The sequence below is a fragment of the Thunnus thynnus genome, chromosome 9, assembly GCF_963924715.1.
Source record: "Thunnus thynnus chromosome 9, fThuThy2.1, whole genome shotgun sequence".
NCBI lineage: Eukaryota > Metazoa > Chordata > Actinopteri > Scombriformes > Scombridae > Thunnus > Thunnus thynnus.
In genome coordinates, this window is record NC_089525.1 from 11,769,540 (window position 1) to 11,913,718 (window position 144,179).

General features: G+C 38.6%; 3 protein-coding genes across 4 annotated transcripts; 2 read left to right on the forward strand and 1 right to left on the reverse strand.

Moving 5' to 3' along the window:
* Positions 1–3,194: 3,194 nt before the first annotated feature.
* ctnna1 (catenin (cadherin-associated protein), alpha 1) lies at positions 3,195–89,796 on the reverse strand. 2 transcript variants are annotated; one of them, XM_067598860.1, is made up of 18 exons: positions 89,647–89,796; positions 87,098–87,215; positions 86,488–86,683; positions 77,895–78,061; positions 77,177–77,296; positions 75,573–75,842; positions 70,124–70,327; positions 45,283–45,363; positions 44,821–44,973; positions 37,313–37,405; positions 35,410–35,566; positions 33,984–34,184; positions 31,609–31,760; positions 27,132–27,242; positions 24,836–25,017; positions 18,290–18,395; positions 6,268–6,402; positions 3,195–5,204 (listed from the first exon to the last, which is right to left on the reverse strand). In XM_067598860.1, exons 2-18 carry the CDS (start codon positions 87,200–87,202, stop codon positions 4,914–4,916), a joined length of 2,724 nt encoding a protein of 907 aa, XP_067454961.1. In that variant the 5' UTR covers positions 87,203–87,215; positions 89,647–89,796; the 3' UTR covers positions 3,195–4,913. The 2 variants fall into 2 exon arrangements, with proteins under 2 accessions (XP_067454961.1, XP_067454959.1); XM_067598858.1 differs by having other exon boundaries at positions 89,429–89,746.
* lrrtm2 (leucine rich repeat transmembrane neuronal 2) lies at positions 48,258–51,347 on the forward strand. The gene is made up of 2 exons (XM_067598857.1): positions 48,258–48,656; positions 49,320–51,347. The coding sequence occupies exons 1-2, from the start codon at positions 48,653–48,655 to the stop codon at positions 50,960–50,962; spliced, it is 1,647 nt and encodes a 548-aa protein (XP_067454958.1). The 5' UTR covers positions 48,258–48,652; the 3' UTR covers positions 50,963–51,347.
* A 29,827-nt stretch (positions 89,797–119,623) lies between the features above and the next one.
* On the forward strand, positions 119,624–125,553 carry mchr2b (melanin concentrating hormone receptor 2b). Its single transcript, XM_067598350.1, has 2 exons — positions 119,624–120,322; positions 123,688–125,553. The coding sequence occupies exons 1-2, from the start codon at positions 119,919–119,921 to the stop codon at positions 124,325–124,327; spliced, it is 1,044 nt and encodes a 347-aa protein (XP_067454451.1). The 5' UTR covers positions 119,624–119,918; the 3' UTR covers positions 124,328–125,553.
* The last annotated feature ends 18,626 nt before the right edge of the window (positions 125,554–144,179 follow it).

Sequence of the window (144,179 nt, forward strand, 5' to 3'; positions counted from 1 at the left end):
TTCTGACCAGCATACGAGCAGTTCTCTCCAAGAGTTTTCTTGATCCTCCAGATCTCATCTTGACCTCCACAGTTCCCCTAAACTGCCATCTCTTAATTACATTTCACACTGTAACTGCAAGCTGACAACACTTTGATATCGTCTTGTAGCCTTCCCCTGCATTATGGACATCAATAACTTTCATTTTCAGAGTCTTTCACAGCTGCTTAGAGGAACTAATGTTTGTGGTTGTGTTTGCACAAAGTTTGAAGAGTCAGGGTATTCGTAAAGCTTTGAAATTGGCACCAGCTGACATTTCCTAATGACAGTTGCTGACATGCCTCAGGCCTAACGAGCTGATTAAGGTCTGAGACCTTGTAAAAAAGACTTCAGAACTCTTCGGGTGCCCAAACCTACCACATTGATGTTTTTATTTTTTTGTTCAATTTATGACATAAAAAGAAACTATGTATTAATGTTTGCCAAAAATATTGTTTTTTCCATATCCTAGAGAGACCGTGTTTACACATCTTTTCAATTTAAAAAATCACCAATGGTGTTGTGTATGTATGTATATATGTATGTATGTATGTTATTTGTTAAGGGGTGCCCAATACAACTGTAGCTATCACAGTTACAAGTAATTTCAGTTATTGTTAAATGGTTTCTTTGAAGACTGTGTGAAACAATCAATGGGCCCCTGACAGCCTCTGGGCCCCGGTGCAGCAGCACTGGTTGCACCATTGATAATTACCTGCAGATGTTTCTCTGAAAGGTCAGGTGGGTCCAAGATAGTGCCAGTAGCTGGGTCTTGCATGTGTTCAACGTGGTTGTTGATATTCAGTGAATACGAGGAAGACGAACTCTGAATATCTGAATCCATTAAAAGGTGTCTGAACAGATGTAAGCTCAGCTGTATTTCTTCACTCGCATCTTCCTCGACCTAGTTCCTTTCTAATTACCTTAATTGTCACACCTGTGCAGAAAATTGCCCAATCAGACTTTGAGCTCCAGTGTTCTGACCCGCCCACCTGGATGTTCACAGCCAGGGATAGAATGAAAATTTATTGTGGTAAAATAAGATAAAACAAATACAATAAATATTAAATACTAAATAGAATAATACATACAATAGAATAATAATAACAATAATATGAATAATGAATACATAATTACACAATAAATTATGTAATATAATATATATGCAATATTGCTAACACAGTCTCTATGTCTGCAGTTTTTTGTTCTGTGATCGTCATGTCGGAGTCAATTTAGTTATAAAAGGATTTAAAACATGGATTCACCTTTTTACACCTTCATTTGTATACAAAGTATTTCTATACAGTACTCTTATTATACTTGTCAGTACCAGAGTTCTTATCTTTATATCTAAATGCAGTCTCATATGAAATAGTTACAAATAAAAACACAAACATCTTTTTTTTTTAATGACTGTTTTCTCAGTAGCAACTGTTGTATGTACTGTATGAAATCAGGATCATCAAGCATCCTTCCAATTCAATGCTCATCTTTGTTTTTCTGCTGTCATACACTCATTTGTTTGTTGAGGTTAGATAAAATACTGAGCCTGTAGTTTAAACACAACACTGGGTCACAAGGGACGTTATGACCTATAATCTAATCCAGTTTGTAACATTTTCCCAGAGGACATTTATTATTGCGCAATCCCAAACCATGTGGAAAAAGGTGCCGACAAAAATCAAGTCAACATTCCCCCTTTGCACAGTTTGCCAGGAGTGACATACTGTATAGTCCATTTAGCAAACGCTATACCTCCCCAGTATGATTCCAGTTTTAATTTTCAAGTAATCAGTATTGTTGCCACATGGCCTCCAACCATCAAACTGCACTTAAGCATATTATTTGGGTCAGTTTTGTTACTTTTACATCAGGCTTTGTAATACCTTATCCTTATTTATTAGTGTCAGTGTATTTACATATGATGTGAAAGCGAGGAGGTATCAAGAATGTTCATGGATGTTTAAGTGATCGCAGACATGAAAATCTCAATATGCTGCCACTGTTGTTCTCCTCACCTATCACCATGTATTGTCCAGTTATTCTGGGGAATTAAAATTAACAAATAACCAACTCAGATGGATGTAGATGAGTTACGGTAAGATGTCTCACTAACTCAGTAAGTTATATTTAATAACAAAGTCTAAAATATAAGGATACTTGTGTTTAAGTATGAACTGTGTAGTGGTATGACATGGACTTGCTTCACATATATTTATCTTCACTTAGTAACTTTCTTTGGTACCCTACTGCATTTTCTTCACATGCTGTTAAAGAAACACCACCGGGAGACGGAGGAATGTGTTTGATGTTAAAAGCTGCACTTATTGTTTTAAGAGAAAAAGCCCCACAACAGTAGGGAAACCCAATTATAGAAGTTACCAGAGCATAACTGTATATAGCCCTCTAGTCAGTAAGGTGTGAGGTATGTATACATGATATTATACCTTAATGTGCACAGCAGCAAATTTGGAAGTGCACTAAAACTTATTTTGAAAAAATAAAATGGGAGGAAGAAATGGGATCTTAGACACTCTGTGGGAGGGAAGCTTTGAGCACATCCATCTATGTTCTAATGCAAGGCACTGTTTAATCCAATTCTACACTGTCTTCATTATTTCAAGGAGAGGTTACACAGAATATACCCTGAAATCTCCTCTACATGTGACATATGCCTTTCAGCAGATGACACACTGCTCCACAGCTTCACTGTGCCCCAAAGTTAGGACTTATGGGATCAATATCTGAAATACTTCAAATCCAGTTAGAACCGGATCCACTCACTATTATTCTAGGAACTTCTGATGACACTATAAAGTTAAGCACTGCCCAGAAATGCCTCCTAGACTATAGTCTCATCACTGCAGAGAAGTTTGCTTTTCATGCATTGGTAAAACAGAGAAGCTCCCACTACAGATATATAGTGGGATATAGATGTGTATATATGTGCTCATGTATATGTCAACATGCTCAAATAAAAAAAACATTTGACAGACTAAAACTCATTTTACCTTTGAGAGCAAAAATGATTGTTTAGGGCTTAAACCTTCTAAGTAATAGAACTTGTTAAAACAACACAATGGTAAAACAAAGCATGAGGACAACATGGGGTCAGGTGAGGGGAGGAAAACACTACTTTAGTCTGGGTACAGATAAAGAAATAAAGACAAAGTGGATTCATTTCATTCATTGTTTATTAAGATATAAAGCAGGCACATGAATATAAGAAACGTGTGCACTAATAAGTCAGCTCTCAATAACAAAAATTCCACAGCAAAGTAGTTTGATATCACTCCAGTTTCAAATCCAAACTCAAATACAGCAAAAGACAAACTGTGAGGAAAAAAAAACGTGGTGAAAAACATCCTCGAAATGATTGGTTCTACAGTAAAAAATATCCATCTGTCAAACATGCTCATCCTGCTACCGTTCACAAATGTCAAACGAGCAAAACAAAGATTCAGCCCCGAGACCAGAGCAGCAGGACTTCAAAGCCCCACTGAACACCAATGCACCACTATGCAGCAGAATACTATGTATGACTGGAAAACTAGCTGCACAGAGCAACTCCATCCCAAAGTTGTTACCTGAAGTAATAAAAAAAACTTTCTCTTATCAACCATTTTAAAGCTCTGACACCTGGCAAAATCTCAAAATGTTTCTAGGTTTTTATAAAGATTGTGCATGACATAAAATCTTGATTAGTGTTCAAGCTTTAGGACAAGGAATACAAATAATAAGCAGAGTTTAAAGTCAGTGAATCCCCTCCTTTCCTCGCCCACCTCTAGGCTGTGGAGTGAAAACATTATTGATCCCTCAATTTGGACACATTCTCAGATTGCGGAGGTGTTTGGTCTCATTGACAGTCAATGAGGCTTGTCAGCTTTGGAGAGTACTGACAAATGTCTACTCATTGTTTAGCGCACTGGGTTCTCCCAGGCTTGGAGTTGTTGAGGTGTATTTTCTAAGTTTGACTGACTGGGTGGATCTGTGTGCCTTTAGTGTGAGATTAAACACGTGCATCAGATATGTAGCAAAACAGAAGGCTGGGAAGAATATTCACCTTTGGTTTGCTGCATCATGTCAACATGAAAAAAACAAACATTGTGAAACTTGAGATGCGTATTTATATAAAGAGATGACGAACACCAGTCTCAATGTGAAAAAGGGGGCACAAATCATGAGTCATACAGCACCGAAAATAGTCCACAAAGACAATTTAAACTCATTTGAGCTGTATTTAGTGGCATAACCAAGTATGAATAAAGTTAGAAAGATGCAGGCACACATGGAAATATATCGACTTTGGCTGGACTAAAACATACTTAAAATCTCACCAGTTAGCTCTGCACATCCAAAATGAACTACGATTATTGCTTGAATTAAAATAAGGCAGATGAGATTTTGCATAGTTGATATTTGCAGTACAGAAGTGTCGGTTACACAAGTTATTGTGTCATAATCAAACGTTATAGTGGAAAATACCAGAGACCCCACAGTATTACTATAAAGCTGGTTAGAATACAAAATAATCAAGTCTCTTGGAATTAGTTCTTACAATATCTATGAAATCCGCTTACTTTTCTCTCATAAACATGAGAAAAAAAATGGGAAATATAAAAAAAAAATGCCTTTGTCCAGTTGATATCCCTCTAACTGTATTTCCCACAGAAGAAACAGTTAACGCTATAGACTAGAGAAAACCAGATCTTATGGGATAGGAATGAGGCAGAGTAGGAATATAATGGGTCAAATAGACAAGCCATCAATGCAAAGATGGAATAAGAGTTTCAAATATGTCAAAACCTTTTCTTTTTGATAGAATGACAAGCTCAATCTATATATAAACTCCTTGGTCAATGTTTTGTGTTCTCTCTAATAAAGAATATGGAAGTCTAGATGCTATCCATGGCTTTAAACTCGCTCAGAGCCTGCACAGGGTTGACATGCTTCTTGTGAGATGACCTCTTGACTCTGTTGGTTTGGCCATCATCCTGCTTCTCTCTCTTCACCAGAGGTTTCTTCTCAGGGGCCTTCATCCTCCAGGAAATAGCTGGCATATTAAGGGCCTCCATGCCTTTGTTCTTCTGGTACTTAGTAGAAGCAACGTAAGAGGCCTTCACTGTAGACACCACTGTGTTCATCAGGTTCTTTGCGGCCTGAATGAGGGACATGGCGCTGTCCAACTGATGGAAGAGAAATGCGAAAAGAAATGGTAAGCCTTGTAAAATGGTGAAAGCAAAGCTTGATACTTTTAATTTACATCCTTTTTTGAATGTAAACTGTTCTCGCCCTTCTCATGTGGCTACAGTTTTGCATGGCAAGATTTCCAGAGGAAAAGCAAGGCTTAAATGTTTGTACCCAAGAATCAACGACCTTTCCAAGACTGTATGGCATACAAACAGATGTGAGGAATTTGAGAATACAGAAAAAGGTCACACTAATTTAATCTCTGCAATTTAATAGCCTCAGAGACACTGGTGACACTTGACTGGAAGTGTTAGAAGCACAGTCTCATTTCAGCCCTAAAGGAAGGAGGGAGGGATTCATTATTTCCTGCACACACACAGGCAACATATTTAAATTAATTTGACTGGCAAGTAAGTGGTTAATTAATGCTTAAAAGGGTCTGTAAACATTGGCTTTGTACAGTGTTATCTTAAGTAGAAAAAAAACATTTGTCCTTTCTCACAGAGAAAGCTATTATTTCTGTTATCTGTTTATTTGATATAAAAATATAAGCTGCAAATTACAGTGTGAGAGAATGAATCATTAAGTAATCACTACCAGCAGCCCATGCCATTAAATCTTAGTATTTTTAATTAATATTTATTATTTTAGAACACCTGATAATAAAACTTTACAAAAGTAGCCAATGTTTTCTATTGATTTAATGATCTTTCCAGCTAGGAATTAAAGGTACCCTGTGGAGATTTCAGTGTGAACAAACAGTTTTGTTTACATGTATTGTTTCTACCCACAATATATCAGGCGTATCCTTCAGGTATGAGAAAAACACTGCATTTCTGGCATCCCTTTACATTTGCTATCCCTTTCAATGAATGTTTTGATACCTGCACAGTTTGAACCTGCAATACTGTCACCAACTCAAAAGCTTGTGTTTTCTGAATAGTTCTGAATTTAACTTCCCATTTCAACTGCTCCACTCCTTTTAGTTACTGTGGGGCCTTAGACTGTAAATTATAGATGTGTCCCTGGTGTCTATGGTTAAAATGATGTTGAACTTACCCCCGAGACAACCAGCTCTCCTCCCAAGTTCTGAACCTCAGCCTTGACTTTGCTGCAGATGTTGAGCTGGTGGCAATACAAGGCAATACGCTGCAGGTAGGCAAGCAGGTCCTGCTTACAGGTAGAGTCAGGGCACTGTGAGAGAGAGAGAGAGAGAGAGAGAGAGACAATCAATTAATATATAAGCACAAACAAACAGGTTTGTACTTGTATTTTACCTGCTTGCAGATGATACAATGAATCAATTTTTGTCACTTTAGTCATTTGCTGGCACTACTCAATCTGAATATTTATGTGATTCAACAGACACAATGATCTCACACTTTATCAAGATGAGTTAGCAGCAGTGTGACAGGTAAGGTAGACACCCACATTAGGGATGTGCTTGGAGCCAAAATGACAACCGCACGCCCACAATCTGGTAGATTGATAACTCATCTTCACAGCGTTAAGCACGATCAATTCACACAGAATGCTAATTCTATTAGAAAGCAAACGCTGATGTCAATCTGTTACTTTTAGGTGATGCTAATAATCTTGTGTGAAGTTTATTTGGAAACAAAAATACTTGATCTAGAGTGTAAACAGCAGTCCTGTTCATAGATAAGAAATGTTTTCAGAATTAAAGCCATCATCCCAGCTGTCAGAAATCTGGGTCCTTGGGAGAAAAAAAAAAGGTAGAAAACTCTCCATCCCAACAACTTAAGCAATGACTTCAGGGATGACTGGCGATTTTCTACATTTTTCTTATTGTCAACAAATCTCATGTGTATCCAAAGCCTGATATAGCTTATTCCTCTGTGCTGTAGACCTCCGTTGTTGCCCAAAAACTATTAAAAACAACACATCAGTGAGCCACACCGCTGCACTGGGTGACATGTTCCTTCATCCCTGAAGACAGTCGTTACTGTAGCTTGTTTAGAAACAGCTCCAAAGAGTAAAAACAGTGATAAGATAGTAACCCTCAGGAGTGAGGTTCCTAGTACAACAGATGCCACTGTACATATGCAGAAATGTGGTTACTTTATGTGTTGGTTGGTTGGTTGTGTTATTGAGGTTGTGTTATGTAGCACAACAAGCTAGCAAAGTTCTGTAAATGCAACAGTGTTTCCGCGCATGGCGCCATGGCAGGTTACTATCTTATTGCTTTTTTACTCTTTGGAGACGTTTCTAAGCAAGCTACTGTAACCACGGGGATGAAGTAACATGTCACCCAATGCAGTGGTGTAGCTCACTGATGTGTTTTTTTTGATAGTTTTTGGGCAACAATGCGGGTTTACAGCACAGAGGAGTAGGATATATCAGGCTTAGGATACACACACAATACTTGTAAGCAGTTCGTTGTTGGTTTGGCTCTGCAGGTAAGATTTGTTGACAATAAGAAAAACACAGAAACCCCCCAGCCATCCTTTCAGGTGTGAAGGTGAGAATAAACTGTTAAAGTTGGAAAGGCACTTGAACAGGCTTCCATAAATACAATTAGTCCTCAGGGGAACATGCAATGGATGAGAGGAAGCTAAAACTGTGGTAAAGACAATTTTGAGACCATAAGGTCAGTTCCAAGTTGAAAATCCAGTACCTCTTATTCTTGTTACCAACCAGGCATAGCAATGTTGTCAAAAGTAAGCTAAGAACACAAAACAAAATACATGGGAGCCATAAAAAAAAAAAAAAAAAAAATCCCTCAACATCAAGAAAGCCAATAAATTATCATAAAACCCACTTGAAAGTGGCAGAACGCGAAGAGCCCTGCAAATGCATCTCATTTAGCATTGGCAATCTTTTTGAATTATTTCATCTCATCATAATTAGACTTGGGCGCTACCTTGGAACACCATTTCCAATCCCTTTCCTAGTTTGCTAAACAAGCCCTCTGCCAGCATAGTAATTAGGCCACAGTACGCTGCTTTTCTGCTCATCAAGTGAATGACGTAAACACCCTGATTGGGCTTTGACACTTTACATGAGATGCTAAATCTCAGAGTGACCTGACGCACAAACAGTATGGCAGCAATGATCTTGACATAGCCAGACTGACTATTATAGGTAATCAGAGTTTTAACAGCTTTTCACATCAACTACTTAACTAACTTTACCTCTGAAAAGCACCGGGGGGTGACCAAGTGAATGTGCGAGCCAAGAGAAAATACTGGCTAAAACACCAGTATTTGCAGGTGCTTGGCTGTCAGAAGGAGGAGTCCTTTGGCAGCTGTTAATTCTGAGTGCAGGGAAAAGGTGAAAGGGAGGTAATAGCAGCCAATCTTTTAATTGATGAAATCTCGGTAGGAAGGAGCTGGCGAGGTCAGTGCTGCAGAACTGAAGTGATCAAGAGTGTTTGCATGGGTCCAGACGAAATTAAGAGGCATTCTGACTATAAGTGAGCAAATGACACAGAGTGGACATTACAGTTTTTTTTTTTTCCATTTATCAGCTATGATCATAGCACTAATTTACACTAACACAGAAATTATACTAATTTACAGAAAGTGAAGAAAACCTTTTCTTCAATATGCAATGGGAGGAGGAGGAAACAATTTTGGGATCATGATTTTTGGACACTTCAAACACACTAGGACTTATGATGCGTCTAATCCTGCTGAGCACATTAGTGTCCCTGGTGAGAGTGTGGAGCGCTCCGCTGAATATGGTGCACTCACTCCCAGACATATAAGCATGCATTTACATACAATCTCAGCCAGCCTAACTGTGCTCATTCATATACAGCATACATCAGAGTGATGGAATACTATTGCCCAATAATGACACCAAAATATATATAAGGAACACATCATTTCATCCTATTCAAATAAGTCCTATATAGAGCTGTATAGATGTCCTGTGACAATATTAATAAAATCACTACCATCCTCTCTTGATTAATAAAAGTATGGTCTAAGTAGAGAGGAAGGAAATGTAAGAGTTGACATTCTATTAAAGAAAGGTATGCAAGAGAAGATGAGGGGAAAGAGCTGGAGGGGATGATCATCATATTGCAGAGGACTAATACATGGCTGAGAGACTGGAGAAAATTGGAGGGGGTGGGGGTTAAGAAAAAGAGAGGAAAGAACCAGAGAAAAATAAGTAGTTGGAGAAAAGATGAGGATGAAGAGTGAGCCGGAGGGAAAACAGTATGGAGAAGTAAATAAGGGGGAGAAATCCAACTGGGGAGAAAAGACGTAGACAGGAGGATTCAACTGTAGTTGAGGGGGAGATACGCGATTGAGAGTGTGTGTAAGTGTGTGTGTGCACAGACGCACACATACAATAGCAAAGACCTGCGATGAGGCTGAATGCAGCAGCCATGCTAATGAGGGCTTGGGGAAGTATTCAGACGGCTGAGAGCAGGGCACTGTGAAAGCATCACTTGTGCTCGTACTCAGCTCAGCTGCTGGCTTCACTCAGCACTCAGGAAACTCTGCAAGGCTGCTCTGACTCTGACATGTGAATACATAAGTTGCGCAGAGAAGAGACAAGAACACCTTGGATTGTTCTGGTCATGCAAATAGAAGCCCTGTGTGTGTATGTGATTAACTCAGCTGGTATTCACAAGCTGATGACGATTCAAACACTACAGTACCTGACGGACTACATTCACTGTACTTCATTTATTCACTGTATTCATTTACTTACATTTCATCAGGACACCTTTTAGGTCTCTGTTTTTACACTTGCTGGTATGCATAATTAATAAATAAATAAATAATAAATGGGGCATATAACGTAGGTGTATTTGTTCAACATACTGTACAGTATACATTTCTCAAACACCATAACTGGGCAGTCATGTTGAAAACCACATCTAGCCTCACCACTTTCAACAATCTATACCCATTCCACAGAGCATTTACTCTTGTGTGAAAAAGAAAAGGATCATCACTCTTCTCTCATGTGCTCCTCTAATTGTGACTTCAACCATTAGAGGCCATCATTGTAATTTTTTCCCATCTTGTCTGAGTGCTGCTGTAAAATGTCCCCCAAGCCTGATGATATAGCCTCTTGCTATTCCCACATGCTGTGTGGCCAGTTATGGGCTGGGACAGATAACCTTGCTTGGTCAGCTACTATTGAGAGATGGCAAAGCAGGAAGAGAGGCACTAGGGACTTCATCACATAGCTCGGGATATCTATTCAAGGCAAACTAATAGAAATGGTGAGTCCCCGTCTTTCAGAAGGAGCCAGCAGTACAGGAACCATCAACACTTCTTGTGGAGTGCTTCATGTCTGTTCAGTACAGCTGCAAAAAATTAGTTGATTAATTGATCTAGAAAATTAATCAGCTACTGTTTTGATAATTAATTGTTTAACCCCTAAACATTTCTTTAAATTACTGTAAAATTAGCATAAAACACCTATCCAAGGCATACATAAAGTAAATTGAAAGCTGTTCTTGAACCATTAGGAGTACATGTATGGTTTTGGTCTCTTTTGAAAGGTAACACTTTAGTTTTTTCCCCAACAGTCAGAATCACTAAGAGCTACTGGCAATGAGTTATAGAAGTTTGAACACACTGAAGTGTAAGGTTTTTATTTCCACCTGAATGTTTTTTTGCAAACAGATGCCTGCAGATGACCTGTACCTGTGACTTATTAGCTGGAAAACACAATGGGACCACAGCATGGAGCCTTACCTAGTCCAAGTTCAAATTTAATAACAATACCACAGAAAATTACTGTTTTGTTTTTCTAAGGGTCTGTGTCTAGGCGTCTTCATATAAAAGGCCTTTTAGAGACACCAAATAACCCCTGCTTCAGAGTAACTGAAGCATAAACACATTAGCCTATAGTGCTTTGTTCCCCTGTTGAAACTAAACTCTGTGCATATAAAAGACTCAAAACAAGTTCTATTGTGGAAAAGTTGTTCATATGAAAAGTAAGTCACAGCAAACTATTTATATTTACATAATTTCCATGTGGTGGCTTTTTAGAAACCACTAAAGCTGCATATGGTCAGAATTTCATCGGCTATTTGAAGCACCAGGCTCAGTCTTTAAAAGAAAGAAGAGGGGCAGGCACCTCGTAATAGTTTGTTTGTTGGTGGTCTGACAGAGGTGTTAATTGTACCTTCTGTTGTAATTGTATCTTGAAATGGTTTGCATCAATCAAATCAAGAGAATGTTGGTTTTCCAAAGATGTGTTGCATGAGTAGCCACTTAAAGACAGGAGTTGTGTACACGGCATAGTTGTGTATTTAACAGTGTGATGGCCCATGGACACGACTTTAAGTGGTTAAATCATTTTAAAGTGGGAATTCAAACATTCTCTTGTGCTGTGTGAAGTGTTTTTCCTTGTCTTAACATTGTAGTAAAATGAATATTTTGGGGTTTTGGATTGTTGGTTGGGACACAACAAGAAAGACATTTGATGACACCACATTGGACTCTAGGAAATTTTGATTTTCTGATGTTATTTGGCTTAACAATGAATGTTTAATTGAGAAACTAAGCTGCAATTTCTTAACTGATTACAAAAATTAGTCATTAGTTTCATCCTATTCTAGAAAAATAAAGGTGAATCATCAACGTTGGGTCAAAGGATAGTGAATCATGATTTTAATTTCCTAATTGAATCTCTTTGGTAAAAATGCCTTACATGACTTAGTTTACTGTTTCCATATTCATGAGGGTCTAACTTTGCAAGTGTGTGGGCAGCACTCCTTTTTGCATTGCTTTGCATATAAGCTGTTGCTTTAGAGACGGTTCAGAGCACAGTGCAAATAAAAGCAAAAATACATTTTCCCCTTAACAACGCACAGCCCACAAAATAAGAGAGGACGCAGTAAATGAGGCAATAAGGATGACAGAGCAGGATGTTGAACAAAAGGATTCACTGTGCTACGTGTTGGGTAATGTCCATGATATAAATGATGATCAGGAAGGTCAGGTCCCATCATTGGAAATGTCATGCAGTTTCTCTGAATTCCATTATACGGAGCAGAGACAGAGCCAGAGCCACTGTGCTGCTGCCGCCCAGCACTGACCTTTCAGGATGCATCACCCAGAAGAAATGCCAATTTCCAATATTTACTGACACGGCAGCATTCTAATGTGCCGCTGGCAGCAACCTGTTGGGGAGTGCCACACAGCAACAAACACGGAGGTATTTTCTAATACGTTTGGTTTTTGAGTAACTTCTTGTCGTGAGAAAACTGATACTCTCACTGTTTTTAGACCTTAGTGTATTCACTGGAGGGACTTTACCTGCTTATCAAACCAAAGTACAGCCAAACCATGCTAAAATGGCAACAACTTAAATTTTGTACCCATTATTTCATCTATTCTATAAGGGTTATTTTAATTAAGAACAGTGACAAAGGTAAACAGAAAGGGTTTCATTTCTTCATGTATACTGATAACTATGCCTCAACTCTATAAATCATCCCATATCACAACGTACTGACAACCCAATTTGTTCTCCTGCCACTGTTAAAAGACAAGCTCAAACAAACACAAATATTTTCATTCAGCCGAGCCTGACTGTGTAGTGTTGTGGCTGGATTTTCATAGCATAGAGAGGAAAACAAATCCAAAACCTTAGACCAGCCAGCACGTTCCATAATGCGGCTTTACTACTCTGACATATAAAACATCTACCAGGGGAAAAAAAAAAAAAAAAAAAAATCAGACATTTGTGTGGCTGTGTGTGTGGTAGAGGGTTGTGGATAATTAACTGTGCCTAACCTGAGAAAGGACCTTTAGAACAACAAGCTACAGGGCACCTTTATCTGCTACTACACCTCAAAAGTGCCACAGGGGTTGCAAGGATCCAGAGATATATGTTACAGTGTGCCGAGTGCCATTGGGAAAAACACTTCAACTGGGATCCATGACAAAGTTAAAGGAGATTCAGGAAACAACGCACTGGAAAGACCATTCTGTTACTTTAGGCAGAAACTGAAGTAGGAGATAGTGACAGAAAATTGTCGTTTCCAATCTGTAGTATGCAGGCACTTAAATATAACACACTGTAAAATAAAACATGTTTAATATATTAAATTTAAAACTTGTGAAAACAGTGGCTGTGAACACAAAATGGCTCAAACGTATATATGAATATAGAGGATTTAAAAAGAAAATGAAAATAGTTTTATTGCTGGATAAACTCTTCAACAGAGCACACACAAGACCTCTAATGAGGTTGAGTGCGTTGGTGTTTTCTGTGCACAACCTTGTTAATCTGCTTCATAGTTTATGTGCTGTACATTAGACTTCTTCTGTCTGGTGTTGATCCTGTTACTGTTGATGACTAAATATAAAACTGCCATGGTCTACCAATATCAATCAAGATCCATTTCAAACTGAATGATGATAGTCAGATCTCTTCTCCTCGCTGCATCTGCTAAAACGATGCTCCATATTTGCATAGGGCCAATTCGATCACACCGGCAACTGGGAATGTTAATGTGACATTGAAGCAGACAGAGAGTCTGGGTGTGACAGGAGAAAATCAAGCTGGGGGCAAGCCAAAAAGATTGACTTTAGAGGCAACCACAGGGACCAATTAAATGGCCGTCATCAATTTTTAAGGTTCGTGCACCTGCAGCTGTCAGTCAGGCATTTCGCTGTAGTGCTTGTAAGCAAAACTGATAACTTAACATGGCGGCTACAGGATATATAACTACAAACGGACATGTTCAAACATTTATACATTATACTCTTCTGATTTTGACTTTTATTTGGGCTGACCCTTTACTCCTTTTTGAAACTGAAAACCTGACAGCTATTTTGCAATTTCAGTTTGAAAGACAAAGCCTACAAAGTTCTCAAAAATCTATTAAATAGCTATACACTATTTAATCCAAATCATAGTCATCCATTTCTCTCCTGAATTATAAAGATTCTGTCCACAGGAAAGGAACTTACGACTTCATACAATCATCTAAATACTTTGGCTGTTCTTTTCATGTTCCTTCCACTGGATTCTCCACCTCTCTGAGCTCTTTGGTGACCCAACTCTTATTACTGGCCTTCAGGATTGACAGAAAAAAATAAATATTGAATTACCATGGTTAAATGCCTTTCAAAACAATCAATTGGGAGTTGATACATTTTCTCAAGCATAAAATAAGGTGAGCTGCTCTTGGTTGGGCTTAACTGCAATTGGCTGAGGTCTGACCCTTGAACTGCTGAGCTGAGAATTTGTGGACTCTCTGGGTGATTTTGCTTCTCCACTGCAGTAGGTAATTTACAACCCTGTCTGCTGTTAAGCGACTAGGGCCAGAGCCGGGATTAGACTGTGACCAGCAACAGAGCCCATGGATCACCATAAATCTCCACTGATTGAATGCAAATTGGAAAAGTACACTATGTATGTCAGTATACATCATGGGAATAAAGCTTGCACACACACAGCAAGCACATGCACATTCTCTAAATATGCAAGCCTGTTTTATGTGCATGTGTTTGTATGTGTGCATGCAAGTGTTTATGTGGTGAGCAGGCAAGCAGCAGAAATTTATAGACTACATAGTGGCTAACACATTTGCATTATAAATCTCAATTACATAGCATTATTTGTTTACCAGCCTGCTCAGATGGAATTCTCATAAGATGCCCTGCAGAAGAGGGTCATAAATTCTTAATAAACTGCAGTGCAGACCTTTGTACGGCACTGACCTAAATCCTGCAGCTCATCTCTGCACTACACTCATTTCTTTAAACTTTAATAAGGCTCTATTACACATATTTAACAGGCTTTTCAGAAACCCCAAACTAGACCATGTCCACCTGCACGTCTCTGTTGAACATGATACGCAAATACAAAAACATGCCATGACAGTCTTGTGAAGGAAAATGTGGGGTGAGATGCTGTGCTATCAGTCTGGGACCATCTGCCGATGTGTTTTATGAGGAGTAAACCCTCATAGGCCCTCCATGCCAGAGGCACAGAGCACAAGTGATTAATATGCCTAGGTTAATGAGCAGTCCCAGCATTGCCTTTGCTCCTCTGACTCTGTCAGTATGTGTGCATCTTGATGCTGATTCACTTAACTATTGCTGCTGGAGTATGCAGACCATCACAACGTGCCATGCCTTTGCTGTAAGTGGGCCTGTGGCACCTCCTGCTCTGTTCGAGATATGGCCCTAAATATAAACCGCCTGTGTAAATAAATAAATTTAAAAAACTGCCACCTGGCAATTATACTGCTAATTAAAAGGCAAAGCACTCTTAATGGATTCATCTCTCAGGAGGGATGTTCCTCTCTCCACACAAATTCACTGCCCCTTCTTTTCTACCTCTCTCCCATCTCTCCATCATTCTCTTCCCCACTACCCCATGTTCATCCCTGGGAGCCCTGGCTGATGTGTTTCGGGTGAGTGTCGCCTGGTCTGCTAGTGTTTTGGTCTCTGCTGAGAGAGAAAGGCTAAGAGGGACAGCTGGATGGGTTCACAGGCTGGAGGGGTCCTCACTCTTGGCAAAGACTTCTGTTCCAACAGCCAAAGCTCTTCATTTATTCATACTTTGAGTGCTTCAAACCCCAAAATCCCCTAATAGTGTACACACACAAACATACATAGAAAAAAGAGATAGAGATGAGTACCTACAAATAGCTGAGGATAAGAGAATAAAACAGCCGCTCAAATCTAACACATCAATACACATGTGTTTGCTGAGAGGAAGGCCAGTCAACAGACGTGTTTGTACGTAGGCATACACACTCACACATATATGCACGCTAACACACCTGCACAGTTGCCCATCTGTTTTCTTTGGGGGATAACACTGTTTTCATTAAAGTGAATAAGCATCTTCAAAAGCGGCAGTGAGGCATAAAAAAGTTACTTTCCAGAACGGCTTATTCCCTATTCAGATGATTCGGATGCAATTAGGTCAGTGCAGGTAAGACTTTTACTTTATGATAGACATGGGCCTGTAATATTAAGGATCTGAGGGCACCTTAAATAAAATATCAGATGTGCAGGGCTCTTGGAGGCCAGCAGCTCATTATATTAGAGCGTGAGGGAGAGATATCTGCTGAAAGCTAGATGCAGATGTTTCCAGTCTATGTTGGCATAATTGAAGAAACCCCTGGCTGCGCAGCAATGAGACAAAACTATTTGATATACATCTTACACCCTCTTTGAATTTGAGCAAAATTTAGGGAGAATGTTTTATGAGCAGGGGCTCTTTGTTTTTTGTTTTGCCGGCATCATTACATGTGGAACATACTTCACAAGTGCATGAACAGCTCCAACAGATCTCTTCTCATTACACAAACCACCAAGAGAAAAACAGCTATGACGTAAAACTACATAATCCTTAAATCAATTATTGACCACTGCTTTGTGTAGGCAAACTTTGACTGTTTAGAGACAAATGTTTAATAGCGCAAAATAGAGTCAAACAGATTTCTTAATGACCAATACAAAGCATTAAAATCCATGTGCTGTAGTGAGCCATGAATCATTCAGTTTGAATGAAATCATGACTTAACGATGAGGCTTTATGCTGTTTCAACCTTTTGCCAGCATGATATCAGTAGAGATGTCAACAAAACCGGAGTAAAAGAGAGACTGACAACACATCCGATGTTATCGAAATTGAAATCTTACAGCAAACATCTAAAGCCAGTGTGTGCCTTCTAAAGCGACTGTGTGTTCTTGGATTGAAGTGGAAGAAACCCACAGATGGTGCATCTCAACCACAGAAACAAGCGACGTCTTTACCGGGGAAGACCTCGATCTGACAGCCATGTCGTGTTGCAAACATCACGACTAAACTCTTTCATGATTTAACAACAAAATGTATACATATAGCAGACACAGAGGAAATAACTCTGTGCCTATGAGATGGCACATGAATAAGTTGGGGGATAAATCAAGTACAGTGTCCCTGAGGAGTAGTACAGTGCAAGTATTTAAGTGAAATATGAGGCCATGGATAATTGAATGCGTGTTTCCCTGTGTCAAGGACCACAGTCTCTGGGGTAAGGAATAGATGTGCAGAGATGATGGAATCGGGAGTTGGGGAGTGGGAGATGGAAGGACCAGAGAAGGGAGGGGGGGTGGAGGGGGGGGGGGGGAGTGTTTGATCCTGAGAGAAACTGGTAAAGACTGGGGGTGTCACACAAATGATGGCAGATGTTAACATCAGTAGGACTCTACAGCGTAAGCCTTTTACTTGGATTAGCTCATAAACATGAAAATGAGAAAAATTTAAATAAAAAGCCTTTGTACAAAAAATAAAATTACATGTACTGAATGTTGTTTTGTTTATCACATTTTGTAGACGTGGCTTAAGAGTAAAGAGAGCACTGAATATTAATATCACCACCTCCTACAGTGAGTCTTTAAATCTGGCTTATAAACAGGGCTGTTAATTTAAAAACAAAAGGAAGGAGTGTCAAGTTGCATCTGTATGAAAGCTTTTGAGCACTACCGCACGCAGCAATGCCAGTTCCTTCAGTAACACAAGTGCAGAGAATGAGCGGTCTACATAGAAGACTCCAACACCATGATGTCAATTTATCAATACTACAGTAACTAAGTACAAAGAAAATGTGACATGTAGCATTACTAAGGTTAAGTAGGCATCTCCATGATGATGAAAAGCACCTTTCTGATACACAACTGAAGCTTTTGTTGGCAGGAGTAGCATTAGTGACGTACGCGCCCCTGTCCTCGAACAAAGCAATCACTCATAGGTCAGCATCCTCTCATTTTGATTATACACCACAAATTCACAACAAGGAAGTAAAGTTAACAGGATGCTGTTACAGGCTTTATAAAAAAGGAAATTACATGTGTAGCTTCTCTTTTAACAACATTCTCCATGTACTACGCCAACCTGAACCATGCAACTCTGCCTCAGACATGACATTAGTGTTGCGTTATAAAGTGTCAGCTGCCATTTTTCTGCACAAGAATGTTTGTCCTTTATGTCGCTGCAGTTGTTGCTAATTTATCTAGCCCCAACAGGGTCGATGAGGCACATCGCTACAATTCTAATTACATATTGGGGTCGCTAGCACAAAGGTGTAGGCCTCCATCAAAACCTTTGGGATGGAGGTTCATTAACAACTTACATTGTCAGCGATGGTGCGGCCCAGCTTGTCCATTCTTGATCCTGCCTCTGCAATTTTCTTGGCAGCGCTGATGACATCAGATGTATTCTTCAGTGGCCCTTTCCCCCTGGGGAGAAGAAGTAGAAAGATCAGTCACTGTTTCTGATCTGCTGCAGCCTCATTCAATATGCAGGAGCAGCATCTCCGTCATGGAGCGGCTGTTTGTTTTAGAAGGTTGTTTTTTGGTCAGAGGCGCGTATGGATAGAGAGGCATGACTTATGGGAGTAGTTCAGGGAACCACTACAGAAATATATGTGTGTGTGTTGGTGCAAAGATGATTCCACGCACACAAAACACACTCTGACACCATATTTTTCAGTTTGAGCTGTGACTGTTTTATAACCCATTAAATGCAGAGGCACAGTTTTTAAAGAATGGGATCACGACAATATACTATCACACCTTTAAAGTTAGGTGTTAAACTGCTATTTTCCTGTAGTTTTAGCTTTTGATACACAAAATATATGGATAATATGCAGAACCTAATGGCACTATCACACTAAGGAATTGTAGGGAAACCCTGACTCAAAGAGGCCATCATATTATAGCTGTCAGCACTGCCATGTGCTTTCTATTCCAACAGAAATTCTTTTGTTCAACCTATTTGGCCCCTGTCCTTCAAGCAGCTTTGAAGGGTTTATTAGAAGGCAAAGAAAAAAAACACACTGTGCCGGTTTCATATCCGTTGGCTGATGTATATAGGATGGCCTCAAGAACCTAACACACATCACCAGCTCTTCTTTTTTAAAGTCATTTTCTTCCAGTTATGGAACAAAGGAAATATGAACAAAAATGTATTCAAAGAAGACACATGAGAGTCTGACTCAACTTAAAAACTTTGGTGATTGTCCTAACGCTATACATCCATTTTTGACCCTTCTTGAGTCAAACAAAGCCAGTCCCGACACAGGTCAGTCCAGCCCTGACCCGACCTACTGTAAAGCTTGTCAGCCATTTGCAGTTTTTCTGCCCCCACAAGGGACTCTGGGGCACAGTTGGCAAGAGGCACAAATTGGATTCAAAGCTGCTCTCTCCAGGCTAAAAAATGAGCCATCCAACCCAGAACAGATGGAATTTTGTGTTCTGTTCTCTCGCTTCCTCTTCTCTCCCCTCCCGTCTCCAACCCTTCCCTTCTCTTGCTCTCCCTCTGCTGCTCTGCTGTAAAGCAAGTCAGGGTCCTAGTGGAAGAGGCCACGCGTCACAGCACAGACTGGAAGCTCTCCAGGGACAAGTCAACCCCTGGAGACAGAGCTGGAGGCACTGTGATGGGTTCTGGGTAAAAAGCCTACATGGAGTGTTTAAGAGCGATCTTAGTAAAATGCTGTAGTTTCACATTGCATAAATACAGCAGCCACTTATTTCTCCCTAACAACTGATGTTTTCCTAAAATATTTAACAACTGAAAGGACCAACTGATAAATTTCTTCATATTTCCAGCTCTGCCTAGGTGTCCAAGTGACTGTGTTGTGATAGGGAAAAGCACACAGGCGGCCACGGAGACAAACACTAGTACTCTTGACAGGAGGACACCCTTGTGAGATTTTAATAGTGGGTTTATACATGGCGAGGGGTCTGGGGATTTCAGGTCTGGTGACAGCTGCAGGCCTCCAGATGGGTGCAAGCCACATCGGACCAAGTACTCCACAGCACAGAATGCTCTAAGACAGGTGGCTCCCAAATACGTTGCATGATCCTAAGCCACACATGCTTTATTCATGAGAGCCACCGTACAGCCATAAGCAATGCAGGAGTCAGAAAGAATCTCTCTCACTCTCTGCAGATTTGTCAGGAGAGAGGGTCCGGATCAATTACCTCATACAGCATTAACCTTGGCAAGGCTTTGTGCCAGCTCAAGGTTGAGGGGGCAATAATTTGGGCGCGGGCTGAATTAGCCAGCTACTGACCTTCCATGTGCTACTGCTGCATGTGAGAGTGAAGGCATAATGTGAAGATATATATTCAGCCAGGAAAACATTCATGTGTGCTCCCTCATACACACACACACACGGGCCTACAGGGAGCGATCCAAAGTTTTAGTGTGCCAAATAAGAAAAGTCACGACACTAAGTTGTGTTCCAGCACCTTAAATGAACTAACTCTCAGAATAACTGCACTATTAACATAGGCATGAAAGCCATTCCCACAATGACAAATGGCAATATTCTAACATAAGGAATATAATGTAATTATCAGCAAACATAAAAATATTGGCCATCACTAACATAATTAAAGCTCGACCCAAAACACTTTAAAATCAACACCTCCCACAAGCAACTGTGTAACTTTGCAACACCAGATGAGAAAATTGGTTTTAAGGTATTAAAACACTGAGCACATTCAATCAAAATGTTCTATGATTATACATATAATAAGTTAAAGTTTAGAACAAATAAAGTAACTGTTTGCTTAGTTTGGTTTATCAAATGGGAGATCCAGATGCTAGATTGGCTTTTATGTGCACATGAAGTCAGAACAACCATGTTAATATGCATATAGCTCAATACTTCATATGGTTGCAGTTGCTAGGTGACAGTAGCACAGATTAGCCTTGGTTCTTCACCAGGCAGGTAACAGAGAAATCTCACAGCCAAATCCAAAGGAACTTAACATTTGAGCAGTCTTAAATAAAGCCAAACAATAATCTAGAGTGAACAACTCAACAAGTAATAAAATATTTAATAGAGAAACTGGACATGAACACCAGTTTTACTTCATATGTTCTGAATTGATTGAACACCAGAACCTATTAGGCCTAATGATCATCATAACATATCACAGCATGTCAGTTTACAGTACGTGTTGGAAGGAGAGAGAGAATGAAGCATTTCAGAGATGCCAAAAAGCTGTGTAACGTTACCAGTATGTACCAAGCTACAACTTTAACATTACGACCTGAATGTGTTGTTGCAGTCACCTAGTTAGTTTTGCAGGGGAAAAAATCCAATCCAGCTTCCAATACACATTTAATTTGAAAGACCTTGGTGGTTGGTGGGATCCACAAAATGCTACCAGTGGAGCTGCGTCCCAATCTAAAAACATGATTTACGGCGGCAGTTTGTTATTAAATCCTAGATGAAATGTGCAGGGGATAAGAGGCTTGGGATTTTTCATAGTTTAAAATCCAACCACTGTCTATAAAATGCCTCATGTCAGGCATCCAGCAGAACACAATATTGCTCTTCTTGCATCACTCAAATGTAAGCTACGCTACGTTAATGTAGTCTGCAAGTTGCCATTCTCTTGAGTCGAACTGGCCAATGAATAAACTTAATTATTTAGTGCTCATGATTGTGAGCAGCTAAATGATATCAGCTAACCCCTGATTCTCAGTACTAAAACAATACTTTTCTGACAACATATTGTAAACAACCAAAATCTGTTCCTACATTCTCTACCAACGTTCAATACTTGATTTAGTGCTCAAAAGTTACAAGCATTTATTCCAAGTCAGAGTCCCCACATTTTCATTCAAAATGAGGTCATTCTGTTTTTGCTTTGTTTGCTTTTTTATGCCTGCTTTGTTGTTTTTACTTTAACGATTTTAATTTTAAGCTACAAAATGCATAAGCTTAAATTATACAAAATGATTGCATTTAAGAATAATACTCAGCATGTAATGATCTCCATTTATATTAAATGCAGTATTGAAAAAGCTTCAGTGGGTTGTTTTCCTTAAGAGATTTTTTTCATTTGTATTCCTTGGGTCTGCTTTACATCGCTAAACCGTGAGAGAAGCAGCCTTTATGTTGATATAAAGATGTCACTGCAATCAATAACCTCTTAAAATATATATACACAGCTGACACCATCTAATAAAGAAACATGGAAGGCATGTTGAGATGGAAGGCAGAGTCATTTGCATTGCATTAACATGTGTGTCTACAGTGGCAGCAATTATTTTTTTCGAGGTCCTTCAGCTGAAAAGGGACCAAATAAAAAATATGCAGGGCTCTGTGCAACCTCAGTCAGATCACTGGCTGTCTTAGTATTTTGATTTCTGCTACACTTTGCCAGTATTGTACTGCTTAGGCTAAGGAAACGGGATTTTTGACCCTCTCAGAAGATGAAGATAGAGAGGCAGCTTTTGATCGTCATGATGGATGTGACTCAGTTAGCACAAGATGTCCTCTGAGTAATTCACTTGAAAATTTAAAAAGGCACAGTCCTACAAATATAGTCAGGTGCAAATACAGTCAGCCAGCTAAAATGTCCCCTCACATCCTCCACACACAGTGTGAGCTACACGAGCATGCAGAGATGGAAATTTTGTCCTGCTCCAGTTTAAAAGTATTAATATTACCACACTTAGCCTCATACTCAAATATCATGTACACCGTCTTATACACAAGATAATGCAGCCACTGTAACCTCATCTACCAATGAGGTTTTAAAAATATAGTTTCTCAATTCCTTTGCCTAAACCAGTCTTCATTGCTGTAATTTTATTTCTGTATTAAGTTCTTTAAAAGTCCCTTTAGGTATTGTTTATCAATGTCACATCCTTCGCAATGGGCTGCCAGAGGGAAAATCACTAAAATGTTATAGCTGTTTAGCTGGAGGCATGGGGGAGTAGGATGCATACCTAGGGTAATTAAAACAATGACTACTTCAGTGTTGTGTGGTATTTGAACATACAGAGCACTAACCTAGACCTGGCTCATTCAGAATTCTTGAGATTGTTTTTTGGTTCAACGATTTCTCTGTCAGCTTTATCGCCTCTACAAACCACTGACAAGTGTGAATACGGCCATCCTGTTGCAGCTCTGCTGAGAGAGGCTGTCCGTTTTAGATTTACTGTGCACACCCAGCTTTAGAGAGAGATTTGATGCACTGCTTATGGTTGTGCATATTAAGATTAGGGGAGGGTGGAAAAATAATCAAGAATAAAATCCTACCTACAGTGCTGCTCAAGGAAAATGAAGAGCATTGATGCATGAACAGTAGTGTTAAACTGGAGCATAGTATTGTGCAGATATGGCAAATGTTGGGAAACAAATGTGGGATTATTGGGTGATTGTATTTGACACAGGCTTAACTTAAACATGCTTTCTGTCTTGAAGGCATTTTGCTTAAATTGCACAACTCTTAGAATATTAATGTGAGGAGAGGGTAGGGCGGCATATGCATATTGGTCCTGTGAATGAAGAAAGCACTACGAAAACTCACACCAGACTACAAACATTAACTGACACTAGTGCAGTGCCCGTTCAAAATGTGCCTGAGCGGGTCGATTGCTTGGCCTCCGGTCGCTGCTTCAATGCAGAGAAAAATGAATACAGTCGTTTTGAGGTGTGAATGAGCATATACATTAACAACATAAAAGAAACTAACAATCTATTATACACAGATGTTATAAATTAGAAGTGTTATAATAGTAAATAAATGTTATTTTCTCATTTGAAGTAAAATAAGGGCTGCATTTAGAAATAAAATACTGTGCATCCTGAAATAAATTGGATCAATCATATTTGGCTCTTAGATTGTTTATTTTCTGTGCCTTCAGTTTGGATTTGAGTGAATCTGTTTGCTTCAAAGATTTGTGCTTTGTCTGTAGTGCCACTTCACATGAGACAAACTGGTTTTGAACTGCCCGCGGGAAGTCTTCCCTTCATTTTACGTGTGTCCATAATGGTGTATTGAGCTGTGAGCACTTTCAAAATGCAGGTGACCTATGCTCAACCATGTACTTGAACGCCTCCTGTGTAAACACAACAGTTCATGCACTGCTGCTGCTGCTGATGTGCTAAACATGCTGCTCATGCTATGTTTGCCCAAAAGACGTTTGCTTTGTCTGTAGTGGTGCTTCACAAAATTGAACTGCCCATGGAAGTATTTGCTCTGTTTTATGCACATTAACTACAGTCATTGTGTACTGGGCTCTGAGTGCTTCTAAAACGTGGGTGACCTACGCTCAACAATGTACCTGAACGCCTTCTGTGTAGTCACACGCTGTTGCTGATCTGCTAAACAAGCTGCTTACACTATACTTTCTGTCTAGACATGGGGTAGGAGTGTCCATTCTTGATTAAAAGCTCTGTTTTCACCGTCTAGTTTTCTCCTTTTAGAATACTTTTCTATGAATCGTTTCACGCCTCAACTCTGGTCTATCTGACACGCTTGAGTTGGCAGAGCCCTGAAGCTCCGCCCTGCCCCTGCACAGAGCGAAATGACTCATTCATCGCTGGTTTATTTTAAGTTTATTAATATTAATAACGTGTCACGTTCAAATTGCACCAAATTTGCCTCACTTTGTTCCCCAGCAATGCACCTGCCAAGTGTGGAGTCAATTGGATGATTGGTTCAAGAGATACAAAGGATATAAAGACATACAAATACACAGACAGAGATTCCTTCCTTTAGTAGATAGGCTGATCATCGATCAAAGGAATTATTTAGATTGTGCCACAAATCATTTACTCAGCCATTCTCTCCTATCTACAATTAAAAAACAGACCATTTGCTAGTGGAGAAAATGGCTCAGGGCCAAGCTGTTTGTCCAAACTCACCTGGTGAAGTCTGTCATCTCCATCATGATCATACACATCTGCTTAGCCAACACAATGATGTCATTGCCGCTGTCATCCCACTTGGACACCTCAGCATCCAGCTTGCTCTTCTCCTCCTGGAAGCTGGCCACCTGTTCTGCAATCTTCGCCTTCTGCTCCTGGGGCAACTGGGCCATGATAGCCTAAAGGAGGAATTATGGAAAGCATACAGGGTTAGCACACTAGACCTCAACACACTGTTGCTGAGGCCATTTCTGTGTCTCCGGGGCATTTTGTTTTACATCATCCCCTATGGTTTCCATGGATGCACACAAGTTTTCTTGCCAGGCAAGAGCATGGTGTTGTGCGAGATTACAGCAGAGAACCACTGAGGGAGTACTGCAGACTACACTGTTCCTCCTGTAACTTCTTCTGTGCATTCTAACATTTTTTACATGCACTTCCATTTTTTATTAGGACAGTCAATTGTTTTTTTTTAACTCTTAGTGCTGAATTTTAATCATCTAGATGCTTAAAAGGCATGTTGGAATGAAGTCTGAAGATTGAAAAATTGCTGCATGAATTGTCAGTGCTTTAAGATGTACATTTCTCTGATTGGCTCTGGGTAAGTGGGGACTGTAAAAATAGTTTAGTTTTAGTTTTTTTTTTTAACCACAAAAACTGGGTTCAAAACAGGGCTGCCAGCCATGAAGTAATATTATGTGTATGTAATATATATTTACTCAACTCAGTGCCTCTGGCCACTGAAGAAGATCAATATAAGGGCATTTGTTTAGCAGTACTTAATATCATATCATGACCTGCTCTACAGCGGGTCGTCCACTAATCGTAAGATCGGCGGTTCGATCCCTGGCTCCTCCAGTCCTCCAGTTGAAGTGTCCTTGGGCAAGATACTGAACCCCACATTGCTCCCGAAGGCTGTGCCATCGGTGTGAGTGTGTGTGAATGAGCATTAGGAACTCCTCCTGATGAGCAGGTTGGCGCCTTGCATGGCAGCCTCATCCATCAGTGTATGAATGTGTGTGTGAATGGGTGAATGTTGGCATGTATTGGAAAGCGCTTTGAGTGGATGGAAGACTAGGAAAGTGCTATATAAATGCAGTCCATTTACTATTTACCATGTGCAAATGTGTTTAGCATCATTCCTATACATCCTCTTGGGGTGGATGTTAAAGGGCAACTTCCAAACAGGCAATCAAACATTTAATGAATGAGCTTGTGAGGCCGAAGTGGATAGACACTTAAGAGCAGGAAATCGAATATCATCGCAAGAGCGTTCATTCCATTACTGGTAAATAGGACTCTCTCTCCAGAGTCACCTAAGCTTCAGTAAGGCTCTTCAGGGCAGTGCAAAGATGGAAAGCGCCTATCAGACAAAACAGTCAGATAATCTTCAGTGATCAAAACAAACAGCATGGAAATGTACTGATGCGCCATTAGGGATTTTTGAGATTAATTTATCACTCTTTCTTTTTTAAGACATTAAAGCAGTTAGCCTCTAAAGTTAAAGTGTGATCTTAAAATGGAAAAAAAAGCTATTTTGTAAGAAGGCAAACACTAACATACACACAATGACAATACTGGCCTATCCACTTCACTGTAGCATCACTGCACAAGACAAAACAACAGAAAGAGCAGCAATCCAGGCTCAAAACAGCTTGGATTCACACTTCATTTCACCCCTGCCATGAGGAGTGCAAACAAAAGCAGACTTATTATCTGATGAGAGTCTTTTCTGGTAGCCAGCAGAGTGCTTGAAAAGTCTGACCTGCACATTCAATGAATCAACCACCAGCACAAATTCAAGGGTTCACACATGGCATTTGAAAACTAGCTGGCACTGATAACGGATAATTTGAAAAAATTCTAAAAAGAAAAAAAACAAAAGTATTTCATTGTACCAGGAAAGTGAGTATAGTTTTTTCTCTAATGCTTTGTCAAACATGCCACATGAGAATTAACACATAATTGACACAAGTTGGACAGCAATATTCAACTTAATAACTTAAGCATATAACTAAAGCCTGCAAGTCAATATTTAACCTTCTTCAAGTACGTCTCTGTTCTGTGGGGCTCTACTGAACGCTTTCTGCTAAATGGAAATACCAAAAACATAAATGTGCGTATTTTTAATGCGTGTATGTGTTTTTTTCCTCATACTGTTCCTCATTTCTCACAAAGTATAATTGATGCCATGTGATAACTGAAGATTTCAGACCATTAACAGGGTATGTGCTGTTTAGGGAGCAGACTAGGGAATGTCTGTTAATACTAGAAGTAGAAAAGTAACACTCACCCGAGCACTCTGGCCGGCAATAAGCTGGTCATCCTCTGTTTGCACGCTGGTCCTGCTGCGAACATCGAAGTCCTCGGTCTCAAAGTCAGAGTCGTCCAACTCTTCCGGAGTCTGTAATGGGACAAACGTACAAGGTGAGGAGGAGAAACAAGAGTATTCATTGAGTATAAAATAAAAATAAGGTAAGAACAATCTGTTGTTAGCGGAGAATATAAAATAATATTGGCATACTACAGCCTTTTGAGCCCTATTAAATAACCAACCTGCTTACTATCTATGAGAAATGCCTTGGTGCTGCCAGCCAGGACAGCCTCAGATAAATGTCTTCTTCCCTGTAGCTTGGTAAAAGAAACTGTAAACGCTAAATGAATTTGTAAATCAAGTGTAATATGCTGCCTGCGCATTTTGAGAGGGAAAATGAAGGTACGAGCTGGTATGAAACATATTGGGAGCAAAACGCTTCTGAGTCCCATCTGTCGCCGCTATCTGTAGAAAGGAGGGTGAGACATGAGTTGTACTCTTCTAGAGTGTTGCTACTTCATCTGTGATCCTTCACCTCTTCCCTAGCTTTGAATGCAAAACAAGCCATGAGCAAATGTTTTTCCATAAATATTAATATTCAAAAGAATTTCTATCTCAACAGGTCATGCTTACGGCAAAATACAATACTGCCTGACAGGAAAATGTATCTGGTGGTGATACGGACACAAGGAAGATGATGTGGACAGATAAAGGTGCATTATCACGCCTGTGCCGCTACTCATGCTTATCCAGCTGTCTCAATACCTCCCTTCTGTAATGGATTTGGAGCCTTCACATCTAAAAATAGCTGAAGGTCTCTGAACAACCTTACTCTGCTTTATGGAATGTAGAGATGCTCTTGTTCTCCAGGGAATAAGGGGTATGGTTTCAGATACAAAGCTGTAGTGACTCATAGGCATCTCTTTCAACCCAGACAATGCTGTTCAGTGGGGCAGAGATATCACCTGCTGTGGCCTGTGCAACAGATAACCTGTGAATGTGGGAGGCTCAGAAACGATAGCTCATGGTGGGCACCCAATGGGAAACTACTGTAGAAAAGTGACAAGAGTAGCCTGTAGTTTGATAATAAAGGGCTTTTATCAGAGTAAGTGAGATCTTTATTCCATTTTTCAGACGGTGGCAAAACAAATGAATCAATATTTAATTTTGTAATGTCCAGTATCTCCACTGTGAGTGGCTGAAACATTCAGTTTCACCTCTATGAGGCATACATGACCAGATGGTATCTGAAGTGCCAGTTAGGAGACGACAGGGGAGGGCTGAAATTACAGTACAGAGACAGAGCGCAATTAAGTCCCGCTCACCACGGAGGGGAAAACAATTCATCGCTCTCCATTGACTTTGTATTAAGTGAAGGTGCCTCCTTGTCACTTCTGTCTGCTAGCAAACAACAGAAAAATGCCTATAAGCTGCTGTGCAGTGGGATGCACTACCAGCAGGGTAAAGTACCCAGATACAAGTTTTTATAAGCTGCCGAACCACAAAACTGAGCCTTTAAGAAGATAAAAGTGGATAACGTTACAGAGCTGTGTGCTGTGTGGTGGAAGAGACAGATCCGACCTGAGCTGCACGGACAGCCCGCAGCTCAAAAACCTCCGTAAAATTGACACATATACCTGGACACGCTGCTAGTCACAGAGAACATGCAGGTTGAAAGTAAAAACAGAACAGCTGTTTAATTGAAAGGTATGCAGTGTTTGTAATAGACCTTAAAATAGCAGAATAGCTAACCTGCAATCAGCTGAAATGTTAACTGTAAAAAGAGCCTGAATGGGAAATGACTGCATATCTGTGCATGTAATTTCCCTGCCTATGTTTAGAAACTGTACTCACCATATGAGCTGTGAAAAACGTCATGCCAGTCTGTTATATAGTGGGGTTTTCTATATAGTTGTACTGTCTCTACTGTAGACGAGATATCAGCCCTTGCATTCATGCATTACATCTTAATGCAACATGTTTCAGCATATGCTATAAAGTGCCTTTTCCTCTCTGGTAGACACAAGGTGTTACAATAATCCTTTGACATGCTGAAATCTAATGTTTTTAGCTAGCTACAGGCATTTTGTTAGCGTTTGAGCCCTTGCTTGTATATTATGGCGCTGAATGTTTCCCCCTCCGGTGGGCATACTTTTCAGAGTGTGATATGTTGTACTCTGTCTCTATCATGACGACGCTAGAAAGGAGTTCTATCTGGTATTGTTGTCTGTTGCTATAGATATATACAGTGCAGTCAAACAGTGAAATCCCCTATTGATATTCTTTTTGTGACATTCTGCTCACAGCCTCTGTAAGTAGCGCATAATTTTTTTTTTTTAAGAGCGGGCAAAATCACCTTGGGCCGTGATGCACAGCACAAATCATAAGGTAGCAACAGCTGCCCCCCTGTATCTCGCTGTCAGCAGCTCCGCGAGTTTGAGACAGTTTGATGTCTGCGAGGCGTATTGTCTGATGTCGCTGTAGGTGAGGAGAGGGTCCTGTCCACCTGTCAAATATCCAAGGGACGTCCAACATAGGCTGCCTGTGCACCACTTACAGAGGTTAAAGACTTGTCTATCTTGAGTAGCCCCAACCACACACTTGTCTGTTCTGATTTACGAGTAGGTCACTGTGCGGCACATGCATGTGAGGGTTGACAGAAAGATGGCTAGAGACAGTGTGTGAGTGGAAATGCCCTCGAGAAGTTGCATCATAGTGCTCTCAACACAGTGGATTCGGAATGTTTCGTATTTCTATAGACTCAGAGCTAAACATACATGGTTTCATGTGTAAACTGAACCATTGAAGGACAGTTTAGCCAAGCAAAGGGTTCTTTGAGATAGAAATGAATGTTTTTGATACACTTGTCTAATCCCATTACAAACAACACCAATTAGAGTGAGTTTAAGGAGACGGCTGTGTAGATGCTACTGAAAATTCCACCCGACTAAGCAGCTGAGCCATTTCCTGCTGAATAATTACTATAAAACCAGCGGTGATTACTTCTCACACCTGATCAAAAAATCCTGGCAAGCTCATGGGGAGCTACATACTGTTTTTTCAGATAATGGATGAAGTTGAGTCACATCACTATCTCCTGCTTTCAGCCAATGGCAGAATGTATCTGATGGATTAATTATAAGTAAGCAACATTTTTTTAATAAATCCTCTGATATTTTTAACATGCATGCACACCAACACACAACCACCCACCTGGTAGCGTTCAGCCTGCCCCACAGGCCCGGTGTTAACAGCTTAATCAATCTAGATAACAAGAGTGGAGCTGGGGCAGAGGGAGACCGAATGTAGCTCTCTGGCTCGCAGTCCAACTAAAGAATGCTAATTAAAACTTCCATCTTAAATCAGTTGCTTATTATAATGCAAATACTGCATAATGGTTGCTCTCTCATTTGGTTTTTGTCTATGTCTAAGCGGCATTTTTAATAGGAGCCCAAGCAGGGTTTGGAGCACCACTGTCAACACAAAATGTGCTGTCAGGACTAATAATTACAATTCAAAAGATTAAAGTGTTGAAAATAATGGGAGATGGCATAATACAACCAACCAGCACATTGTAACTCCACATAGTAAATACATAATTAAGCTGTTACACATGAGGACCAGTTTAAACAAATCAACTTAATTCTTAATATATGAGAAATCAAATTTGGCATTTTTAAGTAGTTAAACTAGTTATATTATAAAGCCTTAAGAACGATTCATTTCTCTTTACAGCTGCAGTGGGTTTTGTTGTCAGCTCATTGTCAGTCAATTAGGTAACGCTTCAATGGTACCCAACTACCATCTGTCTCAGTTATAGTTGTTGTACTCAAGCAAAGGCCATTAACCCACAGACAACTAAGGCTAGATAGCAAGTCTGGTCAATTAGGTCGGCTCTTGCCTGAGACAAGCTAATCATTGGCTTCTAAGACCACACGCATATACTGTTTCTCACGTACCATTAAAAATAACATCTGGTGCAGAGACCAATGGCCATATTTTATTTATTTATGCACACATACACACACACACACACACTACAATAACCAATGACACAATGTTGGGGGATTAGATGACTTCTGTTGACATTTTTTAAAAGAAACTGCATCAAATTAATGCCATCCTCGGATAATTCATTTTAACCTTTACACTGGGTTTGCGTGGCTTTCATGGAGTTACAGCTTCTTAATGTGATCAAAGGCAAGTCATGCTGAAGGTAAACCTTTCTATACACATGAAAACAAATCCTGAAGTGAAGGAGCATTACTCCTGACAGTTAGGACTGTGTCCAAGCTCTAGAGAGAAAATGTAACTCCCACAGTTCAGGTTTAACACAGAATAAGGAAGGGATTATACTGTCATTTAAAATAAAAAATATGGATTTTAAGCTCATGGCAGAAAATCAAGTCTTCTGTTGTATTAGTGGAGGGGGAAAAAAAAAACCAGTATGACTTACTCTGATCATGAGGACAGCCTTGCGAATGTCGCGAATGCCATCATATACCAGACGGGAAGCATCGATGAACTCGTTTTCATCCACAGGTTGCGAGGGGTTTGCGCTCAAGGCCTCCACTGCAGACTCTACTTGTTCTGTGAACCGTGGCATGACTGAAGGAGGGTGAGATGAAGGTGGGAAAAACAATATCAAAGAAGATTCACTCCAAAAAACACAGTGAAGGTAGGAACATTTCCAGAGTAACCACAGTGTAAAAGAACAGACAGCAAAAGCTCGTTTATATACCTTGAGTAAGGCATGAAATGTTATACCACATGAATAATTTAAAAAAAAAAAAAAAATCTCGACATTGACAGAATGACTAATTGCATAAACACACTGCCCACCCACCACCTCCGACACACAAGAGTCCATGGGTTTGTGAAAGCAGATTTTACCACAGCAGTGTGCCTCAGCCCAGCTTCGTTTCTATTCCACATCTATGACATTACCAGAGATTACAAGTTATCAAAGGGTACTTCTTTCTATGCCTGTGAAAACAGTAGCCTCTGAATAATTTATTAAAAAGTGTGGTGATTAAATTAACCTTTGACAGATTAAATTCTGTGCTGTTGGTTTACTTACTCGCTGTCGTCTTTGAGAAATAGGGAACAAAACGCTTGAGGGAATAGATCCCAGATTTAGCATGACAGAGTTTTCCAATAGAAGGTTTTGCAAAGCTGCCCCAGCGGGCATGTATTTTGCCCCATTGACAATATAATAACAGCTCCAGAGGGCTCTCAAGCACATCTGCATTAATAGTATTTGAAATTCAGTATTTAGAATTCAGCTGGGCCTTCATGGGAGAGACATGGAAGTCAGGATGCAGATGTGAAGGCACAGAGAAGCAAAAAAAAGAGGATTTGGTTTGTGCTTAGAGACAGTTTAAAACCTGCAGGCTTCTGTATGAAAATTATGTTAAAAGGAAATATAAAAACCCTGTGACACTGTGAACCTTTATATTAAAAAGACAACATCCATTTTATCCATCTCAAATGTCTAACTAATCAACTGTAGTGCTGCAAACATTAGTCTTATCTTTTTTTCTCAGTGACAGAATGTGACAGAATCCTACTAGCAGATGCATCACGATATTAAAAGAACATGATGAGATTACATATGCATAAGGTTTTGTAAACTGGCACTGATCTAGAGACTAGAGATTTTTTTCACTGTTCAATATTTTATTTTTTGTCAGCCACTTAAGACCACAATTGCTGTTTTTATTTTGATACTGTGTTGTGAAATATAGTCATGCTTTGGATTTGTTGGTGTAATTTGCTTTTTGCTACTAGGATGTTTAATAAATGCCCAATATATACACAGACATTTGCATACAATGTCTATTTTTTGTTATTCATGGCAGATAAAAGGAAAAAAAAACATGTTCTGTCTTTGAGTCAGAAAGCATTAAAACCAGTGAGATAAGACTGACTGATAAAATCCACATTATTTAAATGACCTGCAAGTCTCTGAAACTATGCTCCAATTTCACCACCTTACCTGATTTAATGCACTTACACTGGTCAGACAGATGACAGTGCATGTCAGAGCATAAGTCTACAATTAAAGGGTGAGTCTGAGTTTACACCTGAATCCCTTCACTTTACTGTGGAGGGGACGAGGGAAAGTCTGACAAAAATTCTCTCGACAGTTTATGTCTCCAGAGCTCACCACCTCTCTAAAGCACAGCAGAGATTCCTGCTTGAACTACAGCCAGCGATTCCTTATTTCTGATGGGCCCAGCTTTGAGAGGGCCAAGCCATTTCCAGGTCTGACAACCGACAAGGCAGTCTGCCATCTTGTTAGCTTGCTTGAGACAGAGGCTAACACAGCTTATGCATACTGGCTGATAATGATATATGACAGTATATGAACAAAAACAACTTCTATGACATAACTTGGGTTAAGATATTCAGGGGTATCCAACAATTGTACAGTGCTTTCTGTGCAGATTAGTAGCATCAGTTGTGTCAGAAGTGGTTGGATCTCACAATCCTGCATTCACAATGTAAACTGGGTATTGAGGAAATGGCTGAAAACAGTCTCTGATTTTCAAAAAATTGCATTTTCCATCATATTTCGGTGTATCTTTAAACATGTTTGCTTTTTTAAATGTCACTACCGTTCAAACTTGAAACGATGTGCTAAGTTAAGATGTTCAAACAACCCTTTAAGAGTAGATGCCTGAGTAAGAACATGAGTGAACACATCTGGATATGGCCTCTCCACTTTGAATGTATCCATAATCTTGTTTAAGTGAACACTGAATACTTTATAAATTCAAATCACTTGCACATAAGTGCAAGTTTCATTACATAATGTTTGTGTCATACCTGTGTTAGTGAGGAGCTTGGTGGCCTCCAAGACTTTCTCGGTATAGACTCCAGGTTCATAATTGTCCATTTCAGAAGTGACCACGTGGACAACTCGGGCAGCACGGCCTCGAATAGCCCCAGCAGTGCGATCCAAACCATCCACATCTTTCTCCTGCAGAGCGATGACACACTTGTTCACATCTTCTAGGATGTGGTTCTCTGGGGACATAAAACAATGATGCAGTTAGTTGTTTATACGTTTTGTTAGTCAACCACCTTGTTGCAAACATGCCATGAGCCTGCCTGGATACAAAGGTTAGAAGTTAGTGTGGAAATATGTTCATTTTTTTAACCTGAGACATACTTTAACCAAAGATGGCACATGTTTGTACCAGTATAAATGAGGAAATCCCCAGCCTTCACGCTGTTTGCATAGCCTTGAAATTAAGAGGGCTACTGGGAGGCACAAAGATAGGATGGGGAGGGCTGAAGACAAATTCTCAGACTGCTTATTAATGGAGAGCCTGTAAAATGCAAATGTCCACTGTGTAAATTACAGTCTGCCCTTGGCTGGAGGTGAGAGAAGTCACTCTGCTTAATGCTTAATGAGAACTCTTTAAGGGTATGCCTGACAAACCATTTGTGCGCTTTAACACACGTGACAGGATGTCAATTTCAGCTGTAGTTCTGCTGATGCTTCAGTGCTTTCCTCTGTTCAGTTCAATCACTCTTGGTACGCATGGCTCTCATCAGAGAAGACTAATACCTCAGCTCCTTTACAGCTATTTTACCTCCTCTTAAGAATCCATCTAAAAGGAGACTAAATGAGCTGGCTAACGATAGAACCAATCTCAATGTTTGTTTACAACAACCCTGCATCACGTACATATAATTTAAATGGTGCTGATCAAAAATAAATGACAGTTTAATCAAATAAAGAAGTAAACAAAGAAGCAAATGTATATAAGTATAAGTAAGTATAAACAGTAAGTTGTAAAAGTAATTAAAAGTAAGCATAAGTAAGTGTGAATGAGTAAAGCAGTGGTAATGCAGCCACCAGTTAGTCCGACCGGTGGTGAGACGTTACTGTTGGGTAGATTTGGTTTAACAAAGACAGCACAGCAGAAACTTCAGATAGGTCGGATCACTGTGTTTAACTATATATCTTTAAACGTTACAGTTACGGCTGAAAATGACAACAGAAATAAACAAGTTTGCCAATTTCACATATGTCTGCAATTCAGTCAAACTGCCAGTTGTCTACCTGGAAGTGACTGTTGTTGTTAGCATGACGTCACAGTGATTCGGTCTATACACAGTGAAGTGTCTGTTTTCACTTCTTTTCTTTCTTTCTTACCCTTTTCTTTTACATTTAATCAGCCATCAAAGCCTGAACAAATACAGATGAATAACATATCTATTCATGCAAATAATTACCACTCACCAGACACACAGAGGAAGTCATCAATGGATGTTATGTCATCAACGGCATCAGTGAGGACGCGGACCTGCTTCTCCCACTGCTCCTTGAACAAATCCATATTGTCCTGGGCCACCTTACTGTTGGGCTTGGCAGCAAGGGCTAACGCTGCATTAATCACCTGTAATCACCCAATTACAGCCATTAAAGCTCCATTACGGCATAGCCCTCAGCCACAACATTAGCATACTGTGGGTTGATTGCACGAAGCCCCCCTGCTCTCCCACCCCAATGTTGGGACTGCAGCATGAAGCCAATTCATTCCTGGGAGTGATTATAGACACAGAGTGTTTTGAAGGATTGAATGAAATAAAACTAATAGCTGCCTGTTTTGGGGGAAGAAACATCTGTGGATATCAAAGCTCAGGATGAATGGGAGTCATTAGATGAGATTAAAAAGAGCAATGGCAGCACAGTGGAGAGAGCTGACAAGGCTCAGAGGTGCAGATGAGGGACTAGTAGTTAGCATGGTAAAGGTTTTTTTTCCCCCCTCGACTCTACCTGAATTGTCTGCTCTTTCCACTATATCATGTGTGAAATTAAAATCACACAGTTGGACCAAACAATTTGCTGTTTTGATATGAACTAACAAATTTTGTATCTAAACAGTTAAATTAGGAACTGCGGGTTTTTGTACACAGATGGCTGATAGTTTTGGAAGCGGGGGAGGGGGACTGGCAATTACCGACCCAGTAGATTTCAGAGAGTCCAGCACAGGTTGGAGGGGTGAGGTAGGGGGGCGCACAGTCAGTCAATACACTCACATGCACACTACAAAATAATCATGGCAAATTATCTGATTAAGAAAATAACTGCAGTCTTTCTACTTGGATATTTTTCCAGTCAGAGCTTTGTTGGAGACAGTGTTAATAAAATGTTGTTCATCTAACTGTGTCTTAAGGTAGTTATTGGCTGGATTCAACATACCCACAAACTTCTGGATTAAAAGTTATTCTTTTTCATTTGTTTTAATCAAAGGTATTTCACAGTTTAATAAAACATGCAGGGCAAACAGAGCCCTGTGACTGTGACATGCACCATTTCTTACGTATATTTATATATGTATAAAAATAAAGATAGAGATAGGAAGATATTCTCTGTCAAGTTTTTCAGAGAGTTTCTGATTCCTCTTGTGTTCAGAACTTGACACAGGAGGGGGTCCACAGGTTTCACGGGGGTGAATTTCTAACTTAGCACCACAGAGACCTGGAATTGAATTCCAGGTAGTGTTACCCTTCAGTAAGGTTTATGTTCCAACAAACACAAAATTCTGTGTTTGTTCATGTGCCTGCACTGGCAACTTCAACTGATTGTTTGTTTTTCCTCTTAACACCACTAGCTAAGCCACTTTTTGTGTGGCATGTTTGTGACTATTTTCCATATATTATTATTTTAATTAATACATTGTGGGAAGAAAGACATCTACAACACACATTTCTTTGTCCAGTTGGCACAGATGTGGAAATAAATTGCAGAGTATGTAAATCAGTGTAATCCAGGTCTATTAGTTGCTTTACGCTCACATTCTGACCTCGACCTTGATTTGGTAACCCAATTAAGATTTGTAAATGAAAGCTGCAAAAAATTAAATATTGTCCTAATCTGGTTATAAAATATTTAATTCCAGGTCAGTCGGGCTGAAAGATTGACAAAAGCTGTATATCAAAATTGTCATATGGAGAGGAAAAAAAAAAAAAAAAAAAAAAAAAAACACAGAATAGCTCCTATTTTAATTAAAGCTTATAATAATGGCCTAGCCTTTTTTGGCCACTCTTAGCAGTAGTATTAAAAGACAATGTGGCAGACTCTCAAAGAGGTGCACACTCAATGAGCTGGCTGGAAATCGGGGGGCAAAAGAGACAGGTACCTGGGGGCAAAGAGTTTCCAGTTGAGATGCTGCCATCCGGACCAGCTTCACTCCCTCCTCGTTGTTGGAGATGGAGCATGCCAGGTTGGCCACCTAAAGGGAAAATGCACACAAAACTACTTTTAGACACAGACAGCGATTCAGACACAAAGATTTATTTTTAGAGAAAAGAGAAAGAGCGATACATACATATATACATAATTAAACTTAAATTAGATAAAGTTCATTATGGTAGCCTGGTTTAGAGATTCTTCTCTCTCAGAAATAGAGCAGATCTGCAATACTACAAATCTCTGTGGAATACAAACCGACTGCTGAGGATTAATTTACAAAGCTGAAAAAATGATACAATACAATGGCACAGATGGGAAATATGAGAAGTAGGAGGGAAAACAAAAGCTAAGTTTTGTATTGATTTCCCAAAAAAAATACAAAAAAAATCTTAAAATGCAAATGAAAGTTGTAGCTTTTAGTTCAAGGACGTGGTTATTCTCAAAGACTAAATCACGAGGCTGCCATTACGCTCCTGGAATCAGAGAGGCAAATATTCCTGACACTTTCAAAAACCGAGCAGCCGAGCGAGAACTGGAGTGCTGAGCTAAGCAAGTCTTGCTTGCTGCTGCCAACATTTATGGTTTGTGAGTATATTTACTTGTATTGACCAACAAATCAAGCTCCCCGCAATTATTTCTAAATATTTTCTGCATCTTCCAGAGTAACATTATGCATCTACTCATATTCACAAAAATTTAGGTCAGAGACTTTGAAGATTCCCATTTGTTGTTTGGTATGTGCTGGCAACAATGCTGAAACAGAATGCCTGGGATGTGAGGAACTGTGCCAAAGTGGGATTATCCAATGGACAGAAAATGTGCTGAAACGTAATCAATTTACAAAGGCTAAACCAACTCTTGATTGCACTGGAGCAGAAACAGGGACTGAAGGGTTTTTTTCACAACCTGGGTCTCTATTTTTGTAGTTTCAGCCACCAATCAGTTAATTTTACTCACCAATTTAATTGCAGAGATCTGGGTCATGCAGATACTTTTCAAAACCAAATAGCAGGAGCTTTTCAAAACCAAATAAACGTCTATAAACAACAGCTTGGAAAATAATTTTAACATTTGCATTAATTTTCTTTTTTCTCTTTCCAAGTAAGAAAGGGAAAACAGATGTTTACAACATGTGTGATCTTTGATTGCTCCAGTTTCTTGCCTTGCTGGACTCTACAGGGTTATATCAACATCACCAGAGCTCAGTAATTAAGCTGGAAGATACAATGATATTATAAATGTGTGGGAATGTGGGAAGAAATGTATAAAAATAACACACAGGCTGTAAAAAAAAAAGATTAATTTTCCATTAAATGCACTGGTGGTGGAATGCATCCGTGAATGAAAATGTCTGAAAGATCCTCTTCGTCTCAATCCTACAAGAAGATATGCAACCCCATCTCAAAACTCCTGAGCAATTCTGCTGATGAGAAGCACTTATTCCACTGCACCGGTGATGCAATGAAACATTGATATAAACACATCCTACATCACTATGCAAACACATGCGGGGACCACAGGGAGAACATTCAGTAACCTGGGAAGAGGGGTGAGAGAGTGGTTACGTAAAGAGAAAAAAAAGGCATTTTATGGAGAAACCTGTGTTTTTACTTTCATGATCTTTAACACAAGCTTTCTCTTACTCTCACTGTTATATCACTGGGAAAGTAGTCATTCCAGCGTAAAGGTACTGGAGGAAGCCTTGATTCCACTTGCCATGTGGTACCATAGTACCATTCAAAGTGTCAGAAGAGTCAAATTCATGCAGATGCTTGCCAAAATACACTTGTTTTAAAGTCTCTCTTTCCACAGAAAAAAGAAAAAAAAAAACACTGCTTCATCAGGCTACAATGTTATACAAAACTGTTCTTGCCTCTATAATATTAATAATCTTTGAAAAACATTTCATGTTAGGGTGCACTTCAATCTTAAACATCCTGCAAAAGGACAACCTTATAACCATGAAACACAATCTTTGTAATCAAGAATCTGTATTTAAGACGACGACAATGAACATGTTAAATCATTTGAAACGAGTCAGAACCAGTAATTTAATTATGCTACCTGGCAGATGCACAAAGGAGGAACAATCCTTTCCAACCTTTATCCTTATGGCTTTATCATGGTGCACAGGGTTTACAGTCCCATCTCTTTAACTACCTTTTACTGCACACTGGCAGATAAGAAACATTATTTGTGTCAGTCTATGTATAACTTGATGAATTTTGTGTTGATTTTAAGAGATGAGATGACAAACAGCTTGTTGTGATCAGAAATGTGTGCCACCACTGTGTCATTATTCCAGCATTATGCACCAACAGCAGGTTCAGTGAATCACACTGTGCCTCAAATCTCTTGCTAAATAATTTGTATCCGTCTTAAGGAACCAACTTTTAAATGCGTAATAAAATGCAGGCAGAAGGCTGAAGACAGTATTGCCAAACAGGGGCAGACACCAGATTGTAAATATTTCCCCTTGGTTGTCAGGACAGGAGAGAGTACAGGAGGAGAGCAGGGAGGAGGAGAAAGTCTTTTGGAAGCTAAATATGCAATGTCATCGTTGTACTAAATAAAATCTCAGCTAAAAATGTGTAGCCGTAATTCTCTTAATAAAAGGATTAGAGACCTGATAAAAAGGCAAGTCATACTAATAAACTGGCAGACAGAGACGCATCGATCGATTGACCACTGATTGAAACCGGACGCTTTCAGCTGATTGGCCATGACCAGTGACCAGCTGATCAGTCTCATATATCCGATTTTTTGCCGGTCAAATTTACACACTTGCCGCACGATGATTCACGTCACGCACACAACAGAACAGACAGTAACGTCACACCCACACAACATGTAGTTAGTGTGGAAGTTCTTCAGCGTGAGTGAAGAAGACACAAAGTCCAAATTAAGTCGTGGATGAACAACCTTGAAAACATTTGGAACAACTAACTTAATCTGACATTTAAAAAAAAAACATCACCGCGGTGACATGCCCCAATTTCAAGAAGCTAGCAAAGGCAAAGCAGCTAAAGATTTTTAAATAGTTAATGTTTTATATGAACCTACAATTTAGTTTCAATTTTCCATTAAAGAAAAGTTACAAAAGCGTTTTTTATATGCTGTCAATTATAGTTCTGGAAAGAAAGAAAATGTATAAAGAAAAACAAAATCTTTCTTTCTTATTCAATTCTTAGAAAGAAAGAAAATCAGAATCAGCAGGTCAGACTTTAAAAAAAAAAAAATCGGAATCAGTCAAGAAAATTGCAATCATTGCATCTCTACTGGCAGGCATTTAGCTTGACCTAATTTCTTTAATAAAACATTTCGTTGGTGATCAATATCTAAAAACATATTACACTTGGGTAAAATTCTGTGTTAAAATGTATGACAAACAAGATTTCATCACAGTGTAATTTCAACAAAAGCACAAAAATCCAGAGTAGGGTTCCCCCAGTAAATTCCAGCAATTTCCACAGCTGATCCCACTATTTCCCGAGGGTACACAGGATCACAGGTCAAACCTCAATGGAAGCATCTCTGCATCTCAACTTGTCATGCTGAAAGTCTCTATGCATTACGGTGGCTTTTCAATCTAAAGCCCAAAAGCAAAAACAGAAAATGCATCCAAATATCAACTCGTCCTGATAATATAAACTAACCCCTGATGTCACTTCCATCTCCTTGCCAGGTTGAGAGCCTCAAAACTTGAACTGATTCCCATTTCTCCATTCCATCCATTCTTTCATCTTCTCATTAGGATAAACAGACACTTGCTTTTTGTTATAAGAGAATCCAAATAATTTCACAGCATCTGAGGAGAGCATTACTGATGCTGTTTTTCTAGGCTGCATTATTCCTCTGCTCACTCAGCGCTAAAATCTCCACATCGTCCTCAGCACCCTAGAACTTTTGAGGACATTGCCTTGAGGCAACAACACTGAGCTCAGTCCATCCTTCCCCCTGCTCTTAAGATGATGAGTTTCAGCTTAGAAAAGGGCTACTAAGGTGAGGAAAAACACTAAACCAATGGATTTGGCAGCAAATTTATAAATATGAATATTTGTTGTCATATTTTCCTTTTAGATTTTATTACATTTTAACACAGCCTAATAACATTAGTAAAGGGAATAGATAATGAATGCAATGTGAAGAACTGGCCCTACTCTCAAGAGCAAAGGGCTCAACAATCTTTAATTCATTTTGAAATTAAGTGAATTGTGTCAAAATAAAATTACATAATTTTGTTTGATATCTTGTATCAAGTCCATCGGCAAGATTTGACACTAAGTAAAACAAAAAAAACCCATAAAGTAAAAGCTCTAACTTAGCTTGATGTAATGATATAAATACTGCGTTTCAAAAGAATGATGTTTTCAAAAACAAGGGTAGAGGAGCTGTTTAAAGGGGCCAACAAATGAATATGGGTCAGTCATAATGTCGCTTTCAAACAATCGTGTGTGAACTAATGGACCATTTGCCTTAGGGCAGCCTACACTTGCACAACTCATGATGTCATACAAGCAGAGCCAGTGGTGGCACTTTGCTGTTCCTACCTCTGAATACAGGACACAGTGCATTTACAGCATATTCACTGCATCCTGTGAGAAGTAACAAAATGTTACTTGTTACTGAATTTGCACACGCATATAGCAGCTCTATTCATTTACATCAGACTCTTTTCCAAAGCAACTTACAATACTGTTCAGTATTAACATCGCACAATGTATATGCAAGGAAATGTCAACTATTTTCAGTCAGATATGAAAGAAGACAAGAGTCCTACTGTGACTTACCTACTGCCTAGCCAAACTGTGCATTATTGTTGGCTGGTTCTACAGCAATTTTATTATACTGAAAAATGAAGCAATGTCAGACTGTGCACTTGTGATAATGATAAAAGCTAATGCTAAACTATGGTAAGCTAAGAGCTGATCTCAAATGATAAAATGTCAGCAACATTGGCTGCTCCCAAAAGCTCTCAGCAACAATGGAGGTATTAAAACATGCAACCTCTGCCTATTTCATTACAGACAGTAAAATATAGTTTCCAAGTGATAAGTACTACTGTGTCAGTTACAGAACAAATTGTATGCTTTAAAATTTACATCTGAAACATGAAACAGGATTTGATAAAAAAAAAGACAATGCATTTTGTGTCGCTACCACTTGGACAAAAATGTTTTACTGATAACATCCTCACTACACTCAAGTCATGCAAACGCATCTTTAACTCAATTTACAGCAGCACGAATGAACCGGCGCCTTTTTGTATCTCTGCACCATCTTTGTATGCAATTACGCCACTAGAATTCACGATGCTGTCATTTTAAACAAGTCTTGAGATTAATTTTGTTGTTCACATTCATGTCCTTTCTTGTGTGCATCGTCATTATCTCGAAATGTTATTAGAATGTGTTTATTTATTTCATGTTTCAGAGGTGCCTTAATGTGACACTGAAATATGTGATTTGCATGACAGGGGCACATCTCCTGTTTCTGATCAATTTAATAAAAAATAATTTCAGATTTCTGCAGGATTTTAAAAACTATTTGCAGTGCAAAGTTTCCACTATAATGTGGGTTACGGTACTTGCTATGTCTGATAAACGATAAGTAGACGTTCATTAGTTACAGCTCTGTGATACAACTACACTGAACTACCAAGCAGGTTTGTACTTAACCAAGTCACAGTTACTATCAGCCTTATGTGAAGGATTTTTATAATCTCTGTAAACTTGTGTCCATCCTGCTGTTCTTATCTTGATTTAACTCATGTTTACTCCATGAAAGTCTGCTATTAAGAGTGATTTTCTTAATCAGACTGTGACAAAATATTTTTTCTGTCTTATTTTTCCATTGAGGCTGGGCTAGCGAAACAGTTTTGCTTTATCATATTGAGATATCAGGATTCAAATTTGGCTAATTCTTATTACACAGCACTCATACTCTTCAGAGGTGCTCTTCGAACATGTGACTACCATTCCTAGTTAATGTGTCATGAAAGACACTTTTTTCTGATGAATATTTTAGTAAGAATTACATACCTAGCAGCCAGGTCCACTTCACATACATGGAGATTGGTCAAGTCATAAAATATTCTGGCTAAAAGACATGATAGTGAAAAGCAGCTACATTAACGGAGTATAACTGTATGGTCATTTTTCTTGCAGCACTCTTTTTCTGGTTTCATAGTTAACATTTAATTTAGTGTTTCTGTCATTTGTGCATCTTTATTAAGGCATTTATCTCCTCTGCTTAGATGGACACTACACAGCACTGCCTATTTCTATGCTAATATCTTCCAAGTTCATTGTGAAAGGAAATCCATCAAATCCAACAGTGTTTAAAACTGGAAAAATAGTTTCTGTCATTTAATGCCACTCACCAGTAACATGAGTGATTTTTGACCAGAGCTGTGCATTGTGTTCTTCCTGTAGCCCAGTGGTATCAGAAGTAGAAGTAGTAGCGGAGCATTAGGGGAGTCCAACAATGTCATGCTCTAATGCCACTTCTGACACTCAGGCCTTCATGAGCGACTTAAAGGTCTACTCCCCAACGTGGTCCCCTTTTCCCTCTGATGCTTCAGTGGTTCCCCCAGTGAATGCTTATGTTGCCCTGCACTCACTAGACCAACCGATCCAGCTACACTCATGGTTATCTGCCCGTGGGGAGAAGTCCCTTTCAAATGTCAGCATATGATGCTCTGACACAGACATTCAAAAAATTGAAGGAAATACCACTAATGAGGACAGCTAATGTTCCTGTTAGCTTGTTTCCCATCTGGGGTCATCACTTTGCCTCAACGCTTGCTTCTGCATTTTTGTTGCCATGTGTACAACATTGGAGAGTAAAAAACCGCCGTCATTCAAAACACATGCCACAGTGAGAATCTTTTAAGATATTTGTCTTTGTAAGTATCACTATACTACACACCTGAAGTTGGTCTGTAAAAATTTGTACATCAATCTTTTGCGGCGAAGATGACATTTTCCAGAGGTAGCACTTACTCTTGAATTGTGGTTGTTTCACTCAAAAATTGTATTTGTTGCTATAACCATACATAGCAACGTTCCGTTTGTCTGCTCACAATGGCATCGCAGCATCAGATTAAGAGTCAGCCTTGCCTTCAATTGACAAAATGCTACTATGGAGTGTGTGTATGAGAGAGAGTGAGAGACAGACACAGAAAATAATTTCAATGTTTACAGCTTTGTTTTCATTAGGAAGAAAAAAGATCCCAGATTGCTGTTTTCTGAGGCACTGTAATCCTAAAGTTGTATCAGGAATCTCAGAACACAAGCCACATAGATAGAACAGGAAAGCTGGATGAAGACTGATGTTTACTGTATGCTAAGCTAAACTGTCCATAACAGATGGACCGGAGAGGAAAAATGTGAATGTTCTGCATTTGGGTTGCATCAGGTTTTGACTGTAAAAGCTGTCAAAACTCTACATTACCTCTATCAGCTTGTTGGCATGCTCGCGGAACACCTGTGCATATTCCTTGACTTCTTTCTCGTTGCCGTTCTTGGCAGCTTCAATCAGGACCAGGAGGGGAACATTGGTCTCCAAGAAGGAGTCAGAGACATGGTCCATTACAGCTTTACGCAGCTGTGAAGTAAGAAGTTAAAAAAAGAAAAGAAAGAAAAGACACTGTTAAAATAGTATATCCCCCTGCACATATGCAGAGACATCTTATAGTTCAGCTTGTTGACCTGAGTACATAGTACACCTTCCCTCCATACAGAAGACAGAAACACAGACACAGAGGATAGGTATTCAGCTCTATTAGCTGTATTAGAGATAAAAGTATTTGTTTTGGTGATATATTCTGGTGGTATATATATTTACATTAATGGCTCAGTGAGCAAAACACACCCAGATGAAGACACAAGGGAAACAATACAGAAAGACACAAACCTGTCTGCGAAGGTCTCTGGTCTTCTTCGTCATCCTGTCGATGGCTGTGTTCAGAGCATCACTCCTGTCCTTCCTTCCAGCCTGAAAAATAGACATGAAAGAGGAATTAGTCATTGCACTGCGCCATACAGTGCACTGTTATGTTCACAGAAAAAACATTGCTAGATCACAGTGAATTTACTAAACTTGGGTCACAACTTGAATTAAAGGCAAAAAGGAACAATTCAACACTCATACTGTTGTAAATGTCTCCACATCAGTATGAACATGGTCTGGGGTATGTTCATAATAAAAAACAGCTGTAAAATGCTTCATCCTCAGTGTGACTGTAGCACTGATAATGTAAAGTAACATGGCTAACAGTGTAAATTATGTACCGTCAGAAACATTTCAACACTATTGGCAGTAGTCACACAGCTAAGCGCTAAGCAGTAGCCAAAGCCCTAACCACAGCTCCCCACTGAGAGCAGAGAGATGTTCAGTCACATTCTGCAAACTGCTCAAGCTGAAGTTGAGAATCTAAAACTTTCAGGAAGGAGAGAGACAGAGAGAGAGAGAGCGAGAAAGAGAGAGAGAGGGGGAGAGAGCGAGAGAATAATAAAATTAGAGGAAAATTAGATGAGCAGGAAAGGGCAACAGAGAAAAGGCAAAGAACCAGTTGGGCACTGGGCTTTTCACCCCCCTTATAATGCTCAAATCAACTCCGACATAACACCATGGGTGGTGGTAGCATTGACCTGCCCCATCCCCCACTGCCCTTTGCCCATGGGGAGGGGGGGGCGGGGGGTTGTGTACATAGTTAGGGGCCAGGGAGCTCCAACGGCACTAATCCCCTGTGATTTTTTTCCAGTTGGATGCAGTGCTGTGGTAGGGCTTTAGTCTGCTCTGCCCCTACTCTCTCAATCCTATTTCATTCATGCCTAGCCTATATTTCATTTCCACACCAGAGGGTTCTAAAGCACTTCTTCAGGTGCTTATTATGGAGGCAGTTTCTCTGCGGCATTTTTTATGATACTCAAGTGAGTTTCTATCCATCTCCTTTGGGACAGATTTAGGAACATCCCTTTTCTACAAAACCACTAGTCCACTGGATTATGGAAACATTCTATGCAAATATAGCACAGAGAGCAGACTTGTGGTATAGAAAGTATAGCCCAAGTCTTAAATGATCACAGAGTTCTATGATACTGCTTTTTCATAGTTCAGCAAGTTCACTTAATTTTACGTGCATACATAATTTCACACATTTCTCACTTTTCTGAAAATGCTTTTTAAACATTTTGACTTCCATATTGAAAGCTAGCGCACATCAAATCCAGGGAAAATCCATCAAGCCCCCCTGAGATTTAAGTGTTTTTTTCCCCCATGTTTTCAACTCTCACATTCTGCGGGAGAGTCCCAGTGGGAAATGTAGTCTACCACAATAAATGTGGAGAATGACAGCCGCATGTTGGTAAAGTGACCCGGAAAGTCACAGCCAGATGCATGTTTTGTCTTAATACCTGAGAATTATGTAATAAAATAAGGGAGTAAAATTGTAGTAATATCTATTAAGTTCTCAGTGAGTTTGTGATGCAATTTAGCTTTTCAGTATTCTAATGCGAATTATGAAAAACATAAAATTTTGCTATCGTCTTCTGCCAAAGCACACAAGAAAGAATTCTTTGTAAGTAGAATCATTGTAACAGGTACAACAAAATCCTTATAAAACAGAAGGTTAATCAATTTAATATATAATTTACAGCAAGGTAGAGTGTGGTGGTCTCCAGAAATCTGAGGTCATGTTTAAGTGAAAGATGCTGGAGTAAAATAAAAGAATAACAGAGGGTAGGAGCACTAAAGACTCTTGTATCTAGTTCTGGGCTGCTTAAAATCTAGTTCATTGCGATTACTGTCACACCCATCTCAACCCCCATTAAATAATTAAGGAAAAGTCTGAATTTGTCATGCACTGAATTACAGACATCATATTCTGTTTAGCACTCTAAATGCTGCTAAAATACAGCAGTCTTTAGAAACCACAAATCAAATCCAGTTGCTCAATGCCAAAAAAAATTAACAGGATTTGAGTTACTTTGATCTTACCTTGTGGTTCACACCCTCAAGCAAGTATTTGGCCTTGTCTATTACACGTTCAAAGCTAGCCTAATTTTTCTTCTGAGCAGCTGGTCATACATCACATGCCAGTGCTCAAAAATTAAAGCACTGCACTCAGAATATGTAAATTATAAATAGAAGCCAGACACCCTATATTACCATTGCTATAGCATATTGGCTCCTGTACAGAGATATGAGAATGCAGAACACCTTTTCTCAACGTTCCTCATGTTTGTTGTCTAGAGCAACATGTTACAAACTATATTTTTGCTTTGTTGTGTTATTCTGTTTATGTTTGTAGTATACATTCATATATAGCGCATGCAGAACAACAGTGAGGCAAGACTGAGATTTACAGCTGTGGTTAATTTCAACAGAAAGCTGCCGCAACACGTTCAAGATATCAATATTCTGATGGTGACGAGCCAGTGGGAGGGAAAGAAGGGGGGGGGGGGGTGCAAGAGGGAGGTGGAGGAAGACTGAGGTGCACACACAGTGTGTATGAGGCGGAGAGCAAGTGACTGAGCAAGAGAGTGAGAGGGTGTTTGTGTGTGTGGGAGAGAAAAAGAGAGAGAGAAACAGTAGTGATGATCGACGCCAGGCTGCCACCACTCTGTAGCAGTGAGTGGCTGCAACAAAAAGCACAGAATAACATCCCTGACTCCCTGCTCTGCTTTTTTCTCTTTCCCTGCGTCTCAGCTAGCAGACGAGGGCTCCGCTCACAACTCTGCAGAGGCTATGCTGAGACTGAGCCGGCGTCGGAAGCAGGATCTCTGGCTGCCATCAACAAGTTAGGGTTGGAAGACCACAGCCATGAAAGAGGAACACTTGATCTTCAATTAACCATCTGAGCTGACATCATTGCGGTGGAAGGGAAACAAAAGGGTAAAAAAAGAAAAAGAAAAAAAAAGGAGAGGAGGGGGGGGTCTGTTCACCGGAGTCGCTCTGGATGCAACTGATCAACTTAAAAAAAAATATATATAAATATATATTCCAAGGATTCGTGGGATTAAGGAAAAGATTCAACCCTTTCTTTGAGCTTGGATTTTAAAGGACTCAAAGCAAAATAACAGGAATAATCATCATCTTGGGACATGGAATTTCATATTTTGTTTCATTTGGGTGGGCTCAGAATTGCTTTATTTCCAAAGAGGCTGATTCCTTTTGTGCTCACTCAAAAGGGTTTTTTCCCTTTGGATTTTTCTTCCATCTGGTTGCTCCAAGAGTCTGCGGAAAAGGACAGTTGAATGCAGCCTCCGATGTGCACAAAAGAATGGGTAAGTTAGCCCCTTTATATGGCAGGTCTGGACATGAATAGGGAATACGAGTCAGAGCAAGGGAGGATGAGGACTAAAAGCTCTTTAGCCTTGACTATTTACTGCAACTGTCCTTCATTTTTTCCTTCTTCACTGACGCGAGTTCGTAATATATACATTTTAATTAGCATTTGAATCCTGAGACAGACCTCTGCACTGATGAAAAAGAATAAAGAAAAAAAAACTCAATTAAAAAAGACTAAAAATTCAAAAAGGACATATTTGAGCTGCTCAAAAATGTATAAAACATAGCAAATTGACAAATTCATGAATGACAGTGATCAGCTGAAAATATGTATTTAACCCAAACTACAGAGCACAAAATATGAAGAAAACGAGCTATATATAAAAGGCAACAGAGTGGAAACAAAGTCAAGCTAATGGATGTAAATGATCATCTTAGATGCCTATGTAAATTAATCTCCATTAAACCTAAGCTCAAAGAAATCATGTTTACATACACTGTGAAAGTTGTCATGTAAAATACCTTAACCGGTGTATGTATGGGAGAGAACAAGCACACACACAAAAACCACAATCACCATTATGAATTAGTAATAAGTGCTCTGCAGAGATTAGCTTTCCCGCCCCACAGTTCATTTTCTTATCTTTGAACCCACCCAGGTTTCCATTCAAGGTGGCCAATGGTGGGACCTGCACCAGCGGCTCTGTGTCTGTGTGTGATCAGCATGCTCCTAGTGTGCCTGCTGCCTCCTGCATCATGCACAACCTGCCCTCAAAAATGCCGCTGTGAGGACCTGCAGTTCTACTGCGACACCCAGGGGCTACAGGCACCCCCAGATGGTGTGGACAAGGGGGCCCTGGGGCTGTCGCTACGCCACAACAGCATCACTGAGCTCAGCCCTGATCAATTCTATGGCTTCAGCCAGCTCACCTGGTTACATCTAGACCACAACCAGATTACCACAGTACAAGAGGATGCCTTTCAAGGGCTCTACAAGCTTAAGGACCTCAATCTGAGCTCCAATCGTATCACCAAGTTGCCCAACACAACCTTCATCCACCTCATCAATCTCCAGATTCTGGACCTGTCCTTCAATCAGATGACCGCATTGGAACCAGAACTGTTTCATGGACTAAGGAAGCTCCAAATACTTCACCTCCGCTCAAATTTGCTTCGCACCACACCTGTTCGGGCATTCTGGGACTGTCGCAGCCTGGAATATCTGGGCCTGAGTAGCAACCGTCTGCGGAGTCTGGCCCGAAATGGATTTGCTGGGCTCATTAAGCTTAAAGAGCTCCACTTGGAGCACAATCAGCTGACAAAGATCAACTTGGCCCATTTCCCTCGCCTTGTTGCCCTCCAGTTTCTATATCTGCAATGGAATAAGATCAACAACCTAACATGTGGCATGGAGTGGACCTGGTCCACTTTGGAGAAGCTGGACCTCACAGGAAATGAGATTCGTGTCCTGACACCTGATGTGTTTCAAACGCTGCCAAATTTAAAGATTTTGCTGCTGGATAACAACAAACTAAGCAGTCTGGATCCCAAAGTCATGGATATGTGGCAGTCTCTGGGTACCATTGGGCTGTCTAGCAACCTTTGGGAATGTACCAAAAGGATTTGCTCTCTGGCCACTTGGCTAAGCACCTTTAAGGGTAGGTGGGAACATTCCATCCTCTGCCATAGTCCTGAGTATGCCCAAGGTGAGGAGATACTTGATGCCGTTTATGGATTCCAGCTTTGCCAGAATTTTTCAGCGCCGGTTATTCAGACCATCAGTACAACCACAGACACTACTACAGCTGCAGAGTTCACAAGCCCCTTGTTTGGAATTATACAGCCGACCCCCACGCAGGACTATGCAGAGGATATTGGGAGCTTTACCACAGTCACTACCACAACAACCACAACACAAACACCACGCACTGCTGAAGCAACTACCACTACATTGAAAGAGGCAGCTGTAACGGATGACTTCTCGGCAATGGACAACACTGTTATGACTCATAGGGTTATCATTGGAACTATGGCCCTTCTATTTTCATTCTTTTTCATCATTTTCGTTGTGTATATCTCACGGAAGTGCTGCCCTCCCACCCTGCGCCGGATACGCCACTGTTCGGCTATCCAGAACCGCAGACAGATGAGGACCCAGCAGCGGCAGCCTATGGCAGATCTAGCTACACAGGTACCCTATAATGAGTATGAGCCCAGCCATGAAGAAGGGGCACTCGTGATCATCAACGGCTATGGGCAGTGCAAGTGTCAGCAACTGCCTTACAAAGAGTGTGAAGTATGAACTCTTATTTATTCCTAGAGCATATGGTTTGCCATTTGACCATTTCAGATGATACAGGGTTTGCTTTTTTGATTTTTTTCCAGTTTATGTAAAAAGCATAATTTCTACAAGTGAGATTTGAGAATATGTGAGAAGTGTTGAATGCTACAATGACAGATGTTGGACATGACAGTTTAGGGATGATGTAGAGATAGTCACAAATTTATTTTTCTATGAATGCAAGGTTGTTCATATCAGGCAGGGGCAATCATTTTAAACAAGAAAATTGTAAACTGTGAGATTTGTCTCCACATTGTCTCTATATTCTGCAGCACAGAGAAAATACTTAGCCAAATGGCCCTCTGCTAACGGAATACATTAAGTGGAGAAATGTGATTTACGTCGTTTTTCTTTAAAAAAAAATAAATAAATATTTGAAATCATCCTTTTAACTGCACCACAGGCACTGTAAGCCAGCCACACTCAATCACTGCGGTAAACAAATTGGATCAATTTATCAGAATGTTTTTGTTTTGTAGTTTCATTGTTTTGGGAGAACTATGATACATTAAAGGCCACTTTCAAATTCTGAATTATGACGGAAAAATACATGTCTTTCTTGTTATATTACAAAACAAACAACTCCTTTCTAGAGGAAACAGGAGCCCTGAAATTCTATCCAGTATACACTAATGATATTACTTTTACCAAATCAGACATGAGTCAATTAGGGAAGTCTAACCTTCCATCAGAACAAAAGGCTGTCAGTGTTTCCGGTTTATAGAATTTATTTGGGCAGCCCACCCCAAAAAACCTTTACCCTTAGCCAAAAAGGATTGTTTTTTTTGTTTTTGGAATATTGGATGCTTTCCAAAATTTCTTCTATGAGGAAATGCAACTAAAAGTGTGTACTGATTGAAAAGACTGCCAGAATGGTGAATTTATGTTCAATTATATAAATTGGAAAAATGACCTCTTTAATCAGACGTTAGCTCCTAAATGTAATGCTGTTTTGCAGCTGACTCAAGTTGTTTGATGAAGCTCACATACACGAGGGCCAACCACCACAAATAAATTCTCATCCTGTGGGAAACACTAAGCGTTGTTCCTCTATGGTTAATTTCCAATATTCTACACTGCTTAGAAAAAACACATGGATTTCTTCCTCACATTGGACATCAAGAACAGAATTTATAGCCCTTTAACTGAATAGAAAAATGTATATGGTTTCTCTGGCTCCTAAATACCATACACACTGTGACCATAACATTTCCAACAGCTTAACCTAGTAAGTACAGTTTGCTGATTTGCCATTATATACCAGGATCAATATACAGACAAGCTATTGTGAGGTGTGAGGGTAGCGAGTGAAAGGGTAATGAACAGCGCAAATGCCAGATAGGAGACAATTTCATTCTGAAAATAAAACCTTTCCCAGTAGCCAAGGCTCTTTACTGCTTACACACTAATCAGGACTGACAGGCTCAAGATTGAACCAATTAAGGCAAGGCAAAAAGAATCTAATATTCTGTCACCCACACCAGTGATCCAGCAACATTTAGCTTGTTCAGCCACTCAAAAATAGTTCTCATGGAATCATCCTCCACACCAACATCACTGGTCCTTTTATTTCAAGACACGTTTCCTGTTGAAGATACTAGAACCCATTTACAATCTTAAAAATGGGGTTACGATAAATAATATTATGACACGGTTGGCAGTCACGAGTGTCAAGTTAAACTGTGGTCAATACCCTGAAAGCAAATGGAGATCCAGTGATAAGCCAACAGCAAGCCTGGGTCAGGACACATTTGTATGCAGGAGGGAGAGGATGTGCATTAGCATCAGACTAAAGCTGCTGCCGCAGCTCCGCACTTCTTTGTGTTCAGTTTGGTGGTGGGGGCAGGGTGAAAGAGAGAGGGATTGAGAGGAATTGATGGGACGGTGGAGAGGGGCAACTATGGGGTAATGTCTTAGTTTATCAAAACCAGTAAGCATCTTTCTGGCCATGTAAAAGGTAGTAGAGAATGGAATGATGAATACTGACTGACAGCATCTTTTGATTGAAATGCACACTGACCACACAGCAGAAACAATTTCACTACTAGTCAACTGATGAGCTGTACAATGTTTGAACAGTGAAAAATTCTTAAAACTGTCAATCAGGTCATCATATTTTCCAAACTTTTATCTGTGTTTGAGAAAGTCCACCATTAAGATGGCAAGATGCTCCTGATAGCACAGCACCTTGAGTTATCTGGTTTTGAGCAATTAGGATGTAGCGCATAAGCTAGTGCCATCTAGAGGTAGCCAGGAGGTACGATTTGTGGCTTTGTCTCCGTTGAGCCTGTCGAAAATTGGCTTTAAACTTCCAAATGAATGCTTGTGTCAATTTGTGTCAACACATGCTCATACGATGCCTACATCAACTTCTGAAAGTGTTTGTGTAAACCAAAAACTGTTACACTTCACGTTTGAATTAAATGAAAAAAAAAAAACACTGCTTACACTGATCATACTAAAGCCAAGCAAGTTCACTTTGTTTCTACTTTTGTTTTATTCCAGCTTCGCACTGCTTTTACTATTGCCCTTCTAATCTGTCTTGCATGTTCAAAAGTCTAAATTGAGTTGAATATTTCTTAATGTCATTCAGCAAACATTATGGAGAGATCTCATTTTTGATAACAGCAAAAATGAGGGGGTATGTGGCATTCCTATAAAGTTCTGTCAATCATTTGACATTTCACTGTTTAAGACTACGGTTGTATTAAGTGACTAAAAATTCACAAAATTTGTAGAAATATGCATCCCTTTGCACTTTGGCTCTTTGTAAACTGTTTTGTTTCCTCTTGTCATCCTCTAGCCCTCGTCCCCATCCTGCCTAAAAAATAAAAAAAAAAAAAGAAAAACAAGTGAACCAATCCCCTCTCTCTTACCCAATCTCTTTGTGCAAAATGAATGCTTTTCTCTTACCATTTTCCTTTTGTATTGTAATATGTACAATTTCATATCTGTATAGTGGATAAGATGTGCCAAACTGAAAAAAAAAAAACATTTTCCCCTCAAAACATATATTTTTTAAATAAAATGGTTATAATTTACAGTGTTTGCTAACTGATGGATGCTCACAACTTGGTTTTGTGTTTCATTACATGGTGGTTCAATGTATAAGTCATTAGACATTTTAAAAATATCTTTAAACAATCCAAATCAAACCCAATCCTTAATGAAATTGAAAGGCAACAGCATATTGTGAATAACTCTGAAAGTATGTGTCACTTATAATTTAAATTTTCAATTCTAACCCATTTCCCTTCCACCAATGCATAATAATTACTATATCATCCAGTTTACAAGTCTTTGAGAGAGAAAAAATTGTAATTACATGGTTAAGCAAGACTCATTTTTTGACTGAAAAAATTGAAACATGTCAACATGGACCCATTTAAATAAACAATGTGGGTTTCAAAGTGTTATCCTTATACCCAGTGAGGGTCCACAATGTAAAAAAGGTTGAAAACCTCAATGATGCAGTGTTTTTACAGTTCTGAATGTCCACATTTACATAGAACAGGTAATGCAGCAGAAAGTCTTTGCTGCTTGGGTCTACTGTGATGTATTTTGCAGTCCATGACAGGCAGGGGTCTTACACGCTTCAATAGAAGGCTGCAACCATGGATTATTTTAATTATCAATTAATTTTTAATTTATTTTCAATGTTAGAAAAATATATCATAAGTTCCCAGAGCATAGGGTTATGTCTTCAAATTGCTAGTTATGTCCACAGACAAGGTATCACTTTAATATTAATATAAAACAGAGAAAAGGGTTAAGCAAATGTTTCTGGCTTGATAAAATGACTATATTGAAAAATGGATTGATCAACTTAGTATTTCAGCACTATTTTGTCATACAAAGATACAAAAAAAACAATATGCCACAGACACAAACTTTTACAATTTAAGATTATGGATTTGGTGCCTATTAGTGACTGGGGTGTTTGCAGACACTTGTAAGTTAATGTTCTACTGGAGTACATTTTTCTTCTGGGGATTGGTATTGTGGCAACTCATTGATCCAAATTTATACTAAAACAATCAATGCAAGGTTAACAATGATAAAGAAACCAGTATGTCCTCTGTTGTATAAGATCTGCAATAAATGCTTAAGAGTAACTGTAGCATCTCAGGCAAATTGACCGGTTGACATTGCCAGAGGTTAAATGAGAACTGAACTGACCAAAAATTAAAAAAACAAAAAAACAACTTTGATTAACTAGATCATGTATGGTAAGGTAAGTGTTAGTGGGCTAACAGCTACAGATTAGCAAATAATCAAAAGGGTGAACAACAAATAATAATAAATGGGCTTTTATAAAATGCTAGCTTTATACCCCAGAGGTTTAGCAGCGTGAACATGGCAGAAACTACCTGCACAGATGCAGCTTAATGTTTTCAAATTCAGCAGATTGTAAGCATGTTAATAAAGACAAGTCTACAAATTCTACCATGTAGCAGTTTGAGACACTGAAGCAGGTGATATTTCCTGGGTTATATCCACCAGGGAAGTCACAGTAGCCCAGCATTTTGCATTATATTCATGGATATATTAATGACCACAGCATAAATTTGATTTTACCCACTGTGAATTGTCTGTAACAATGTTAAGATCAAAGTCATCTCTCCATATGTCACTGAAGCAGGCTAAGTCAAAACTGAATTACCCATTTGTGTGAAGAATTACAATTTCCACCTATTACATTTACATGGTAAATATATTGCAGGAAGGGAGACAACACCTATTTATCATCCGGTAAGTCAAACTCTTTAAGCAGATATTTTTGCCAGGATATATATTTTTAGAGTGACCCACTCATAGATATAACATCCAGTGGAGACCAGCAGCAGCTTGTGTACCTTCCATGTGCTTATTGGACAATCTTTCTCAACATTGGTGAACTCAAACTATTAGAGGCATTAAGCAACGAACTTTGCAAAACTGTTTAAAGTTTGAGTTGAGTCTACATCATTTGTGATGCTTTGTTTTTAATACACATGCACCGCAGAGACAGATCGGAGTCTCTACTCCACATGCAGCAGTTACAAGTTATGCATGTAGAATCTAGTCAACAACTTGTCGAAGTGGGAGTTTGCGTGATAAAGGGGGATGCTGCAGTGCTGATCCCCACCACCACCCTCCTCCTCACCCTATGGAATAGGGATAGTACAGTAAAAGTGGAGTGAGAAACCTTTAGAAAGGAAGTTGTGATTCAGGCAATATCCTCTTAAAGTAGAGCCATTCTGCTGTTGATTGTGTCTTAATTGGATTGGCTTTACTAATTTTGGTATTGTACACTGTGTAGCTGTATTGTATAGGGATAAATATCAAATTGGCACTTGGTACTGGCAGATATATAATATTTTATTATTCTGATCAGACTGGGGACCAAAGCACAACAACTCTATCAGGACACCTCTAGTCCAAGCCTTTCCAGTTTGTCAAAAAGATCACATAACAAGCCTAATGGGCACCAAAGAAAGAGAATAACAGTCAGACAGCAACTTTCAGGTATACCAGTTTACTTAGATGTATCATTCATGTGTATTCAGCTTACGTCAAGCAGTTTGGAGTGTCGAAAGATGCAAAGTTTATAGGCTGATACGGCTATCCAATAAATCTAGAAAATGCTTACTAGGAAGGACTCTCTTCAGCAAATACCTCCCTAGTATATTTATTGCTTAGCACATTTGAAGCCATTCCTCAACCATATCATTGAAGGGTCCAAGTGCAAACAATAGAGAGAAAGGCAAACCATAAAAGAAATGAAAAATGCTTAACTTCCCTGTTACTCTTTTTGTAGAAGACTGCAGCTTCACTTCACACATGAAGAAAGAGCACATCGTCATCAACATCTTCACTCCATTCTTTGGATTCTAAATAAATGCACCTTTCCTCATATCAAGAACATGAGAAAAGTCTGCGGTAGACTCAAATAACTCTTGAACTCCACAATACGAAATTTAAAGCAAACAGACATGATTAAAGCCGCCTATACAGCAAATACAGCTGTGACTATTTTAACAAGCAATGCAAAAGGTGTTGATGCAAATACTGGTAAGCCCAGGACCAACAGAAGTGACATTGAAAATCCACAGTCTTTCCAGCAGCAGCACAACACAGCTTTGAAGATTAATGCTACGAATTGCTAGAATGACTCACTCACTGGGGTCAGTTGTCAGAGCCACAGACCCCATTTATTTAACTTTGTTTTAGTTTTCCTCTTTGTGATGCATTAGCCCAGTTGTAAAGCAGCCAACTGGGAACAATCCCTGCACTCCAGATGGGCAGTCCGTCATTGCTGCCTCCAACCCAGGGCCAAAACTGTGAATCGCAATTCAAAAGTAATACACAACAAGACTAGGTGAAACCTAGTGTATGGCTGGACTGTGTATGGTCAATGTGTGAAATTGTGGCCAGTTGGTTACAAGGATAGTCAGTGGTAGGGTATAATGTGAATTCCTGGATATTAAATGTTCATCTGCAATTTTCTGTAGTGGTCCCAGTAATATTTGTTGTCAAAGTGTACTGAAGTAGCATATCACATGACATGGTTAAGCAACGTTTGAGTCAAAAAAAAAAGGCTTATAAATGCAGTTGCAAGAACAATACTTTCCACTCATATCTTGGGATGTTTGATTTGAAAGAAAATTTATTTTTAATTATAACTACTTTAATAATCTGCTAACTCCCCCTGCTTTCATCTGTTTCTATCTGCAGATGTCTGTAAACATATGGTCTCATCTATGTGTTTATGTAGGATTAGCGTGTTAGGCTAACAGTCTGTCAGCTGTGTGACTTTAACATCTGTGCCGTGATGTCTTTCAGAGCACAAAAACACCGTAAGCACACCTGTCACTTGCCCAGCCGATAAACCCGAAATACCACGGCTACACCTTATTTTTTATACAGTCTATGGGCTACACACAGCTATGCTAATGATGCTAGCCATTCTAACTAGCTGCTTGTCACCGTGCAGGCTGGTAAAACGGATCCATCACATCTCTTTGTATCCATGGGTTGGTGCTCTTGCAGTGTTGGAGCCTCAATGTGAGATGCTTTGGTCGCTAAATGTGTGTTTTTAAGACTTATTTCGGGATTGCACTGAGAGTGAGCTGCCCTCAGGGCTCCGCTGTAAACGCCCCCCTGAGGCCGATTCATTTTGAACGAGCAATGGCCAATGGGGAAACTCCAACTCTGTGCCGGCCAATCAATAGTGTAACTTCATCACTCAATGAGTCAGTCGGTCAATCAGTGACAGACATTCAGGGTTATAGGGCTGGTTTGTGGCCAGCCCAGCCAATAAATTGATGACAAACACTACACATGTCAATGTTTCACAGCCCTATTCTGAAAAGCTCCCAAAACTGCATGATTTCATCCAAAGGTTAGCATGTATACCCGACAGCTAGAAACTGTTTCTTTGAGTACAGACTGGGACTTTTCTATATCAAGTTTTCATGTTTTCACCATGTCTACTTAGTTTTCATCCTGGTGCTTCAGGCATGCAGGTGAGGTGAATTGGAAACACTCTACACCTACAGGCAGTAATCATGAACTTGAGTTTGAATGTGTTTGTACATTGTTGGTCCTGTTATAGAGTGGCAACCTGGCCCAATGTGTGCTTAGATAGGCTCCCGTCCCCTGGACCCTCAACAAGATATACGGCGTAGATAATGGGAAGTTTTCACATAAATATATAAAAATCTTGAGCATGTGTTGAACACACTCAAGTTAGAAAAATGATAGAGTAAAAACAGAATATGCATACAATTCAAAAGGAGTTCAAGAGCTTTTCTACATGTATTATTGTTTATTATTATTATTGTTAATTGGCTGTATTTCATTAATAATATAGAAGTAATACAATTTCCATTCTCCTTTGTCATTTATTATCAGAGTTGTGAACACAGTTATTTATTCTTACCAAGGTCAGTGGCATGTCTGATGAAAACAAGAGGGACTTGTTACAGCTGAGTATCTGCATGTCAGTGCATGTGTTAAAACATGCATGGATGTGGTTTGCCTCCCAGTGAGAGACATTCATCACAGCTCTATTCATTTCAATTCAGTTTCTCTCACCTTCAAGTCAATGTAATTCCCTGGCTGAATACACCTGCAAACAACAGATTGTAATCCTGGTTTTCTTTTCATTTTTAACAATGTTTATCAGACAACAAACAGCCTCAAAAGTGTATTAACAGAACTGCCAATTTTTTGAGTCCAACTTCAGCGACTTAGATGCATCAGATGTGAATCACTGCTGTTCAAGCAATGCTTTATTGTACATAATCAGATATATTACATATTGTGTACTTAAGTTGCGATGAGGGGTGTTTCCTTTCCTTGAAATTTTCCTAGACACACACACACACACAAATACACATACACACAAACAGAGCTCTCTCCCTCAGTTCTTTCAGTATTTCATGGCGACTTTTCCTTTCTTCCTCTCCTCACTTCAAAGCATCCTCAGTGAGAAGCTGGCAAGGTTAGTTCTCATGTGTACATATAACAAGAGACAGCAGAAAGAAGGCTGAGCCTTCCCTTAGTTTACTGCTAGCTACTGTGCACCCTACACTGCAAACTGATAAAGTTATAATACTGAAAACATCTTTGTCAGCGTTCAGTGGTTGAAAAGACAGCAACACGTTATGTAGCCCCAAAGTTAGCAAGAACCTGTTAGCTACACCTTTAGCTACCATTAGCGCTATTGATTCGCAAGCATTTGTTGTTATAACGCCTGTTTTGTCAGTCAAATCGCTATCAAACTGGTGAGTGCTATTGCTCATTCCGTTCAGAAAAATAAGGACTTTCCAGTCAATATAATCTCACAAGCAAGCAAACATATCTGAGAGCTTGACAGATGAAAGGGAAATACATGGGCTTTACTGATTTGGGAAGCTTCCTGCAGCAACTTCCAGGTCCACACAGTGTAGCAGGACTGATATTAAAAACTACTGAACGAGGTAAAACCATTATTAGTCGTTTTCTATTAGTAGAGTTTATTGGTAGGAGAAGAATCAATTATGCCAGTTTCATGTTTCGATTGGCTGGGCTATATTTATTCATTACTTAGGTGCAAAAAAAAAAAAAAAAAAAGACAACTGGCATACCTTAACGTAACAACTTGTACCAGCTTACTTTGATGTCAAAATGCATTCCCGCTACACAAAATGTGTACAGGTTGGCTGGTCAGTATTAATATTCAGCATAAAAAAGCTGTCATTGGTTTTATTTGATTTGTGCATATGGTAATGATGATAAATACATGCATTGCAATGCATGCATTGTGGGAACACAATACATATTTAATATCTCTCTTTTCATGTAAATGTGTTCATGTTTTTTGCCGTGTTAGTGGCATGGCTCCAGGGATGTTGGTTTGCTGGGTCAGTCCACCAGTTTGGTCCAGACTGAAATTACTCGACAACTACTGGATGGATTGCTAGGGAATTTTGTACAGACATTCGTGATCCCCAGAGGTTGAACTGACTTAAGTGAACCTCTGAATTTTCCTCAAGTGCCACCATGAGGTCGACATTTTGGCTCAGAGTGAAATATCTCTACAAATATTTGATGGATTGCCATGAAATTTACAACAGATATTCAAGGTTCCTATATGATCCATTCCAACAGCTTTGGCGAACCTAAGACTTTTCATTTAGAGACACCATGAGGTTGACTTTTTAGTTCTTTATTGATATGTCTTGACAACTATTAGATGGTTTGTGGTGAAATTTAGTGTACAGATTCATAGTACCGAGAAGATGAATTGTATTAGCTTTGTTCTTCTGACTTTTAATCCATTGCCATTATATGGACAAAATTCAATTGTTGTTTAATACTTTTATTAGTTATTGTACCTAAAAAAAAAAAAAAGTCCTCTATAAATCTATAAAAGCCAAATTTGGTGGCCTCTGGCACATTCTAATGCCACTATTCCATCATATACTCTGATCTTAATTATTGTATATTTTAATGAGTTTGCCTACCCAATTGTAAACATATAGTGAATTATTGTAATGGTAAATAGCTATAAATAGCTATTAATATTTAAAACCACATCTATTCCTGACTGATCAGAATTCTTTTTAATTAAGAATCATTAGTCCTTATTTATTATTTTTTATTTATTTATTTATTGACACCTTCACTGTAAGGTTTATCAAGACATGCCACAATGATGGTTTATGTAGAAAACATAAGTAAAACATAAATGCATTCTTATTCAACAAAAATAAACAAGGCTATTTTAAGGGGGAAAATGTTTTTAATCCCTTGTCTTATCTAGCCTATGTATTGGTTCTAAATTATTTATAAAATAAACCTATGCCAAAACTAATTAAAACAAAACACATGAATCACTTGACTCAGATCATGTAAATCTACTCAATCAACTCAACTTCTAGTCATCTTCATCTTCTCCATCATCCTGAGTGTGAGGCTGAGGCATAGTCTACATTTTCCTCAGGACATCGGCCTGTCACTTTGACAACATTGCCTGTTTTAGTGTGTGTTTGCAATGCGTATTAGAGATGGCTCTGCTGTAAAAAGCGCAATGTAAATAAAGATAACTGATTTGTTCATTCATTTATTAAACCCATTATTGTCTGTGTGGCGTATATGGAAAATGCAGCGCTTTCAATGGACTTTTTAATAGTTACTGTGTAATCATCAAGTTGCTGCCACCAGTGTTTTCTGATATTTTCTGAAGTAGCTCGTCTAATGAGGATGTCCCCTGTCTGTGCAATCAATGCAATTCTTAATGTGTTTTGTCAATTATTTCGCTAATATTTGTCAAACACTGAAGACGACTCTCCGCTCTCTACTCAGCAGGATACAGCCTCTCAGCTGAGTGCACACACACTCATATAGAGCATGTGAGGGCGGGACTGATACAGGCACATTTCTCAATCATTGTGCTTTCATTATTTTGAAGTGGAGGCTAGTGGTTGTAAATGTACAAGCCTAGCTAATTGCAACTTGTTAATCAAAACTATTTTATTAGAATCAAAAATGAATATAATAAAGTAGCCGGCTGTACTTAAATGAGTACTCAGCTGTTTGGCCAGCAGCCGGCACTTATGGAGAACTCTGCATAATTGAACTCTGTTGTAATAAAACTAGAAAAGATTAATAGAAATCCATCAAAAGATTTTCTCAAAAATGTCCCTTTTTAACCTTTTCTTAAATACTCAAGTTCAAAACAAGAATGCAAGATGAATCAGATTTTTATGCAGCACCACATCTGCCATGTGTGCACAAAAGGGATATTTGGAGGAATTAAGTAATCTCAAGGGTCAAAACAGAGAGCTTTTTAGGATGGAGGGAAAATTGCACTTAAATTATTACTGCATCGTACTGACAACACGTTGTGCCTCAGACTGTACAACAAAAGGGGACGGATTAGTCCAGTCAATAATCAAATATTCATCTGAGGAATACATATGTATTAACATGTAGAGAGAAAGGCTGTCATACTTGCCAATGAAATCATCTAATAGCAAAAAGTGCACACAAGCTCATAAGAACAGCAAGCATGTTTTTCATGGGTTTAATTCATTCACTGTGAAAAAGGGGCAAGTTAGACTTCAGTCGTAGTATCATAAAATGTCCATTTATGAGACCATAGCAGAGACCATAGCATTCCTTATCCTGCTTAACTGTTGCAAAAAAGGGATGCATCTCATCTACCTGCCAGCGAAGCCAATCAAAAAGACTAGAATTCACCAGCTAAAGATCAAGGGCCAAGTCTGGGAGCCGTTGCCTGACGGGCTGTTACTGACAGACCAGTGTTTTATGGAGGCTGTAAATATACGAAAAGCCTTGGGGACACTAAATCTTATCCCTGTTACATTGTGTGGAGTGTAATTTGTTTTAATTATGCATTTAGATGAGATTACAACTAGATAAATTGAACCATTTTCACACTGGTCTCACATTAGGTCTAGCCACTTTCAATCCACTTCCATTTTTTTTCAAAAGTATGGACAAAAAGCCCTACTTTTGGCCATTCCATTACATTGTCTGTTACGTCCCCACCCCCGGACCTACATTATATTCTCACCCTCTGGGTATAATATAATTTCCAATGTTTTATACATCTGTCCCAGCATAAATTAGAGGTCATGTAAAATCTCCACTGGTATCCCCATTAGAGAGTGAACTTGAAACCAATAATCATTTTCATATGACTAATAATAGTAATAGGGAGGCAGGGTAGATGGTCCACTCAACCTAAAATGTGTTTAAAATGAGAGGCATCTATGTAGGCACAGAGGAAAAGGGATAAAGGAAAACTCTGCCACTCACTGTAGATGCCCAAGGCAAAATGACAGTGAGAGTAGGAGAGAGTGAGCAGTCAAGAGAAAACAGGACACAAACGGGAACAATAGACTGCAAAGGTGGAAAAAAATGGGAAAGAGTATTCAGCAAGGAGAAAGCAAAGTGTAAGAGAAACGCTTTAGAGCACAGACTGGGAAACTATACCGAGATACACAGAAAAAATTAACTATGGGGACGTGGCAAAGGTCCCTCTCCAGTGGCCAAACATGTCCTTTTCATCCAGGTCCAAATGATAATGTATCACTTCAAGTTGAAGGAATTTAAATGTCAGTAGCTTAATATGTCAAAGCAACCTAGCATCACTCTCTCTCTGTGTAACAAAACCCTGACAGTTGCTGGGAACTAGAGATGCATTATTAATAAAAAGTGGCAGAAACAGTTACACTCGACACGTGCAATGCCAAACTGTCATGACAATATGGAATAATTGAGGTCACACTATGTGGCAGTGCTGGGGCAACATTACCCTCACCCGCCTTTCCCCATCACTGGCTGAGTAGACAAGCTCTAGTCTTGTTAAATGATCATCATTACACTGTACGCAATCTCCTCGTGATGAACAGAGGAAAAAACACTTGGACTTATTCCAGTAACCCAACTACATACTGTATTCTGTATATTTAAATATGTGCCGTGTTTCTGTCTCAAAGTCAGCCTTCCTTTCCCTTGTAACAGTTAATATATAATAATACATTTGTACCACACTTTACAGTGCTGTTTAACCCAAGGGTTAAAACAATCGATGTGGTGTATGAAAGTTTTAGTGGTTCTCATCATGAAAATGATTCAACAATGTAGAGTAAAATTCTCACCCAGTGATGTTGTTAACTTTAACTTATGTGGAAATTAACTAGAAGCCCTCGACAACTTCACTTTGCAAAGTGAAATGAAGACTTTAGTTTTTTAATTTCCAAATTCCTGCTTTAACAGCAGCTTTTGGTTGACAGTGCAGTAAATTAGCTGTTGGGAAATGCACTTACACACAACTTGGAGAGTTCAAATTAGAGCTCAACAAATACATGACATCCTAGCTCTGCAAAACAAGCAAATCAAAAGCAGATTCAAAAGTAATTTATTAATAACATAACATAGTTATCTAACCAACGGACAGAGGAGTAGTAACATTTTATCAGGCCAAAAGCGCTTGAATGTTGTCTTTTCATGTCAATAATATGTGTGCAAGAACCTGATCTCTACCATTCAGCCAGTAGATGTATAGCTCTAATACATTTTCTCTCCTTTGATTTGTCCTATTCACTAACACGCTGTAGCTGTGTGGGCAAGAAACTGTATGAATGTGTTTCTTTTCTGTTCAGTGCAGTGGTATTATGTGATCACAATATCTTGATATAGACTGAATTCTGCCATGGCAACAAATTTAATTTTATCTTTTCAAAAAAATAAAACTTACATTCAGTTTAATTATCCACACAAAGATGTTGGGATGCCAGAACAAATACTTAAAAATTGTGACATCTGGTCAACCTGCTTCACAGTTACATTCTTCTTAAACACGTAATACTAAGAAATATTCTAATGGGGTGTACTGTGAACTCAAATCATGGTAAACACAAGCTTCTTTAACACATAGTTCCCGGTAAATTACTGGAATAACCTTTAATTTTCACTATTCACACATGCAGCTACATTCAGGAACATTTCCATCTTGCGTCTTTTCGTACATGCCATGGCAACACCGGAATAGATGGAGCAAGGGACAGTCCAATAGATGGCAGTAATGCAACACTTAAGGATGCCAAACTCCATAAAACTCAACAGAAGAAGAAGGCGAAACTCACATAACTCAACTCAAACTTTCAAACTAGGCAGTCCTGATCAAATCTGAATCAAGATTCTGTTAACTGCGTTCACTATTTCTTGCCTCAAATGTTTTAAGAAACATATTTTAGTGCACTTTTTATCCATAATATGAGAAAGTTTGTCAAGTCTTGTGATTAGTTTGCTCGCTCCACGTGAAAGCGTCTTTCGTCAGACGGACATAACACTTTACGTGCTTGTCCCTGCAATGTTACTGTTGCTGTTGCTTTCATTCACAACACAGCTTTACCGGCATTTTCACTGAAATGTTACTAGGTCTTGAGGTGGGAAATTGGCGGTACAGAATTCCCTGAATATCCATCCCTGCTGGAAATGTTCCTGAACATTTCAGGGACAGACTGCATGTGTGAAAGGGGCTTTATGTTTCCATAGTGGAATGTCATACAGCATGAATTAGACTACATATCAAAGAATGTCAAAATCACAAACAAAGGCTTCTCCCATAATCATTGTCTGTCACCATTCACAATATAGAAAACCCTATGCAGAAGACTATGTTGTGTGTTCAGTCTTTTAAAACTATACTGGGCACCATTTAGGTCATGCATAACACATGACAGTAGATGGCACTTGGCTAGAGACCAAGCTTTTACATAGCATTGTAGGATACCTCCACTTTATAGGGTATAATATTATAATGCTATATAGCAAACTATATAGTAATATGTGACTTATTTTGGACAAATCTAAATCTTTCAAACCTTGACATTATTAACTAAAAAGATGGCAAGGCAAGGTTTGCCAACATACTTTTTGTCAGAGTCTGAAAGAGAGGAAGGAAAATGGAGAAGGGGGGTAAACACAACTTGTAGCTAGAGGGAATGAAGAAGCAGAAGGGATGAGAGAGAGAAAGAGAATGAGTTAGGAGTTCATCCAACAGCCTCAGCTGCGAGTGTAAACCCATATGCTGTAATGGCAGCATACTGTTTAATGTCTTGCACTGCCCCATCTACAATCAGAATAATATGCTGACAAAACCATGCCCATCGAGCAAAACACAGTGTATTTCCTGGCAAAATCAGTGGTAAGTATGTGCCTGTAGTGTATAATCTTTCCACATAAAAGCTCATAGGTTTTTATTTTCTTGCGAGAATAACATATTTCATCACGTCTACAGCTTTGTCTTAAAGTAACAGCACACATATCCTCATCAAGCCACTGTGAGATGTGTTTAGTCAAGCTTAATCACAGACACAGTCAGGTTACCTGTCACACTGTCTGCCACTGATTTAAGCCACCAGCTTACACCAGCTATCTCACTATGTCAGCCACAGCTCTCAGAGGCTATATTAGACTATTAAATGCACAAGGTGGACAATGACAGATTACACTTCTCATCAGTTTCTTTTATCTAACCAAATGAGTAGCCAAATCCCTGTCATGTCCACTCATCATCACTGTGGTGATCAGATGTCTTCATCTGTGAAGTTCTCAAATCACGCAGGGCTACATGAGTGGCATAGGGGAGTCCAGTGAAGTAGAAAACTTGTTTTGAAGCAAACCAGAGATGCTGCATGAATGGCCTGGACCTTAAAATAAACTGGCAGTGTTCTGGATGAGCAATGAGAGCAAGCCATGGCTGTAATGCCAGAGCATGGACAGGACAGTATTAAGAGAGAATGTCATATAAACTTAGTTGACATTTGACTTATTATTTTGTCTTTCACTGCCCAGTGAAAACACATCTCTTCAAAAAATTGTGACCGAGACATTATCAAATTAAATGTTTTTGTTAACACTCACTTTCCTTCAAAACCTACATAACGGATTTCAGGGACATTGTATGGAGAGTTAGGCAAAGGGCCAAGAAGACAAAGATTAATCTTCAATATAGATAGAGCATCTTTTTGTCTATTCAGAAAGCAGGTAGGCTTCAGCCACTGCCTTATTTAATTCTATAGTATAGGTCCTGGACTGGCAGAAATGCAGCAAATGTGCAAGTCAGACAAGAACTATTTCTATTGTGACCTATAGGCCCATAAAATACTGTATTTAGCTGATATTAGGCTACATCTTGGCAGCTTAGGAGGGTTAAGACTGTAGGTAGGCAGATAGTTAGCCATGCATGCTAAAATTAGCAGCCACAATCACACCCTGCTTGTCCAGATACAGATGTGCTAGTTTCAAATTTTCACGCTACAATTATCGTGGGCAAAAACATCACAGTAAATAATATTATCACAATGATGGTCAATATCTACTATTAGTACTACTGTTATCTGTATACTGCAGCTTTGTTGGACTCTGCATCAGAAATACCACCTACACAGTTTAAACACTGTAAACAAAAGCTGTTTAAGACAGTTGACTGGAAATTACTTTAAATGTAGCTCAGTGTCTCTTCAATTCTACATTCCCATTTATTCTTTGAGAATTCATGAATTTTTCCTGATGAAATTAATCGATTGATTTCTGAAGTGCAACAGTTTTGTTGTAAGTGTTATCTGCTGGGTTTTAACAGTTAAATTCATTTTTAAAAGCAGAGAAATTTGTAAACGCACATAGAACATGACAGTTACACTGGGCTCTTACAGGCCACAGATGCCGACTGCCACTCTACACATTTCACACACACATCACTACTAACGAACACCAGCAGAGCTGAAGCTGACCAGAGAGGAATAATGGGATGTGTGTGATCTTGATGCGGGAGTTTGTCAGTCAGGTAAAAGGCAGCTCTTGCGGTATTGATACCATCAGATTTTTAACCGTAGTTTGTAGTAGGAACGGTATACCGGCCCATCTCCATGACCAGACATCCTTTACAGCTGCAGGTCCACTGCAATACTTCACAAATGAAATGGGCAAACTGTGCAGTTCATGATTTTACCTCTAAAAGCCAACAAGAACAGCAGAAAACAGCTAAAGTTGAAGCACATAGATAATAAATAAGACATTACCATAACAATGATATTTCTCTGGCCTTCTGGCTCACACTGGAATTCTGCTTTTACTGGGAGGATATTTGAGGGTTGTTTTAACAGAATTGTTTCCAAACAGGGACACAGACAACAAGTGTTCTACTGAAATGATCTCTTGAAATATTCTAAAGTGCAAAAAAATGATGCACTGCCTTTCACAGACCCTGAATATTTAAGTGCCACCTATTTTCCATCCACTTACTTTTTATAACATCCTAAAAACATCAGATATAATTTCCTTTTTTGTTTTTATATATATATATATATATATATATATATATATATATATATATATATATATATATATATATATATATATATATATATAGTATGTTAAATCATTTACTTTCATTTTGAGTTTCTAAATATTTTGTTTGTTTATTTTGTGCTGCAGAAAGCATACAAAGTTTTTAATAACATAAATGTACTAGGGAAACTATAAGACCTATGATACCTACAGTCAGTTGGAAACACTAATCTTTTGATTTATTTGGCTTACTGGTTAAAAAATGAGAACTCTGATTAGTAGGACTGGTCTCAAGTTCATATTTTTTGTGGTAAAAAGGAAAGCATTTTATGTTATTGGACAGTTGCTCAATTACTACTCTCACCCTTGAAATGTGATGTAGATTTAATTGACATAACAGCTCATCCTTTGTTAAACAGATTAGTAAAAGTCAGAGAACAGATCATCAATACTTCCTAGAATCACACTGACTTGCTAATGAAAAGGCTGTATAAAGTATATAGTTTTAGAGAAGTATTCACTGACTTCTCTATACAACAGCAGAGGCAACCATCCTATTTAAGAAGTACCACCATATAGTAGCTTAAAATTCAACCAGTAAGTCCTCAACAAACCCACCAAACTCCCACTTCAGTAAAAAAACAACACAAAATCACTTAGCACAGCTGTCACATAGCCGACCAGTTGTACAGGCAATTAAATAGTGTGCCTCTGTTTCCCTTAAAGGTTTCCCAAGGGAATTTTGGGCTCTTGTTTGAGCCTCCTTAGCAGACCTTCTCCTGCTTTCTTCAGTGTAACAACCCCCATCTCCTTGTCTGGAATTTGCAGAGCCTAACCCCAGCTATGGCTCTAACCTAACAATCTATAGCCTAAAGCATTTGATGGGTAGAGAGAAGCACACACACACCGCATAATTCTACTGCACAGCAATTTTGGTCCATTAGCTAAAGCAAGAGTATTAGAAAATGATCAGTGTGCACTTATGTTAAAGTATAACTTAAAAAGTAACATTTAATGTTTAAAAGTTATGCTTATATTTCAGTCAAATTCAGACATGCATCCCAAACACAAGCCAAAAAACAAGCCAGGTGGCACAAGTGGGGTTGATTCCAGGATCGTTTTAAAAACAAGGTGTCCAACAGATGTCACCACTTGTAGATTGGGCAAATTTACAGTTTGACATACAGTAAATACATACTTGTCGTCTACAGTCTGCTTCATAAATCAGTGACACTTCCTTTTTTTTTGGCTCATTGCTTTTTGAGCATAGTACAACTAACCGATGACCGAAACCCAGTTTCACTTTGTCAATTTAAAAGGTCATCTACATACACTTGATTAACAAGTAAGAGACACTATACTACATCCCTATATATTCAATTTATTTGTTGTTCAGTGACAGTGTTGATTGTTGACTTTCATTTGTCCTCAAAGACAATATTAATCCCCCTAAAACAAGTTTTGGAGGGGAATATGTAAAGGTAAGGAAAGTAAGCGTATGTGTGTGCCAATATTTAGTAAGGATGATTTTTTTAGTATATAGGTTCACCATAGAGGTAATGAAGTTGATTTGACGTTAAATAAAAGACCCTGTAAATTCAATTTTTTAAAAACTTTTGCATGTCTGATGTAATACTTTTTACAACCTGCGACTATCCTGATGTCAAACTGTCCAATAAAGGCAAAATGCAAATCCAAAAAAGAACATTGTAGTAGACACAGAGTGCTGGTGTGGCAAGAGAACAGAAATAAATAGATAAAGACACTTACATTGCCCATATACTCAGACAACAGGTCCTGAAGAGCCTGGCGCACAGAATTGCATTCGGCCACAATGCGCTCCCTGCGGTCATCACGTGTGCAGGAAGAGTCAGCCATGAGGGCAGCGCCACTGATGATGCTCTCAAGGCGTTCCTCCAGGGAGGGACGGAAGCGCTCCTCACTAAACGCCAGGGGGTCGACAATGATTTGTTTCTGTAAGGAAAGAGTCAGAGGGGAAATTATACAGGGAGGTAAAAAATGCAAAAAGTCATCATGGTACACTGATCTCTCCCTCTCAGATCCAAAAGATAGAAATCTGACAGGAAAGGGGAGGGCTGATTTGAAAGGCTGACAAGTCAGATGGAAACCTAAAGAGAGGAAGGTGCTAAGCTGTCTTTTTGTGTCCATAAGCCAAAAGACAATAACTTGTTGTTGTTTCAGAAGTTGAAAATGTAAAGTCACAGGTCCAGTGTGGGTGATAAAGACATATGAAGGATTTTAATGGTATGAGTTGTATATTTTTCATGAAGCACATAAAGTGGCAAACAACGAAAACCAAAGACATTAGGTAATAGAGACCTGCCAGATTCTTCATTTAAACATGTCTTAATAACAATATCAATGTATGTTTACAGTCTTTTCTGTAACAAAGCATGAAGTTGTAAAAATGTTAAAACTGGAGCTTTTCATTTCAAAGCAGTACAAAAAAAACACACACAGAGCCAAAAGGTTCTAACTTAGATGAACAAAAGCATAAAAACAAGAAATGTTTCTGAATCAAAATTCTGCAGTCAGAAACTTTACCCTTCCAAGATTTCTCTAGTTGTTTTGGAAGTAGTCATTTACATACTCAGTGAAAAAAAACAATTTCTTTGGTTGCTGCTAAAACCATAACTAGCTTTTTCTAAATTGGACTCAGATGAGAAGAAGACGATGTTTGTGTTCTTCAGTCAGCCAGCGATGCAATTCCTGTGTCACGAACAGGAAAAGAAAACGGCCTATTCAAAAGCTGAAGTCAGGAACAGTTGATTTTACAAAGAACAAAAAGTAACCTTTTTAAAAAATTTCCTCTCCATACTTTTTTCTGCTCCTCTGCTCTGCTTATACTGTTTTTTCAACATAAATATAACTGCAACAGCCAGAAAAGACAGAGAAGTTCTAGCAAAGGACTTGACGAGGGAATCAACAATAAGTCAAAAAGCAAGCAGTAACATTATTACTGTAATGTAGATCAATATCAGACAGATGAAACCATGAATACTATATGTATGTATGTGTGTATATAATCCGTTTGGTGAAAGGATTTGATTTGATAGTTTTTGCTAGCTTTCATTTGAGTCACAGAAGTGCTATAGTAACCCACTCCCCTCTCTTTTATATCTGCAGGATGAGAGAGAACACTTAAATGTCTGATTTCACAGGGGCAAGCCTGCTGAGAGAGGCACTAGTTGACATGCTGGAGAGGCACTGCAGAGGGTTAAGGTATCACCATGACGCTTGTGGCAGCTAAAGAAAGAAAGCCAACTTCCCCTAAGACAAGACGAACTCTGTGCTTCTGCAGATGCCTTATTGCCACAAAAAAATTCAACAATTCAGCTGTTAAGAGTTGTGGTTTATTAGGCAGCCCAGTCTCTATCACAGCCACCTCCAGCCCCCTCCATTCCGTCTCATCTGACCTCCTCTGCTTGCGTGTCATATCACCATGGCAACAGGCACACAAGAGAGACACGGAGGAGGAAACAGAGAGCGAGGGAGAGACACAGAGATTTAGGGGGGGGGGGGGTTGACTCATTTGCTAATTTTGCCTTGCATTTGAAATTGGGCATCCAAAAGGGCTTGTCTGGAGAAGGCCAGTAAGTTTTTTGACTTTCTGCATAACCATCAGTAAAATAATCACTGAAGCTACAGATATAAGAGACTGCATCATAGCCACCTTACTTAATGTATATTTACCATTCGGCAAACCACCTACTCAAATAGCTTACAACAGTTGAACAGAAAAATCCACATCTGGAATCCGTTTGGCCGGAGTGACCAGCCATCAGTCCATTCATAGATAGATAGATAGATAGATAAATGGATGTACTTTATTGATCCCAAATTGGGAAATTCTTACAACCCTAGAAAAAGGAAAATCTAGTGAGTGAATCTAACTGATATCAAGTACACAAAAGGTTCTTTTCCTCTACGCATCAGACAACCATTGCTCTAACAATACAAATTTGTTGAAAGCAGAGTTGGCATGGTTTTATATACTCAGTACTTGGACCACTTTGGAAAGCAATGCTGACTTCTGGTGCTTTAGGAGTAATACCTAAAGTACAACATTTGCTACTTAAAACGCTTAGCTTAAGTAAATTTTTCATTAGCCTTGCTAGGAGCTACTGACTCAGATAGAGAATCTAAAGGTAGGCCAAAGCATTTTTACTAATGGAAACAAGGCAAAGCATTTAAAATATTAACTTTTCCAATCATTTAGGCTACAACACTTAAATATCAGAGGCAAGAATACAATTTGAAAATCCAATATTAATTAATTAATCCTTGTAAGGAAGCTGTTCCAATTTGAGAAGGGCAGATTCTGGTTGATATGGAGCTTGTGCCAACATTCATTCACTGCAAGGCACCAATGTTGATCAGTGCCAAATGGCATCTGTCAACTAACAGTAGATCAAATCTAGTGTATCTTCTGTACTTTATCTATATTTCCCCCCATTCATTCAAACACATGACAAGAGTCAAGTCACCTGAAAGAGCCTCCTGGACTTGAAAGTTAACTTCTGCAGGCCAGAAATCTCAGCACCCGGGGAAGTAACATTTGAGTCATGACTCCTGATCAATAACCCTTGCGAACTTCCTCGGTGTAGTCAGACGAAGCAGCCAGAGCAGCACTTTTTGGGGCCAAACAGCTCAGCTTAACTTGCCAAGTCAGTCACACGACTTCAATCCAAGTGAGCATGTGTTTTACAAAAAGCCTTGAAACAAGTTGAATTTGTAGCACAGGCCTGGCAGACTATCATCGGGGAGCATACCAAGCGTCAGCTGATGTCAATGGGTCACAGACTTCAGACAGTCATTGTTTTGCATTGCAAAACACTGTGTGCAGTTCTTCAGGGCTTTCAACAAGGATATGGAGTAACCAGCCAGTGGGAAAAAGTAGCCAGCCAGTGAGGTCCGGGGGCATGAATTAAGTGTTGTGCTACCCCGTATAAAATGATGTTGTGATTTCTCTTAGTGTCTTAAGAACTGCAACAGTGTTTCAGAAAATGCACTCAGGCAATCAAAAAACTCTAAATAAAAATAGTAGTTAGAGAAAGCATAAAAATAAGCTATAACATAAATACAAACTTGCATCCTATGCTCCACCAACTTAAAAACCTGCATACAAAATTAGCAGTTCATCCACTGCTTCTTAAGATATGGCAATATTGCTTTGCAACAACCACTACTGAGATGCCTGCAAAATGCCATGAGTAATTAAATAGTGCGTCATATGGCTATGGGCATTTAAACCATGAGCATGCAGATTGCATCAATCACGCAAGTAAACAATGTCACTGCAGGAGCCAGGAGCAACACATCAAGTTACACACTGCTACTTGCTGAATGACTAAATATATGATCAACACACAGCAGGAACCGGTGTTTCTACAGAACTCATTGAACAACATTTAGTTTCTCAGTGTGGATCTGCTCGATACTTTGGAGGCTGTCGGAATATGAAGAAATTTACTGTAAACAAAAAGGTGCTATTGACAGAAGTTATTGGCAGTGAAAAAACAAAAAAACAAAAAACAGTTTAATTATATTTGCATTTATCACCCCAGGCAGCATTAAGTGATTAACTCAATGTTTTATCCAGCTGTTATCTTGATGTTGTTTCATGTCAATATTTTGATGACAGACATGTCAAATGTTTCATATATCTTCTAGTTTAATATATTTAATTCATATTCAGTAATATTTTTATTGAATAAGCTCTTCAAACTTCAGTCTGAGGTTGAAGATGAATTAAGTTCAACTCTTAAACAGCTACATGAAAAATCAGAGATCCAGATTCCTAATAATAATAATAATAATAGTAATAATAATAATTCATAGATCAATTCATAAATTCAATAATGAATCAAGTCGATTTGATTTAAAAACATAGTTAACCTGAGTCAGACATGGATTTTAGGGACACACTGGATGTAGTTTGAATAAACACTGGATAACAGTGACTTGCAGAATTAGAGGTTTTGAGAATGAATATAGAAAGAACCAGAAGTGTTTTTAGTAGGTTTCCTCCCTGTGCTAAATGACAAAATTAGTTTTAACTTTAATTTTAATTAGTTAATTAGTTTTGTTTGCAACATAAGGACACTGCCTGCTCTCTTTTCTTGCCTGTTCCTCAAATGAAGATATTAAAGTATTATCCAAGTTTGGCATTCTTTTCAAATGAGGTTAACTATGAAATGTACTTCTGCAGTCTTCTTTGGATCTACCAACCAATGGTAGAGAAAAGCAGTAGCTACCAGCAAAGAAAGGTGCTAAATGTAAACTCAGCTTATTGCTAGTTATGACTCCAGCTAGAATTGTGAAAATCTCTTTCTTTTGACATAGACACAGAAGAAAAATCAAGGAATGAAGAAGTAGTGACTCAAGAACATATTCAATATACCCCAAAGCCATGTCCCAATTTGTCCACATGGCTCATCCTAATTTCCAACTCGACCCCAAGCCCTTCAAGTTTTGGTCATTTTATGATTCATTTCTTGTAAAATAAAATCCTGACCTAACCATAACCTTTCTGAACAAGCGCTCATCATCTCTGTTGCACAAACAAACAGTTTTCATCATAATCTCTGAATATAGTCTTCCTCTAAGTCAGGAAAAATATGGTCTTAAACCTGCAGTGCAGAACTTATATATATAACTAAACGTTTGTTACATTCAAGCCCTAGACAAACGAGTTCACACAATACAGTTTAAGCATATCACTGCCAGTTAAATCTCTCTATATTACAGAGTTTTTAAATCCAGTGTCAGATTTGACATTCCTGACTGGCCAGACGAGCCAGCTAACTTCCAGTTAGCTCTCTGCTGATTTGAATGATAAAATAATTTAATTGTATGGCTCTTCTAGACTTTCCAAATGTTATCTGACCGAATGGATCAAATTTTGATAGTGAAGTGAGTCATTTCGTGGGAGTTGTGTGACACTCAGAACAATTTAGCCACTGTTTTACATACAACAGTAGCAACAGAATAAGCTACCACAGAGCCTATGATGTAAGCATATGTCGACAGTGTTTTTGTAATTAATCTCACTACCAGAGGGGGAAGTAAAAACAATTCTGGACTCCAGCTTTAAAGTTTATGTTTTAATATTGATCTGGTAGATACCTGAATGTATGGCAGGACACATGAAAAAAGACAAATGGGGTGTGACTTGTGAAATACTCAACTGACTTACATCAAAATTGTTGAGGGCGTAAGCGAGCTCTCCACCCCCTCCTGGCTGACTGAGTGCTGAGTCTTCAGTGGCAGTGGCCTGGGCTGCATTGGAGATGCCTGAAACTGCATGCTGCAGCTGCTTGTAGATCAGGTCACGGTTAGCCTTGTAGGCTGCCACGTCAGGGTGCTGCAGGCAGGCACGAGACGCTGTGTACAGCATGGGGATGTTCCTCTGTAGTACCCCGCGAGCAGCAGCCATTTGGTCCTTGTGGTGGACGTCCTTAAGCTCCTAAAAGGATGAGATCAAAAAGGAAAGTAGAAAAGGGTACAAAAACATAAAGGGTTAAACTGGAAGGGGGCGGGGTGGTAATGTACTTTGGATTCAAAAGGGGCCTGTCATGCCCTTATGGAGACACTAAGTGTGACAGAGTTTGTTCTGGATGACCCAGATTTATTTCTGTCCCCTGCGGTAACACAACACAGTCATAATCAGGCCATTATAATATGCCTTTGCAATTTAATGCGTTACTATTCAGACCTCAGCATTATATTGCAATTACATCTTCATAGGAGGGAGGAGAGGAGATAGTGATCGCTGGCATAGATTTATGGCATAAAAAAAAAAACTTGCATACACAAAGCAAATGCCTCTCATCCAAATGGAACGCTCCCAGGGCTTTTTTCTACTACTACTTGAGACATGCTGCAAGAAAAACACCGTCTTAAAGCCCCATTACTTCCTGCATTCACTTTGGTTAAACACATTTTGCTAATCATAAAAATATACAAGCAAAGTGCATCACGAATATTGAATGAACTCCAACGGCCTGCAGGAGATCTGGGAAACAAACTTGTGTGCTTTATACACCTACAGTACTCATACCAATCTGTCCCTCTATTTAAGGGGTGTGCAATTGTTGCTACTTAGCTAAGAAATATTGGCAAAAAATAAAATATTCCAACTGTAACCAGCAGAATGTATTATAGTTTGTATAGATTAGAGTTCTTTGCTTTTTTTTTTTTTTTAAACACACTTACACATGACACTTATGTCTGTGCATGTGATTACTTCTATCATATGTTAGTTTGATGATAATCTTGACAAATTATAATAAAATGAAAATGTATATCATCTCAAAATAAAAAAATACCACGTGTGTGCATCTCCTGCATCTGAACCAAGAACCTATTATGAGGTTGTTTCACCTTGAAAATGCATCATGAAATGCACATCACTGTTGACTACCACTTACATAACAGTGAAGAAAAACTATGTGCCATTTCTAATCACAAGGAAATGGGTTTGGTCACATTTAGAGTCGAGCCTTAATGTGCTTTTCTTGTATTCCCAGCCCACTTCACTGCAATTGGTAATAAGAAGATTGTTCATGCTTACTGCATCTAATCGTCTAGCTAAAGCATTAAGCATTTCTCTTCTTGTTTACTCCATCCCGTTGTTTTTCTTACCATTTGCTATGTGGGTTAGAGCATGTTTTCTCATGTGTGACAACACCACTAACACCCATTCAGGTTCTTGATATCCTCTCAGCCCAATTAAATCCACCACATTCCACTGCTCCTACAATCTGACCTCATGTCTCTTTTTTGCCAACTGTACATTACCTGCTGTCTCTTGGCAGCCATGATGTTCAGCTTGTCCACCTCTGGTTTCAAGGCCTTATATTGGATCCCCAGTTCCTGCTCTGTTCCTGCATTACGCACTTTCACCAGATTGTCCTCAACCTGAGCAAGGAAGATGGAAAAGGTTAGACAATACTTGAGAAAGAGTTTACTGCAAGTTAGCAAATTAAACAAATTGAATGATTGCAAACCTGTAACTCAACATATCACTCACAACATTTAGGATAGTGTTTCCATTGTTTTGTAATGTCAAGATGTTAACTAGGGCTGCACACATCGTCTTCGAATTAAATTAAGCAAATCAATCAAGCTGTGATTTTCATTATCTGTAGCCTATTTAGTTTGTTTTGATACATTTACATGGAGCTTATGAGCTAAATGCAATTGAAACCACAGAGCTTCCTGGACATCATTAACCAATCATTTAAACTTGCACTACTGGGTAAATCTGATTATTCCAACCTCTGCTTTAATCAAATTACTAGCTTTATGTGGCTATCAACAGCATCAGGTTGCTGTATACATGCAAATAGACTATGATGCAATTCCAATGCTCAAAATAAGTAGTCAGTCAGTAACTCTGTTGTTGACAAAGTAGATAAAAGTATGGCTTTTTACTGAGTGGAATAATCACATTATCCAACATTATAATTAGGCCTGTTTGTAATGTATAATATGCAGAAAAATGCGTCTGCCTCACCAGTTTAAGCTGCAGTAGAAGTTTGTAGACATCAGACATGTCTGCCAGCACCAACAGATGTGTGACTGCCGACAGGAGGGCTCTGGCAGCACGAACCATATTGCCCCTCTTCACAGATGAGCAGGGGTCTTCTGCAAATTCTCCAGAAGCCTGCCTCATTGACTCACCTGAGAATTAGAGAAAACAAAACATCTGCTGTAAACAGATATGTCTGCAACTGAAAACTGGTTGAAAAACAGACTTTTGCTGTCACAAACAACCAGGGATTAAGTACAAATTTTAGGACTAATAGTGCCAAAATTTATACTTAATTCCAGGTTGTTTGTGAACAGGATGCAGTTTTCTAAGCTTTTATACTCACAAAAGAGAAAATATCCTGCTATCAAGCTGTTAACATTTTTAGGGCTGCGACTTATGATTATATTCGTTATTGATCAATCTGCAGATTATTTTCTCAAATTAATCTATGAATTGCTTTGTCTATAAAAATGCCAATTATAGTTTTGTAGAGCTCATGGTTACATCTTCAAATGTCTTGTTTCGTCTGATCAACAGTCAAAAAGTTTACTATCATGTATAATAAAGAAAAGCCTCAAATCCTCAAATTTGAGAAGCTGCAACCAGCATATGTTTGGCATTTTTGCTTAAAAATGGACTAAAACAATTATTTGATAATCAAATTAGTTGCCAATTAAATTTTTATCGATCAACTAATCAATTTCATCAATTGTCAATTATTACAGGTCTAAACATTTTAATTACCTGAAATATGTGTCAAAATCTACATAGCATGGTATCACAAAATCACATAAAATAATTGTTTTTCAATGTAATGAACTATTTTCCACTTATCAAACTGTTTGCCTGATTTAATCCACTGTTTGATCAGTCAAAACTATTCATGCGTAATAGTAGTAGTGACAGTAGTGACAGTAGTAGTAGTAGTAGTAGTAGTAGTGGTAGTAGTAGTGGTAGTAGTAGTGTACAGTAGCTGACAGCTGATGTCTAAGAGCAGCCACAGTCCACTCAAGGCTACGAGTCAATTGTAGGCTACTGGAAGTCTTCAGTTGAGAGAATGAGGAGGGTGAGGGAGAGAGGCCACACTTTGATGTATTTTCCCTGCCTGGCTAGGGTCAGCATGTGTCACACAGAGTGACAAAGACACACACGGACACACGCACCTCTTCTATGTCCAGTAATAATTTCAGTTTGCACACAGACATGAACATGAAGCCCTCTAAAAAAAATAAAAAGAGGTCAAAGCCACAACAACAGGCACACTGTCTAGTTTGTCCAGCACCGTGCTTTGTCCTACATTGGATGGGGCTACACAGTTGACTGGGCACACAATAGATTTTGTAGGCTCACATTATGAACAAGACAGTAGATCTGTGAATAGGTTACGTCAATGGAGGCACGGCCAAATTCAAACTCTAAAACATGCCTTATAACTGCTATGTCTGCATTTGAAATCTAAAGCTGGCTAAAAGACAAGTTCTACTGGTGTACTGAAGCAAAAACTAAGCAACGATGACAAGCAGCAACATGAATAATTATCTTACACCAATCAAGCATGCACTGGTAAAAAAAAAAAAAAAAAAACTGAAAACCAGCTTAGCAGTAGTTCATGCTTGTCAGTTGTTACCATCTTGCTAAATACATTTGACAACGATCATGTACTGTACATACAGAGAATCTCTATTCCTTTGGCATCACTGCTTACAAAGTCTTACTGTGATAGACAGTTCACTCAGTCTTTCACCCAATGTGTGCCGTTATTGATTCCAATCACAATAACCATAAACAGAGTAAGCAGTGGAGATAATCATGGATGCTTTAAAAAGACAATAGGTTATGAGAAGGGATGCCAAAAATGATGTGACATGATATTTCATGAAACAGAAAGGCAACACTGAAAAATGGATAGCAATGCCAACTGAATCTTATAAAATGGCTATGTGAGCAGTGCAGAGTGGGGTTTTTTTTTTTTTTTTTCAAAGTCAAAGCATCAGAGTGCTCTCTCGCTCCAAGATAACGAGCAAGCTGTATTTAGATACAAAGTGAAGTGACTTCTTGGCTTGCTTCAACCTCTGGAATGTTTTTCTAGTCTGTGTCGTCTTGTGTGCCACAAGCAGTCGATGGATGACTCACGTTTTCTGTGAGAACAAGAGGCTAAGACAGAAGGATTTTCAGACTTATCAGGAACTGATAAGTTTTGGATAAGTTTGTTTTGGTGGACAAGGTTTGTGTCTAATTCTCTGGTTGAAACTTGAAAGTCTGTTCCACCTCTGACCACACCAAACCTCCGTCAAAACAGTTGTGTGCTTTGTTGCACCTTTTACCACACCCAACAAAGATGTCACAGGGTACGGTGGTGCATCTATACATCACTGCACCCAACAGTGATTCTGACAGCTCAACTCAGGGTATCGGCAGACACCAACTAACAATCCAACACCAGTGCTCTCTTTATCCCAAATTTAAACTCTGTATACCTCTTTTGAAACACAATGAGATCCACTTAACAGTCCCTCCAGGAAATTGTGATTTTGTGATCGCAGTAATTAACATAAATTCAAGAAAACTCTGCAATATTTGCGAGAGCTTGTAATTTTGCTTAATTACTGCAACTTTTCCGCATATCATGGCCAAATCAACAATTGTTGTCCATTCTCAGTGTTTGTGCACTGCAGGCTTCAAGTTTCCACATCACACTTGTGTAAGTTGCATATTGGACCAGAATTTGCCTTCAAGCTATTTTTGTCGTCACAAATCCTGCTTGTAGGCCCGCCCCTTAAAATTGGAATTTCCACTTTTAGCAGATGAATGTGAAAACAGCCTTCTAGTGTCAAACTCTGTGTATACATCATCCTACACAGTTACACTCAAACATTCAACTGTAGGAACAAGAAGAAAAACATTTATTTGAGTGGAAGGGGACTTTTAAATGCACACACACACAAAAAAACGTGCTATTGATGATTAGGGACGTTGAGTCTCATGTTTTGCTCACATCCAGCAGTCATAATATATTCCAGATCACGTAGAGGAAATTCATCTGTATTTTTAATATGTCTTCTTGGCCTTGCTGCACAGCATGTTTTCTATCCATGTGTGCATGCTCGCAATCCATAGACTCTAAAAGAAAAAAAGCTAGAATAGTGAAAAAAAAGACTGATCGAGGACATGTCTGATTAGTTATCTCATAAACTACCACTTGCAACCATCCCTAAATTTTACAAAGCAGTAATATGGATCAGTTCTCATTTTATTATTTCAATAACTTCACACCAAGTGGGAATATTAGGTATGGTTATAACAAGATTTAGAAGTCCAGTGTTTCCTCTATATTCATTCTGCAGTAGTGCACCATCACTGCAGAATTATGAGTGCTGCTGCTAAAATTTCACATGATCATTAATATCAATGTGCTAATAATGATTTTCACTCGCACACTGTGTGAGCACGATAACACCCTACGTTATCGTGGAATTGTTTTGAGTGATTGACTGGTGCATCAAATCCCTGAATCCTCCCTCTCCTCATTCTCCAAAGGACATCTACGTGAAAGGTACTGTTATAAGAGTAGTGGAGAATAGAGCAGTGCGTACTGTGTGTGCTTAGCGAGTGTGTGGTTGGGTGAGTGGCAGAAAAGTGATGGTAAATGCGAGCGGAACATAGGAAAAGGTTAAGTTGTCAGTCTGGCAATAAATGTACAGTACAGGCTACAGTGTGTCAGTTAATAAATGCTGCAGCTTCTCAAGACCAAGAAAAGTCTTGTCTGTTGCTTCCCCAACACCTGGAATAGTGAAGGTAGCAACAATGAGTTAGCCTAACAGACCAGGCTCACTTGACGTGGACTGACCTTTAAGGTGGACCAGCTTTTTTCATTTTAGTGTCAATCTCCACTGCTCTTAAACAGGGAATGGAGAAATGTCTGGCTGCTGAGTTTTGCTCAGTGCACCCACCACCCAAAGCAGTCAAGCTAGGGGACATACTGAAGTCTGTCATAACATATTCTGTATACCCATTAGTGGACATATCAAATTAATACAAATTTCAGGAGTGAAGTAATTGCAATCATAGTTTTAAAAGCATTTTTATGTTGCAGTTATTAGTAGTGAAGCCTTCAAACAAATCTCTGCCTATTTAAGTGCATCTGTGGCAAAAAGCTGGAGACAGTTTGAAATGCAATCACTAGTCAGTATAAACGTAAGCTAATTTTGCAGCGCTATAGGCTTGACTGCACTGAGAAACTTCACTGTCTGAAAAAATATAGGCATCTGGTCTTAGTAAATGAAACATCAATGACATGCTGTCAATAGACGCCCCTCTGTGGGGTAAATTAACTGACAACTTGTGAGAATCTCTGATAAATGTTGCTTGCTGTGCTAGTATACACCAACCTTTTCTAATGCCAGCATCATGCATGCCGACCAGCACTTACTGTTAATATATGTGCACTTCAACAATTACTTACTGAAACTGTATAGTCACTTACTCAACAATCAGAGGTTTCGGGCACACACAGATTTAAGGGTGGGGGAAAGAAAAAAAAAAAACACTTTTAACACAACAAGTTACAGCCTTGCACTTCCAAGATCATCAAAAGATGACAAGCTTTTGATGCTTGACTTTCCAGCATCAAAAGTCCTTGAATTGAAATGCTTAGAAACAAAAACACAAAAGACATGGTGACAAGGTGAATATATTTTCATTAAATGTGTCCCTCATAGCCAATGTCACCTGTTGTTATAGTCATGCAGTCTGACACCTTGCCTATATTGACCATGTAGCAAAAGCAGAACATCAACAGCATGGCAGTAGCTGTTTCATTCCTCTGTCAGCGTTTACGCTAGACCCATTCTGACACAATATTGCTGTGTGGCCAGCTCAGAAAAGTGTTGATATTGTTCACAGCCCAATACAAACTCAATCTAGTTACATGTATAAGCTCAGAAAATTGATTTGAAGCTTAAAGAGATGCTTAGTTACAGTATGTGGCTGGTTTGGACAGCTTCATTGATTCAAATTGAATTGCATCTTGTCAGTCAGACGAACTGAAAAACACAGTTGTAGACTGTGTGTGAAGCGCAGGTGATTGTAGCTTTAACAGCGCTGCATCAGCAACAACGGTCATGTCATCAAGTATTGGATACTAAATGTCAATTCAGTTAAAATTGTCAATTACGCTTTTGTTGATCAAAAAAAAAAATCAGCCATTTGTTTCATCACCATTCCAGTAAAGAAACTGTATTTCCTATGTGCATTTAGAGATTATCTTCAAATTCAGTGAAGTCATGTTCGTATATCAAAAAAAAAAGATAAGCAAAACTTGCACTATTGAATCTGTAGAACTGAGATCTCCCACAGATTCTGACCATTTTACCCCGACAGAGAGCTAAAGTAGTTTGTGCAAATGATCGACAACACAGACCTCAAACACAGTCCGCACCTTCAGGCTGTTATTCCCCTCTGTGAACAAAATCAATAAGGCCATTTTCAGGGGGCAGATAGTGATCAGTGTTCCTTTAATAAACTTCCATCCATCTAAGGCTCACCTGCAGCCCACCAAGTGCATGATGAAATGATTAAAATGTATATCACACAATAAGCCTCCCAAACAGCAGGACAACAAAGACACAGACAGGGAGGGAAGGGCAAGACAGAAAGAACAAGGACACGAGCAGACAGAAATGCCTGAGAAAAAAAAAGTCCTTAAATTAAGAAATATCTACTGATTATGAGGGTGCTTATTTTGAATTAAATGTGATTTTAAATATTCAGAAGATATGTTAACAGGGGCAAAACACCCACTAAATTTCAAATCATTTGAGGGGAAAAAAACCGCAGGCAAATAACCACTTCAACATGAATTGTCTGCATAGTCATCCTTAATGATCATGTCAGAAATGTTTTCTCCCATTTTTAAACAGCTGGTATGCCACAGCTGGGTAGAAAATGCTTTCTGAATCCAGGGGGTGGGGTGGTGTTACCCTACTCAATGGCTGTATTATCAGTCTAGGCACGCTCCACTGAGCAGCATGGCATAGCTGACAGCCAGGCCTAGGCACCAGCTAACAACAGTCACTGAATTCCAGCCCAGTGACAGCTTACCACATCTACAGTAACATTCCTGGGCACTGAGCACAGCACAGGCTATCTACCAACATGTCATCTACCTCCCGAATACTCAGCAGAGCTCTAACAGGGGACATCTAACTCGCTGGGATCCGGGGAGAAAAAACACAGTTAGACAGACGTCGCATCACAAGGTGATAATAACAGCCACCTTCAGGTCATAGCCCCCTGGTCTCGATGGTCGGTGAGTGTGTCAAAAGACAGTCAGATATCCGGAGCAGAGGAATAAATGAGACTTGCAAGTGTGGTGGTTAGATGATGGAACCTGCTATCACAAGACAAATGGTATTTTCATTGGGTAGTGATTTGATGGTGGATCCCTGTCTCAAAACTTGTGGGAGGCATGAAATTGAATTGGAAATGGTCTGTGTGTGGGTTGAGTCCCACCAGGCAGGTGGATATAGACATTCATATAAATCTGACATCATCAATAACATCTGCACACTTTTTCTTTTATTTAAATTATAAAGTGTAAACAAGTTGTTGTATAGTGTTTGTGTCACGTCTGTCACAATGAGCTGGCACACACTGGGCAATCCAACTGATAACCTTTTATACAGAATGCCAGACAGATATCACCACCACATACCAACATGCTTCATCAATCATCCACAATGACATTACGGATGCCATGGTGAGGTAATTTTCCCACTGGTTAATAAACTCCTGACAACACCAGTGTTACCGGTTACACGGGACATTTTATAAGAAAAGATATACATCAATGACGTTCATCTGTAGAGCGCTTATTTTCATCTTTCACGTTAGATTTTTAGTTAAGATCTTCCCCTTACTTAAGAGTTAGTGACAGCGGGCTTCAAGCTGCTGCCAGCAGGTCGTCTTCTGTGTGCAGCCGGGCTGCAGCACAAACAGACGCAAGGACAACCGTCGCTTAGAACCAGAAACAGAGCAACCCATCTGCCATCCACAGAGAGACACACCTAGAGTAGGCTGAGAAAGGAAGAGCAGGCAGAGAGCGGGAGTTTCTGCAGAGACGAGGGGAGACATGCGAGTAGCTGCTCGCTAACAGCTACGTGTGTTTACAGCAGGGAGCAGGAGAGAGGACAGACGTTTCACTCTGCTACTCTGTGCTGTGACTCTGCTGCAGGCTGTCACGGAGCAGACACTTTCAGTTTATTATTGTAACGTCCATTGACTGATTAAGTATTGATAACGTGCTTGGTAGTTAGAGTTTTTTTATCTGATGAAGTGGGCACCGATATGTGAAACTAAATGGGTTTTATTTCTATAAAAAAAGCAAAACGACATTGTGGACGGTGGGCGAGTAATGTAATTGGGGTATGCCCCAACACCGTGTAACACCGGTAACACCGACTACCGCTGCAAGCCTAACTGACAAGACAAGCCTCCTGGTGTGTGATGACTCACATTTGATTTTGTCATCATCAATACAGACAACTTTAGCTACAGAAGTTACAAATGAATAGTACCTCCAGTCTGACACAGAGATTCAGCAAGAACTAATTTCTGCCACTGGTGTGAACATGACAACACAGGTAAACACAGATATTGTTATCCTGTTCCTAAGACACTGCTCCAAAAAAAGGTTTCTATAGTAACAGGATGACTACAGTTGAATTATATTGCAGGGCTGAATGATGTAAGGTAGGTTATGACTGAAATTACTGCCACAATATTAATATGAACATTTTCTGACTATAGAAAACCACAATTTATATTACTGATATAAACTGTATTATAAATTACATCAAAAAAGAAAAAACTCTGAACACATGTAAACCAAGAACCTGAATAACAAATTTTTCCAGTTTTTTATGATACTGAATTATCACCCAACCCCTAATTTGTGGGAAACTTCCAATTGTGATTTATATGACCAAGACTGCAGTTGTAATTAAATTGTGACTTTGTCCTATACAGTACCTCAACAAATAAGAGACCACAGGCAGCAACTTCTATGAGAAATCAATATTCACTATGATAGTCTCATTACTTTCTAAATAGGGATCAGTCCTCAAAGACACCTCTACCTTTTTGTTATGGGAGAACACAACAGACCAGAAACAAAGAAGCATAACACCACACAAAAGTTATGACTGCAAAGAGTGAGGCTGGTGATGCTTGAGTCCAAATACTTCTTGGGCAACCTTATACTGGGCCACAAGAAGACATGCACTTCAGAGGGGAACATGGCTGAATTGGATCCTGGCAAGGCACTGACAGTATATAGCTTGAAATGTATGTGAAGAGCCTGCATGCTTAAATGAAAAGTCTCTATTAACGGGCTCCCTGAAAATCCCACAGCACAAGAACATCTATCAGGCTCAAAGCATATTCTTATTTCAAGGTCTTCTACTGGGGTAGATGATATGTACATAGCTTATGATTTATTTATCATACCTCCTATCTTAAGAAGCACTCTGTACGAGCTAGAGACCACACACTGTTTCAATATGTATTTTCAATATACCTTGCTTGCGGACATCTTCCACAGCAGCAGTCAGTTCATCCTTCAGGAACTGACTTTCCTTTGCAATCTTTTCTCCTTTCTCCAGAAAGTTCTGGGTAGCTGTCTCCACTGATGCAGCCAAAACATGAGCCTTCTTGGAGCGTCCCTTCTTCTTGTTAGATGGGCCTTTGTTGCTGGAGTTTACCAAAGTGGTGACCTATGGCAGGGTTACAAAAATATGATGGTTAATGTCAGAAACAGCTTCTGGGTCTTAAATGTATTGGCAGACTACAGCTATAGCTACAGATCTTTTCACACATAAAACCTGTAACATTACTGTATTAGCTTTCCAGGAAAACATCAGTAATTTCTTCTTTTAAAAAGATTAGCGTTAACCTATAAAGTTTAAATGTAGCCTGTGTATTCTGATGTCACTTAAAATGTAAATTTGGCACACAGGCAAACAGGAGCTCCTCTACTTTTCAGGTGAATTCTGCTTTAGACTTACTTGCATTAAAATTATTGTATTTTATGTAATTTTGTAACCAAGACCCTTCACCCATTTCACCTGTGAGTCATCTGACCCTGTCCTGTTTTTTGTAAGCAAAAAAACACACTGTATGTACATTACCTGGGTGACCAGGGGCTCCAGCAGCCTCTCCACTGCCAGAGTACGGATCTCTAGGCTCTTTGGGTCCCATTTAAAGTTGATGTTAGCTGTGTTGATGCTCGTCATGGTGTCTGGAATTCTGGGAGTAAAAAAGTATAAGAAAAAAAGTTAAGACGACTAGAGCTAAGCCAAGTCTACTCTTAAAATGCAGTGATGAAACAATTTCGACTGCACAAAATGCAAACATCTTTGTCTTTCAAAACACCAAACGTCTGTTATATGAAGTGACTGGGCCTGTGCGTGCCTGTGGATTTTTTAAGGCGGACTGAGTAAGAAAACTAGAAGTCTGATTTCCTAAAGCTTCCGCTATGATTTTCAGACTAGTTACTAAAAGTTTGTACAATTGTCAAAATACTATGATCCTTTTTAAGAGCCAGCAATACTCCCTCTAGGGCTGGGCAATATATCGGTATTATATCGATATCATGACATGAGACTAGATATGGTCTTAGATTTTGGATATTGTGATATGACATAAGTGTTGTCTTTTCCTGGTTTTAAAGGCTGCATTATTGTCAAGTGATGTAATTTACTGAACTTACAGATTGTTCTAGCTGGTATTTGCCTTCATCCACTTAGTTATTATATCCACATTACTGATAATTATTTATCAAAAATCTCGTTTTGTAAGTGAAGGCACCAATAGTCATCCCTACAATACTGTAGCATTATCGATAGATGTATTTGGTCAAAAATATTGTGATATTTGATTTTGTCCATATCACCCAGCCCTAACTCCATCCCTCACAGTGACTGTGACCACAGGCAGAGCACAGTAATGCTGCGGCCCATTTTCAATGTCTCTTTTCAGGCAGTGACTGCAACTCCATTGATTTGCTATCAAACGTGGAGGGGTGGGGATAATCAGCAAGCCCTAAGGGCTGAGCAGCTTCAACTGAAAAGTTGGTCAGCTGTATTATGAGAACAATGTCATTGCTAGCTTTTAGCCTACATTGTAAACAAAGAGGACAACATATTCTAACATGTGAATGATGGTTACTCCATGTTATACTGGACTGTTGTTTATCTGGAGGGTATGCTTTAAATTGTGGCAACAGGGAGCCCCTTTTAACCTTTCATTTTTTTTAAATGCCAGCCAGTATGGATGGATCTTAATTGTCTGACACAGCTGTAAGTCCTTTTATCATGGACCAAAATCTTAAGGCACTTCCTTGATACTCACAGCAGCTTTAATCTACAATTATTCATCAACCACTATACTAGGTTTCTCACCAATAATAATAATATTAAAAGGTCACTTCACACAAATCGCCAAAAAATATTTTCTGTTCTGGTACAAAACCATGCATCCAGATTTGCTTTTATTTGCTGAGACATGTGGTGCCATAGTGTACAAATGAATGGAACTGATGTTTGTGGTGCACAAAGCATTGAAAAATTACATTTTAGATTTAGAGTACAATTTAGTATAATTACAATTACAATAATTACAATTTAGAAATAATGTCCTAGTTACCTGTGATAACACACCTTACTGTGGACTATTTCCACTAAAACTACTTAAAAGGTGAGAAATAGTTCAAACTAGTGTGTGGATTATGCTAAATAACTGAGACAGAGGAGGCGAAAAATTCCCAATAAATTCACCTACACTATATGGGTGTGGCAGAGGTTTCACAGGCAGATATCTCCAGATCTGAGCAAACGAAAACAAAACCTGCAGGGCTAGATACCACAGGGGGTACGTGGATTTGGTTTTGAGTGAAATAACCCTTTAAACTCTTCGCAAACTAGCTCAGCCATTAGGCCAAAGCGAGACAAGCAAGACTTCTTTTTCTTGATAACTACTTAGGACAGAATCCAAACAACAAACACCCCAGAGTTCAGAGATTTAACACTAATACCTAGCAGAGGAGCAACAGGGTGGGTCAAACACCTTGCCAGCTAAGTGCTAACACTAAGTGGCTAAAGTTACACCTGATGCGGCCACGTAATTTAACGTTGGTTTCAATTACTTTATTGAGCCTGTAACAAGTAATAAAGGATGTGGTCATGCGGACTTTAAAACCCTTGTTAACAAAGTTAACGTTAGACAATTTTCAACAGGCATTTTTCCAGCGCTAATTGTTAACGCTACCTGCTGCTAACGTCCAGTTTGCCAAACACGGCACCTTGCTAAAGCTAATGCTAGCCGACACAACAAACATTAGCCTGCTTTAACACCGCGCAAAGCTTAAACTATGTTAATTGGCTGGCCAATTAACAACTACACGATACAACAGTTATAGTACATCGCTTAAACCAAGTCGTAAAGAAACGCAGCAAACTTACCGACAACAGCCCGCTTGAAAAACTTGGGAGTTTAAAAGTTCAAAATGGAGGAATGAGAATTACGGAATTCCTCGCCTGTAAAGTTTTCCTCCCTTTTTCCTCCTCTCACTGACACAGTCAAGTTGCTCTCTCAACTGACGCCTTTAGTACAGATATTTCCGTTCGAAAAATATATCCAAAAGGCAATACAAGAACGGCTTTAAGCGACCTTTAGTTACCTGAAAAGTTTCGGTTAAGATTGTGTCGATGTCGCAGACTGTTTCCCAACAATGGATGAGGCGGAGGGGGGGCTGGGGCGGTGACCGAGTTACTGAACTTCCTGGCAGCGGGCAGGCCGACCACAGTACACAGTAAGCCCGCAGAATGAGGAGGTGTACTGGGCGTGGCAGGCGCTGTGAGTGTCCATATATGGATTAATTACTGCTTCCATGAAACTAGGACCAGGCCGGACTGTGGCATACCAGTTCCAGTTTAGCTTTCTTGATATTTAGTCTGAAGAGGCGTATAGTTGTCAGAGAAAACAAACTTTGGAGTGAAGTAGTTTATGTGTGTTAAAGTGGTGACAATTAAAACATGATCAGAAAAAATGTTCAAGCCAAATTTAACTTTAAAGCTTTTTCTCTGCATACTTTTTTTGTCTCTTGGTGCAGATAAAAGTGAATAGTTCATTTAATCCTGAAAGAAGAAATAAAAAAAAATTCACTTGATCTCTAGTTGTTGAAAGGAAACTGACAAAATTGGTGTTTGATCCAGTGTTCACCTTTGGCAATGTTAACAAAACCGAACAGCATATTGTCACCTTGAAAGTTATTTCTTTAGATATTTAAATTTACTTTTATCACATTAAAAAACGGATTTAGTTCAAGGATCCCATTCTCAAACATTGTGACCTTTTGTCTATTGTTAAATAATTTAAATCACATGTGACTGTAATCTTCACATTTAGTAATATATCATTATTTTGGAAGTTACCATATTTTCTTGTTGGTCTAAATAAATATATAGTTTTTTAAAAATGTTATTATATCTCTCTCTTATCTTTCTCTTCTCTCTCTGCTTTTTTAACTTTTGGAACTAGAGCTTCAAGAAGCCAAACTTCACTGCCTCCAATGTTGCCACCTGCTGTGTTGCTGTACACGTGACAATAAAAGCTCTTGAATAAATAAAGCCTGTGCTTATATCATGCAGGATGGAGCTGTTTCAAATTGTAACTAGCTGTCTGACAGTGTCAAAGTGTCACATGTTGTCTCCCAGATTTAAGAACCTTTATTTAGTAGTTCATGTGCTACATAATTTTGTCATACTAGTCATTCTGTGCCCTCTGTTTCGTTATTTTTAGTCTTTGTAAAATTTAGAGCAGCTTGGCTTCAAAACTTCCCAGAATGTATATAGGTTACTGTTGCATTCATCCTATGTGCCTGTCCTAAATTATAAATACGTGTTTTTAAAAGGTTAATGGGTTCAAAAGTTGGATAGGCAAACTCAGGTAACAGAAAACCTCAGACAAAGAAAATGCTTAAAAGTTAGCTGATGCAGAATCAGGTGCACAAACAACAAGCAGGTTGAAGTTTGGGTCTCTCATGTTTTATTAATATATAATAAACATCCTACTACAGCAGCACAGTCATTTCAGATAATACTTTTATCCAGATAGCTTAGGCTTGCAGATGGCACAAATTTTACAATTTCAATGTCAAGAGAAATACTGCAGTAACAGTTTTATGGTTTGTTGCAGCTGTGACTGATAACATTGAGACATTTGATAAACATATTCAAGAGCCAAGTATTTTGGTTTGGACTTAATGAAGTGTGAAAGTCATAAATAGATTATCTGAAGAGGCCAGGTGCCACCAGGCCTCACATTTTCACTTTACACACACATACTCACACACACACACAATGGATACACTATCTCGTTAAACAGTGTTACCATGCTAAGAGATTTTACTTCATGGCATATAAAGTAGCTGAAAAGTTTCTGACAGCTGATAATTTAGTAATTCACTTTTTACAGCCGGCATCCTATTTGCACCTTTGCTGTATGTGTCGAGTAAACCTCATTGGCTAAAGATGAGTCTATTTGCAAAAGACAAAAAAATATAATCTAATATGACAAAGCCATGCAAGCATAGGTCATAATTCCAATTATATACAGAGAGACAATTGCTAAAAAAAAAAAAAAAAAAGAGGACACAGTCATCAGCAATCCAAGGAGGCAGCCAAAGGAGAACATTTCAAACAACAATGGTGTTTTGTTCTGCAGGCAATACAACTGACACACTTCTATTTGTTGGCTGGAGTAGGTGTTAATTAAGAAGCTCCACCAGTGCAGCATGAATTACAGTACTGAAGAGAATGAGCTTACAAATGTACTTACAAAGCTCTTAATGAAGACCTCAGAATATAATCATCTTCTGGAAAGACCCTCCTGAATATTTTTCGTGCAATTATAATTTGCAAAGTAATTGTTTTCTCCATAGAGTTTTGACCATGCCGAAATTGAAGGGTCATGCATTAAATAGGCATATTAAATTCCAGCAAACGGAGATATATCAGTGAACTATCTTGTGTGTAATATTAATTTCAGTCAAGAACAGGAGGACTTGCCACTTACATAGTAAAGCAGAGATTTGTTTATCCAATTAATACTCTGTGGTGGAGAGGGATTAGATGTGGTGCAATTGTGTGCTTGAATGATGAATGTTTGTCCAAGTAACAGCTTGCTGGGAGGACAAGTTTGGCTGTCCTTGAACTTCATCTTTTTGTACCTGTTGGGCCCGACAAATGATAAGAGCACAGCATGCTATAAATAATTCCTCCTTATAATGAGGAAGTGCACATGTTTGTCACACACTGAATGTATAATTGAGCACATGCAAATATGTAGTGTGTGGCACTATGGTGGCTCAAAAAAATAAAAAGGTGGTGAATATATCTGATTTTTTTTTGTTTTATAATCATAAAGTGTTCATATATCTCCAAATGAGAGTTGAATTGTATATGAAAACATTTAAGAGCCTTTGAGACTGAAAGGAGTTCAGTTATAGATGACTGTCTTAAAATAAAACCTACTCATGAAAAACTTATTTAGAGTATATGACCTCCTGCTAACAGAGGATTCTCCTACTTCAGATAGCTTTAGAGTGAAATGAAAAGAAGAATTTGGTCCAGTAATCTTCATGATATATGAGAGGAAGGGCTTCAACACATACATCTCAAACAAAGCTAGACACTGTTTAATTCAATTCAAAAAACTACACAAACTACACTATTGTAGAACAAAATTACACAAAATCTATCCAGATTTTTCTCTCATATGTGATAGATGTGAGTTCACAACCTTAAGTCATAATTTTTTCAAATGTTCTAAAATTCAACCCTTTTGGTCGGCATTTTTGATATTGTCTCTAAGGTTGCTAATATAGAACCAGATCCATTATTTATCATCTTCAGCTCATCTGAATCAACAATGAATCTGACTTCAGCTCAGACACATTTTCTTTCTTATTCCCTTATTATGGCAAAAAAAAAAAAAACCTTACACATTGGAATAAAACTAATGTCTCAACCATTAAGATGTGGCTGAATGACTTTGACAAACTCTGTCAACTTGATAGAATTTGACAACCCCTCATTAAATACCTTGCAGCTTAAAATTAGAAGACAAACAATATTTTCCATCTATAACATTTCACAGTATCACACAAATGTGAAAGTATGTGAGAACAAGAATGAATGAAAATGAAAATATCTTTGATAGAGAAAGGATTTCATTGTCCAAAATATGAAACAACATTTTTTCCCCTTAACTTTATCTTCAGTGATACTGCAGACTAGTTTCACTTTTCTATTCAGGAGACACAACGTCTTACCAACTGGCAGTCCTGGCACTGCTCCATGCTGGTTGCGGCCACAGGTGAGCTTCCTTTCGCAATTAGCAGTTAAAATGCATCATAACCTATTGTTTCTCAGACATGGAAGTTACTGTACTGTGAAGTTGATGTCACAGTAGTTACTCATACTTTGACGTTGACTGCATTGGAAGCTCCCTCACTGCAGGAGGAATTTGTTCCCTGACATAAGGATCACAGTGACTTTCAGTCTGCCCACATTCACCTGACTCATGCTGACAGCTGTCCATGGAGCTGAATGATGTCATCTGCAGGCTCTCCCTCCCTGAGTAAGACGTTGTACCTCCATGATAAGCAATGAGCGTGTTGCAATGTAGGCGTCTCTCCTGCCACAGAAACACCCAGGGGGTGGAGAGGAAAGTCAGATGAGTAACATAATGACTATTCTCAATAGCTGTCATTCATTTTAACTTTCCCAGAGAAGTGTAAAGAAACATATATTATCGCACCAAATTCACAAAAACTCCCTTGGGAGGACGTATCAGACATGTTTGCACTTAGATGTTGGGGCAGTGATGTCACGGTATCAGAAGGCAGCCCTGCCATCTGATTGGACTACTGAGAAGGTCGCAGTTCTTATGACTCAACTGCTGCTGGCAGTTTTCTGAGCTCCACCTGCTGGTTTCAACTGTGGTATCAGACTGTTGTGCTCTCCTTCTGTGTAGTGGGTCTATGTATCACCTCTCATTGGCTTTAGAAGGGGCAGCAAATAACTGAGATAACCATTAAGTAACCTCTGTTAGTATATCATTTGTGCTACATGGTCTGTTTTTACCAAGTGTTCCTCATGAAACTTATATCTCAAAGAGCCTATCTCAGCCTTTGTATTTAGACTGAAGTGAATCTTCAAAGTCAAACAGGTGCTTGTTGCAGAACAAGAGATCCTCTTGAGGAGGCGAGGTTGACATCTCAAAACAGTGCTGCTGACAATGTTAAAACAAAGGTGTATGATTTGCTTTTCTTTTGTTTCCTCTGCAATTCTTTTCATATCACCTCTGTTGCCAGATATGTTTCACTGATGTGTAGACTATATCATTTTTATACAATCAATGATTACTGTCTGAAACGCAATTACCAGCAGACCATCGACTGAAAACACTCTTGTCATTCACAGAACACGCACTATTCCAGAAACCTTGTTTTATTCCAAAATTCTCCTGGGAGCTAATGCCCTAATTTCTTGCTTTCCAAGTGGGATTCAGGCTAAAAGGAAGGTGACGAATGTGGAGGAAGCCATGAATGAAACATAATGCATTTCAAAGCCATAAATGACACCTTCAGACACCTTCCAAAGCTTTTGAACTAAATATGCAGATGCTTGTCTGCTTCAAAAATACAGTATATGCTGTATACTTTGTTGGTGTATGCACTAAACATGTGCAAGGTCACAAAATTACCAGCACTGAAATTGCTGAAAAAAGCTTATATAACATAAGACTGTACATATTATATGGCTGTATTTTTTTAAATTATGAGAACATCTCAGTGCCAATGTGGGTTTTTTTGTTTTCAAAAAATCTGTGACCATTTCTTCACACAAAGACAAATGGGTTAGATTTCTTTACATAATATATGAATATATATCTGTTTCATTTGGTGAGGTTTTATTTGTCAAATACAGTATAACAAATGATTACAAGATGTTTTTGTATGTGTACAGACTTCAGAGTTTCATGCAGGGCACATTTTTAAGTGAAATCGGTATGGAAATAGAACAAAATAGAAGGCAAAAGAATTTGAGTCAATAGAAAGTAAGACTTTTTTGAGGTTTCTGAAACCAATTACAGCACTACAAGGCAGCCTCAAGAAAAAAACACAATAATTTTGGAGTTAGTCCTGAATTTGTGAACATTTTTCAGAATAATTGGCACCTACATATGAAGAAAAAAACACTTGAAACTTGATCTTAGAAAGGCAATAAATCAGAGTTAATGACCCAAGGATTATTTAAACCTGAAACTTGAACCTGCTTTGGTTTAATTTAACTTTGATGAAACACACAGCACAATTTAAATACAGTATGAAATGTACAGTAAACATGTATTTCAACATTTTTTAACTGTAACATTATAAGTGTTCTCAAAGTCAAAATCTCCTTTGGTCAGTTTTAAAATACACTATGGTTGGCAGACCATGGATGGTACATTATGCTGCCCCTCCAAGTCAAGGGCTCCATAGGAAACAACAAAAGAAGTAGTCAGCTAATTTCCAGAGGAATTTTACGACACCGTTAGGTAGTCTTTTCCCAGATAAATAGTAAGAATGACCCAGGCAGTCTTGTGGCAAATTGGAAATTGAACCCAGCATGTGATAGACACGACTTCCAAGTAGGGGAAATGACCTTTCAGTATTAATGATGCAGAGAGCCATGACATCATCAGGACCTGATTGGGTCCATGTGATCCATAGGAAATGAATAGATGCGACTGTGTGTGGATACTAACTCACCCACAGCCCCATTTACGCCATATTTACTTCAATAAAAATTTGTCAAATCAACTACCACACTCTAAGCTTGAGCCACTTTTTATTGAATGCAGCAGCAAAATTCAATGAGCACATCCTCCCTCTCTCGACACAACTCATGATAAGTCAGATGATGTCTTGTTGAAATGCAGTTTTTTTTTCATTGTCTCCAGCTCAAGCAGAATTGATACTCCCAAACATTTTTTTGTGTACTAGTATGATTAGAAAGTACTTCACACACTATATTGTAAGATCAAATTTTCTCCAAACACAACAAATGTAACGGCCTTCACAGAGCAACAAGAGTCTTCCTTAGGCGATGAAACAGCGAAAAAGGGGGGAAGTAATGTTGTTCCTTCTGTGTAGTTGGCCGTGCCTTGTTTTTGATACAGTGCATGCATGGGTCATTGAAAGCATAAAATTCTCACACATCACAGAAAATGCAGCGAGGGAAAGCGATGCTCCATTGGTCTGACATTGATTCTTTCCGATGTAGGGACTCCTGGTGGGGAGGATGTCACCAGTACCATCGTTTATTTGTGGTTTCTATCTCGAGCTGTTGTCAGTCACTTTCCCCTGATGTGCTGCTGTGATTTGAATGGATAATGAGGTGTAAAAGTGAGTGAAAAGTTTTAAGTAGCACCTGATGGCAGCAAAAGGCATCTTTCTTTTCCCTTTGGGTCTTTAAAATTCAAGAAGCATTTCCTGCAAAAAATAGCTGTGTTTTTGAATAATGAATATGAGATTGAAGAAAAGCTGATCCACTGATATGCAAAAATCATGTACCAAATAAAAAATACACAAACTACAAACACAACTGAAGTGATTATGCATTGACAGTTTTATGTGCCTACCATTTCCCAATACCAACATGGTAAACGCAGTTTTTATTCCTCTAAGAGTACTTAGAGACCTGACGGGAGTTCAGCAAAAAATGTTGATCGTTAAAGCACGGTGGATAATTACCCATAAATTATCCAGAGTGACATTCCTTACTCTCTCTATAAATGCAATGTACCTGCAAGTGAAAACACTAGTTTGAAGATGTGACAGTGGAAGCAAACACAGCAGTCTTGTGCTGCAGTGGAGTAACAAACCAGCAGTGCTTACTTGCAAGTGTGTGGCTGCTGTGAAGCAGCTCGCTGCTAGCTCTAAGGAGTGAGATACAATGTTGAAATACTGCTGGACCAGACAGCAATAAACGCCCAGTCGTTGCCAGGGTCCACCACAGTAAACAATCGCAGGGTATCTGTCAGCTGGATGTCTAATCAATCATGGGGATGTGTCCACTTTAATGCACTGTCAAGAGAAGTTTATGGATCTCTATTTTGACACGTCAGTGTTGCCAATAACAGGGAATCCCAAGCGTCTATTATCACAATTTCATGATATTTCATAAGAGGAGATAAATTCTGTTGTAGGATAAAATCAATGGACAGATTTCTTAAGATGGGTATTTTTAATTCAGTGAATTGAACACCAGATTGCCTTATCCAACCACATTAGTAAATGTGAGTTTGTTACTTTTTATAGCTCTTTTCATACACTGCATAATGCAAACTGTCACCAGTTCACAGTCAGATAGGATCAGTAATTTACTGACTCATTCACAAGGCAGGAATAAACAAATGGGGAAATGTTAAACTGCTCAGTAACCTAAAAACAACCACAAAGAAGAGTTACACTTTCATCATAATTCATTTTTACACATTGTAGCCTAAGATGAAGATGAAGTGCTGTATATGTTCTCAATGGTTCAAATGTATGATAATATATATGTATATAAATATATATATAAAAGCGCTTTGAGTGGTCAGAAAGACTGGAAAGGCACTATACAAGCACAGTCCATTTACCATCCATTTTATAAGATCATAATGGTTATAATATACAAGGCACAAAAGTCAATTTGTTTAAAAAAAAAAGAAAAAAGATAAGTACCTTTTGTAGTAATATTGTGCAAATTTAAACAAGACTGAGATGACTGGCATAGGTTAAATGCCAATGTCCCAACACTGATAAACTGTATAATAATTTGTCCAGGACAAATTGCGAAATGACATTTTGTTCGGTGACCTTTTATTGAAAAGTCTTCTAATTACACTAGTCCTTTAATTACACCACACAAATTACCTAAACTTGAAAGACAAGGATTTATATTCAGAAGAAAATGATCACACCCTGTCAGTTTATATTTGCTGTGACAGAGCTGACATCCTCTCTGTAACTGCACATCCACAGCAGGACTAAAGTACATAGCAGCAAAAACCAAATCCCAGGGTTAAACTACAGATGACTGCAGCGCTGACATGTCTTTGAAGACGGACAAAGACAAGACAAAGTGATAATAAAAGACACTGTCACATTGCAATTTCATCTGAAAGAGCTTTTGTTGCTCCATTTAACATACCAAGGTTATGTAGTGACAGCAGACAAGCCTGAAAAAATACAACCAGCCTGTAACAAATACAATGCAGCCTATCCAAAAATATTTATTCTCTTAAATACAATGAAACCATTAAGCATGAAGCATGAAAAGTTGAGAATAACAAGTATAATGAGAAGAATGACCCAGCTGTGTTTTTAATGAATCTGAGGGTGGAAATGAATTTGGAGGGGGAGAGTAAAAATCAAATACAAAGTGAGGAATGGACCTCGCTAAGAAGAGGCAGTGATCAAAGCTAAGGAATATGCAAGAAGTCTGCAGCCAGCCTCGGTGTTACAGCACCAGCTCCCCCATTGCATGTATGTCAAAGAGCTTTGGTTGGCCCTTTTCTCACAAGCAGGGCCGGAGTCTGCACCTTCAACTCTGTTCTTGCTGATTGCTAAGCTTCATTTCACTGATTGTAGTAAATGTTTCATACACTATTGGTGGGGGTATGCCCACAAGGATGGCTTCCTTATGAAAAATTTATCCTGACAGATGTCTAGGTCTGCCTCCCCTGCCACGTAACGCTCATCTAAGCCAACAGAGAATTGATTAGAAAGCTATCTATACTGACTGTGAAGACATATTCTTCAAATGCTGCCTTGCAGCGGGTTGCATTTGAAGAATATGACACTGACTCTTGCAAAATGATTGCTAGCATAATAATGAGTCCCTAAGTTGCGAAATAGAAAATTGGACTGGAGTAATACATATGTGCCATATCAAAAATTATGGAATACTTTATATTATACTATATATTTACTTTATATTTTAAATTTGCTAAACTTGAAAAAATCAATGTTTCTGCTATTCACATTCAATTAAATGTGTACTATGTGCTCATAGTGTCAAGATCATGGAGAATGTACAGCGCACTCTTCATCTCCATAGAGCTTTTTACCCTCTTTTAGGTGATCGTTTTAGTTTAACAGCTACGGCTCACACATTTGCTGTATGTCTGAGTATGAGCTGTCATTATCAAACCCTGTAGGCAGACATTTCCAGCCAAAGAAATCCACGGTATGCTGGCCAGATCAAAAGAGAAATAGAGTGAATGCCTGCTGAAGAAAACTGAACATTTATTTTAAAGCACCTGATATTTGGTAAAGACCTTAGAGCCAAAAGAGAGAGTGAATGTATGGGCTATACATGCATAAAATATTCTAAATGACTAATAATGTTGTGTCCTCTCGATGTTTAAGTAAAAAAAAAGTTTGCTAATGAGTTAGCCATAACAACTTTTTAATATAATAATATATGGTGTAGCTGTGTCTGTCAACTTGTTTCCTGCCCTCTATTGTTTAAATAAAGGACAGGATCACAATTCTTCAAGTCTGTCTTACAACAGTAGTTGGGAACACTGAAACGGTTTTTGCTTGTCATAATCCTTCTCCCTGATCATACCAGACATTAAAAGATCCCCTCCTAATGCACTTCCCATGTAACTGATGGGGGACAAAATCAAGTAAGTTCATTTGGAGCTAATACAAGGCTTCAGCGGTCTTAGTTAGACAAATCAAGTAGATATCTTTCCTGGTCAAAGTCTTGTTGCATAAAATTCCCTCCTTTTGTTATTATCCCTCCACAGCAGCTCAGCAAGGAAACACTGTCCAGGGAAACACAAAGAGGGAATTTTATACTAAAAAGACTGTAACTTTGGAGGACACCAACTGTGTCTGCCTGACACAGACTGCTGAAGCTTCAGTTGAACTTCTGAATGTATTTTTTCAGGACTGTTGATTTTGTCCCCCATCACATACATGGGATGTGCCTTAGGAAAAGATCTTTTAATGGCTAATATAAACAGGAGGAATAATACAGCAAGAAAAACCTGTTTCAATATTCATATGGTCACCTGACTGTTGTTTTACGACAGATTTGAAAAATTCTGGACCCATCGTTTAATGTATAACATTGTGGGATGAATAGCTTCATTTGTTTTGCCTCTGTAATATAGAGTTTGCATATTATCATATTTCTTACATGGAGTACATGTAAAAAAATTCTCATTTACTGTTTAAAAAAGATTAACAGCTTCACTGACGACTCCATGAAGTATATGTGTGTGTGTGTGTGTGTGTGTGTGATAGAGAGAGAGAGAGAGAGTGTGGGTGTTTTATGAGCTGGTAGATTGAGTCAACACATTATTCATAATAAGTGTCCTTCACTCTTCAGCAGATGCCATTTTATATAGAAAGATGAGCCACTTCTTAATCTCTTAATGAAAAAAATAGAAGGACAGTTAATACTCTTGACAGATTCCAGTGTTATTTAATTATTTTAGGATTTTTGTCCTTCGGTGCTGTCTAAACTTTTAAATAAAACATAAAATATTGGAATTGTACCAAAAACTGCTAGTATGATGTTTAATCAGAGTCAGAGTCAGAGCTTGTTAGTGGATACTGATCCAAAGTGAGCCTTGACTGCTGAGAATTCAGGTTTCATTATTAAAAGGAATCTAAATTTTACATGTCAAAGTCTGTTTATAGGTCTTAGAGAGTATATGTGGAAAAAGTTGTACAAAGCCTTTTGTGGCTCCTGGGGGAGCTGCATGAAGTCTGATAAATTGCCTCAAGTGATGTCAGTTGAGTCCACGTCGGTTGGTACAGAAGACAAGTTTGAACAGGTGTGGAGTTTGAAAGAGGTTACTAGACCTCTGTAGCCTGAACCTCATCTCTGTTTGAGGCTAGCAACTCAAGGCTACATTAGTTGCTACTAGCATTCCACAACTGAATCTCTGACTCAACTGATAGCAGTCGATTTGCATTGTGGGTAATATAGGCTCCAGGTTTTGACAAAGGAGAAGAATGTGTGGAATAAAAAAAAAGACAATTTCGCTGGTTCTGCTGGATCGATTTGGATCATTTGAAAAAAAATAAAGTCCATTGTGAGTCTGTCAATGTTATACGAGTGCAGCACTAAATCTGAGCCCTTTTAACAATGTACCATATTTTACAGAATTATTGCTTTGAGTGTACAGCAAGGGGATTTCTAACAGAAACAAGGTGTAGAGACTTTTAGGTTTTAAGATGAATTGCTCTACAGTGACTCAAAAAGTAAACATCTACTATAAAGCAGTGGAAATATTTTCAGTACTTTCTCTCTCTCTCTCTCTCTCTTTGCAGTTATTTTTCATCTTTGGTTACCAAAACCAGGAGTGACTGAACTGTAGGGTCAATTCTATGTCACAGTATCCACATATTGACTACTACCCATCTATAGGTGCTGCTGTCAGTGTACGACTGATTTTTTTAAATAGGATTAAGAGCATGAGAATTTGCACACAATGGTGTTGAACAGAGTCAGTAGAGGAATGTTTTTCTCTAACATGTTAATTGGAGCTTTGTAGGTACTGGTAGATGGATTTTTAAAACTTTTGGACCGAGCCAGGCCAGCTCTTTTCCACTGTATGCAATCTATATGCTAAGCTAAGCAAAGCAGCTGCTGGCTCCAGCTACATACTGTATAGACATGAGCTTCACCTCTAACTCTCTGCAAGAAAGTGAATAAGCATATTTCCCAAAATAATGAACTATTTCTTTGAGTTTTATAAAGGTATGACCTCAGCGCTCTGTAATAAAAACTTTAGAGCACCATAAACCTCTTCTCTGGGCTTTTTTATTCTCTATCTTCCTTTTTCAGAAATCATTCATACATTTGACTTTTATTTTTTTACACTTTTATGTGGATGACATTGAACTTTATTTAATTATCAAACTGATAACCCATCTCAATTCCTAATCTTAGAGATGTACCAAATTTAAACTACATATGTGTGTAAATGTGCTGCTCCCATAAGTCATAATAAAACAGACATTTTGCTTAATGGACCAAAATTTTACAATGTCCCAAATTACAAATGTCCCATAGCCTGCACGGTAGCCCTCAACTGCAGCATCCCAGAGCTAGAAGGTCACTTGTATTTCCTCTCATAGTCCAAACACATGCAATTTAGGTTGATAAGACACTAGTGACTTGCTGAGAGGTGACTTCAAGGTACAACTACTTGCATATGTCATATTACTTGATTTAACAGCATCCTATCTATCAGATCTTGTTGAACCATGTACACCGCATTGCAGCTCAGTCATCAGTCAATGCCACATGAAGCAGAAGTTAACTTTATAATAATCCCTTGCATTAGAGTTGTCTGTATGTTTAGCATGGGGAGGGATACTCTATAAATCGCTTAAAAGGCAGTCTGAAAATGTTTGTTTTGTGTCTAGACTCAACTTTACACAGTTACCGCAAGTAACTCAGTGCCTCATCATTAGCATCAGGTCAGGTTCCTGCTGATTGAAATTGATTCTGCCTTTTCTGTTTTCCCATTCTGTGTGTTTCTGTTGATTAAAGTTTAGACATGTCTGTTAGTGTGAGTGAGAGTGACGCAAAAGGCCGTGTGCATGGCTGTCTCACAACTCATCACGTATTAATTAGGTTGCAGTTCTATTAACTTGGCCAGTGTTGTAGGAAACAAAGAGTAATTAAAAATACATGTTGTAATGATTGAGTAAACTAAGGTACTAAGCCTTCAGCCTTGTAACAAGACTTGGAACATTTATATATATATATGTGCTCTAACATTGTTAAACCCTAATAAAATAAATGAAGTTTTGCTATTTAGAGCTGTGAACTTTGCACTGTATTCAAGTGCTGCAGTCTGAGTGTTTAGTTAGTGTTTACTGTTTTGTACTTTGTGCTTCGACTGTGAAAACTAGGCCAAATCCATCAGAGCTATATAACAGATAGATGAGCATGAGGAGCTGAAAAGAAATAACTTTGATGCTGGTGTGTGCATTGATAGGCTTACAGTATGTTCTTCCTCTGACCTTCCTCTCTACACTGCACTGAAATGCAAAGTTGTTCATGCTGAATGGCCAGGAATGTTGAGCAGCAGAGGACTAGAGTTCAAATGCAGATACGATAGCCAGAGGTGGGAGTGGGAGAAAGCAATACTATTGTCAGTACTTGTTAGTTAATGCTGTCTCTGTTGGTGAATTGAAATAATTTGTTACACTTAAGTGTGTAGAAGTAAAAAAAAAAGATTAACTATATTAAGAGGTCATAGGTAAGTGATTGATACTATTGCAGGAAAAATTAATGATTAATGTTTTTTTTACATCCATCATGTTGTGTGAGTCTTATATAAATGTGAAAATACATTACTGGGTTTTCAGTCAGCAGTCAATGATGTGTTGTGAAATCTCTCCGGAGCCTGCTATGAGAGTGCTATATTAAACCTGAGAATGTGGCAAGAATGTGCTGCTGTTTCTGGTTTGTGTGTGTGTGTGTGTTGTGAAGAAAGTCTCAGAGAACACATAATTTAAAACAGTTTTTCTGTCTCCACATGCTCACCTGTGCACTGCAAATATAATAGACCGAATCGCATTATATTTACAGTGATGGCGTGAATTTCATTATCCAATGGGAAAATAATTATAGACTGTTGAGACTTTTCACAGCTGAAAATGAAATTTCACATCAGCGTATACAAGATACTGCCTATAAGCAGGAGAGTGTCAGTGGCAGATTGAACATTGCCTAAAAAAATGAATCTAAATTCTGTTAACTGAGACATGACCGCTCATAGTGCAGGATTGATGCGTACTCTGTTCCTATTCTAACTTCTGTCTACCTCCCAAAACCTGCAGCATAAAAACTGTTAGAGCAAATCTGTCATCAAGAAAAAATGTTGATGAGAAATCATTCATCATGCTCTGACACGAGGCTATTGTGATGCAATCATGAATGTGTTTACCGTGGTCCATTTACAGTGGTAGTGAGTTAATGTCAATTGTATATCATGTGCTCTACCTGGGGGTCGTAAATGCACAGGCAATGGGCTGTGTTCATTCTGCGAGTGGCAGAGGACATCATAGCTGGTCTCAGCCATGCCATTTACAGTAATGTGCTGGGTTATTGTAAATAAATGACCAGCCTTAGGTATATGAAACCATTTGGACACAAAGTCACAGCGCAGGTGAGAAATCACAAAAGCAACCACACAAATAAGTATTATATAGAAAATATCTTCTGCCTTTTTTACCTCTCTTGTTCCCTAACAAACAATTTGAACATTTGATTGTAATGTTCCGGCCTAACAAAGTTGAGATTGGGATTTATTTTCTTTTCCATTATCTGCCTCTTGATAACAGCAAGGTAAAACATTTGGTAAGATGGGGAAGCACTGAATCAATCAGTTTCCAAATGGAAACTGGATGGAACAAATACAAATTGAATAAGGAATCTGTCTCCAGGGACACAGCGGATAGATAGACGCTTGGACAGATTCTCAGCATGCTAAACAACTTTTGGATGATTCTAATTCTCACAACCCGCCCAGTGGAAGGCGCTTGCCAATTCAGCTGACAGTATAAACAGCAAAGGTTATAGCTATATTGAGACCCTGTGAACCAAAATAGCTGGGGAGAATTTTCATTAAAAAGCGAGAGAAAACTAACGACTTTGCATGGACCCTGGCTATAGTCATGGTTGAAATTCCCTCACAAAGCTTTCATCACAATGCCCCACTGACTTTGATAAATTTCATTCCACATAGGTTCAACCCAGTGATGGCCCCCGCACGCTCACCATATACACACACAACACAAACACGCACGCACAGCAGTATAGCATGCACACTCACGTAAACACACAAGAGCAGGGAGAGAGAAGGAAAGAAAGAGAGAGAGGCATGAATTCAGGAAGGTGAAAAAGAATGAACACAAGCTTCCTTGCTCACCATTTCATTGCCAGTGAAAACACTCTTTCCTGTGGCTTTTTCACTGTCACCACCAGGGACCAGTGCCCCCCTGTGCAGCATACCGTCTGTCCTATATTAGAACATATCTGGTAAGTATCTAGAAGGGCTTCTGTTGCTCTGCACAGTGATGTGATACGTTTTCACTATTAGCGTGTTCTTGGGTGATAGCCTCTCTTTCACCCATTGCTTTAAACCCTCCTGAAGAGCTGGCATGCCATAACTCACACAGTCACCCATGCTTTGCAGCCAAGCCCAGGAGCTTCCTTGGAGGAGATTAAAGAAGAAAATTTTGAACGCATGGGGAAACATTTGCAACTCTGAACACTTGTCTTCACTGTCAAAAGGAAAACAATCGCACTACAGGGCAGAGACAATTGTTCACATGCACAAAAATGCTAACAAGGCAAACTCACAGTACCTACTGTGTTGTTTTCTGCTGTTGTGATCACTGCTTCAAACTATAGTTTTGTGTGAAAAGACTTAAAAACCTGCGCTTCTCCATAAAACTATGCTCATTCCACTCGACTCTTATGAATACGCTTCTTCCCATCAGCTATCACTGTGGAAACACGGGCCTGCTGAATTAAATCTAGCCTGTTGAGAATACAGCTATTTTTACCAGCATCATGAGACAAGAGTCAATCCAAGCTGGAGCTGCCTATAAAGAGGAGAGGCAATCTTGGTTCTGAATGGGTCTGAACGCTCAATCAGCAATACACTGCACTCCAAAGGAAATAAGGCAACCACTTCAATCCTGACATTGATTTCTTTTCTCCTTCCCCTCAAACACTGTCCTCATGAGCAGAGACAGTCACATAACTCCATATTATACTCAAGGAAATGAGTGTCTATGATATTTTGCTCAGATGAAACATCTGTGCTGTCCACACACACGTGTTTCTCTCATGAATTGCAAATTCTGATGCACAACCTCAAGCTCACGTTCAGCCTCAATATTGTTATCAAAAGCTCTAATGACCGGGCAGAGCTAAGAGCTACGACCAATGTAATATTGCATCAAACCACAAGAGGGGGAGGCACCACCTATTTTAATCCCAATAGCTGAACATCAGAGCAGGTTAAGATGACAGGCATAATGTAAAATGCACCACAAGAATGGCGTGCATGCTGTGTCATCCTGTTTTGAGAGAGAATTTGCAGCATGGAACATATAGAATGCGCTGGACAAATTACATGCAGCAACAGCTGAGAACAGAGACACAAATCAGCACAGGCCTGAACCAGCCTGTTTTTATAACAGCTATAAACTCAAGAGGCTGCCAGTGATGTGCTCTATTGACTGCAATCTATTATATAAATATGCTAAAATTTTACATGCATGTCTAATATCTGCCCAAATCTTTATTTTGCAGCAGTAATTTAGATTTGTATCACAAGCTGAAAAATAAAAGGGAGAGGATGATGTGCAGTATTATGACTTGACCAGTAGGTGGAAATACCTGCATATTAAGTGGCTGAGTCAGGGCCAAACAGCTTTTACTGCAGCACCAGGGGCAGGAAGAAGAACCTTTCTTCTTCTTTAGAAAAGCAAATAGATACTTTTTAAAAAATCTTAATTACTGAAAACAATCTCAAGGTCCTCATACTTGCTTGCTCTGGAGCTTTCCAATCACCATCCCACATAGTCCTCATGAGCAGGTTGAGTTTGCTCAGTTGCCATGGAAATGGAGATGTTGAAACTTTACATGAATCTGTGCACCTCTAGCATTTTTCATTTTTTATCCATGTTAACCAAAAAGTTGAGCTTGACCTCAACGATTTTAACTCAAGCTCTCGTCTTCTGGAGCTTTCGGCTGCATCAAACAATGTTTTTTTTTTTATTATTCATAATGGTTTATTTAGTGGTGTAGCTCTCACCTGTAATTTGATTTTGTGTTTGTGTGTGAATATGTTTGTCTGATAAATATGAATAAATAAATAAATATAAGTGGAAAACTTGAAGACGGATAACGCTGCAATTTGTTTCATTCTCATTTCAACACACAGAACAACACAGGAATACTAGAATAGCAACCGTGAACAGGAATCCTTCACTCAGAATGATAAAACACAACTACATCTAATGGATTTCATCTTCAGGAATGTGTTGTAATCATGTCATGTCCAGTGGACGTGATATTCCTTTATGCCTGTCTGCTCCTATGTCTGCTATGCATCTAAATGTCTAAAATCTGACCTCAGTCACATTTGGAAGTGGATGAATGTATAAAAGAACAAAGAGGGTATTACCACTATCACTTGTCAGGTACAGTATAAACTGTTCCTCTCTCTCTGTGTTGTAAAAAATCTATTATTGATTCCCCTTGCTCTACAGGCTTAGTGCTTGACCATATCTCTGTGGTGAAATCACTGAAATCCACTGAGGATTATGTTTAAAGTTGGCTGCAGGTCGATATGCTTGTGACCATTTGCACTGATGCAGTTTCTACTTCTTTAAAGAAAGGCGGGAGGGGATGTTATCTTGTATCACATTTGGTTTGAAATGTTCATTTTTGATTTCAGGAGCTGACGGGTAAATTAAAATGAACAAGATTTTATCCTGTGAGACAGGAGTGTGGTATCTGTTACCATGTAATGTTAGCACAGCACATTTAAAAACTAATCAGATAAACCCACTTGACCACAAGCTCCATCTGCATCAGCACCTATTCAAATTATTCATTAAATTTTATGACTAGTGGGGAAAAAAAATTTGCACAAGCCCCAGTTGATTGGAATGACTGTGTTGGAGCCTGTGTATTAAGCATAAATATAGCAATAAAGTATAGATCAATAAAGGGGTGGGGGGCATGCCACAGAGTTATTTGCAGACCTGCAGGCATGTGTGCTGCATACCGATAATGCTGAAACCCCACAGACACTGTATGAATCCTCAGATGCTACAGAGAGGTGAGAGCTCTTGCTGTGGAGATGGTGAGGACTAATTCATAACCCCCACTGGGCCCAACAAGATCAATATGGCATACAATTTTTTTTTACATCTTGGAGGTAAAAATAAGCTGTTGACTTGACTTTTGTTTATTTCTGGAAAACTGACTGATGTGCACTTCCTCATTACACAACCATCAAATGGCCTGCTAAGGATGAACTGCATGGAGGCATTTTATACTTTCTAATAAAAACAATTTGATGACTGTCAGGAAAAAAAAAAAACAAAACATTTGTGCTCTCCCTGAAGCCTGAAGAATAGAGTAATTATGCCATTAAAAACTCAAAATGACATAAAAATAGCACAAGAAATTTGACAGTGCAGAGTTTGCAGGCCACAGGGTGAAAAAGCAATGAGCATGGTGTGACAGGAAGACCAATTGTGATTTTGTACTTTGATTGTATTAAATCAAACTGATAGATTTCTCGCCTTCAGTATTCCCTTTTAACCAAGACAAAACTGGCAAACATACTAATGGATATATGTTTCTGAGAATATCAGGTGGAAATCAGTCACTGCTCTGTGCACTAATGGGTTTTCAGGAGCCAGCACATTTTGTAGAGAGACAGGAGGAACAGACATGAGGAAATGAAAGGGGCCTCTTTAGAGACTTTGATTAAAGAAGAAGAAATAAAGGTTATTGACACAAATCATTGTCAAAAAAAGGAGTCAGGCAAGAGTTAAATGATGGCAGAGCCTATTTGTTACGGCAATTATCTTAATTATCTTTAATACAAGTCTGGCTCGGAGGACCACTGATTACCACTAGCTGTGCTTTTAAAATTGTTACTCTTTTCTTTCACTAGAATTACTCCACCGGCAGAAGCAACTATGGTACATGCTGACATATTGTTGTCCCACATACAACAACACATCTTAGTGACTCTGTGTATATTTAAATCAAATTATGGATAACAATGTTTACTGTGGCATTTACTGTGCTTTGACTGGTCATAAATCGTCATATTGTGCTCAATAAGATAAATATTTCTACGTTTGTGAAGGGTTTTTTCCCCTCTTCCTGTGTGGTATTTGGATGTTTTGCCATGTGCTGAAATGGGAGAGGAAGTGCTGCAGGGGGAGTGTCACTGGCAATGCAGTAGTGCACTGCAATGTTGGTGGTACTATGTATGAGGCAAGAATTATAGCAAAATAATTTGTATGTTATAAACCTTTATCTCAATCTTGTTTATGTATTTGTATTTGGAAAATGTTTATTCAGATTTTGGAGTGTAACTTATCAATGAGAAAATCATTCTCAGATGGCTTTTATTATGTGCTATTCTCATCACTTCAGTTAGCAGAGATGCATCAAGTGTATATAATTAACTAACCCTAACCCTAACCCTCAAACCATTATGTAATTATAAATATTTAATTTGTTTGTCTTAAATTTTTCCAGTATACAGCAAAAATACTGTTTTATTCAGATTATGGCAATAATTCTAGCAATGTATAGTATGTATTTATGTCTATTTCAGCATCCCTCACCCACAACTGCTGACATGCTGTACGAAAAGCCTTCCCTCTCAGTTGACTAGATCTCTATGCAGCTATATGAAGATGGAGGGTATGTGTTCCCTCTGCAGTCCCTGATTTGAGTGATGCACATTATCAAAGCATGATTGTGCATACTAGACCCACTCTGGCACCATGATTAAATTTTGAGCACCCACCATCAGACCACACACAATTTTATGCTTATCTGCACATCAAACTGGTTGGTTATTACTCAGTATTATACATGGTTTTCTAGTTTATGCAGTGGGTAGCTGCATAAAAAGAAATCACAGTTTTGTAGGTAATAAATACCACCATTGTGGAGAATTGCCAGTTCATGCCAAAGTGTAAAGGCATAATCAGACGTCTGTTTTTTCCCCCCCATTTTTGTCCTTGGGACCATTATTGTTGCATTTAGGCACAATGAAATATAACATAACATAATAAGTGCATTCTTAATAATCAGTTCAGGTAAACAAGTAAAAACAACATGCAAAACACTAGACCAGACTAGACACATCAGCTCCTCATGGGGATCCTGAGGCGGTTCAAAAAGCAAGAGCAAACAAATAGGTTTTATCCTAGTAAACAGTCAAAGCACAATGACTCTTAGTTTCTTAGTTTTTGGCCGTGACCCTGGAACATCCAGAAATCCCTTGAAGGAGCCAATTAAATTTGAGAAATTGTGCATAAAAAGTGTTTTCATCACAAGTTTTGTCACAGTTAAGTTGTAAAAAACCCTGAGATGTCCATTCTTTTATTGCACTAAAACAATTTCTGATTGTTTCTAGCTTCATACATATAACAACTGAAAGAGAAGTACAGCTGTGTGTCATCAACATAATGACAAAACGTTATAATTTATGGAGACACTGAATATTTGGTTGGACAGATTAGATTTAAATCCTTCATATGAGATTCCTGATATTCCCACCCATCCCACCTGAGCATATCCAGTAAGACACTGTGATGAGTAGTGTAAAATCAGTGCAGTTTCTCTAAGAATTACATGCTGGGTGAATAAACACTTCACAATCTACGTCCAATGCCAGTTTTCAGTGCCAATGTAGGAAGTCTGCCCAATATATAGCGAGGAAGAAGGTAAGGATGTGGAGGTCATGCTGGTGGATGGGCTTGTAAAATATCTGACTTTCATGCAGGAGACCGGAGTTTGCCTAAAATTAACCATTACTACAATCTTTCCCGAACCTTTAACCAAGTGTTTTGTACCATGTTTTATCTGTCATTAACACAGTCTTTCTCCAACCTTAATTATACTGTTATCATACACAGATAATGAAATTAGAGTGCAGTGGACATGAAAATAATAGAATTTTGCAGAATTGTTCAATATTGATGTTTTTGTCTGGCAATAGGTTTGTGTGGAAAGCTGCACTGATATCAAACAGGAGCAGTCTCACATCAGACATTTATGACACAAAGAAGAGCAGTGTATCTAGAAACTGCACAGACACAGATATCTCTTGAATTTTGGACAGGATTGGAAATTTGCAAATGGGTAATGCACAATACCAGGACAACTGAAGCATCTAAATGCAAGCCATCATTGATTTTATTATTTACTCTTCCTACTGTGACATGTCAAAATGTCTTCTGTTATTAAGGTTTATTGTGGGAGGGGAACAACATGTCCCTTGTGGCTACAGACTTGCTGCCATTCCACACCTGCCCACTATAGCTGTAACCTCATGTTGTCTGACCCCGCTGGTTCTTGTCAGCAATTAGTCACAGTATTGAGTGCAGCTTTCAGTCGCTATTTACTACACTTTTTTGTTTCCTTGGTACCTGCTATCAATCTTTTTTAGAGTTTTTTTCACACCAACTTTCTGTCACTAACATGTGAACAACTGAGTGCAACACTATGAATGCCTTCCAGGAGAGACTGTCTGAAAATGTGTGGCCAGACAACCCATTCCCCTCCCCTCCTCTATGAGGGCCATTTGGAACAACTATAAACACTTTTCATTTTTGATATGGTTGCACAACATGTCATACGAACCATTCTTATCTTGTATAACCCAGATCTAAGCTCTCATCAGCACATGCAATTAGTAATTGATTATTTCTACATCACTTTAAAGTATTTTTTCCACATTAGAGTCAATAGATGGGAAATCTTACAGATTACTTGATGGCACAAAACAGGTAGAGAGTGCTGTTCTTCTAGCAGGAATGGAGAGCTTTCAACATGGCCATTGGAAATAATGAAAGAAATGAGAGATCAATGGAAAAATCACTATTAATGATCAACTCTCACTCTTCTTTTTGATCTTCAAAAGAAACAAAGGCAGAGTGACAACAGTGAGGAGGAAGAGGGTGAACATCATTCAGCAATGGGGTTTATGGATATACGTACAGTATTTCACTGGTACAAGATACAAGGATGGACAAATTGCATCTGCAATTTGAATAATGTGGCTTCCTGGAAGTGTCATGTTTCAAAAACACACACACAGACACACACACACACACACACACACACGTATATATACAGAATATATAATAACAAACATAAAAACAAACAAAAACCCAGCTAGAAACCTTAATAGAGTGTCTCTGTAGTCAAAAGTATTTACATTATTTTTTGAATCTATATTTTTTATCAGTCATCCTAACAATAAAATACTTTGTTTACAGTAATTGTACTATAATCATCACAAATGATTCAACCAAGGCACACTGAAAATGCTATACACAGCACTTATATTTTTCTAGCTTTCAGAGTGAGATTCAGGGATGGTACAGAAATAGCCGGGACATGAGGTCGGAGAACATTGTGTCACTATCAGAACTTACGACCTTGGTCAAGCAAAACAAAACCAGTCTAATGAGATTCTTAAAACACATTGAGGAAACCTATAAATCATCGGATACATCTCTGATAAGAGTCAAAAACAGCTCAAGAAGGGGAGGTTTGTTGCCAATTTCATTACAGACTTATTTGTTCAAATAGAGTATATATCATTGCTGTTATTTAATGCAGCTCAATCATGGTGACATGTGAATGTTTAAAAATGTAACTTTATTTAAAAACCTCACATATGTTAAATCCTGCAAAAATATTCCTGCAGCAAAAACTTCATACAGGCATAAAGTCCTATAATTTGCATGTTTTTTCTTTTTTCTTTCCATATTGTATAGAATGAGATGCATCACTTTCCCCTGGATTCAAAGTGTCCTTGTGGCAATGAAAACATACTATTCATGTTGCCATTGGCACAAAACAGTTTTTCAGGCCAATGTCATAGAGGACATGAGACTGAAAGGTTTTTTTTTTTGCAATATCTTCATTCTATACCACAGTAAAAGTACCACCCTCCCTACTGCTTGTAAGAAACCATCGGCAATACATCTAAAATATCTTCATGTTTTCCATGAAGAGTTGGAAATGGGCATTTTGATAAATGCATCATTTTTCACAAATAGTAATTTGGCAAATATAATTGATTCTTGTTTTGTATCAAATCTATGATTAGATAAGCCTCGCAGACAAAACTGCTTCCATCTTCCTAAACCAATGTTTTAAAAGCATTAAACATCAAACGAGATTGGCATCAGTCGGCTGTCAAATCCATGCACGATGAGGGAAAGCAGAGACGCACTTAATATCTATATTCTTAACTATGAGAACAAGGTTTCAACTTCAAAAAATATTTTTTCCCTGTGGGTCTCCTTAAGTCTAAGCAGTATAAAGAAGGTCTAAGCAGGACACCACTGAGCTGCAATCTTGTGGTTGTTCACTTTTGCTGCTTGTCATCCCTTCTCTACATTTCCCTGCATGTAATGAACCCGAAAGTAGGTGAAAGAAAGTTGAAAGTAGTTTTTTAAAACTTTCTTTCTGAATTAACAGGCTATTTAGTGGTAGATAAAATGTCAGCAAATCCTAACTTTTTTAACAGACTGTCAGAAAATATACTGTTGTTTAGATCATTAAATTCTTAAAATGAGTCTCTAGTTAAGTGAGATTTGTAACATCAGTTAGTAGTGTAGTAGTGTGTGGTTACTTTATGAAGGAATGCATTCACCACATTATGTGAATTTGTCTCCCCAGAGGAGCTGCAGAAGGAGATCATATGATTCTCCAAAGATCCTCCACAAGATCTGTGTCATCCAGCAGCCAGCGGAGAACATAACAAGCCTGGCAGGACAAATGCTATGGTCAAACTCATTTCAGAGAAGCGCCTGTCAAAGCTCATTTAGTTTCTTGGTCAAACAAACACATGTAAAGTAATCTAAGTTGAGCTGAGCATGAATTGGGCGACTACAAACTGATAATATGCATGATTGGACGTAGATTTTTTCTGACATGTGTTGACCTATTGACAGAACTGTCCCACTGTGAGTGAGTCATAATCCGATTGACCATTTAATCAGAATAAATTGTACATTATAATGACAACTCGTGTGGGAAGGCACATACAAGGGTGTGTTACTTCTATATGTTATGACAGAAGAAAACATCCTCAACAGCCTCAGTGTTGCTCAGGACAAATGTTTTGTTATATTTGCAGGGTTGCATTTTATTTTCATTTGCCTCTTTTGTGTGGGAAATGTTCATGAATATTTCATCAGGCTTAATTTGAGAGGAATCTCTGGGTGAACACAAAGCTTTCTCATAGCCAGTAGTGTTACATAGCTTATACAGCGCAGGAACATGTGAAAAGCCAAAGACTCGCTGTTTATTTACAAATGAAACAAAAGAAAGACACATAACTCCATACTGACATTCATAGCCAGGGGGGATATGTAAATGAGACCGCACACCAATGGGAATTTCCTAAAACACATAAAAACACTGCAGGAATGTATCATGACATTAAACCCAACTCAGTTCATCTTGACTTTTCCGATTGTGTTCATCACATGTCTTAACCCTCTGAATACAATCTTTCCTATTGTCTTTCCCAGCATTAAATATAAACTAAACACTGACAGAGCATGCAATTAACATTAGCAAAGTCCCGAAGCATTTATTGAGATGTTCATCTTTTCTTGACAAAAAAATCATATGACATCTGAGGCATGTGATACTATTAACTATGAACCAGACAGGACAGGCTACTGTTTCTTTATGTGTTGGTTTATGTTTTCTCTCAGCATTTGTGCTCAGTTGTGACAACAACAGAGGCTTTTAGACCGGTTCAGTTTGAATGTGCAGCACAGTCAAATGTACATCTGCGACTCACAGATTATCATGCACAATAAATAACAATTTGTCAGGTCTGACATCTGTGAGAAATCAGACAAATAATCATTATATATACTCATTTCCAGGGCCTATTTTGTCATGCATATAGACACTGTGGCAACAGTGGCATTTTAGATCACATTTTCATAATTTAATTACAGACCTCAGGCATACCAGCATCTATTCAATTAAAGATGTTCTTAGAAAAGTTGGTTAAGCGCTCTGTTATGCCCTCATTTGCAGGCAGTACTTATCACTCACTGTTTTAAATTTCATGTCTATGGAGTATATTTATGGATACAAAGCACAGGCTGTTCCCAGGTTAGTGTTCCTTGATGTGATAGAGAATGATTTGCTGTGGTAAGTCAGTGATCAGTATTACTGTGTATTTTTATAAGAGAAAGATGATTGGATGTTGAGGTTGTTAATTTGTCCATTTTCTTTCTGTATGGAGTGTATGAGGAAAGAATGAATTGGTCATGCAGTTACAGCACACTGAATGTGATTCTAACAGGTTCAATCAATCATAATCATCATGTTTTATCGCATCACCCATGAAGTGACACAAAAAAAACACAAGTCAATGAAAAACACACTCTGGCGTTATTCAGGTTATCTTGTTAACAAGCACCTTTGATACCCATTGACAGAGCACCAAAAAACTTGAAGCTTATCCTGCAGATAAAACAGTACACATCTTAAAACACATCAAGTTCTAAACTAGCCTCTTTACCTGAGCTGAGCAACAGCACGATAACTCTTGCACAAAGGAGGGAAAGATGTTCCCACTAGAAATTAGTGCACACTCGACAATGCCTGTCAAATAACTTAATGTCACAGGCAATTATACTCTTCACTGTAATGAATGCTCATCAGTACTGATGGGAAAAATGCAGGAAGAGACTCCTCTTTTTCTGTTTAGCTGCCACTGTAATACTAGAGTAAGCAGAGAATTTTTGACCTGAAGAGTCAGTGTCTGCAAAGCAATTATATATTTCAACAATTTTACACATTTATGCTTCATTGAATGAGTGGATTACTAAAGCAGGCAGCTGCCCAGGGCCTGAATCGACCAGGAGCCTTGAAGGTCCCTTTGTGCTGGCTCAAAATATGTAAATGACATTGTGGTAATTTGAATTCATGCATATGTATTTGGGAATATGCACCATTTAAACTCAGTGGAAGTGATACAATACAAGTTAAGGGGCAGTTTCAAACCAAGAGTGCCACTATTACACAACATCTGCTTCATTCAAAAGAGACAATGATTTCTTTCAATTATTAGTCAGGAGATCTATAACTATACCAAGTTCATGTTCTTCCATTATCTTAAAAAAGAGAGGGGGGAAAAAAATCACACTTTTTATTTAAAATGTAAGACTCCTGAAACTAGAGGACAGAGGACCACCGATACGTGATGTGTCTTACACACCATTAAGTGCATTAGTGGCAGTGAATGGACTCTAAAAGCTGGCCTAGAAACCTAGCTAGACTGAACTGGCCTTTTAAACAAGACTGCCTCAAAGTGGTCTCAAAAATTGTTTGAAATAACCTTCTATTTGAACAAAATAAACCGATTCCTCCAAAAGAAGCAGGTTTAACTTCAGAGTAATGCTCTTTGTCACATAGATGGCACACGGATTACTTAAGGAGATGAACTGTTATTGACTGGAGTGATCCATGCAGTCATTTTGATTTTATTCCAGGGCTATTTTTACATGCACATAAAAAAACAGCAGCGGACATCAATTCACTGCTTGAAAATGCTTTGTTATCACAAAGAATAACACCAATATTCCCCCTCCATGTGCTGAGCGCTTTAAGGGTTTTGTGTTTGTGACTGTATTTTTTTTTTTGTTTTTTTTGCTTCTGTTGTTGCATCTGTTTTTACTCCTGTTGTTCGACCATGTGGCTTTATGTCATCTGTTCCAGCTTTTATGAGCAGCCTTGGGCCGATGCTGTGTGTACATTATCTCATTAATGAAGACTTACATATTGTAGGTGGTTGCAATTAGGCAACCCAGGACTCCATTCCCGGAAAGTAACTAATCAATTTTTTAAAAGATGTCTTTCAGAAAGCCACTTATAAAGCCAGGATGAGGTATTCTTGATTACTTTGGATTTGATTTACACCCTGATTGGTTCTTTTTTTTGAGTAGTTGAGCTGTGATTTATTCATCCTTATTCCTCACTTGATCCAGATAAGAGTTTTATTGAGTGCTCATGCTCTTTTTCAGCAGTGTCCTGCTTCACATTCACACAGGTGCACACCTTCACACCCTGGAGCTGACCGGGGTAAGCACCGTCCTCCGCTGTCAGCCACTGAACAGATGGGAGGTACGACCCTACTAACCTCGTCTTGCACCAGTACTTGCAGTGGCAGTTGTTGAAGAAAGGGAAAGATGTACTGCTCAGGTTTCAGTTCTGTAGCAGCCACCAGCCCAGTTCTTCTTTTAGTGGCAACAGTACTGTCTTAAAAATAGCAGCTGCAGGCCTCACAAAACCAAACAATGTCATTTATGGTTGTTAATTTCTCAAACAAGCTCATCAGCTTGCTTTGTATTCGCGCTGCAGCTTTTGGTAACAGATATATGAGCGTATCCTAAGAAATAGCTAATCACATGGACAAGCATGGACGGATCTTGAGCACTATGTTTCTCTGAAGAAGAACAAACGATATAATAGAGAAAACATGAGACATATATAGTACATGGGGGCAAAATGGGGTCAGAAGAAACCTTTAAAACTAATTATTAAAAGCAGATAGAAAGACTTTTCTGCTGTGTAGAAATTGTTTCAGAACTTGATGCTTGATTGTCTTGTCTCACTTGTAAGTCACTTTGGATAAAAGTGTCTGCCAAATGACAAAACGTAAAATGTAAATGTAAAATGTAACTCATTATGAGCTACATCTTGACTTACACAGCCTGCTGCAATTATGCCACATTTTCCAGACAACTGACTGTGAGGATGAAGGCTTTTAATACGTGTGAATCAGACAGTCTCAACCTAATGAGCACCAGAGAAAGTTTAAGCTGCTGTCAGTAGAATTTAACATTTCATGACTTTGACTTTGGCAACCCTCTGAGCCCCTTCATGGTGGAGTTTGGAATTATTATTCCTTCAAGATCTTTACTCTCTTTCACTGATAAATCAGCATGAAACCTTCCGAGACACGACTGGGTGAACACACCACCTGCTGAGCTCTCGGTGGTTCTGACTTTCAGACAGAAAAGACGTGGACAAATATTCAAATTCCTCCTCAATTTGTCCATCAAAATCAGTTTATGATTTTACCGCAGCGTCACCTACACCTTCAATCAAGGAACCAGCTTCAAACAACAGTTGACATTTTTTGCTGTACAGTGGTGCTTTGAACTAAATACTGACATCAGCATGCTGACATGCTCACAATGTTAACATGCTGATGTTAAGATTAGAGGGTATAATCTTCACCATGTTCACCATCTTAGCTTGGTGTGTTAGCATGCTTACATTTGCTAATAGGCACTAAACACAACATACAGCTGAGGCTGATGGGAGTTTGGCAGGTATTTAGTCATAAATGTGACTAAAGTTGTTATGTGACAGTGTTATTACAGTTCATCCTGAGGGCCCGTCTAATAGTTGTTGAGATATTTCATCGTTGAGGTGGTGGAGACCAACACTGCCACCTCTAAAAATAAGTATTAATAAGTATAATAGATTGTCCCTTTGAAAGCTGGTGACTTTACTCCTCTCTTGTCCTTGATCACACCGTATCTAAAGCCAGACCAGCCGGACTCGCTGATTCAGTCATGCAGACATTTTGTCTCTCAACAGGCCTTTGACTTGTAGATAAAATCATCACAGACACACTTGAAGACACCAATTGGACTCTTGTTTCTATCTCTGGGAAAGAGGAATTTATACTTGCATATCTAAAGAGAAGATCAAGATGATAAAATATAAATTAATAATGTGGAAATCATTCAGGGTGGATTTTTCTTTTGCTGCCAGTGGCTGACAGAGCTGAGTTTAAAGAGGCCATTGAAGCAGGTCTACAAGAACCAGGGACTGGTGAGCATGGCTGAAACTCAAAAAGTGTACTTTATTTGAAGGCCTCTTAAAATAATTATATTATGATGCACTTTGAAGAGATGTAAGAACAGAGGAGAAGCATCATAGGAAATGAACAAATGGTACCTGAGGCCAGCATGAGGGAAGCTCACATATATTCCTGCTGACTTGTGGTCAGATCCCAGCAGAGCCATCTCTGCTGGATCAGCTACTCTCCTTTAAAGCTGATTCCCAGTGATGTCAGAACAAAGCTGCAGAGAAAATCACATCTTTGGTGTGAGGGTTACACGGAAGCCTTTGAGGCATATTCACCATTAAAAAATCTTAATTGCTGGTGATAGTCTGGATCAGTTCACTTTTTTAAAACTGACACTCATTGTAATTTTGAGAAAACATAAAGGAGGGTGTTTAAAAGCCCTGGAGAAATCTATGTTTAATTGAAATGTGAAAAAGGGGAACACAAATCCCTTTTTGTGTAAAAGTAATTGTACCATGTGGCTCAATGTTAGGGTATTTTGTTGTCTTCCCAGTGCCTCAAAACCTTCAAAGTAAGACTGAATAGGTAATTATCTTTGGTCTGATTGATTCTTCCAGTTAGATTAAACTTTGAACAAGAAAGTATATAGCATGACAGTAACATACAGTCAGTATATAATGAAGAAGAATGTAAACTTAAGGGGGTAATTTAAACTGCACTACATCACAGTGCATCACTGAAATACTTTGTTTACTCTCCTCCTCCTTGATTTCAAGTTGTGACCAAGTGGTAAAACGGACCAATATTTCTGTTCTTTAGGCTCAGTGGAACTTATTTTCATTTGCTTGTCCTATTACATAAAACAGCAAATGATCTTGGAAGGGAGGGAACTAGTGTCCGCTGAGGCGCAGATGGTTTTGGTAAAGCGCACATCGGACGCGCATGGTAAATAGTCACATCATAGTTTGCTTCCAGAGATAAACATGTTCCAGAGACAACTTTGTACTCGTTCTTGATTAGATTCTGCCCCGTCCTGTTTTCAATCATATAGCCTACTTTTGTTATTTAAACAAAATCCACACCGGGACCAACTCAAGGAGAGGATACGCGCTCTTGGAGAGTGCTCGAGTTTGCTGCCCAAGTTTGGAAACCAGACGCCGGCTGGAGAGCGCCCGGTGCGCGCTTTGACTACAACCACACCGAGTTACTTATGAAGAGGATCTGAAAATGAATGAAACGGGCGTATTTTGCAAAAACAACCAAACAGGCAACTTGACCAACTCTTCATGTCTATACGGAGCTCCTTCACCTTTCAGCCACATCGATATCACCACTTTCATGCATATCTTTCCATCCATTTATGGCATTCTGTGTTCAGTCGGAGTTATCGCCAATGGACTGGTCATCTACGCGGTGGTAGCATGCAAGAAGAAGATGGTTTCAGACATCTACGTGTTGAATTTGGCAATAGCAGACATGCTCTTCTTGCTTGTGATGCCCTTCAACATTCACCAGCTGGTGAGAGACAGGCAGTGGGTCTTCGGAAACTTTATGTGTAAAGCGGTTGTGGTGGTGGATGTCAGCAACCAGTTTACCACAGTGGGGATTGTTACTGTGTTGTGTATTGATCGGTAAGTGTTGAATCCATATCACAGATTTCATGCCAGTCTTTTTCAATATTTTGTTATTGTTATTTTTTACAGAATGTTTGACTAGTTTGGTCAGGGGTTTCATATGCTTTCTGTAGTAAAACATCTAAAGGCAAACATCTTATCAAATGAGGGTCCGTGGTCTAATTTGTGTCAGTTTAGGGGTCCTTGACGTGAAAAAGTTTGAGTTTGTGCTTTAATAGCAGCACAGCAGTGCCTTCACTATGACAAACAATTACATTCATCTGAATTTCAACAACAACAACAACAACAACAACAACAACAACCATATCCTCTCTGATAACTACGGTAAAAGTATTTTAATTTCCCTGTCACTCAGTGTCTTTAAAGGTGCCATAATTGAAAAAGAGGTAAACCCTAAACAGTCTAATCAATCTAAAAATATACTAATGGTGAGTGAGGTAATCATGTGCGCAACGGCCCATGAAAACACAATGTTCCCTGCATAAATGATGTATGTGACATGTTTATGATCAGAATACATTCAGGACATTTAAATGACTCTTTATGTCAAGTGTTCAACTGGTAATCACCTCCATTTGAAGGTAATTACCAGTGTAGGAGTTGTTCTCAGAGCTATAATGTCACATATCTTTAGAATAATGTACATAATGCATTTGTGTGTAGGACCAGCTAATTGTGTTCTGATGGGCACTATCTGTACTGAAGAATGACCTTTACTGACTCCCCTGCATATACGTGCATAAGTGTTTATTTTTATCATTAGTATTTAACCAATACTTTTTTGTAGCATCTAGCCTTGATATAACCACAAATCAGCTCTATCCTCTCAAATTACTTTTATTTCAAAAGATCAAACAGTTCTTTGAAAAACCAAACTCCTCTGAAAACAAGTATTATAGGCTGTAATGGGTTTAAAACTAATAATAACCTAAACAAACACACAAAAAGCTATCTTTTGTGTCAAAAAAATACAAGAACCAAAAATCAATCTTAGTGTTTAACACCTTCACACACTTCACACGGCAGATTAAATGTGTTACTTGTCAGCCTCGTTCAATAGAGCTATTGTGATGAGAGTTTCCCATTTGACAGCTCCAATGATACACCTCAGCCCTCGGCCCTCTTTAATCCAAAACACATATCTTTGTGGGTGCTTATCTGAGCTCAGGAGCACTGTAGAGTCTAATCACAGTCAATATGTTAACTTAGATTATCAGTGTTACAAAGTTCCATCACTTAAAAAAAAACATTCATATCCACGCTCCTGTTGACAACTCAAACCAAATCCCCACATGTTTACCTCTAATCAGCTATTAGACACATCCTAAACTGACATGGCTTTTCTGCACTCCCTTGGTGGAGCCAATAAAGACAGGGTTGTTTTAATCCATGCAGGATTAGTCTGCGAGTGCTGTATCATTTCATTTCATGGCAGTTTTATGCAGTGATGGAAGAAGTACTCAGATCCTTTATGTCAGTAAAAATACCAATACAGCAATGTAAAAATACTCCATGACAAGTAAAAGTCCTGCACGGAAAATCCTACTTAAGTAAAAGTACATTAGTATTATCAGCTTGATGTAGTTAAAGTATTGCAGTAAAAGTAGTAGTCACGGGTCTCTGTGACTGATATATTATTATATATGACATCATAAGATTATTGATACTGAGTGTGTACGCAGCATGTTACTGAAGGGTCGTGAGATGATTAGCGGGAGAGGAAAGAAGAAAAAACAAAGTTCTGATCAACAAATCTGTTTTCAGTTCTTGAACCTTTTCTCTAATCTTTGAATTTTGCTGAAATATTGGATCATTTGAATTTTATTGAAATGAGACCATGTGCGAAGTTTAGAGAGAAAAATCACTATTTGGTGGAGCTGTTAACAACTCATAGACATCTGAAATGTGACCCCGACTACACACTGCTTTTTGTAAGACGTCAAAAGCCAAAAAGGTTGGAAACCGCTGGTTTCATCTTTAACAATGTGTTGTATTTTAAAAGCTTGTTATATTATTCATTGTGTCAAATCTTCATCTGAAAAGTAACTAAATCTGTCAAATAAATGTAGTGGAGTGGAAAGTACAATATTTCCCTCTGAAATGTAGTAAAGTGGAAGTATAAAGTAACATCAAATGGAAATACTCAAATTAAGTACAAGTACCTCAAAACCGTACTGAAGTACAGCAGTACAGTAAATGTGCTTTGTTACTTTCCACCACTGGTTTTATGGATGTCAGCCCAATCCTGTTTCCAAATCAAATCACAGCAGAGTCAAATAAAAATATTTGCTGAAGAGCAATCTTACACATTAAATGTGCTAATATAGGGTCTATATAGAGTTCATATAGGGTCAAAGCAAGTAAAGGTGTTCACAAGAAATATTTAAAGACTAGAAACAAATACTTTTAGTGTGAATTCTATCCAAAGAAATCTTTTCTGACCTGAATCCATTTACTCCCATGCTGTTTTTTCTTCACCACTGCACTGCAGAAAGATCAATAATCTTGACATACAGGGTTTGTACAGTTTGTGTTTTTTTTATTGCCACAGATTCTTCCTCAAACTAAAAGCATGTAGCCACACATGCAGCTACACTGCATAAAATATTTAGTGTACTGTAAGGCTCGCTGCAGTTTTGACAGTCTGACATTTTTGATCATATCAAAATCTAACTTCGCTGACATGAGGCAACATCTCAGTAAACCAGGGACTGGATGTAGATATGCACTTATTGATTCAACCATCAGACTAATAGTATATGTATTTAACTTTAACACTATACTATTGATTTATGATCTTAAACAGGAAGTCCTGGAAAAAAGTTGCAAGAATATCAACATCTTAATAGTTTACATGCCTGTTTAATCTCACTAGACAGATTGAGCACACACAGAATAATATGTCGACTGAAACTGGAAATATGTCATTGCTTCCACTTCAGTGTCACTTGGTGTAAGTAATGACAAAGTGGTCATTCATTTCCTGCAAATGGCTTGAGAAGTGAGGTCAATTTCGACTAAACTGGCTGAGCAGCTCCTCAAATTGAAACACCATCAAATACAAAATCTAAATGGAAATGTGTTTCATATTCTACTGCTAAGTAACCCTGTCCAAATTATACTAATTTGTCATCGCCTTCATCACTCTACTGAACACATAATATATTGAGAGTGTATCTCTGACATGGTACTTGGTTTCATCATTCCTCCTTGCCTGATTTGATTCTCTGAGCTTGTCAAGGATGAAAATGACCTCTTAAAGCAAAACGAATGTTCTTTACATGCACTTCAGCAAAGTTGCTTTTATCATCTGAGTGTCAAACTGCAGACCAGCTCTAAAAGAAGTGAATTCTTCCTCCTAGGTACATAGCTATTGTCCATCCCACCTCAGAGAAGCGGACCATCCAGTGGACCATCATCATCAACATTCTCGTGTGGCTGGGCAGCTTCCTCCTCACTGTACCTGTCATGATGTACGCCAAGGTGGTGCGCAGGCAGCATTTGGAAATCTGCATGATGTACCTGGACGGGCCTGAGGACATGTACTGGTACACTCTCTACCAGTCTATCCTGGGCTTCATCATCCCCCTCATCATCATCAGCACCTTCTACTCACTCACGCTTTACCGCGTCTTCAGCTCCATCCGTCGGGTCAAGCGTAAGCAGTCTGTGTGGGCCAAGAGGGCCACTAAGATGGTCCTAATGGTGATCGCCCTGTTCCTGATCTGCTGGTCGCCCTACCATGTCATTCAGGTGATCAACCTGAGCAACAACACCCCGACTATTGCCTTTGTCTACGCCTACAACATCAGTATCTGCCTCAGCTACTCTCACAGCTGCATCAACCCGCTCATGTTGCTCATCTTCGCACAGAATTACCGCGAGCGTCTTTGTCGCAGAAACATACTACACAGCTCCCAGCACTCTTCAAAGATCACAGTGGTCAAAACAGATGGTTCCAGTATGACCAATGACCCCAACTACCGCTGTACTGTCATCTAAACTAGAAAGATGTCTGCCCTTTGTATATACACATGTAAATGTTTTGCTGCTCGCCCCAAATGGAAGTAGCTTGGATGAATGGTGTTGCCTGTAAAGTCATATTCCTCAGCTTTTTCATATAAATAAGTCAGAAATTGATACCATACAAAAGACTTGGTTTTAGGAATGAGCAGCAATATCAACTATGACTGAAAAGAAGTAGTGTGCAGGTCATGTCAAAGGTTTTCAACAGATATTTAAAGGAAAAAGAAATAGAGCTGCTTCTCAGAGGATGGCAAACATTCTAAAAAGGAAAGCAACAGTCTGTGAGCCGAAACTAGAGGGAATATGAGCACTGACTGATGCAAAGATGAGAAGGGACGCTGAGGAGCAACTCAGGTGTGGCTCCTTTTGGACTGGGGAGATTTCACAGGAATTGAACGGGCTACACCCACGCTACATGTCATGCTGGTCAGTGACTGATGTGCAGCTTATGAGATCTTTCCCTGAGTAACATGAACATGTGACAGTGAGAAACAGTGAGAAATCTTTAGATACTCTGTAGTCTTACACTCGCTCTGTTATTATTAGCCAAATTCCCGCAGGCTCATGATGACATTTAATTCCATTTCACAGCCATATGCATTGTTTGATCATGCTTTTAGCTCCACACATTATGACATCTTTGATCTGAACAGATGAGAACTGCAGCAAGACAATTACTCATACCACTGTCTGGTAAGGCACCATATAGCTAATGGATTTATTAATGGTAAAAAAATCATTTTCTAATGCTTTATGGATCAGTGATAGGCAATCAATAATAATACATTTTGGGTTACCAAGTTTATCACAGTTACAAACATTACAAACCAATAATAAATGCTCATGTGTTTCTCCCTTTCTAATAAGCCATCGAGTCTGCAGTTACTAATAAGTCATAAATTAAGGGTTGTAATAATCCAATAATGAGTCTGCAGTTGTAACCCCAACCCTAACCCTAATAAATGATCACCTGTAGCCCTTATCTTAAGAAATAAGGCAAACAGCCAAACCTGTCAGAGGTAGTTTTCACATCCTGGCAACCTAAAATTTGTCATTATTAATGTCTGATAACTGATCTGTAAAGGATTAGCAAATGATTTATGAACCATTAATAAGGTCATTAGTAACAGTACAACTTTATAAATGGTGCCTTGTTAAAATGTGGTACCCAATTATCTAATATATGAAAATTTAAAGAAATAAATCACCTATATGAAATAAACCTGTGGGTATTTTATGTTAGTCAAACATTAGATAAACATTTCACAGCTGATCCAAACATCTGGTTTTCTCATGACAGCTCAGTCGTCATGTTGAATGTGTCGTTACCAACATAACTACAAATTGCTGAGTGTTGCCAGTGTAAGTGCTGTATCTCATAAGTGTTTACTAAGAGCCACAGAATGGGTGACATATGTTCTGTCTCATAATGGAGCTTGTTATAAATACAGTATTTACTGAGGAATACCGGTTGCTCATCAGAAACACAGTCTGTTATTTTGCTATTTCTAGACTCAGAAGAACAACCCATTTCTGATTGTTTTAGTCTCTAATCACTGGAAAATGTGGCATAAAACACCACTGGCTGCTTTACGCCCAGTGTCTCGCCAAAAGACAAACAAGAATCTCTCAGATTGTCAAGAGAAGCCTTCAGTGTTGCAGCTGATCTCTGTGGATGTTTCACAATATTTATGGACAATTCAGTGTGTTTTTTGTGAGCTACAAACTCCACAACCACCATCATGTTATCAGGTTGGGTTGACTAAAAGGAGGCTTCTGTTCGGCAGCAATACAAAGAGTAATGGACATGATATAACATATATTGATTGGATTGATTCATCGGTTTTGTGGTGACAGTCTACAGTCGTTGTATTTAATGTTAACTCTCCTTCAGATTGTGACTGTTGATGTTATTATTCTCACTTATTTTCACTGGAAGATCAATCTGTATCCACTCAGGAGCGGCTTATAAATTCAGGCTTTGAAGTATTTTTTGTGACAAGGAGTTTTTTTCTTAATCATAATGGACTCAGAAGAGAAATACATTGATATTGCAGAGACAACAAGCGCAGCGTGAAGGACAGGTAATACTCTTGCACTGATATCATGTATAATTTGCCAGATTGTACATTCACATAATGAAAACTGAAAGGCAATGTTCAGGAAAATTATAATTGTATTATTGTTTCTCACCAGAATTATAAACTCAGTATACAATGGAGCACTAGAGCACTAAATGATGTGATATATTGTATGTCCTATACACAAATCACTTCTCAATACTCATGCTGAGGCGCATCACACTGTCATATATGGTTCATCTGTGCTGTGTATAATGATTATAGGCATTGTTTTACTTTGATTGAGGCTGGATTAACAACCGGGGAAGGCAAACAACTGCTCTAGGGCCCCAAGATGCACAAGTTCATTTAGTGGAAATTAGTTTGTGGTAATTTGACCATTTGCAACCACTAACGCACAATTAAAACTGAAGTGGTAAGTGCCTTAAAATTATAATCCATTTGATTGTCATGAAATCAATCCCCAACTATTGCTATTTTTGGTCTGCATTTTAATTCAATTCAATTGTTTACATTCTGTAACGACCTTCTCTACAGTAGTTTTCATTGTTAGTGGCGGAGTCCGCCATTCCCCCACTGGATTCAAACTGCCTTTACATGCATGATGGGTTTGCAGAAACAATACATGTAATCTGGCTTTACTGTTATTAATTTGATCTCTTTGATAAAAGCCTCACTCTTGACTGTTAACTCTCTTTACACCCTGTGAGAGTTGTATTAGATTACTGCTAATAAAAACCAAACATTTCCTACCTCATATAATATGCATTCAGCTGGTGAAACATGGATAGCATTTATTGTTAAGCAGTCACAGGAATCACAAGGTATTTGTCATCAAAGTTAGTATTGATTGCGATCAGTAGCCTGAATGTTGCCAAATCAAACAGGACTGAAATCTTAATAATTACAACTTTAAGGTGCATTTTTGCCTGATATTGAGGCTCCATCTTCTCAAATGGGCTCTTTGTTAAAATCTAATTCTAAAGGGTTACTCCAGTGATTCAGTATTGCACTTCCATAAAGACTCACAAGAGATAAGAGAATGGTCAAAAAGCAGCAGAGGCCGACATATCATGACTTTTAGGCTAAAAAACACTGGATCATACATTTCCTATAATACAACCAATCAAAAATAACAAAGAAAAAATAGTATCTTTTTGTTACATCCTTTCTGCTTGGTAAATGCTCATGTCTTTCAAACTCCATGTCCAGTTTACAATGCGGGCTTTCTGTGATGAATTACAAGCCCAAAAAAATCATGATGTCATCACTGTGACATCATCAGATTGGTTTTCTCATACTTGACAAAGCTCCTCCAGAAAAATAAATTAAAAAAACCCCCAAAAACATTAGGTAAAGGGATTGTGCAAGATTTTTTTTACATTCAATGAAAGCAAAATAATACATAGGAGAAGGAAAAGGAATAAGTAAATAAATAAATAAAGGGGCAAAGATAATTGATACACTGGATTGATATCAAGTTGATACCCCCCACATATCGAACAAAGTTGAGTGTAATCAAATTATCACAAACTAACTTGGTGACAGGGGGTGGGAGACGTTGAATAGAGGCCCCATGGCTCATTTTGCCCTAGGACCCCACAGTGGGTTAAAATCCAGCCCAGTCTTTGATATAATCTTTCCTCAGTGTTTGCTATTGTTGAGTAGTTGTCACCATTTTTGTCTGATGTTGCAGTGATGCTAACTGTGTCCACTGACCAATGAAATCTGGTGGTCATTGATCATGTGGTTGTTGTAGTCTGTGGTAGAGCTAACATGCAGTCACTTATAATTACCAAATATATTAGTTATAACTGAATGTAAACATTGTTTGTAAAACTTCAGATGGATATTGTACATTACAGTGTATTCTTTCAAATGTTTCCCTTTCATTGTCAATAGAGAAACCACAGCCTGTATTAAAGAGTATTCTTTCATTTTTATTAAATTCATCAATGGTCTTATTTCTTATTTTAACAACCATAAAGAATACCTGGGTGAGAGATTTACAGTATCTTTCATTGCCCTCACCCACATCAAACAAAAACACTTGACTTTGCTATTTTATCATAAGCTCTTAAGTTATTTATGATTGTGGCAGACTTTGAAGTGATGCCAAGTCAAGCAGCACAAAAGATTGCATGAAAAAACAGACCTACTGTCAGTTTAGGAAATCTATTTGCCTCAGGTTTGTCAGATATCGTGGAACGTACTGTGGGTCTATGTGACCCTATGGCAGCAAAAGCCAGAGAGTTGACAGAAATTGTTTCAGTGTCTCAAAAACATCCACCCAAGTGACTCTGGATGAGAGCTGAACTTCAGCCTTGGCTCTGGTTTGTTGCTCGTGTTGAGGCAGTCTACAGAGGATTTCATAAACTGAATGGAATTTCTTCTGAACAATCAATGTGTCATCAAAGCAATTTTATGAATCCTAGATTTGATTATTTTTTTGCTGTTATGAGGCCAAAATGCTTTAGGAATTATGAATCCTCAGTGTAATTTGATTTAAAGGTTTTGGACACATTTGAACAAAATTATCACGGCCCAAACTGTACTGTAGCTCTACATGTTTTTTTCTACTTGAGAAGATTGCCTTGAGTAAAGCGACTATCCTTAATTTGCAGACTGGACGGGACTGACACAGCTAATGTGACTGTGGCTGTAGTGTGCAATCTTCCCCTTGAGGAAAACATAAATATATAACATTCTTGAAGTACAGAAAGGGAGCGTTTTGTGTTATAATGGCCTTGTAGTGTGAGAGTTTCCACAGTGAGTGTCGTTTCTTCTTTTGCTCACATGAAGTTAAAACATTCAATGGAGAAAGTGTTTATATATTTGGGAAGGAGGAATGACATAAAGGAATAGTTTGACATTTTGGGAAATATGCTCATTCACTTTTATGCTGAGAGTGAGATGAGAAGATTGATACCACTCTTATGTCACTGCCTTACCTATGGAGCTGACAGCCGAAATACGGCCAGCAAGTCCTGTCACTGCACACAGTTAAATCTGTACGTTCCTGAGGAAGATTCACTTTGAATGGAAACTACAATTGTTCCAAAATAAAAATGAAACAAGGAGTCCTGCTCTTCTTTGGTCTTTTCTTGTCCATGGGAATTTGCCTCTGTCAACCTTTTTAAATGTGATTTTCAACTCACTATTCATAGAACAGCTTGTGTGGTGACAGTTCATTGTTAAAGTTAAAGGCTTAAACATGTCATCTTCACATTCACTGGTACAAAGAGCACCTGTTCTGTAGCTACCAAAAACACATTCCAGTCCTGATTCAATAAACGGTCGGACAGCAGTCCTTTATGATCTGGGCAAACACATAAATCACATGATTTTCTCCTCACCTCTTCTCTTCACGGACTTCTCTTTCCTATCTCAGTGAAGCAGATCCCTCCGAGTCCCACTGGAGGTCAACATAAATCAAATTATGGATTCTTTACACTCATGTCTCAGGGCCCGAGAAAAGAGGCCAAACTCTTTTTTTTCTCCAATATAGGAAGAGCTATCATCACGAGATCATAAAAAATGCACATCTGACAAATGTTTTGCTCTGCTGCTGAAACATTAAAGATCACTTCATGTGGGACTAAGTGGGATAGTTTCACAGTGCTTTTCAGGTGCTCAGGTGGAGACTTATGGCTGGTGAATCTACATAACTATCTATGCTGACTATAAAAACGTCACTTGTTAACAGTAAAATGCTGCGGTCGCACAGCACTGTCACAATAACCTTACTATTACACTTGAAAATATTGCCCAGCAGAAGTGGAAGTAGGGTGGCCACCACTAAATTTAATGAATAGCAAAACACTCTGTCCCCCGTGCCACGGCAAACTGTACTGCCAAAGATGACTCACAAGCATTAATAACAATTATGGAATGAGTTTTTTTTAGTAATCGTAATGAAAGGATAAAGCTGGTGATCTTCTGTATTTTTCTTATTGACAATAAATCCCATGAAAAGATCAAAACCAGCAATGAATAGACTACAAGGACTGTCTAGTTTTCTAGGATTAGGATTATACTATGAACATGGGCACTGTAGTTTATTTTGAGCCTGCTGTAAAAGCTCTGAATGTGTTTACAACCATGGCTGAAAATGGTCTCCAACAAAATGCTGGAGACTCCTGTTTGTAATGTTTGTAATGTTTGCTAAAAACTACAGTGACCAGAAGTTTAAGGAAATGATTTATCTTTAAAAAAAAAAAAAGAAAGGAAAAACATTGTTATGACATCCACAGGCAGTATGAAAGTATGAATGGATATACAAGCAATGAGAAAAAAATATGATACATTTTCAAATCCATGAATAAAATGAAAAGGGTAAGAAAGTATCTTATACCAACAATATAGTCTCTCAGCCTTATTTTCATTTAGATTGACTCAGAGTCTATTTCTTTTCATTCTTAAGGGACAGCTACGAAGAAAGAGACATAATATAACTACAGTATCACGAAAGGGAGAGGTGAAGGGGAAAATAAATAAATAAATAAAAATGCTTGTAGTGGTTTGGCTTCACACAGTTGCACACATATTACAGTGAGATATGTGGACACCAAAGAGAAGATAAAAGAAAAAATAAATAAACAAAAAATTGTGGATGTTGCTGTTGACATATTTTCCCCAGTGTTTTATGAAGATGTCCATCTTTAAGTTTAGGAATAAGTAACCTTTTCCATCATGTAAATCTATCCAGTTATTTATAGTAGGTCCAACATGCATAATCCATCTTTTGGTCAGAGCCTTTTTCCCTGTTGCCAGCAATATACTCATTAAATACTTGTCAATACAGTTTGCTTCTGGGGAGATACAACATAAATATATGGCTTTGAAATCTAATGGTATATGCGTATTAAAGATGGTCTGTATTGCCTTATGTATTTCTTTCCAGTAATTCTGTGTGTGTGTGTATTTTTTGGCATCCCAAAAAACATGGTAGTGGTTTGCGGCAATGTCTTCAACACTGAGGATTATCATTATCATAGTGTGCCTTCATAAAGGGAGTGTTGGTTAAGCTTTCAGATTGTGGAGACTCTTAAACAGTCAAGAGATGATCCCTCTTTTAATGTCTGATTTATAGCATTTAAATTGGATAAAGGATTTACTGGCTTTGTTCGTATTTTTCTCTTTGATTTTTTTTATTGTAGTAATTTCTTAATTGGAGATATCTATAAAAATCTTGTTTTTCTGGCAAAAAAGTCTCTCTTGAAGTTTGAAAATATAATTTCATTTTTATGTATGATGCCACATAAGGATGTTATACTTTTTTTTTAATCAATAATTTAAATCTACTATCTAACTTATTTGGTGTAAAATCCGAATCATATGCACACCAACTCAGAATTTTAATATCTGTGTCAAATTTATGTTCATTTATTACTGCTCTCCATGATCAAACCTGATTTTACCATTGGATTTTCCAGTCTATGTATCTTTGCAGGTTTTTATCCGATAGTACAACCTGTAATATGAACAGTGGATATCATTCTACATTCAATGTCTTTCCATTGTGCTTCGTAAGATGGGTTACACCAACACAGTAATGCTCTGACCTGTGCTGAGATGTAGTAATTTTTCAAGGATGGCAAACCCAAACCTCCTCTTTCTTTTGGTAGCTGTAATGTTTTATATTGTACTTGAGGTCTGTTTCCTGCCATATAAATCTCAATATTATTGTGTCCCATTCTGTGAATTAGTCTTGAGTAATTGCAATTAGGAGGGTTTGGAAAAGAAAATCTTGGTGGAACATTGATTTTAACTGTTTCAGTTCTTGAATTTAAACTTAAAAAGCGTATGAGATTCCACATCATAAGATCTTATTTGATTTTATGGTACAGATTATGGTATCATTTTTTTCCTCAAACATTGTTGATAGGTCTTTAGGCAAAATTACACCCAAGTATTTCTGTTTTCCATTTCAGTGTATATGCATTCTTGAGTTTTTCATGTAAGTTTCAGTTTTATCTATATTCAGTTTTTATCCCGAGAGTGGACCAAGCTTTTTTAAGAAATTCATCACTTCTGGTAGAGATATTTCAGGGGGTTTTTAGATATAAGAGAACATCATCCACATAACACGTTATTTAATGTTCTACTTCATTAATTTCAATACCCTTAATTTTGTCATTCTGTCTAATATGTTGGGCCAGTGGTTCTAGAAACCGTGCAAAAGGAAGTGGAGATCAGGTGCAGCTTTGCCTCACTCCTCTTTCTAGTGACCAACAATTTTGATTCTTGCTGTGGGGTTGTCAAATAGCCTTAATATAATATAATTAATTAATTAATTAATTATTAATATATTCATCAATTCATTAAAACCAAATTTATTTAAAGCTTTGTAAAGATATTGCCAATTGACAGAATCAAAAGCTTTTTCTGCACCTAAACTTAGTATTATCACTTTTTCCTTATGTTGTTGTATATGATCCATAATATAAGTGCATCTTATATTGTCTTGTCGCATGTGTATAAATCCTGTCTGATTTGACCCCCCCTTTAAAAAAAAAGATATCTTTCTTCAGAAGGAACCAATAGGCTTATGGCTGATTGCCACAGACACTATAGGGAAGTCAGAAAGTACTGAGAGATGAACAACGCACACAGTTGGTTTTGGTCTGTTGACACTGTTGAAAAATATACAAAGCCTTTGAGCAAACTCACACCATTCACCTCATCAGTTACTGTCTGCTAGGGGTGTGCCCGAATACAAATATGTTATTCAGCAAAGCACACATAGTGAATTTTTTTTTTACGAATATTTGTTTCATACAAATATTTTGAAAAATATTTGTATTCGGGGGAAAAAACCCCAAATATGTCAAATACTGGCACGCAAGTCAGTTACATTGCTATCTCAGTCTCTGTCCTCTGCTCCGCTCTTACATCTATCAGCAGGTCTCAGTGAGGGGAGTCACATCCACCTGCTACATGATGCACATTTCCTAATTTGGACATCACTCCCGGAGTTGGGGGTGTTCCCCAGAGATAAAGCTGAACTACTTACACACACAAAGTGCTCCCAAGGGACTCTCCTTAACCTGTTGCTCCACTTCTCCTTTCCACAAAATTAGGTCGTAAAAAATAGGCAATAAATGAAAAGTGCAAAGCAAGAAACACCTTTGAAGTTCTTCCCTACACATTACACAGTGTGCTGTCTTTGTGTTATGGGTGTATATACAGGTAGAGGTCTGTCTGCAAGGAGGCGATGAGTAAAGTTTTAGCTCAGTAGTCAGCGCAGTCATCTATGATCTGGGAGATTCCAGTTCAAGACCTGGTGTGGGGACCTCCTTTGTAAGGTAGTTTATTCATGAACACTTATTGTAACACTTTAATGTTCTAAAATTAAAAGCATACAAATACAAATATACAGATACAAATACAAATACTGGGCCCTCTGCACATCCCTACTGTCTACCTTGTCTGAAATAGCAGAGAGTGAGCTCCTACCAACTCCTCCCTCCCGATTGATCACAAGAGTGACAGAATCGCACCACAAAGAAATATACAGAGGACGCCTTTGCCCAACAGAAGAATGAATGAATGTCTTTGACCACTGATTAACTTGCAGTGTATGCGGCTACAAATTAAATTTTTCATGAAGTGCGAGAGGCGACACATGATGCTCTGTGACTTGCCGCAGATCTACAAAAACTGTTACCACTCAAGTACAAATTAAACATGAGGGCACTCTGAGGTGCAGACAGCATGGACTTAATTCCCTGAAGCAGCACATACTGCAAAAATTTAATGAACCAACAAACTAACAATAAATGGAAGCCAGCTTTTACTGAGGAGCTCCTAAAAAAATCACTGCTGGTGTCGCTCCAATACATGAATTCAGACCTAGTAGATCTTGTCATACTTTAACAGGAAAAGCAGATGCTACTGGTTGGTGACTATGTTTATTAACATGCACACAGGAAACCAAATAACAGTAGGAAATGAGGTTTATGATTTCGATAAAGTGTTTACATGATTACTCTACAGTCATGTCCAAACTGATGTGGATGAAAATGCTCCTTCCATCTCAAATGTAATAGTCCTGTTGTTTTCACATTCTTATTTAAACGTTTTCCCTTCATGTTTAACAGGAAAATGATTAAATGTCTTTACAGGCTCGTTCGGGCTTTTTAAATATCACCAGCACAATCTTTTTTCTTTCTTGTCATTTGCGCAAATAAATAAACAAAATCTAAATTGCTTCCTCCACCTCCAGTTGATAAACAACAAAATTGTGTATTACAGCCATCATCTTGTAAGGAGTGTGGTCAAATCGATAGACAATTTTGACAAACGTGTCTGCACACTTTGCTTGGTCTCAGGGAGTTCAACATTCATTCTGTCACCTCTGAAGCTCTGTGATCACTTATGTTTGCTTCAGTAGAACCAAAACAAACAATACAGGTGTTTCTCTTTGGTAAATCTTTCAGTTTTTTGTTGTTAGATGACAGCAGGATTAAAAAAAATCTGGTTTTATAAATGCTACCTAACCAAGGCTAACAGTAATACCTGAGCTGCTGCTTTGAGATTATCAACCAAATCCCTTTTTTATACTTGTGTGCTTAAGCATACAGTATGACAGCACCTCAACTGTGTGTTCAGCCTTATGTGGATAAGCAGAACTAAAGGCGACAATAAGTTGGCTTCTTGACAGTGCTGCTACACAAAAGCACCCAACCATTTCTGTGAAGGTTAACAGCAATACTGCATATGTATTCAAAAAGTTCAGTTTTCCTTTGCTATATACCATAATGAGGGACTGCATTTTCAAACTCTCCAACTTCCAAAGGTCAGTTTTCAAGTGTGTAAAACAGCAGCTTAGTGTGGATAAAAAGACAGAGACAGAAATGTATTTTCAGGTTTATCAGTCTGGACATGGCCTAAAATCCCAGATTACATGCAGTGGGTTACTAATCAGATTTGTCCTCTGCGCCTCTGTCACTGGGATACTGTCGAAGGTCTTTAAAAAGCTTTCAGAAGTCTGTCCACAGTTTGTCTTTATCACAGCGTGTGTTGAGACATTAACTCTCTCGATTCTTCAGAATCTGAAAACCCACATTCCAGCTCTCTTGTAGAGCATCCCAGAGACTGTCTTGTGATGTTGTTTGAATTTTTTCCTTCTCAAATGTTCCCAAAGATATTCATTGGGGTCGAGGTCTTGTGACTGCTGATGGAAAACCATGCAAGTGAACACTTGTTGCTATTCCTTGGACTTTAAATAGGTCTGACAGAGCTCCAATGCATGTTCAGGCTTATTGTCTTGCTCTGCCACACTATTTTAAGTCAGCAGGGACAGCATGCTTCTGCAGGAGAGACCGAAACTTCTTTCTGGTCAGTGTGGAGATGAGCCACAGGTGACACATCCCCACACACAGTATTTCCATTTGACTGTGGGTCATAAGTATAGTTGCACTAACCTGCTGCATGGCTGTTTCCTTACACACACACTGATTGCATCTATTTAGCTTCAAACTTTTGTTTGCAACAGTTAAATTTTGGCATTATTTGGTCCATTAGGCCTGTTTGGTTTTGTTTTCTATGCTTTGTCACATTTGTCACATGTTCCATTGAAACCGCAGTTTGCTCATAATCTTTTGAGTGCACCAAAAGGGGCAGGGTGTTCTTTGTTTTGCTGCTTTCTTATCTCTCTGTATCTTGGATGCTGCTCCAGTTCATAAAGACGTCACCTCAATATAATCCTACAACTGAAAATTCACATTAGCTCTGTTTTGTCTTGCTTTGGGTGAAAAGGGCTTGGTTTATTAAAAATCACTCCAGAGTGCCATATACAGCCTTTAATTTAGAATTTGGCACTGGGAGGATTTTTTTTAGCACACAGGAGAACAACTTAGCCCCAGTTTGCTTTAATAAACTGTCTTGAGAAAGTTACAAACAACAGCAACAGTATATTTGCAATATACTTCATCAAACTGAATCACTATCAGCTGCAATAAGAACTCTGATTCAATTTTGGTATTAACCAATAATAAAACCAAAACAATGTTTCACAGTAACAAAAAAACAAAAGACAATTGTAACAAGAATACAAAACACGACCTTACAAAATGCCAAAAATACAACTAATATCTCAGAAAACAAAATGCTGGAGTGCATCTGGGAACTCATAACTGCTCACTGAACACATGAGACCATGAAACACACCAAACAAGATGTGACCTTCAAACTGAAGTAGAGTTTGAAATCTCAATTTTTGGGAACATTTTCATCGGGAAAATGTTTCCTAATGAGTAGGAAGTAAAACCAATTATACAATTTACATTTTAAAAAATGTAAATTGTATAAATAGTTAATAAAATAATAATCATTAAAAATAATTAATTTATCATATATATATATATAATAGTCAACCACAATATCTCATTTGAGCTTTATTTTTCAAGTTGAAATGAGAAATAAACTTGAACTTGAAATTGAATCAGCCACTTGGAGACAGTAGGACTGGTGAAAGCTGTGGTAGTAAAGCAGAAGAGTAATAGGCTTGGTATGCACGTCAATTACCTCTTTTCTATTCTTTGCACTGAAACATGATATAAACCTCTTTACTGTATGACAACAGGCTCAAAGTCAAAGTGTGACCATTAAAGTGATAAAAAGCTCTTTCATGGTGTCCTAAATGAAAGAGGCCCTCAGAGAAAATGTGTGATCATCTCTTTGTAGTTACTAGAAAACATTATTCTGGGATTAGAATAGGAAGCTGCTGGTATGTGGTTAATTGTGTGAATCAATGATCCACACTGGAAGCCATTTGTGCATTGAACTAAGCTCATAAACTTGAAAGCATAAGTCATGCCCTCCGTTCATTTAGATATAATGACCAACATTGTACTGATAAACACCTTCCTCCGGGCCTTGCCCAAAATGAATTCACAGTTACAAAGCAAAGCCTGTATATTCTGTCTTCATGCATTCTGAAATAAAAAAAATATAGAAATCTGCATTGAAAGAATGTTTTGTGTAATGCCTGCATGACTTAAGGGTTGATAAAGTGTACTGTGGTCTCATGAGGACTTTTAAAGCATGCTCACTGGTGTAAGTCATCACTCCCTGCTTCTTCTTACAGGCTGCACAGTGAGGAGTCAACCAAAGTCAACAGCAAGCTGCTCAGCACTGTGTTAAGGCAAGGTCGAGTAAACAAGGATACATCATTGCCTAACAATATAAACAAAGAGTAAATGTAACATGATACATTCATCACTTTTTAAAGTTTCAGGAATTTTCTACGTGACCCTGAGTGCAGAACGGTTTCCTGTGCTCTGTGATTTAGTGCAATATTTCTAAAGATATCTTTTATCTTCTGATTAAGTATTTATTTTATAAATATGTAGTACTCGCCTGGTGCTGCACTTTCAGGAATTCAGAAAAACAGAGACAAAAGCAATGGATGTAGTCCAATTCTCCGCAGGAATTAGACAGGAACATATTAAACACATGCAAGGAGGAACAGCAGGGAAGTGGTTTATGTTCTAGGAGTGCTTCAAGGGGTTTTTAAGGACACTACTATCACAATCCATGTTGAAAACATTAACTCACCAGATGGTAGGAAATCTTCTTAACAACTTATAAGCTAGGAAAATTGGCATCAGACAGGTGTAAAATAACAAAAAACATGATTTATTCCATTTATTGAGAAAGATCTCCTCCATTATAGTCAATAATGTAGAAATCATATATAGTGTTTGGCATCATGGCATGACAAAAAAATACATAATAATAATGATACTTTTCATAAATGAGATTCTTTTCACATTATGACAACATATTTTTCATGTTATAAAGATGTTATAATTATAAAAGAAAATCTAAATTGATCATTAAAACAAGTTGGTACACTGATATCAAAAGAAGCTTTCATATGTGGCTAAAACAAGAAAAATGTCAAAAAAAGGTTATAAATGTTATAGAAAAGGAAGTGAATGTGAAAAGGATCTTTTTAAAACAAGAACTTTTTTCAGTTATGGTGTGGTGGTATAAAATGCAATTTTCACAGTTTTTCCTGAAACAAATTGAATGGGCAGATCAGTGACGGCTTGTGAAAGAGACAGCTGTGATACTTGGGCTGATGATTTCCTTGAAGGGGCACTTTACAAACTTACATGTGGTGTGTTTGACACTTGAAACACTGGTAGATTTTGGATGAAGGGTCACTTCAATTTCACATTTAAATCAAATAAAATTCAAGGATCATTTACTAGATTTTGTCCGTGGCTTTCAGGAACGTTTCATAATCTTCAATCAGTGAATGGAGTTTGCTCAGTTGTCATGGAGATGGTTCAGGTGTCATCATGTGTGAAGTCACTGAAGCAAACTCAATCTGCTGGTGAAGGCCACGAGATGTGACTGAAATCTCTGGACAACATTTAGTAAGTGGACATTGAGTTGAGAGTTTTTTTGCTGAACAAGGAGTTTGATTTGTCTACATTACAAGTGATTTGTATTAGCATTTTAAAGTGATTCTTCACCCAAAATCTGTCTTTTTAGCATCCACAAGAAATCTAGGAAGTGGACAAGAATGAAGCTCTAAGCTCAAAAGTCTTTGTGTATGAATATTTAAGAAAAAAAGAACAGCAATTTCTTTTGAAACCCTTTTACCCCTAAGGTATTGTCCTAGCCACAAAGGTTCTCCAGAGACAACAAATGTTTCCACAAATCTGGTTAAAAATAGCTAATGGCTTACTAAAATATCACACGTCTACCCTCATGAACACACACTGGGACAACTACTGAAAATTATTTGTCTCATATCCTGAAGGTGTTGGAAGAACCCTCCTCAATCTGTCACACTGCATCAAAGGCTCACCGGATCATCTGCACCTGCTTTAAACACATTAGCTAACATGCAGTTATTGACGCCTTTGAATCTGGTTACTTTCTGTGATTAAGCGATTCTTAGCCTCAGTGAGCAGCGGCTTGCTCTCTAGTCATCGAGCAGCCCTGTGTGGGATGGTAATGTGGGGTGAAATAACTGAGATTGAATATTGATCAGGTTCCTGTGTACAGCCCTGAGGCACCGCCATATAATCACTTCCACACTTATTCTGTCTCCCTCTGAGTGCGGCTGATGGAGGGATGACAGAGGATGCAACCACCAGAGGTGTGATTTTTCATAATGCAACGCACATGCACATGCACATGCACACACTCGCACAAAAGCAGTTATGAGAGTGAGATTAGGTTATATTCGAGCGCTGATCCAGATGCATCATAACTTAATTGTTTTGATTGTCTATATTAAGGAAGGTGTGAGATGTAGATTAAACGGCGAGGAAATGCTTGAGTGTACTGAAATTGAAATGAGTTAGACTCTGTTCCATTCACTGAATCCAGCCTTTTTTTTTTTTCTTGCATCACAAGTTTAATTGAACTGTGTCAGCAGTGTTAAAAAAAGTGGTGCTCAGGCTGAAAAAGAGTGTGTCTGAGGGGCATATTGATTAGGCGCTCCTGGAGGAAAAGATCCTCCTCATCACACTTCCTGGCAACACCTCCCACAGGGCATCCATCCTAATGTGATATGACAACCCTCAGCCATATCAAAACTAAATCTGAACATCGATTTCGACATTCAATTTCAGCGCTGAAAAACACTTTTCCGCTTTCATACGCACAGCCAGACGCAGGGGTGTTTGTCTTGCTGAGAGGGACTCCTGCTGAGGCCTTACACAGTGCATGCTGGAAGCTGAGACCTACTGCAGAGAAGTACATGTCTCTCAAAGTTTCTTGCTATTGTTTGTACACTATTTTCTATTAAACTCTGACCACCAAACAAAGTCGTAAATACATTTAAAGAAACAGGCTTTTCAGTGCACAACAATGAAAAGGTCGACTTCTGGTTGTCGCCAATAGCAACTGCGAGGATTTGCATTTTTCATTTCTAATTTTAATAACGTTCATTTTAGACCGTAAATTAATTGGCATAAAGAATTCCCGAGCAGTCTTGTACTTGCCAGAGAACATACTGTTCGAGTTGTGATGCCTAAAGGAGAGAATATGGGTTCAGCAGTTGGCTCGGACCAGAGGAGGCAATAAAAGGCCAGAAGACGAGAGTTTTGGCAGCAAAAACCATTAGACCAGTTTAATAGGTGCAGACGCTCGACGCACAAATCTGCTCTGAAGTGAGTAAATACAGCCAACGGTAATGACACGACCAAGGTTGATGCGCTCATGTGCAGTACAGTACATCAGTTAGGATACAGATTATTAATCACACATCATTCAAACGGGCTTGGCAAGCGGATGGTATGTTGGTTCAGTTGTGTTGAATGTATGCTGCAGCTGATGTAGGTGTCTGTAGCTGCATTACTCTTATGATGTTTTTGTGACTAAGAGGAATGCACAGTTGCCAGAAAACCTATATAATATAAACCTTTATATTTCTGAAATGTCGACTTTTCAGAGAATTATTTATATTTAGCACGGCAGTTGCGCATGATGGTATGCAATGGATTGTTACATGTTCGACAGGTCAGTGAGGTTCTTCAAGCCACAAGGGAGTATGTAATGCAAAAAATTTCAAAAGTTATGAGATGTCACAAGGTTTACACATAACAGCAGAGATATGTAATAAGGGATATAGGAGAACACTGTTTGTCACTACAGTATTTGTGTCTGTATGTATGTTTTGCTTTTGTCCTTCACTGTTCAGTACAGTGGTGAAAAATAAGTTAAAATACTTTTACACAACTGCTGCACATTGGTACAATTTTGAGAGAATTGTACTTTACTTGTGTGTTTTCATTTTATGCTACTTTTATCTTCTACTCTACTACATTTCAGAGGGAAAATTTGTACAGTTTTCTCCACTACATTTATTAAACAGCCAAAGTTATTAATTACTTCTTATAGCCAAATTTTACATACTAAACATATTATCTTCTCTTTAAATATGATCTATTTATATAGATCAGAGGTTTTTAAAGTGGGAGGTGGGCCTCCCTAGGGGGGCTCCAAACAGTTTCAGGGGAGACTCAGTGAAAGGAAGAGGAAAAATATTACATTAGTTATCAAAAGGAGATCACATAGAATAACCTTATTGTGTGTGATTTGGTTTAAGAGATAGTTCAGATAGTACAGTTGTTTTGGGGAATTTCATGTTTTTTTTCTACTTACCCAGAGTAAGAAACAAATAAATGCCTTCAGACAGACCTTTTTATGTATTTAGTGTAGTCTGACATATGTCATACAGCAATATCAGGCGATGTTAATTCAATTGTTGAATGTCTATGGGATCAAATAACATAATATGATCCCATAGGCATCCAAGAATTGAGCGAAACTAAGCAAATAAACTCATACTCTGAGCACATTTTGTTGCTAATATTTTTACGTAAACCTGCAATAATTGTGTTTTTGTCCACTTGGAAGCAGTAGAAACACAGTTGTGGACACAACACTGATAAATTATCACCCTTTAAGTTGATAATGCAAACTTGTTTGGAAAATAGTTGTCTAGAAAATGACAGAGCAACATAAGAATCATCACAACCAGCCCCTTTCACATACAAGTGTGATTCATTATTAATTTATGATAACTGATTATAGCAGCTTTAAGTTAAACCATTTTGGTATTTTTACAGTTTGGTTGCTACTTTTAGCTAAGTCGATGATCTGAATAATTCTTCCACCACTGGTGCGGCATTTTGGGACATCTGCTCTAGAAAATTGCAACATAAACAAACTTTACCTCATATACTAATTCCAGACTAATCCTGACTCTTCAATAAAGCACAAGGTCAGGATCAGGACAGTTGGATGTCTGGATGAGTAGATATGTGTCTGTTCACGTTCATGTGAGTGTCTTTGTGCAGTGCTACATGTGCCTCTTCATCCCCCCTCTACCATTCCTGAAGACTACAAAGGTCCCTTTCAACAAGGTTGCCAGTGTTTGGGCATCTGTCCCACACAAAAAAAAAGAGTGACTCATTTAGCTCTTAGCTACAGTCGGTATTAGTCCGTGACTTCACTAAAAGCCAAACTCAAAAGGAATGTGATAAAATTGCCTTGAACTATATATCAAGTTAGGTGATAAACAAATCTGCGGCACTAAAGAGTGTGAGGAAGAAGTCAGTGGTATTGAACAACCTGTTTCTCACTAATATGATTAAGTGGGACTTGTTGGCAGCTACATATGTTATGTAAGCTTGCCTTGATTATATATAGAAGAATGATGCGATGAGCATACGGCCGTGTAGATTCCATGCCAAATAAAGCTTAAACTCTTCTGTACATGAATTGTGTAGGGAACTTTTATTGCACCTCACTTTCAGCAGCTTTTAGGGTGCCATTAGCTTATCCCCTCATTGTGGAGTTTGACATGATTAATATCCTGGAAACACGGCCATTAGCTTGTTAATTAACACAACTCAGGACCTTTAAAAAGCTTTACTGTTACAGTTTAATTTGTCAGTATTTCTAAAGAGAAATAAGACTTTTTTAGGCACTCTAAGGGAACATCTTAATTTGTGTGTTAAGGAGAATAATGGACTCTTTAGGCCTTGCAGAGACCTATAGTAAGAGCTCAGTACTCAGATACAGTAGGTGTAGGCAGTATGAGAACTTCGTTAAGCTCTGAGATCACTTGCAAAACATCTACATGCACTTAACACAAAAACACACTTTGAATTATATTACTTTCAGGGATGCACCATCTTTTTCTCTTCCAATACTAATTCCAGTACGAGGCATGTAGCGGTAAATAGGCAATATTATGTACCAGCGATTGCTGGGGCACTAAACAATTGAGTCTGTGGCTGTGACTAAATGAATAGCAGAAATACTGAATTTTCTAAAGACATTGATGAAGAAATTGTATTTAATGCAGACTGGTCACATCTGGCAGACACCTAACCCTTTTACCAAAGGTTAGTGTCTTTAGTTACCTTTAAAGGAGTAGTTCAGAAAATAATCTTATCAGCTTTTTTGCTGAGAGTTACATAAGAGGATCAATCCACACTCATGTCTGAATGCTAAATATGAAGCTAGAGCTAGCAGACGGTTAGCTTAGCATAAAGACTGTAAACAGGGTCATTAATCACAAAATAAAACAAATTAATTACTGTACAAAAACTGAAATGTATAAAATGACAAGTTGTAGTTTTAAGGGAAGTTTGGCACTGGAACAACTTCTTGGCTGGGTGCAGTGACTTCCTGCTGTGTTGTCGCCACGATGAGGTTGCCAGGCACGGGCACCGAGCCGACTCTCAGCAAGAAAGCAAATGAGCATATTTCCCAAAACGTTGAACTGTTCCTTTAAGTGCTCCACACTGACTTATTGTGCACTCATTCTCTGGCGGCTAAGTCAAACCATAACTAATACATGTCCAACTTGATCCATCCCCCTAGCCTTAACTTTAGCTCTAATGAAAACAGAAACCATTTACACAGTAATAAATGCAATTGTAGTGAAACCAATTTGGGAACACCAATTTGTCCCCCAAAGTTAGACACAACATCCCCCTTTTAAATGGTTTAAATCTAAAAATCTGTCCCCATAGCTGGCCTTGCTCAGAAACACACACACACACACACACACATTGCTCCTCTCACCTTGAAAGCACTATAAATATATATAGCACAGATAAATATTCCAGCTAAAAATGGCTGACATGCAATTAGCTCTTGTGTGATTCTGTCTTTAAAGCAGAGCCACTCCAGTGAATTATGGTTGGCCTGAGAAGCTCTCTCCTTTAACTTAACCCTGTGGCACGCTCCTGTGACTGAGT

Bases quoted from the DNA above. Each gene is read 5' to 3' on its own strand.
- ctnna1 (XM_067598860.1), bottom strand. From the start codon at position 87,202: ATGACGAGCATCAACACAGCTAACATCAACTTTAAATGGGACCCAAAG. The intron at 25,018-27,131 runs GTGAGTGTTACT...TTCCTCCTTTAG, and splicing joins TTGCCGGCCAGAGTGCTCGG to GCTATCATGGCCCAGTTGCC. The intron at 5,205-6,267 runs GTAAGTTCAACA...CTCTTCCATCAG, and splicing joins GAGAGCTGGTTGTCTCGGGG to TTGGACAGCGCCATGTCCCT.
- mchr2b (XM_067598350.1), top strand. From the start codon at position 119,919: ATGAATGAAACGGGCGTATTTTGCAAAAACAACCAAACAGGCAACTTG. The intron at 120,323-123,687 runs GTAAGTGTTGAA...TCTTCCTCCTAG, and splicing joins ACTGTGTTGTGTATTGATCG to GTACATAGCTATTGTCCATC.